At 34.9% G+C, this 124,747-nt stretch overlaps 1 protein-coding gene across 3 annotated transcripts; it reads left to right on the forward strand.

Moving 5' to 3' along the window:
- Positions 1–28,564: 28,564 nt before the first annotated feature.
- On the forward strand, positions 28,565–95,982 carry LOC101788766 (uncharacterized). Of its 3 annotated transcripts, none has more exons than XM_063253476.1 (18): positions 28,565–28,804; positions 32,482–32,765; positions 37,071–37,355; positions 40,016–40,300; positions 43,167–43,451; positions 57,851–58,135; positions 60,846–61,130; positions 63,823–64,107; positions 66,822–67,106; positions 69,838–70,122; positions 72,810–73,094; positions 75,817–76,101; positions 78,799–79,083; positions 81,745–82,029; positions 84,873–85,157; positions 87,916–88,200; positions 90,935–91,218; positions 94,056–95,982. In XM_063253476.1, the coding sequence occupies exons 2-18, from the start codon at positions 32,498–32,500 to the stop codon at positions 94,059–94,061; spliced, it is 4,548 nt and encodes a 1,515-aa protein (XP_063109546.1). In that variant the 5' UTR covers positions 28,565–28,804; positions 32,482–32,497; the 3' UTR covers positions 94,062–95,982. The 3 variants fall into 3 exon arrangements, with proteins under 3 accessions (XP_063109546.1, XP_063109547.1, XP_063109548.1); XM_063253477.1 differs by having other exon boundaries at positions 81,940–82,029; XM_063253478.1 differs by lacking the exon at positions 87,916–88,200.
- Positions 95,983–124,747: the final 28,765 nt, after the last annotated feature.

The following is a 124,747-nucleotide window of genomic DNA, read 5'->3' on the forward strand; positions in this document are numbered from 1 at the left end:
ATTTTAATAATTCCAATGAATATATATTGCGCTTATTTTTATATCTCTAAAGAAAAATTATGTCCAGTATATTTTTGTGCTACTTTACCATCCATTTGTCATGCTTTGCCCATTTAAAAAAAATTGTTGGTTTATCTGACACTATTGAATTTTGAGAATTCTTCATCAATTTTAGATTTCTGAGGTCCTTAGCAACCATGTAATTAACAAATATTCAGCCAAAATCTATAGATTGCCTTTCAGCTCACTAATGGTAGTTTTGTGAACAAAACTTTTGGTTTTTTTTGTAAAGTTCAGATTACTAAAGTATAGCTTGTGTAGAATGTGCTTTTGATGTCATATATAATAAATTTTTTCCTAAATCAGAATCCTAGATATTTTGTTACATTTTCTCTGAAAGCATTTTTTCTTTGAGGTTTTTACATTTAGTCAAAAATATTTTTGAATTAATTTTATAATGAGAATAAAATGTAAATAGTTATTTTTTAACACAAGTATCAAAATCTTCCTGCATTATTTGTTTAAAACAAACATTTTCCTTTCTGCATAGCTTTGATTTTGTAATCTTGTAGAGAAATCAACAGCTTGCATACAGACTATTTTGGGGCCAGGGATTTAGCTCAATGGCATAAGTGCCTGCCTGTTAAAATGAGGTAGTGATTTCATCTCCAGAACAAAAAAATAAGTAAAAAAGAAAGACTATTTTATCTTCTGTTGCTCTGTACACTTTTGCCTTTCTCTAAAACCCCAAATCTGTATTATCATCAGAAATATTTAGCAATTGACCATACATCTTTACTTACACAGAATCTACTTTGGAATATTGTGCTGTTTCACATATTAAATAAGGGCCTACAACAATATACTTCTGATTTTTTCTTTTCATATTTGGCCCTACTGCTGCCATGGCTTTTGCTTTTAAATACTCAGTAAGCATGCTATCTCTTGCTTAACATCTTAGGAGATACTAGCAGGCGATGGCTCATGTCCAAGTTTGTTAATTTTGAATAGCTTTGAAATAGACTTCAAGGTAAAAGTGACTTTTAAAATCACAAGGCCTTAATTCCGGCTGCGCTCGGAGAACTATGGAGTTTCCAGCAAGCAGGCAGGGGCACACTATGCCAGGAGCCTAGCCTATTTGGGACTCTTACACCCTCTGGGTGCAGAGTAAGGGCTGGGTGGGTCTGGGGCGCCTGCATCCACCTCCCCGTGTGTCTGGAGGACTGTGGATTTCTCAGCAAGCAGGCAAGTATTAACAGTTCCAGAGGCCCTGCAGCCTGCGGTAAGTGCCCAGTGCACTCTGCCCCAAGACCAGACTGTTCGGGACCCTCGAGCCTTCCAGGTGCAGTGAAGAGGCTAAGTGGGCCCCAGGTGCCTACATCCACTTCCCCATTCCGGCTGCTCTCTGAGAACTGTAGAGTTTCCAGCAAGCAGGCCGGCGCACAGTGTCCTTGGAACCCAGTTTATCTGGAACTACGGAGCTCTAAACAGACAGAAGAGGGCCACTGGTTCCAGAGGCCCAGAGGCCTGGGGGAACTGGGTGCCAGAGTCCCAGGAGCTGTGAATATAGAAGTGGATTTCCAACGACCCTGAGGAAGCTTTCAAATAACACTTGAAACATAGAAATATAGGAAAATGACAAAATGAAAGACCAAATTACAACCTCAAACCTCCAGCCAATCTCAAGAAACCCAAGGAGCAATGTATGTAGAAGAAAATGTATGCCATACACCTCAAATATCAGGTGTAATAGCTACTGAAAAAAACAAGCAACTCGAGGAAGCTTTACAGGAATTCAAACTCAAAATAATCTCCCAGGTAAAAGAAGAAATGATAAAAGAAATGAAAGAGATTCTGAATATATCTAAAGAAAACACAGTTAAAAAATTGGAGGAAATAAACAAAAAGATAGAATCCTAGACGAGCAATGTAAGAAACAAACAGAATACATAAAGCAGATGAAAAGAGACATACAGGAAATAAAAAACTCCACTGAAAGCTGTAAAAATCGCCTCAATGAAAGTGAAGACAGAATTTCAGACCTTGAAGACATGATTGCAGCTAGTGTACAGGAAAGGAAAGTTCTTTTTAAAATAACAAGGAATCAGGAAATAACAATTCAACAACTGCAAGATGATGCAAAGCAAAACAGCATAAGATTGATAGGGATTAATGAAAAAGAAGGGGAAAACATAAAGGATGTCAAGAGGATATTTAGAGAAGTAATGGCTGGAAATTTCCCAAGCATGAGATCAGAAACCGACATCAGGTTCAGTGAAGACTATAGAATTCCAAATAGTCATAACCAAAATAAAACTACACCCAGACATATAATAATCACCATCCCAGAAATTGAACACAAGAATAGATTATTACAAGTTGTCAGAGAGAAAAGAAAGATCACTTATAAAGGAAAACCTATCAGAATCACAGCAGACTTCTCAGCACAATAACTGGGACCACATCGTATTAAAAAGTTTCTGCATGTCAAAAGAAATCTCCAGCATAGTGAAAAGAAAACCCACAAACTGGGAAAAGATCTTAGTGAACTCCCCCTCAGAACAGGGACTATTGTGTAAAAGATATAAAGAATTAAAAAAACTCGGATCCCCAAAATTCAAAGATCCAATACAAAAATGGGCATCTGAGATGAATACGCAATTCTCAGATGAAGAAATACAAATGGCAAACAAATACATGAAAAAATGCTCATCATCATTGGTCATTAGAGAAATGCAAATTAAAACCACACTGAGATTCCATCTCACTCCTGAAAGAATGGCCAGGATCAAGAAAACAAACAACAACAAATGCTGGAAAGGCTGTGGGGAAAAAGGAACTCTCCTACACTGTTGGTGGGAGTGTAGACTGGTACAACCTTTGTGGAGGTTACTCTGTGGAAGTCCCATTTGTTCCAGCTATTCCACTTCTAGGCATATTCCCAGAAGAACTGAAAGCATCATACCACAGTGCTATATGTGCATCTATGTTCATAGCAGCACAATTTGTAATCGCCAGATCTTGGAAACAACCCAAGTGTCCATCAACTGAGGAATGGATAAAAAAGTTGTGGTATTTCTATACAATGGAGTATTACTCAGCTATTAAGAAGGATCACCTTGAGATATTTATCAATAAATGGGCGCAGCTTGAGACCATAATCATAAGTGAAATAAATCAATCTTGCATGTGTGAATACCGAATTGTTTCCCTAATCTAAGTAATGATTCAAATATATAAAAGTAGATGGTAATCATGATTTCCCATTATGTGTCCTTGAAGCCTTATAAAGTTTTCACTTATTAATTGGAAAGGCTTTATTCTGGGCTGCTTGATATTATTGCCTGTGATGAAATGAACAGCTACTTTGAAGAAAATAAGTCATCGTAATAGCTAGTGTTGATTTACTATCATCTTGTTTTGAATCCCCAGCAAACTGTGGCTCTTCTGTCTCCAATGATTTTATCATGATGTATCTTGCTGGATTTCATTATATGTGGTAGCATAAACAAATATTGTTATAGGCAAAGAGATAATATAGAAAACATTGTTTATTTCCTGTTAGTTGGTTCTAAATATCCTACAATGCTTTCATCCACTTGAATGGTTTTACACTGACTTGATATGTTTGAAGCTACAGTATATGAAGTTATATTCAAATATTTCAAGGAAAAAGACACTATGGTAACTACTATTAAACCGGGTAATTTGGTGGTGAAGCACTAGGTTGCTAAAACTGTCATACTTTTACCTGTACTGTTATGATGTTATATCCTCTTTTATCTCAATCTCTTCCTTATTCATTAAAAAAATCATTTAGTTATTTTTTATGATTTTTTAAATTAAGGGTAATATCAAAAAAGTAGCAGGATATATTATAGTAACTTATTCAATTTCCTATTAGAAGTCCTGTAATACTTGCACTATCCTGTTTTGACTGATTAGACTCTGTTCTGTTCTGTATGATAGTATCAATTTTGAAGGTATAGGCAACTATTTTGAAGGCAATAAGATTCACTATTATGCCCATTCTGGTTTGACTATTATCTTCTTTGGAAGTCCTGTAGTGTTTACAAGGTTTACGTTTTATTGCTCTTCTTCTCTACTGTTTTGTTCGACTTTATAATACCAAATGAGATAGACAATTCTTTTTAAGGAAGTAAGTGGCATTATGGTAACTATTGTCGATAACCTTGTACTCTGTTTTTACATCATGTAGTATGTCTATCCTTGGTTTTGACTTACAGCTTTGTTTTGCCATATTTGACTTTATTCTCTTCCAAAAAAAAAGTAATAAGAAATAAGGAGTAATAAAACCCAAAAAGTGTAAACTTTGTTGTAAAAAAGAAATTGCTTTAAAGTATACAACTGCAAGTGTGTTTAGGGGTGTTAAATAGATGCCCACGTTAATGTTTGTAGTTGGATCATTGAACACAGCTGTTTGCAGCCTCACTGTTTGAATGTCCACTATGTATGCTTTGATACTGTGACTTGAGCAACTGTCTCTGGGATGATAATTGTAATCTATTAACTGGTGATTTCTTACTGTTTTTTTTTTTTTGTAGTTCTGTATTAATTGTACCCTTACACTGCTTTGTTTTGTTTTGTTTTTTCTCTTTTTCCTTTTAAAGAAATTTTTAAAAAAAAGTCACAAGGCCCCAATGCCATCTTCTGGAGTTGCATCTCTGCTAGCTGCATGGGTCCTAGAGGATCTGAGCTCTGCCCAGACCAGTGTATCAGAACAAACCATTGGGAGAATGCTCACCTAGATTCACAGGTCTAGAGGTAAAGAACCTGGCCAGCCTAGAACCCCAGAGTCATTCATCAAGTGTGACCATCCTAAATTATGAGTCATGGAGATTTTGAACTCTGCACATCACAGAGCAAGGGCCTTGCACCATAGCTTGACTGTATACCCTGGCTAGTCACACATGTATCAGAGGACTAAACCTTTGCCCAGCCCAGAATCCCCACACAATCCATTAAGAGGGTGCTTGGACAGCCACAATGGTGCTAAAGGAAAATGGCAAAATGAAAGTGCAAGATGCAGTATCAATCCTCCAGGAGGACAAAAACATATGTTTCCATATGCAAATGCCATATTGTCTCCCTAGTATAAGAAACTGAAAGGGCAAATATGATCTAAAATCTACAATAAATACTTTGTAAGATGAAGAAACTGTTCAAAGAGGAGAAGTAACTGGGATATGGGAAAGGCAAGAAGGAAGGGAAAAGGAAAAAATTATAAATTTGTGTGTGTGTGTGTGTGTGTGTGTGTGTGTGTGTGTCTATATATATATATATATATATATATATATATATACATAAGATTACTAAGATGACTATATTGCTAGTTCTATTAGTTTGTGAAAAAGAACAGTTACCACTCATATAATTAAATCAATTTTGCATGACTAGTATCTGGAATCAAAGCAAGACTTTTGAAGATAACAATATGCAATATAACATCTACTGTTAAATTCTTATCATCTTGTTTTAAAAGAATATATTGTTATTGTTTTGGTTTGTTGTTTGTCTCTTTCACTTTTTGTTTTTCTTTTCTGAGTCTTTTTTCTCTCATAAATAAAAGATGTTTTTTACATTTTTTAAATATTTAGAAAACATAAAAGATACTGTTGTGTGACATATAAGCACTATATGAATTTATAATTTTAATCTATTTCAAAACATTTTATTGGAATTTAGATGTTGTCACTGTCTTGTATATTGTTCATGGAAATTGTAACCAATACAAATGTAAATAGCTATAGTAGAGACCACATGGCTTGTGTAGCTGAGTGTATAGATAGTAATAGACCAAGCTCTGCTTTATAAAAAATTTTATTTAAAGAGAAATAAAGCAAAATGGAAAAAAGGGTAGAAATAATATAGAATTTCAAAAAATAATAATAAATCACTATTTGATCACTTTTTCATCTTAGAAATAATTGTTCAAGTTACGTAATTAAAACACACAAAGTGGTCATTTGAACAGTGAGTCTGAGAACAGTTCTGTTCAATGATGCAACAAAAACTTAGTAATATGGTTATCAATCTACACACTTATACATGCAGTTATACCCTTGCTTTCTTTTTTATATGCTTTGGTTTTTCAATAACATATTTCTTCCTGGACATATAAAAATAAGAACAAATAAATAAATTTTTATATTTGTATGATTTTTCAGTGTTCTTCTTTTATAAAGGTACAAGTTACTTTCTAGTATTATTTCCATTTGTCTCAAACACTGCTATCTTTCTTTTGGTTCACTTCCACTGTAACTAAACGATCTACTTTTGTTGGTCTAAAAATTCCTTACTTCTCTTCCACGTTTGAATATTTTTCATGGGGATTACAATTCTAATTTTGCAGTTTTATTTTTTCATTCAGAATGTTTAAACATGTTAACCCAGAGTCTTCTCACTTTCATAGGTTCTAACAAGAAGTCTGCAGTACTTTTTACATTTGCATGTGTCCATATGTGTATTTTCAGATTTGGCTAGCTTCAAGAGCTTTCCTCCATTGATAGAATCATTTCAATTTAAAAAGCTTTTGACCAGCAATGAAAAAAAATAAGGAACAGGCAACCCACTGATTGAAGAAAAAATTTAACCATTTATTTATTAGACAATGGGCTAATATGTAGAATATATGAAGCACTAAAAAAACCTCCCAAAGTAACAGGCCAAATAGTATAATAGCCAACTGAAATGAATAGACATTTCTCAGAAGAAATATAAATTATTAATAAATTCACGAAAAAATATTCACCATCCATAAACACTAAAGAAATGTAAATTTAAATAACAGTACTCCAGAAATAATTGGTATCCTGACAAAATTATGTAATAAAAATTACAACTGAGTCTTCAGTGAAAAAGGAACCGTTCTACATTGTTGATGTGCGTATAAACTAGTGCAAGTTCTATGGAAACCACTATGGCAATTACTCAAAAAACTAAAGCTATAAATTTCATTTGACTCAACTATTCCCTTTATATACATCTTTGTAAATGAGTTCTAGACAACATATTATAATGATATTTGCATATCCATGTTTATAGCTGCACAACTCATAAAAGCTATATCTCAGAAGCAGCCTCCTTGACTCTCAACAGATGAATGGATAACGTATTTATACAGAGTCTAGTACTGTACTGCTTAAAGAAGGATAAAGTGGAACCATTTGTAGGAAAATGGATACAACTTGAAATTGTAATATTAACTGAAATAAATCAGATACACAAGCTTTAATCTTGTATGGTTTCTCTCATATGAGAAACCTAAAATAAATTAAGAGCAAAATAAAAGCAGAGAATAGGAAATACAAAGATCTTTTGCAAATGAGAAGTGACCCAACATAGAAAAAAGGGGGGTAATCAGAAAGAATGCGATGAAGAAAACAGTGATGTGCTTGTGCATGTACCAACTCCCTATGAATATTCTACAACAAACACATACTAATAAAAAGTAAACATTGAAAAAAAGGAATTTTGCTTTGTCTTTGGCTATCAGACATTTGAATATTGAATATAATAGAAATTAGTGTCTATGCATGTTTAATTAATATTGCTTTATCATCATCACTATACTTATTTTGCTTAGTGTTCCCCAAGATTCTTAGCTCTAAGATGATTTTAATGTCTGTTACTATTTTTGAAACAGGTCAGCCTTCATCTTTTTTTCCAGTATCCCTTAAGCTTTATTGTTCTCTGTTCTGTGACTTCAGATACAGATATTTAAGCCTTTTGCATGCTAACCCAGGCTTCTTGGACGTTGCAATTTGTTTTTATGCTTTTTGTCTTGGTGCTCTCCTTTGAGTGAGTTTTATCAATATTTGATCAACTGATTTTTCTCTGTTGTTTCAAATCTACCTATGATCTATGGAAGGTATTTCATCTCTCTATAAACTTGTGTTTTTATTTATAGCATTTCCATTGCATTATTCTTCATATTTTCCATTTCACTATTGGAATTGTCCATCTGCCTGCTTTCTATCAATTTTAAATATTCTGATGGTTCTGACACTTATGTTTGACTTTGTCCTTTTTCCAAAATAAGATTTCTCCCTTGATATACGTTTAATATCTATGTGTCTCACAACTTTTGTTAAAACTAGAGACTTACCTGGAAATACATGAGCATGGGTGGTCCTCTGCTGTGGGTTTATTGGAAATGCTGTGTCAGCCTGGTCAGGAGTGAATCTGTGTTTGTGATTTCTTGTTTAGTTACTCCTAGAGCTGTGTTTGTGTGTTAGTCTGTTTCAGCATCAGATTGAGTCTTCCCTTTACATAGAAACCAAAAAAAAATTTCTTTTCCATGCTCTTACCCATCATTTAGCAAGTAACTGTTGCTGCTTGTTCATTGAATGTTTGTTCAGCCTGGTGGTAAGCCACAGGCAGTGGTGAGTGACACACGGAGTATCTTACTGGCCTGGCCAGAATGTGACTTTGCAGGACTTGTCTCTGAGTCTCCAAGGTAAGATTTTCTCTCTAAGTCTGAGCCTCTTCTACCATCTGAAGATCCTTAATAGGTGTAGATGCAGATTCTAAATTTTGAAATTACAACCAGTTTCTTCCTTTTCTCTAAAAGCAGACCAACTCTTTCTTTCATGTTTTAAAGAAATTTCACTTGTGCCCTAGAGATAGACTTTGTTTTCTTCACCCAGAATAATTGTGTTTTATGGAGATCTTTCTATTTTTATTTTATAGAGGAGGATCCTATCTTGTTCTTTTTTTATTTAAAGAGAAAAAAAACAGTGAAAGTGTACAAGTAATACAGAATTTCAATAGAAAAAATATACAATAAGAAATCACTAGTTAATAGATTACACAGTGGCTGTTCTTTCTCTCCTCCAGATCTGTCCTTAATCTTTCCCATAACCATCCAGTAATATCCAGCAAGTGCCTACAAGTGGCTGCGTGCAAGTACTACACATCCCTAAGATCGCTAGTAATTCTATATTTGTGTGTTATTCCCAACTCAACCTTAGGTATGCGCTAAAACTTTTAGCTAAATTCTTCTCTTTTGTGAAGTAGATCATGTCAACTCTCTGTCTCAAGTTAGAAATTGCTCCCATCTCCCATTCCTTGGATTTGTTTTTCACTAATTTTTTTATTAGAAGCTTGCTCCATAGCTTCAGTTGCCTGATAGGTTCAAATAAGTTATCAGTTTTACAGTATCTACATCCTAAGCCAAGTTTAATTTGTTAACTATTTCATTGTACTTCACAAGTTATTAGTGAAATTGAAAATATTTTCATGTTATAAGCGTTTCACATTTGTTCTCCTGTAATTTTTCTTATTTAATTACTGAGTTCATATTGACTTATACAACTCCATATAGTGAAAATTTCCCATTAATGATTTTATACATTCTCCAAATATTTCCCAAACAACTGCAGTGTCTCTTGATATCTATGTAGAGACGAATTCCTCCTTATCTAAAACCAAACCAGGACTTTAATAAATGAGAATTTTAATTTTATTGTAGAGACAGGTTAATATTTTGTAATTGTTTATCCAGCAGTTATCCAGTCCTGCCAAATTTTGTAGAGAGGGGAAGTCCCTTGTGCTTTTGTCTTGTAACAAATGATCTGAATAATGAGGCTGTATCAAAGATTCCTTAATTAAGACCTGTTTAGTTGAATTACCTTCACTTCACTTTACTTATTTCTTTTGGCCATAATAAACTGGACTGAGACAACATAGATAGATAGATAGATAGATAGATAGATAGATAGATAGACACATGAGAGAGAGAGAAAGAGCACATGCAGCTGATCAGTTATCCCTCCCCTGCTTATATCAAACATATCTTTGTGAAGTGTGTTTCTCTTCTCAAATTATTTCTCTTTTTTCTCCCAATACATTAGGGACCACTCTTTGACGGATGATAGAATCTTCAAAATGGGTTTACATTAGTTAAATTACAGATATCCAATTTAAATGCATTTACAAATATTTCCTGTGATTGCTTGCACAGGGATTAAAACGGGATATGGAATAACCTAACACTATCTGAATGGATGCTTTTATTTTTAAAAGACCTAAAAAGAACTGTTGTCTAACATACTACAAGGAGAGCAGAATCCTGTCTTTTAAACTTTTAATTTTCCGAACTCTCTTCACTCTGGTGAAAATGCATCACTCAATGGATGGAGCACTAGGTTCCCTAGACCTAAAAACCTTATTATAGAAAATGATTTTATTACACTAACATACAAAAATATAAAGTACTAAGATTTTTTTTAGCATGGGGAGGTTTTGGTTTCTATTTTATTCTTCTAGAAATGTTATACTTTGCTGTTCTATGTTTGGGTTTATGCTCTGAGTTACTGTTTTACAAGAAGCTATATTTGATAATGAATTTTTCATAATAATATAAATTTTTTCAGCAAAGATGTTTAAAACATTCTTTTTCTTCCCACTTATTTGTGTGTGTACTTTCTGAATATAAAATTTCTGTTTTTAATGAGTGAGTCAGTTTCTAGATTCTTTGTTCAGTTCCAATATTCTGATTCTGTATTTTGTGCCAATATTATATGCACTCAACATTTGACTATCCAAATATAATGTTCAGAATCACGCACGAAATATCAGAAGTGATGTATTTATGTATCTACATAAATTAGTTAATATATGAAAATTTCATTTTTTGCATAAGTACAGTAACGATAAATTCACAATGTCAAACATAACATGAGATAGTTATGAATATCTAGAAAAAGATATATAAGACCATGATAAACACTATTACAGGGCCAGGGGTTTAGCTTAGGGGCCTAAGCACCTGTCTTGGCAAGCGTAAGGTTGTGAGTTCAAGCCCCAGTACCAAAAAATATAAATAAATAAAACCAAAATAAAGACTATTACAAAGTTATGAAAGATTTTCAAAAATTACAGATATGGGAATATATATATATATAATGTTTGATTTAAAGACTTAATAATGTGAATAGATATCTCCTTTCAATCTGTAAGTTCTGTGCCATGCTCCAAAGACAAATCATAGCAAGAATATGACTATCATAATGTGTGGGAAAATGCAGACTTAGCTATTTCTCCTTAATTTTGTTTTTATCCTATAAACTTAAATTTTACTTTTTTGCTGTGATGTCTGATTAACTTAAAACATTTTAAACACCCAGAGAAAATATATCCCAGATCCATTTGGTGACTTTACAACCTCAACAGCGTACATATTAATTTGAGAAGTATATTATTCTACCTTACATAAAAACCTATTACTGGCAAGCACTTTACCACTAATAAACTGCTTTCACATGGAGCCTAGAAGACAGAGAAGAGAGGAGCCATTAATGAGGATGATAATTCCTATCTTCCAGTTGGAGGGGTAGTGCATGATGTGTCTGACACACAACTATTACACTTTATTCTCCTGATTACTACATTTTAAATTCAGTGGAATGGCTTACTGAAAGCCACAAAGCCAGTAAAAAACAATAAGGAGGCCTGAATCAATCTGTCTTTCTTTTTGCTACAACTGATTTCTCATTTTTCAGAGTATGTTCTGAAAACAAAACAAAGCAAATTATTGACTCTGCTTTGAAAGCTATCAAGCTCCAAGGATTTGAGACCATTATAATGTTGTATTAGTTAGTGTTTTCTTTATCAAAGAATCGATCTCTCTTGACCCAGTCTATCTGCGTAGCTTGCTAGCTCCCTCTGTTTGGGTCTCTGCTCCACTATGTGTGAGCTGTAAGGAAGCATGGAACACCAACACTCTATTACCTTACATTGTTAGGATTTTTTCATAGCACATGTCTACTTGGCACTGTAGTGTCTATACTTTGCTACTGTCTTTTTAAAAATCTTTCTTTTTCATTGATTTAATTTAAAATACAAAATAAATACATTTTATGTGAGAAGTCACCAGTATCTGCTGCCATTGAGGTTGTTTGAGAATAAGGATTTTGTTCATGATTCTTTCTAATTTAGTATGTGGTACATGGGAAGTTAGAAACTCAATAAACATTTAAGTAAACATTTGTTGAATCAGCTATCTAAAAACTCAGCCCTTGATATTACTGTTTACTAAATTCCAATGGTTCCTTTGGTTTGATTAAGGAAGGACTGTTACATGAGTATCCATGAAGTAAACATTCTTATTGTACATTCTTATAAGGACTGTCTCAGCCAGAGATAGCATAGATGAAAAATTAGAACAAAGTACTTCAGTCAAATCAGTGCTCCAGATGTAGACTAATTTTTTTAAAAATTAAGGTTTAGACAGCTTTTAAAATTCAGAATGTGAATTCTGGATTTGGAATGTGAAGTCTGTTATCCCAATATTTGAGAGACTGAGGCAGAAGTATCCTGTGAGTTCAAAGTCAGTCTTTGTTAAAAAGTGAGTCCAAGTCTTGCTGGACTACCCAGATAGACTTTGTCTCAAAAAAACCAAAAAGTTTAAAAGGATTGGTAGTGAATCTTCAACACAAATGAAGGTAGAGATCATTTATACCAAATGAAAAGCAAACTAGATGCCGGGTAACTATGATTCAAAACACACAGTGCTGGCAATGGTTGTGTTTTCTTGATTCTACATATGTCAGGAATAAACATTATCATAGTGCACAAAGAAAATGAGAGCAAAATATAGAGAGATTTGCATAGAAAATTAAGCCTGGAATTGATAAAATATCATTACAACAGAGGAAAAAATATCTCTGTTCAAAGAACTCACAGAAAATTCTGGAGTAGACTAGTGAACAGAGCAGAGAAACATCAAGAACCTCCTAACAAAAAACCCCAAAACTATCAAGGTGTCCATTATATCTTATAGAAAGATAATGGGAAAATATAATATACATGGTATAACTCTGAGAGATATTTGTATATGGCATTTATTGTTTTCGTGTGTGAAGACTATGTTAAGTGTCATCATTGAAGTAAAAACCTTTTGTCGTTTTATTTTATTTTAATTATAGTGCATAGAATTTATTTCTGTTTTTATTTTTTATATTTTGCAAATGCACAGTTGATGTAGAAAATGATGCTTAGTATAAATATATTGCATATTAAAAGTTTAGCATTTTATTTTATCAATATTTTATTTTGCTGTTAAGTACACATTGTATACTACAAGGATTTCTTAACAAAACAACAAGACCACTGAGATGTCAGTGATGTTGACAAAAAAGGGCAGGAGAAGAAAACACATATGCTATCACTGTAAGTGATATTTATGTATGGAACATGTAATTCTCATGTGTAAAGATGGTTATGCCTTAATTAAACAAGGAATACATTTGTTGTAGAGTTTTAGTTGCACATCCATTGTAGTGTATATAGAAACATATTGCTGTTCTTATTTTTTTACATTTTGGAAATGAAAAGTTAATTGTGAAATGTTGAAGTCTATTACAAATAATCAATACATGTTAAAAAAGTAACATGCTATTGATATTTTATTTTCACATATAATACGTATTGTAAAATACAATAAAACTGGTGAAATTAAAATATTTCATTAATAGAAATATTTCTAAAATATGTACAAATACAGGTATTATATACTTCCATTCATTTTTTTAGAAAATTTAAACTGTCACACATCAGGTTTTTACACCATATGAAAAAGTTATTAGCCACCTGTAATTTACTATTGAGAATGACCAAATTACTATCATTTTCTTCACTCACTTTAAACTTTCTTATATATCCATAACATCTGATTTTGTTTCCTTTCTGACGCGCACAACCTGATATCTCAAACACTTGAAAATATGATGACATTTATGTGGGTAGGCATGAGTCTTTCCCCTTGGACCAAAGATTCTCAAGTCTTTAATTTGAAACATAAAAGAAAATACAGTTCAAATACTTCTTGTTCATCACCTTCAGTCGTTTTTTCTGCAGCTATAGAAATGATCATGTGATTCTTACTTTTGATTTTATTGACATAGTGGATTACATTTTTGATTTACATATGATGAACCATCCCTGCATGCCCATGATAAATCTCACTTGGTCATGGTGTATAATCTTCTTGATGATTTGCTGCATCCTATTTGCCAATATTTTATTGAGGAATTTTGCATCTGTGTTCATTAGGGAGGTTGGTCTGAATTTTCCTTTTTTAGTTGGGTCTTTCTCAGATTTTGATACTAGAGTAATATTTGCTTCCAGAAATGACTTAGGAAGGATTGCTTCCCTTTCAATTTCATTGAATAGTTTGAGGAGTGTAAGCATTGTCTTTTTGTATTTCTTGTAGTATTCTACAGTGAATCCATCTGGGCCTGGGCTCTTGTTTGTAGGTAAGGACTTAATTACATTTCAATTTCATTAATACAAATTGGGTTATTCGGCAGTTTTACACCTTCTTGACCTAGCTTTGATACTTCATGTAATTCTAGGAATGTGTCTATTTATTCTGTGTTATCAAACCTATGAAAGTAGAGGTTTTTGAAATAGGTGTTGATGATATTCTATATTTCTACAGAGGCTGTAGTGATTTCACCTTTTTCATTCCTTATTGCATGAATTTGAGCACTTTCTTACCTTTTTTAGTAATTTTGGCTGGGGGCTTATCAATTTTATTTATTGTTTCTAAGAACCAATTCATTGATATATTGATTCTTTGGATCATTTTCTTGGTCTCTTTTGCATTAATTTCTGCTCTGATTTTTATAGTTTCCTCTCTTTTTTTGGCTTTGGGCTTGGCTTGCTCTTCTTTTTCTAGATGTTTGGGATGTAACATGAGGTTGTTTATTTGTATTCGTACTGTTTTCCTGATATGGGAACTCAGTGCAATAAATTTTCCTCTGAAGACAGGTTTAATTGCATGCCACAAATTCCGGTAAGTTGTATTTGTATTTTCGTTTGCTTGCAGATTTTGTTTAATTTCTTCTTTAATTTCCCCTGTTACCCACTGATCACACAAGAATGCGTTATTCAGTATCCATCTGTTTGTGGGAATTTTGCAGTATCTTTCATTATTAATTTCTAACTTCATGGTGCTATAATCTGATAACATGCAAGAGGTAATTTCAACTCTTTTGCATTTATTTAAATATGTATTGTGCACAAATTATGCTCTATTTTAGAGAATGACCCATATACTGCTGAGAAGAATGTGTATTCTGATGTTGTTGGATGGAACACTCTGTATAAGTCAATCAAGTCCATTTGTTCACAGGTGTGATTCAGTTCTGTTATTTCTTTGCTGATTTTCTGTCTGGTTGATCTGTCCCATGGTACCAATCATGTGTTAAGGTCTCCTGTTATAATTGTGTTACTGATAATTAGTTTTTCATTTCTGTTAATACTTGTTTTATATACCTGGGTGCTCTCAAATTTGGTGCATATATATTTAAGATACATATCTCTTCTTCTTGAAGTTTCCCCCTAACCAGTATGTAATGATCTTCTTTATCTCTTCTCATTATTGTTGGTTTGAAGTTCATATTGTCTGCAAACAGAATAGCTAATTCCACTTTTTTGGGGAGGGGAAGGGATTCCTGTTGCATGAAATAATTTTTTGCATCCTTTGAATTTCATTCTGTGAGTATCCTTTTTGGTTAGATGTGTTTCTTGTACACAGCCTATGGTTGGATTTTGTTCCTTTTTTTAATTTTATTTAAAAGGAAAAAGAGAAAAACACAAAACAAAACAAAGTGGTGTAAGGGTACAAGTAATACAGAACTACAAAAAAAAAAAAAATAAACAGTAAGAAATCACCAGTTAATAGATTACATATTATCATCTAAGAAATAGTTGCTCAAATCACAGTATCAAAGAAAACAATGTGGACATTCAAACAGTGAGACTGCACACAGTTGTGTTCAACAATCCAACCAAAAACATTAATATGGTCAACTATTTAACACCCCTAAACACACTTGCTGTTGTATCCTTTAGAGCTCTTTTTTTCCCTCTCTTTTTTACAACAAAATTTACACATTTTGGGTTTTATTACTCCTTAGTTCTTATAACTTTTTGGTGGGGAGAGACTAAAATCAAATATGGCAAAACAAAGCTGTCAGTCAAAACCAAGGATACACATAGCACATGATGTAAAACAGAATACACGGTTATCAACAATGGTTATCAACAATGTCTCTTGTTTCCTTAAAAAGAATGTCTATCTCATTAGATATTATAAAGTTGAAAAAAACAGTAGAGAACAAGACCAATAAAACTTAAGCATTGTAAACATTACAGGATTTCCAAAGGAGACAATAGTCAAACCGGAATAGGCATCTTAGTGAATCTTATTGCCTTCAAAGTAGTTGCCTATACCCTCAAACTTGATACTATCATACAGAATGGAACAGAGTCTAATCAGTCAAAACAAGATCGTGGGAGCATTATAGGACTTCAAAACAAGTTAATAGGAAATCAAAAAAAGTTACTATTATATATCCTGCTAATTTTTTTTTACTTTTTCCCCTTAATTAAAACAAACATAAGAAATAACTAAGTAATTTTTTTAAAGAATAAGGGAGAGATTGAGATAAAACAGCACAAAACAATATAATACAGGTCAAAGCATGACTGTTTCAGCAACCTAGTGCTTCACCACCAAATAACCCGACTTAATAGTAGTTACCATAGTGTCTGTCTTTTCCCTTGAAATATTTGAATAAAACTTCATATACTTTAGCTTCAAATATTTCCATATCAAGAAGCCCAGAATAAAGCCTTTCCAATTAATAGGTGAAAACTTTATAAGGCTTCAAGGCCACATAATGGGGATTCATGATTACCACATATTTTTATATATTTGAATCATTACTTACATTAGGGAAACTATTCGGTATTTGTTTTGGCTGTGGCCAGACTGGGCATGTGAAACCAGCCTGATTTTAAAGACACATGCAAGGTTATAAACAGATGCTAATGAGTTGTACTCTAAGAAAAGAGCTTCATTATATGTGTATTATAGCAAACCTGTAAAGTGGCTTACTAAATGTGTTTGTTTTACCCTTTTTCCCTAACTGATATGTTAAGTGACCTAATTGATATGTTGAACAACACTCTCCTCTGTAAAGAATTACAAAAATCTCACCTAATTGATATGTTAACCATTGTTGCCCTCTACAAACTACAAAAGCTGTGCTAAAACAAGCTAACAAAGGCTGTTAATGACTGCTAGGTGCCTCTGTTCTCCGCTAAAGAGCCAAAAAAAAAAAAAAAAAAAAAAACTAAAATAACAAAAGTAACCTGGTTGTGTACAGAGAGATTTGCGTGTGAGTTTGGCCCTTTACCCTGACCATTCAAAGAGATAAATTATGTACTTTAAATGATTTTCAACGTTTACTAGGGGACATTAATTGGCTCCGTCCCACACTAGGTATTCCTACTCATGCATTACAGCATTTGTTTGCTACTTTACAGGGCTCTTCAGACCCATCTAGCCCTCGTACATTAACAGCAAAAGCAGAGCAAGAATTACAATTTGTAGATCAACGAATTAAGGATGCCTTTTTAATTAGGATTGATCCTCAAATACCTCTAACTTTATATATTATTAATACTTTTCAATATCCCTCTGCAGTTTTGGGTCAGAATGCTATGCCAGTTGAATGGGTTTTTGCTAGAACTAAACAACATAAAAATGTTACGCCTTATGTAGATATCATTGCCTCTTTAATCATGAATGATAGAGCTCGCTCCATAACTTTGATAGGACAAGATTTAGATAATATTATCATCCCTTTAACTAAGGAACAATGGGAATATTTGATTTCGATAACTGAGACTTTACAGATTGCATTGGCAGATTATATGGGCACTTTTTCATATCATTTTCCCAAAAGTAAATTGTGGGATTTCTTTAAACATCAACAATTTGTGGTCAATACTCTATTATCTATACAGCCAATCCCTCATGCTTTAACAATCTTTACAGATGGATCAAAAAAGAAAAGTGCTTATTGGACTCAGAAATCTTATTGGGTACATCAGACAAATTTTAATTCTGTGCAACAAAATGAACTTTTTGCTATATTGCAAGTGTTTTTGGATTTTCCTGATCAACCCATTAATATTATAGCTGATTCAGCTTATTCTGTTGGTGTAGTGGCAAATATTTATTCAGCAGTGTTGTATTCCAACAAGCCTAATTTGCTATTTCTATTTCAAAATTTACAAACACATATTCAAAAAAGAAACTATTCTTATTTCATTACTCATTTACGTTCTCATTCTCAGTTACCTGGGCCATTAGTATCAGGTAATAGAGCAGTAGATTCTTTAGTTATGTTTGCCACACCCACAGAAGAACATCAATTTAATCATGCTAATGCCGGACATTTACATTTTAAATATAAGATACCCTTTGCAAAAGCTAAACAAATTATAAAGACCTGCCCTATTTGTAGGCCCTTACATTTAAAAATCACCCCCTCAGGTGTTAATCCCAGAGGAACTCAACCCAATGAGTTACGGCAAATGGATGTTACACATGTGCCCTCTTTTGGCAGGTTTTCTTACGTACATGTAACTATTGATACTTATTCCTCATTTATATGGGCCACTGCTCGACAGGGTGAGTCCACTAAAAATGTTATTATCCATTTATTGGAAACTTTTACAATCATGGGGATTCCATCTAAAATTAAAACAGATAATGGGCCTGCCTATACTAGTAAAACTTTTAAACAATTTTGTGCCCTTCATGATATCATTCATGTTACAGGGATTGAATATAATCCACAAGGTCAAGCCATTGTTGAAAGAGCACATGGCACTCTTAAGCTACAAATTAAAAAATTAAAAAGGAGGAATCAAGAGGATATTCAGATACCAATATTGTTAAGTTTACAGAACAGTCCAAGAACATCATTACATCAGGTACTGTTTATTTTAAATTTTCTCAATTTACCACAAGGTGAAATATTAACAAGGGCTGAAAGACATTTCGAACAGCAGTGACAACCATATATGATTAATGAGCCTATTTGGATTAAAACAGCCCCAGAAGCAGAATGGGAGAAGGGTACATTGCTTTATAAGGGGGAAGGTTATAGTTATATCTCCACAGAACATGAAATTCAACAATGGGTCCCCGGACGATGGATCAAGATCCGTGCCTCGAGGTCCCATCCGCTTGGCAGTGAGACGCCCAGCAGAAGAACCGTATCCCCAGAGATGAGCACAGAATCAACAGGAAGATAAAGATGGTGTTCCTGTCGCCGCTATGGCCAGGCTGTATTTGGGGTCTCGGAGCCGCCACTCACAACGGCCAAATTTAAACCCTCTCCCTACATGGGGGCAAATAAAAATTGACCCAAGAAGGGCAACGGCTTGTCCTTCAAGCAGGGAAGCCTTTAAACCCTGAAAATTTGTTTTTAGCTTTATGTGCCTTTCTCACCATTGCATCGGGGACTGAGGTACCCCAATATTCTTATTGGGCTTATATTCCAAATTCCCCTTTACTGGAACCTGTAGTATGGGGAACTATTGATATATCACTATATACAACACCAAGGAAAATTTTGTCAGCACCGTGGGCTGATTTAACCCCCCATAATCAGGATGATGGAACATTGTTCAATTTTACTTATTATGGCAATCAACGGCCCATTTGTATTGGAGAACCGCCTTGCATCCCTCTGGGATGGCAATATTGGATTCAACAGGGAATAAAAGCAGGCGACAAAAGGACAAGGCTTCAAGCCTTGGCTGCTCAAACTTTTAATGTTACCTGGAAAAATTTAACAGCGCCTGACAAAAACACATATCCTGTATGCCCTGATTTCACTTATAACAATATTTCTTATAATCCCATAATTTGACAACAATGTATAGGGAAGTTTGCTAAAAATATTGATGGATATATTATTTAGAGACCATTTGGGAAATTTGTTAATGGATGTGCTGAATGGAATGAGACAAGATGTAATCTCTCTGTCATATATAGTCTTCCAGATCCGAAGAACATAACTAATGGAGCTCCCGACTTCCCTCAAAAGACACATCTCCTGTGGTGGGGAGACGGTGGAATCGCCAATCCTGCTGTTGCAGCCGAAGAGTACCCTCATAATCTCCAAAATCACATTTGGAAGATTCCAGCCGCTATGCAACCTGTAACCTCGTACAATGTTTCCCATTCAGGAACTAGTCAATCTGTATCTACTACTTATAATTTTACTAAGTTTATGATATATAATATTACTGTTTGTGCACCTCTGCCTTATGTCTTTTTAGTGGGAACTTTTAATTTTACACATTTTTCTTGTACTTGTTTAAATTGTCAATTGTTTACCTGTTTAAATAGCACATTAAATTTCACTAAGCCTTATACAGTTATGCTTTTACAACAAAAAACTCATATTTGGTTACCTATAAATCTGACTCGACCATGGTCTCAAGACCCAGTAATCTCTGTTACTACTAAATTTTTTCAACATCTGTTAAAACGTAAAAAAAGATTTATTGGAATAGTGGTCACTGTATTATTGAGCCTGATAACTGTGGCACTTTTAGCAGCAGTATCAGGAATAGCTTTACAAACCTCTTAAAAAAAAAAAAAAACAACAACAACAACAACAAAAAAAAAAAAACATATTGTGGAACAATGGCATGAGAATTCTCATGAACTTCGGTTAACCCAATGGCAAATAAATTCTAAACTGCAGCAGCAAATAGACCTTCTTAAACAAACAGTTAAATGGGTGGGAAGAAAAATATTGGCTCTTCAGCATCAAGTGTTTCTAAAATGTGATTGGAATTCAACTACCTTTTGTATAACACAGCGACTATATAATCAGACAAAACATGAAAGGGAAACAATTAAAATGTATCTATATGGGAATATTTCTGCCCAGGAGGAAATAGAGTCTTTACATAATCAAATTGACAAAGATTTTACAAAGCATAATGATGATGAATCCCTGGCTCAATTTGCTCAATTGCTTGCTCAGTCTTTAGAAAGACTGGATCCAAAAGGAATTTGGCAAAGCATAACTCATACTTTAAGTGGCATGAGACTTAGCCTAATCTTAACCCTTATCACTATAGTCCTTGTATATTGTTGTTGCATAAGACGAAATGCCACAAATAATTTGACCTTATGGAAATTGTTTTTAAATACAAAAAAAGGAAGAACTGTGGTGTCACCTAAGGAGTCTGGCCCCCTCACAGTCTGTGATAACATCAGCCCCGGCATGGGAACAGAGACTGGGTAGGAAAGCCTGACTCAAGAGGAGAAAATGTTCTCCCCTCTTTTCTCATGATGTGTGACTAGGCTGTGTTTACAGAGCTAGAAGGAAGTGGCCGACCTTCAGGTGGCTAGTAAGAACAAACATAATTAAAAACATTCTTGGGCTAATGGAGTTCCTCCTGGGTTATTGGGGCAAGAAGAACTGGTTTTTCTTGTTTGCTTAACTTAGATAGTTTAGATAAACATTGTAGTTTGTCACAAACTTGTCACAAAGAATGCTATTTCAAGATAATCCTCAGTGCACTGTGAGTTGATCCGGTTCACTATATAAGAGCCTAAAAATAAAGCACAGCATGTAGCTGCAATTGCTGTTTTCTCTGCTCTGCATCCCCTGTTTCCTGATTTCGTGTGTGTGCCTCTTCCCTGGGTCCCGAGTGCACTAGACACTCGCGACAGGTATTCACACATGCGAGATTGCTTTATTTCATTTATGAGTATGGTCTCAAGCTGCACCCATTTATTGATAAATATCTCAAGGTGATCCTTCTTTATAGCTGAATAATAACCCATTGTATAGAAATACCACAACCTTTTTATCCATTCCTCAGTTGATGGACACTTGGGTTGTTTCCAAGATCTGGCAATTACAAATTGTGCTGCTATAAACATAGGGGCACATATAGCACTGTGGTATGATGCTTTCAGTTCTTCTGGGAATAGGCCTAGAAGTGGAATAGCTGGAGTAAATGGGACTTCCAATCCCAGCTTTTTGAGAAATCTCCAGACTGACCTCCACAAAGGCTGCACCAGTCTACACTCCCATCAACAGTGCAGGAGAGTTCCTTTTTCCCCACAGCATCTCCAGCATTTATTGTTGTTGGTTTTCTTGATCCTGGCCATTCTTTCAGCAGTGAGATGCAATCTCAGTGTGGTTTTAATTTGCATTTCTCTAATGACCAATGATGATGAACATTTTTTCATGTATTTATTTGCCATTTGCATTTCTTCATCTGAGAAGTGTGTATTCATCTCAGATGCCCATTTTTGGATTGGATCTTTGAATTTTGGGGGTCTGAGTATCTTTAATTCTTTATATGTTTTAGACAAGAGTCCCTTGTCTGAGAGAGAGTTCACTAAAATCTTTTCCCAGTTTGTAGGTTTTCTTTTCACTATGCTGGAGATTTCTTTTGACATGCAGAAACTTTTTAATAAGAAGTGGTCCCAGTTATTGATTCTGGGAAGTATTTCCTGTGCAGTTTGAGTCCTGTTCATGAATTCTCTACCTACTCCTATGTCTCCAAGGTTTCTACCCAATTTGTCTTCCAACAGATTTAGTGTTTCTGTTTTAATATTCAGATCTTTGACCCATTTAGATTTTGATTTAGTACATGGTGATAGACATGGGTCTAGCTTTAGTTTTTGGCAAATGGAGAGCCAGTTTTTTTCCAGCACCACTTATTAAAGAGACTGTCATTCTTCCAGTGAACCTGCTTGGCTCCTTTATCAAAGAAAAGGTGGTTGAGTGTGTCTGTAGTTGTGGTGTATCTTCTAATCTATTCCATTGATCTTTGGCTCTGTTTTGATTCCAATACCATGTTGATTTTACTACTGTTGCTTTGTAGTATAAATTCAAGTCAGGGATTGTGATGCCTCCTGCTTTGTCTTTGCTGCTTAGAATTGCCTTTGCTACTCTAGGTCTCTTCTGGTTCCTGATGAACTTTGGGAGTGATTTCCCTAGATCTATAAGGTATGTTGATGGTATTTTTATTGGGATTGCATTGAATCTGTATAACAGTTTTGGGAGAATGGCCATTTTCACAATGTTTGTTCTTCCTATCCATGAGCAAGGGATGTCTTTCCATTTTCTGAGATCATCTTCAATTTCCTTTTTCAGTGTATCATAATTTTCACTGTATAAGTCTTTCACTTCTTTTGTAAGAGTAATTCCTAAATATTACATTTTTTTGCTTGCTAATGTGAAGAGTGTAGTTTCTCTTATTTCCCTCTCTGTGATTTTGTTGTTCGTGTATAAGAATGCTCTTGATTTCTGAGTATTGATTTTGTATCCAGCCACATTACTGAATTTATTTATTGTATCTAAGTGTCTTTCAATGGAGTTTAGGGGGACTTCTATGTAGAGTATCATGTCATCTGCAAACAATGATAATTTAACTTCTTCTTTTCCTATCTTTACCCCTTTTACTTCTCTCTCTTGCCTAATTGCTCTGGCTAGTACTTCCAGTACTATATTAAATAGGAGTGGTGATAAAGGACATCCTTGTCTTGTACCCGATTTTAAAGTAAAGGCTTTCAATTTTTGGCCATTTAGTATGATGCTGGCTGTTGGGTTGTCATAAATGGCCTTTATTATATTGAGGTAAAGACCATTTATTCCAATTTTCTGTAAAGTTCTTATCATGAATAAGTGTTGGACCTTATCAAAGGCTTTTTCTGCATCTATAGAAATGATCATGTGATTCTTACTTTTGGCATTATTGATATGTTGGATTACATTTATTAATTTATGTATGTTGAACCATCCCTTCACGCCTGGGATGAATCCCAATTGATCATGGTGTATAATCTTCTTGATGATTTGCTGCATCCTATTTGCCAATATTTTATTGAGGATTTTTGCATCTGTGTTCATTAGGGAGATCAGTCTATAGTTCTCTTTTTTAGTTGGGTCTTTCTCAGGTTTTGGTACTAGAGTAATATTTGCTTCCAGGAATGACTTAGGAAGGATTGCTTCCCTTTCAATTTCATTAAATAGTTTTAGGAGTGTCGGCATTCGGTCTTCTTTGTATTTCTTGTAGAATTCTGCAGTGAATCCATCTGGGCCTGGGCTCTTCTTTGTAGGTAAGGACTTAATTACATGTTCAATTTCATTAACAGAGATTGGGTTATTCAACAGTTTTACATCCCTTTGATCTAGCTTTGGTACTTAATATGTTTCTAAGAATCTGTCTATTTCTTCTGTGTTATCAAACTTTTGAGAGTAGAGGTTTTTGAAATAGGTGTTGATGATCTTCTGTATTTCTATTGGGTCTGTAGTGATTTCACCTTTTTCATTTCTTATTGCATGAATTTGGCCTTTTTCTTCCCTTTTTAAAAATAAGGTTGGCTAGGGGCTTATCGATTTTATTTATTCTTTCAAAGAGTCAACTCTTTGATTTGTTGATTCTTTGGATTGTTTTCTTAGTCTCTATTGCATTGATTTCTGCTCTGATTTTTATAATTTCCTCTCTTCTTTTGGCTTTGGGCTTGACTTGCTCTTCTTTTTCTAGCTGTTTGAGGTGTAGCATCCAGTTATTTATTTGTATTCGTTCTGTTTTCCTGATGTGGGAACTCAGTGCAATAAATTTTCCTCTCATGACGGATTTCATTGCATCCCACAAATTCCGGTAAGTTGTATCTGCATTTTCATTTTCTTTTAGGTATTGTTTAATTTCTTCTTTAATTTCTTCTGTGACCCACTGATTACTCAAGAGTGTGTTATTCAGTTTCCATGTGTGTTTGCGGGATTTTTGCAGTATCTTTTATCATTAATTTCTAATTTCAGAGCTCTATGATCTGATAACATGCAAGGGATGATTTCAACTCTTTTGCATTTGTTTAAATATGTTCTGTGAGCTAATATATCGTCTATTTTAGAGAATGATCCATGGACTGCTGAGAAGAATGTGTATTCTGATGTTGTTGGGTGAAACATTCTGTATATGTCTACCAAACCCATTTGTTCGCAGGTGTGATTCAGTTCTGTTATTTCTTTGCTCATTTTCTGTCTGGTTGATCTGTCCCCTGGTGTCAATGGTGTATTAAGGTCTCCTGTTACAATTGTGTTACTGATAATTTGAGTTTTCATTTCTGTTAATAGTTGTTTTATATAACTGGGTGCTCTGGAGTTTGGTGCGTATATATTTAAGATAGTTATCTCTTCCTCTTGGAGTTTTCCCCTTACGAGTTTGTAGTGACCTTCTTTGTCCTTTATGGTCATTGTTGGTATAAAGTTCACGTTGTCTGCAAACAGAATGGCTACTCCTGCCTTTTTTTTTTTTTTTTTTTGGATTGCTGCTGCATGAAGTATTGTTTTCCATCCTTTGACTTTCAGTCTGTGAGTATCCTTCTGGGTTAGATGGCTTTCCTGTAAACAGCATATGGTTGGATTTTGTTTCTTGATCAATTCTGCTAGTCTGTTTCTTTTGATTGGTGCATTGAGACCATTTAAATAAATGGTTATTACTGTTAAATGCTGGTTTATTGTTGGCATGTTATCTCTCTGCTGTTGCATCTTTATCTTTCTCTTCTGTTTAGTTATTTGCTTTGCTTAGTGGTTTTTTCCTTTGTGTATCTAAACTGTCTTTCAATATTTATTGCAGGGTTGGTTTGGTGTTCATGAAGTCCTTCAGCTGTTCTTTGTCATGGAAATATCATATTTCACCATCAATTTTGCATGATAGTTTTGCAGGGTATATCAGTCTAGGTTGGAAATCATTTTGCTTTAGGATCTGGAATACTTCACTCCATGCTCTTCTTGACTTTATTCTTTGTGCTGAAAAGTCTGCTGTGATTCTGATAGGTTTTCCTTTATAAGTGATCTGTCTTTTCTCTCTGACAGCTTTTAATAATCTATTCTTGTGTTGGATTTCTGGGATGGTGATTATTATATGTCTGGGTGTAGTTTTATTTTGGTTATGACTATTGGGAGTTCTATACGCTTCACTGATCCTGTTGTCAGTTTCTGATCTTATGTTTGGGAAATTTTCAGCTATTATTTCTCTAAATATCCTCTTGACATCCTTTATGTTGTCCCCTTCTTTTTCACTAATCCCTATCAATCTTATGTTCTTTTTCTTTGCATCATCTTGCAGTTGTTGAATTGTTATTTCCTGATTTCTTGTTATTTTTAAAAGATCTTTCCTTTCCTGTTCACTACCTGCAATCTTGTCTTCAGGGTCTGAAATTTTATCTTCACTTTCATTGTGGCTGTTTTTACAACTTTCAATGGACTTTTTGATTTCCTGTATATCTCTGTGCATCTGCTTTATGTATTCTGTTTGTTTCTTATATTGTTCATCCAGGGATTCTTCCTTTTTGTTTAGTTCCTCCAATTTTTAACTGTATCTTCTTTAGATATGTTCAGAATCTCTTTCATTTCTTTTACCATTTCTTCTTTTACTTGGGAGATTATTTCTAGTTTGAATTTCTTTAAAGCTTCCTGGAGTTGCTTCTTCATTTCAGTTCCTATTATGTGTGATATTTCAGGTGTACAGATATATTTTCTTCTATGCACACAGCTCCTAGGCTTTCTTGGGATGGGCTGGAGGTTTGAGATTGTAAGTTGGTCTTTTCTTTTGTCATTTGCCTATATTTCTGTGTTTCAAGTGTTATTCCAAGGCTTCCCCAAGGCGTGTTGGAAATCATCTTCTATGCCCTCAGCTCCTGGGACTCTGGCCACCCAGTTTCCTGGATTGAGAGATGGTCACTGGGTTGGGGCAGGCTAGCTCTAGATCCCCTGAGCTGGTCCAGTGCAACAGGAAGCCACAAAGTTCCCTGTCTGGGGCCAAGCAAGGATCCCAAAGTAGCTGGGCTTGGGAGATGGTGTGGGGACACTAACCCCAGGCCACCCATCTTCTGGAACAGACGGTGCCATTAGGCTCAGAACTCCAGAGTCCTGATACTTTTCTATAGAAACACAAAACAGACTAAGTAGGAAATTCTGCCTTGTCTACAACAGTGAAAGTCAGATAACCATCACTGGAATGAATTAGGAACTTCATTCATTCTTGTGTCATGCTTTACAGAAGAGATGAATGATGTCTTTTTCTCTTCTGTCTCATTGTGTGCAAAGGTAGACAGGCATGCATTCTAAGCATTGTGATCTTCCACCCCTCACTGCCACTAAAAACTAACTGTGCATAATTTCCCAGACTAAATATTTGCCTTTCTACCAACCTACCAGTGGTTTGCCTCTTGCTTTGTTCTGAACTTTCTGTGTGATGGGACACATTACTAATTATTTAGTTGTGCCTTGAAAGTCAGGAATGATGTACATTTTAATGCAGTCATTTGTTTCATCTACTAAAATCTACACAAGCTGCATTATAAAGCCTCATTAATTGTTTATAGTGGTAAAAGTGTGTGTGTGTGTGTGTGTGTGTGTGTGTGTGTGTGTGTGTGTTGCATATTTCAATTCCATTTTCAGGTATATAGCATTAACATAGTGAAACTATTCTTTAATCTCATTAAGTCATTGAGGGCAATGAAAATGACTTCAATCATTGTCAGTATAGCCATACAACCTTTACTCACTGAACTCTTGATTGGGATTCTATGATCTCCTGCTGATTACCCTAACATCTCTTTCTGTCCATTATTCTAAGAACTGCTCAGTATTTGCACATAAGCAGCAACATAAATTTGGCTTCTGCTTCCAAAGAAAAGCCCCATAAGCACCAATTGGTGTTTGAGACATCATTCCAGAATCTCTGTGATTTTTATTTAATGTACTTTTAGGTGGTTTCTAATCCAGAATTTAGCCTTTACCTTTATAGGACTATTCTAATTAAGTTTTCACCTTCTTCCAGGTTGATGGGTCAGTTTCTTTCTCTGCATTTCCTGTTCTTTGACATCTTGTTTCCATGCATAGCATTAGACTTCTTACAGATCAGCTAATGTGCTATCACCTCACAACCATCAATTTGTTCTATTGGTAACATATAAGAGTTGATATACTTCAGAAAACATATACTGTTAACAGGGAAAGAACTGCAGAACATAAGTTACACGAGGTCACAGACTCCACCAGTGTAGTACTCTTCCAGATTTTTCAAATGTACCCTGCCATGCTATGTTTTCCCATAAATAATAGAAGAGATTCAGTAATCATTGAAATAATTCAATCTAGTAATAGTCAACAGGACAGACAGATACATAGTTGCTTGTGTATAGTTGATAGAAATACACATTTGTAATGAACTTATGCTCTGGCAAGCCCCATGATTGTGCACTATTATGAACAGCATTAATGAGTCATGTAGTACTTAACAAATAGGAATTTCCAACAGAAAACACATTCTGATAATTAACGTTAACAATGGAAATTATGCTGCCACCGCCACTCTGAGGAAGACCAAAGGAAGAAGCACCTGGAAAGTGCCTCCTCATTTTAGTATTTGAATTTGATGGTCTCAAGTTTCACATATGCTCCCAATGACCAGTGTCTCAGGATGCTGGATGTAAAAATTGTAATATTGGAACTTGTTTCATCTGTTGAGATTTGTATGAAACATAATTAAGTATAACTGAGTTCTACTGTCATCTTCTGTCATAAAAAACAGAGATATTACAGAAGGAAACTTACAGTTTCTCTGCTAGGGGAAATTGAAAGTTAAGGACAAGGATGGGAGGAGCCTCACACTCTGTCCTTGGGCTTCTGCAGTGTGAGCCACACAGCACTCCTGAGATTGTTGGGATGACTCTGAACAGTATCATTTATCTTTACTACCTTTAGAAAATACTTTACTTTTGTAGCATTTAAGAAGATTACAACACCTTACTATGTAGTTTTCTAAATTTTTACTGATTTGCCTTCCTCTTCAAGCATAACAACCATTAGATCCTGCATTGATAAAAATCTCAAGATCCAGGTCTGCTGAAGAGACTTCTAAGAAGGTAAGCACAGTTAGATTTTTTGTAGCTAATACCCAAATTTCTCCTAGAAATCCACAAGTTAATAAAAGGAAATCATGGCTTGTTCTTCTGGGTTGTGGATAAGAGAAGTAGAATTAGGGTCAGCTACATTTAGATCAGCTGTGATAACTTGATTCTGAACCTTCACTTAGGGAAATAATAGGCATCTTTGATCCTTCACAAATGATTACTAAGCAATAAATTTTGAAAATTGCAGATGATGAAATAAATGATGTCTATGAATTGGCAAAGTTTACATTTAGAAGAAGTCTTTAGTTTGCTTGATGGAAAATTCATAATATTGTCATCTCATAAGAAATACATGAATGACATTGCCATGAAAAACACCTTGAAATAGTAATAGGTAAAATGCACATCTGCACATAAAGTTTTATTATATACTAGTAGTCACATGTTAGAGATCATGAGAACAAATGGACAAACCCAGTGGAAAATTTGTCAGATTCACAGTTATACAAGTCCTTGCTGTTTTAATATTTCCTTAAGGATATTTGTTTTGTTATTTAACTTGCCTCTACATCAAATAATAAAAGAATCACTACTGTCAAATTGAGTTAAGTCCCACAATTCTTAAAGTTTATTAACTTTTCCCAGTGAGAGGCAGGAAGTAACTGAGAGTTGGGAACATCAATTAGAAACATCTGTATTACCTACTATTAATATTTTTAAAAGTCCTTTTCTAGAGCCTGTTAAAAGACATCATGTATACTTGAATATAGGTAAGATTTTAAGTATTGATCTTAGAATTTGACATACATGACAAGTCCTGTTAAATTTATTGATTTTATTGTTCACATTTTCTAAGTCCTGACAGTGATTTTTACCTTATTCAATTAGCAACTGACAAAGATACTGCAATGCATACCATAAAATGGTAGCTTTTTTCTTGTAGTTATTTCAAACTCATACATGTGTATTCACTCATATGCACATATGCTACATACTATATATGTGGCATATTATATATGTATTACATATTATATATGTATTGCATGTGTGAAGATATTTAAACAAAAAATATAATCCATAATATTATTTATAGTGCTGTAAAAGAACATAAAATTCTACCAAATTGAGTATTCTTATTATTAGAATAATGTATAAAGACAAATATATCTTCTTAGAAATTTTTACCTTATCTTACTAATGTTATCCTTTAAATTCATATTAGTATAGATAACAAACACTTTTTTAGTTATCTTTGGAAGGGTAATTCATTTTTCATATTTCCTCATTTAAATAAAATTTCATAAAAAATGTATAGGTAAATATCTTTAATCAAATTTGATGATTTATTATATCCTTGGCTATATCTTCTAAATATATGCTATAATAACTTCCTTTGACTTGTTTTTCAGTCTTTCCCTGAAGTGATGACAATTCTATATTCTTTTTCTCTCTTTTTTAAAATTACACCTGTATTTTGTACTTTGAGACAAAAAATTAGGAAAGCACTCTATTATTTTTCTATCTGTCCTCTACCATATTGATATTTCCTAATTTTATTCCCTTTTATCAGAGTGTATTTTTAAAACATAAGCACCCCAGGGCTGGGAATATGGATCAGTGGTAGAATTCAGGCCTTGCGTACCTAAGGCCCTGGGTTTGATCCCCAGCACCACACAGACAAAATAATAATATAATAATAATAATAATAATAATAATAATAATAATAATAATAATGTCTGTAGCCTTATGTTAAAAAAAAACTTTAAAGCATAAGCACCTCAAGTCAAGTATGGTTTCATTTTACTTAATTTTGATCTGCAGGGTTTTCATCTTTGCTATTAATTCTTTTGTTCAATATTTATTAAAATAGTTATTGTTATGTATATCTTTTCCTAGTCGAATTAATGAGGCCTTTAGTTTGAGATGAGAAATTTTAGTGTTTCATGTAAAATATTACTTTTACACAATTATAAAGCATTGTTTGAGGATTGTTTTTAAAATAACAAAAGTTGAAAGCAAAACTTCCACAGGTATAGAATGACTACATTAAGAAATGTGGAAACCAGACATTACAGAAGGTGATTTAATTCACATGTTCTAAATACTGTACTACTTCAAAATCAAGTGGGATCTGGATCATTATGCATCAATCAAAATCCATAATGCTTCAACATCCAAAACCATTGTTCTGATTTTAGGGAAATAAACAGAGACTTGGTGTACCCTTCTGTATAAATCACATCTGATTATTGCATAGCTGCACTGTGTTCTCAAATTCACCAACCAAACTTTACTATTTTTAAAACATTTTGGTTTTGACATCCGTAGAGGATGTTGGACCAGTATTACATAAAATTAATCCTCTTGTAGCCATCTGTTTTCTGCTGAAAATCAGTTTCAGTATGATACCTAAATGTCTGGAGGTGATACACTCCTTATTTATGAGGGCTTATAGAACAGTTGTTTTAACTTGGATACTCTGCAATTTCACCACCCTGAAATGTGTTTTCCTATGAATTAACAAATGATATAGTGAAAATTTCAATCTAAGGATTTGCATGTTTGCATAAAAATGAGGCAATTAACAGCCCCCCAAATTTCAACATTTCAATTAGTCAAAAGATATATAAATAGGTTATTCTTAAACTAAATAGAATTGTGCAATTATCCAAAACTATGAATTCATACCTTGTACTGAGTGTCCTAAAGAAAAAGAACAGGTGTGAAATAGACTGGCACACAGGCCATTTGGGAACTCTGAAATCCTGCAGAAGGTATAACCAGAATTGAGTCCTACATGTTACATGGGGTCATAAGAGCAAGAAACGTCAGAATGATTTTTCAGGGAAAGAAAAGTGAATTGCCAATGACAGAAATTACAATAAACAAAAATGTGTTGTATGATTCTAAATAATATAGTGTGGAATGATAAAGTTCTTACTGGCAGACAAATGTTTACTAGCAAAAGATGCAAGTAATGTAAGTAGAAGTGCTACAATGTTTTATGTACAAAATAGGGATTTTTTATTGTTTTTGTTTTATGCAAAATGGGGATCTATTTGAAGGATTTCACTAAGGAAAAAGGATGGCTAATTAGCAAAAAATTTTCTGTATATAAAGAAAAAGTTCCAGTAACAGTTAAAGTAGTTCTAAGCAATAAATTCTTTGATCCTGCTCTGGACATCATGTAGACACTCAACAGTGACACTGACAGGGGTAAAGAGGATGGCATCGAATACCACAGAAGGTACAATGTTAATGGGACTTCAATAATGAACAGTCATATGGACAAGTGGGATGCTTTGGGGAAGAAATAGTTACAAAATACATACACCAGGGCAAAACTCCAGCCGCTATAGAATACAAAGTGCAGCCAGAGAATGGGAAACTGCATAGCCAATCCACTAAGAACTGTAATATGCCCCTATCTCCAGACATTCCTCCCAAAAATCCATCCCAGACAAAGTTCAGGGTAAATGTGAAGGATATATTTAGGATTTCTTCAAGGTGTTCCTCTGCATTCATTGTCTATACCGAAACATCTGATAATTATGTCCCTTTCAGTTGCACACGAACTTGTGTCTTACGGACCTCACTGTGTTATGAATAAAAAACAGAGACTAACCTCATCTGTCAAGTTTACTCTACACATGCATAATGCAAACACATTTGCTAATTTTCTCTTGTAGATTTAACTGTCTTTCCATGGAGGAAGATACATTCAAGAATATTATTTTACAGCATGGCTTGCATCCTCTTAGTGACTATCATTTTAGAATGATCAAGTCTTTACTGGCAGAAGACTTAAATTTGAAGGGAAGCAAGTATGAAGAATGTGACAAAATTAAATTTGCTGACCTGATGGCAGAAAACTTCAAACAGGATGAGATCCTGGAAAAATTGATAGCACTCTTCGAAATGATACCACCTCTAGAAAACACTGCCAAACTTCTCAGGAAAGAGAAGCCAAAAGGTAATAGGGTATCCTTTCTCCAGTCTTGTCAAGAACCCCACCTTTGTCACGGTCATCATTTCCCCAGCATGTCACGCAATATCTATAGCAGTAGTGGTAACTCTAGTGCCAACAACTTGAAAACCTAGAGAATACCTTGACTATAACATGTTCTAAGAAACTGGAAGAAGAGGATTTGCAGGGAGGCCACCAAAGTGATGAAAGAAAGCACAATGAATTCTTGACAAAATTCGATCATTCTGCTGAATTGGAAAACTTGAAAAATAGCAAAATAAAATTTGACATCAATAATTTTCTAATGAATGCAGTTTATATATTTAGATGTTTTAATATCTCCTGTCTTTTAGGATAATAGTATTTTCCCCTATCTTTAATCTTTCTATCTCTAAAGTTGCATTAAAAGAAGTAACTGGCTTTTCCTTAGTCAGATTTGGCATAGTAATTTCCTTTTCATTCATTTGTCATTTATACAAAATTAATTAAAAACATGTGGGTAGATGTTTGAAATCAATTTTAATCATTTGTTGTCTACTTGGCTACAATCTTTAGGCGTATGGTAAAATTGTATGCTTGGGCTTGAATTTGCTGTCTTCTTTTGCAGTTATGAATTCTGCATTCTCCTCCATGTGAGCATTGTATTTAATCTTGCTTTTTTGTGCTTTAGGACAAATATATTGGGAAAATTTCCTAGTCTGTGCCCTTCAACTCTCCACCATATAAATATTTCATGGGTTTTTTTCAGTCTGTCTTTCACCAGAACCTGTTTCTTGGACAAAGCACAGCTATCAAATGTGCTTTTGTTTCACTGAATTTTGGCCTACAGAATTTTCACTTTTGCCTTTCATTTTCTTGTTGAATATTACTTCCAAACCCTATTTGTGTGTGTGTGTGTGTGTGTGTGTGTGTGTGTGTGTGTGTGTGTATGATTCCCTTTCTAAATTGATGAAGCTTTTAGGATCAAAGAATAGATTTTGATGTTTTTCTGTTGAAATGTCATTTTATATAGTTCTAAATTTGTGATCCAAACTTTGGTTTCACAAAGGACAAGTTCAAAGCATCTCTTTTACACATGTGGGACTAGACATATTTTTATATTTAGAATCTGAATTTTGCACATGTGACTTCATTCACATGTTCTAAATCTTATACTATGAGAAATGCCATTGGGATCAAGATCGCTATGCCTCAAGCAAAATCCATAATACTTCAACATCCATAAATATCATTTTCATTTTAGTGAAAAAAACAAAGATTATACATAGCTTTCTGTGTATTTCACAGCTGGCTGTATTTTATGACAGGAATGTGGTGTCAAATCACCAATCAAAATTTTCTATTTTTAAAGCATTTTGGCTTTGTCATCCAGACAGGATGTTGGACTACTACTAAGTAAAAATTATTCCTCTTGAAGCCATTGTTTTTCTGCAGGACTATTCTGATTTTATTACAGTAGCTTTGGAGTATAACTTCAAGTCAGGGATTTGATGGGATGCTTCCAGCCTTGCCGTTGTTGCTTAGAATTATCTTTGCTATTCTAGGTCTGTTCTGGTTCCAGATGAATTTTAGGGGTGATTTCTCTAGATCTCTAAGTGTGCTAATGGTATTTTGATTGGGATTGCATTAAATCTGTGTAACAATTTTGGGAGAATGGCCGTTTTCACAATGTTTGTTCTTCCTATCCATGAACAAGGGATGTCCTTCCATTTTCCAAGGTCCTCTTCGATTTCTTTCTTCATGGTAGCATAGTTTTCTCTGAGTGGGTTTTTTGCTTCTTCCGTTACATTAATTCCTAAGTATTTTATTTTTTTTGGATGCTAGTGTGAAGGGTGTGGCTTCTCTTATTTCTCTCTCAGTGGTTTGTTGTTAGTGTATAGGAATGCTGTTGACTTTTGAGTATTGACTTTATATCCAGCTATATTACTGAATTTATTTATTATACCTAGGAGCCTTTCAATGGAGTTTTGGTGGTTTGATGTAGAGTATCACATCATTTGCAAATAATGATAATTTAACTTCTTCTTTCTCCTATCCTTACCCCTCTTATTACTCTCTCTTGTCCAATTTCTCTGGCTAGTATTTCCAGCACTATATTAAATAGGAATGTGACAATAGATATCCTTGTCTTTTTCCTAATTTTAGAGCAAAGGCTTTCAGTTTGGGGCCCTTTAATATAATGCTGGCTGTTGGATTGTCATAAACAGCTTTTATCATATTGAGGTAAAGACCATCTATTCCAATTTTCTGTAAGGTTTTTATCCTGAATAAGTGTTGGACCTTATCAAAAGCTTTTTATGCATCTATATAAATGATCATGTGTTCTTATTCTTGGCTCTGTTGATATGGTGTATTACACTTATTGATTTGTATATGTTGAACCATTCCTGCATTCCTGATCCACTGGGTCATGGTGTATAATCTTCAGATGTATGGAATACATTTTCTTCTATGTACTTGGATTCTAGACTTTCTTGTGATGGGCTGGAGATTTGAGATTGCATTTTTGTCTTTCATCTTGTCATTTTCCTATATTTTCATGTTTCAAGTGATGTTCCACAGCTTCCTCCGGGCATGTTGGAAATCCCCTCCTGTGCCCTCAGCTCCTAGGACTGAATGGAGGTTGCTGAGTATGGTCCAGTCAGGCCCACAGGACCTCCTGTGCCATCTGCAGTTTTCCAGGAAGCTGGGCAAGCTCTTAACCACTGTGGGTGATGGTCCAAAGCTTTCCCCGAGCAAGCACCAATGTGATGTAACTCACTTCCATTGCCCTCAGATCCCCTGATTGAAGAAGGGAGTGGTCTAGTCAGTCCTGCAAAACCTCCCAAGCTTAGTCTAGTGTGTCTGGAAGCTAGGCAGATCCTTAACTGCTGGGAGCAAGGATCTTAACCTCTCCCCTGCCCAGGATGGTGTGCTGGAACTCAGCTCGCACAGCCCCTGTTCGCTGGATTGAAAGAAGGTCACTGGGTGCCCACAAAACCTGCAGTACCAAGTCTAGTGTGGCTGGAAGCTGGGCAAACACTTAACCACTGGGAGTGATGATATTAAACTATCCCAGGGCCCATGCTGGTGTGCTGGAACTCACCTCTGGCAGCCCAGTTCCCCGCATTGAAAGAATGTCATTGGGCATGGCCCAGTCAGGCCATAATCCTGCAGAGCCCAGGCTAGTGTGGCTGGAAGCTGGGCGGGTTCTTAACCACTGGGAGTGATGAATCTTAAACTCTCCCCAGCTGGTGCTGTTGTGCTGGAACTCATGGTGTATAATCTTCTTGATGATTTGCTGCATTATGCTTGCCAGCATTTTATTGAGTATTTTGCTTCCATGTTCATGAGGGAGATTGGCCTGTAGTTCTCTTTTTGTTTGGGTCTTTCTCAGGTTTTGGTATTAGAGTAATGTTTGCTTCCAGGAATGACTTAGGGAGAATTGTTTCCCTTCAATTTCATTGAAGAGTTTGAGGAGTGTTGGCATTAAATCAAGAAATGAATTTTCAATAACAGAAATAGGGTAATCAAAAGTGCATTGTCTTTTTGAAGAATATAATTTTAGAACAGTACCATCCTTACTGGCAGAACAAAAACTAACGAGCAAAATATGCAAAACGTGAAAGCAGACATTCTTCAACTTTTTTGTAGATAAGAGAGTCTTTGTTGTTGTTGTTTATGAGAAATGGTAATATTGTGGAAGAATTTCAGCAAGGCTAAACCATAGGTAATTGAAAGAAAACTGGTTCTAGTTTTTTAAAAATGTAATTAAAGGAAAATATGCAGTAACACTTAAAGCAGTTCCAACCAATCCATGTTTGATTCCACTCTGGACCACATGAGGGCATTGATAGGTGACCCTTAGAGGAGTACAGAGGATGATATGGAATACAACAGTAGATACAATGCTAATGGGACTTAGTTAAAGAACAGTCAAATGGTTGAGGGGTATGCTTGGGGGAAGAGGTAGTTGCAAAAGACATATACCAAGTCTATTAACTCCAATCTATACAGAACCAAATCCAGAGCCAGGGACTTGGACACTGTATAGCCAGTCCTCAGAACATATAAGATCTGCCTATCTTTACACTTTCTTCTCATATATCCATCCCTATCACATTTCACCATCAATAGGGAGGTTCACGGAGATTTTCAGCATACATTTTCTATAGTGAAACATCTGGTAATGATTTCCATCCTTGTGACACATGCATATGTATTATAGTAGTGTGAATCTCACTCTATGAATCAATGAAAAGGCATAGCTCATTTTTCAAGTTATCTCTATGCATGTGTAATGAAAACACGTATGCCAATTTTCTTTTTTAGGTGTAACTGTCTTTCCAAAGAGGGAAAATACATGCAAGGAAATCGTCTTACTGCATGGCTTACACTCACTAAGTAATTATCATTTTCAAATGATAAAGTCCTTAATGGCTCAGCACTTATACCTGAAGGGAAGCGAGTATGAAGAATGCGACAAAATTAAATTTGCTGACCTGATGGCAGAAAAGTTCGAAAAGGATGCGGGCCTGGGAACACTGATAGCACTCTTCAAGATGATACCACCTCTGGAAAACACTGCAAAATTTCTCAGAAAAAAGATGCCAAAAGGTAATTGGATGCCCTCTCCCAAACCTTGTCTCCAAACCTACCTTGGTCATGGTCATCGCATCCCCAGTATGCTGCTCAAAATCTATAGCAGTGGTGGTAGATATGGGGCCAACAACATGAAAACCTAGAGAACATCTGTCCTATAACAAGTTCTAATAAATTGGGAGGAAGGAGCTTTTTGGATAATCCACCAAAATGGTGAAAGAAAGCGGCATGAATTCTCAACAAAATTCTAACATTCCGATGCATTGGAAAACCTGAAAATGGCAAAATAAAATTTGACATGAATTATTTTATAATGAATTCAGCTTACCTTTTTAGATCAACTAATATCTCCTGTTTTTAATGTAATTGTCATTTCTTCTATCTTCAAACTTTTCATCTTAAACCTGCATTTATAGAGATAACTGGCTTTCCCTTGGTCAGATTTGGCATAGTAATTTCTTTTTCATTTACTTAGCATTTTAAAAAGTTTAGTTAAAAACAAGTGGGTAGATCTTTGAAATCTAATTTAATCATTTGTCATCTACTTAGCTAGAACATTTAGGTGCGTGGTAAAATTGCATGCTTGGACATGATTTTGACATGTTCCCTTGCAGTTATGACTCTTCTGCATTCTCCTCCATGTCAGCATTGTTTCTAATTCTACTTCTATCTTATGCTTTAGGACAGATTCACGGGGAAAGCTTCCTAATCTGTGCCCTTCCGCCCTCCACCATACTAATATTCCCTGTTTTTCTTTAGTCTTTCTTTCACCAGAACCTTTTTTCAGACAAAGCACAGCAATAAAATGTTTTTATTTCCCTGATTTTTGCCCTGTGGGGTTCTTCACTTTGCTATTCATATTCTTGTAGACTATTACTTCCAAACAGCATGTCTGTGTGTTTGCCTTTCTCACTGAAAAATAATGAGACCTTTAGGATATGAGAATAGATTTTGGTACTTTTCTGTAGAAATGTCATTTTATATAGTTTGAAATGGTGGATCCATTTGGTTTCGCACCAGACCAGTGGAGACCACTTTTCTATATGGAGAGGTCTAGATGTATTCTGAAATTCAGAATATGAATTTTGTAGAAGTATACTTCACCTGTGTCTTCTAAAAATTGTACTAAGAGAAATGCCATTGCTGTCTTTATCGCTAGGCCTCAATAGAAATCCATAATACTTCAAAATTCAAGTGGAATTTTCTCATTTTAGTGAACTAAATAGACATTAAGTATGCATGGCCTTGTGTCATTTCACATCTGTGTTTCACAACTGCATTGTGTTGTCAAAGCCACCAATGAAAAATATGTAACTTTAAATTTTTTTAGTTAGCCATCTATATGAGATGTTGGACCAGTATTCTATAAAAATTGCTCCTCTTGGAGCCATCTGTTTCTTGCTAAGCATCAAGTTTAAAATGAGTCTTGAATATCTGGAGGTGATAGACTCCTTATTTGAGGGTGCTCATAGAGCGTTTATTTGCCTAAAATGCTCTTCAATCTCACTTACCTACAGTTTCTCTTCCTATGGATTTCTCCCTCCATGCAAGGGGACATTCCTGTCTCAGGATTTCCCTATTTCCTTAACAAGGAGGCAATTCACAGTCTCAGCGACTCAAACACTTCAAACATTCAAAAGTTATAGAGAAACATGATTCTGAAATTAAAATGATTTGTACATTTATCCAAAAAAAAAAGAAAATCTCTTTCAAGCATCTAAAGAAAATGCATAGGTGCTAAATACTTTCAGAGACAAGGCAGTCCATTTGGGGAGTGTGACATCGTAAAGAAGATAAAATCAGAACTGAGTCTTAAGAGTCGCAAGAAATGTAGGAATGTTTTACAGGAAAAGAAAAGTCAATTGTCAGTGAAATAAAATAAGACAAAGGGATATTGTATTTTTCTAAAAAACATCAGTTAAAAATGATAATATCCTTACTGGACCAAAAATTCACAAGCAAAAAGTAAAAATGGACACATGTCAGTGTTTTATGTATAAAAGAGTCTTTTTTGCGATTGAAGTTGTCTGTTTCAGTCTTTTCAGAAATCTCAGTATGGCTAAAGAAATTCCGTCAAGTGACAGAGAAGTGGTAGTATTTCTTAAAAATGACTAAAGACAATATTCAATACTAGTAAAAGTAGTGCCTACCAATCAATGTTTTAATTCCACTCTGTATCACATAGGTGACACTGAGATGGATGCAGGGGACATCGTTGAATACTACATTAGACACTAAGCTAACGGAACTTAATTAATGAACAGTCAAATTGTTCGGAGGGCTACTTGAGGAAAGAGGTAGTTGCAATAGACATATACCAAAGAAAAGTTCCATTCTCTACAGAATAGAATATGGAAGCAGCAACTTGTACACTGCACAACCAGACCTCTAAGCACCATAAAATATGCCTATCTCCACATTTTCTCCTCCCACATCCATCCCTCTCGCATGTCACTGTCAATAGGCAGGAATCCTTTGGAATTCTTCACAGGGCTCTTCTGAGTTCCTTTCTATAGTGAAGCATCCAGTAATTGTGTCCCCCTTGGTGCACACATGAATGTATCATTACAGTGTGGACCACACTTTGTCAGGAATTAAAGGAAGAGGCATACTTCATTTGTCAAGTTGTGTCTACACACATAAAATGAAAAACCATTTGCCAATTTCTTTTGTAGATTTAACTGTCTTTCCATGGAGTGAAAATACCTGCAAGGAAATTGTTTTTCTGCACGGCTTATATCCTCTCAGTGACTATCACTTTAGAATGATAAAGTCCTTACTGGCAGAAGAGTTAAAACTAAAGCAAAGCGAGTATGAAGAATGTGACAAAATTAAATTTGCCGACCTGATGGCAGAAAATTTCAAAATGGATGCGGGCCTCGGAACACTGATAGCACTCTTTGAAATGATACCAACTTTAGAAAACACTGCTGATCTTCTCAGAAAAGAAACGCCAAAAGGTAATAGGACGCACTCTCTGAAAAATTTTCTCAATCCCTATCTATGTCAGAGTCATCACTTCCCCAGCATAGTGTTCAGTATCTACAGCAGTACTAGTAGCTCAGGTGCCAACACGTTGAAAACCTAGAGAACTACTGTCCTATAACATGTTCTAATAAATTTGAGGAAGGAGGTTTTGGGGTTGCCACAAAGTAATGAAATAAAAGACTGAATTCTCTACAAATTTCTAATATTCAGATGCATTGAAAAAATTTTTTAAAAATCAAAATAATTTTTGACAACACGAAGTATTTTATAATGAATGCAGTTTAAGTATTTGGATCAATTAATATCACAGTTCTTTTAGGATAAATATCATTTCCCCTATCTTCAAATTTTTCATCTAAAAACTGCCTTTATAGAGGTAAGTAGCATTCCCTTAGCCAGATTTGGCACATTAATCTCTTTTTCATTTATTCTCGAATTAAATAATGTTTACTTCACAATATAATGAGTAGATGTTTGAAATTGAATTTAATCATGTGTCATCTACTTGGCTAGAATGTTTAGGTGTATGGTGTAATTGCATGCTTGGGTTTCATTTTGCTGCCTTCTCTTGCAGTTGTGACACTTCTGCATTCTCCTCCATGTGAGCGTTGCTTCTAATTCTGCCTCTATCTTTTGCTTTAAGACAAATACGTTGGGGAATCTTCCTAGTCTGTCTCCTTCCACCCTCCACCATACCAATATTTCCTGATTTTGATTTTTCTTTTTTTCCCTATTTCATCAGAGCCTGTTTTTCTGACAAAGCACCACAACGAAATGCATTTATTTCATTGCATTTTTCTCCACAGGATTCTCCACTTTGCTTTTCATATTCTTGTTGACTATTACTTCCAATTATTGTTTATGGTTGTGTATGTTTCTGTTTTCCAACTAAGGAGCCCTTTTCAATCCAAGAATAGATTTAGATGCTTTTTTATTGAAATAACATGTGCATATAGTTCTAAATTTTGGATCCAAAGTTTGGAATCACAGAGACAAGTTGAGGACACTTCCTCTGCACATGGTGCACTAGACATATTCTGAAATTCAGAATCTAAGTTTTACAAAAAGTTTTTTTCACTCCTGTGTTCTAAAAATTGTTTTATGAGAAATGCCATTGCTCTCTTTATCCCAAGGCCTTTATCAATATCCACAATACTTCAACATCCACATAGAATCATCTCATTATAGTTAACTAAACAGATATCATATATAGCATTATGTGATTTCACAGCTGACTATTTCACAACTGCATTGTGTGTTCAAAGCCACCAATGAAAAATTTGTATTTTTAAAACATTGTGGCTTTACCATTCATATGGGATGTCGAACTAGTGTTGTGTAAAAATTACTCCTCTTGTAGCAATCTGTTTCCTGCTAGAATCAGGTTCACTATGAGTCTTGAATATGTGGAGGTATTAGAATTTGGGGGTGTTTATACAGAATGTGTTTGCCTAAAATAAGCTTCAATCTCACTACTGTGCAGTTTTTCTTCCTATGAATTTATAATTCAGGCAGTAGGAGGTTTCAATCTCTCCTTGTTCCTGTAACAAGGAGGCAATTCACAGTCTCAGTGAGTCAAATTTTGAGCCACTCAAAAGATACACAGAAACATGAAACTTAAACTAACAGGATTTGTACATTTATTCAATAATAGGAAATTTCCTCCAAGTGCCCTGAAGAAACCACACAAGCGCTAAATTGCTTCAGAGGCAAGACACTCAGACCGTTTGGGGAGTCCGAAATCTTACCAAAGTCAAAACCAGAACTAACTCCTAACAGTTGCATGGTGCTCATAAGAGCAAGAAATGTAGGAATGGTTTTCCAGGAAAAGAAAAGTCAATTACCAATGACAGACAATACAACAAACAAAAGTATATTTTCATTTCTAATCAATATTATTTTAGAAAGATAATGTCCATACTGGTGGAACAAAAATTAACAAGTAAAAAATACAAATAATGAGAAGAGATGTGCTTCAATATTTTTTTAACCAGGGATTAAACTCAGAACTTCCTGCTTGCAAGGCAGGTGCTTATGCTGCTGAGCTAAATCCCCAGCCCCTAGAGGCTGTTTTTTTTTTGTTTGTTTGTTTGTTTGTTTTTTGTTGTGTGCTTCAATATTTTATGTAGAAAGGAGAGTCTTTTTTGTTCTTGTAGGTCTTGTTTTTCTTTTTTTTTTTTTTTTGAGAATGGTTTAAGAAATTCGGGAAGGTTAAACCTTGGCTAATAACAGAAAAATGTTTCTATTTAAATAAAAATGACTAAAGAAAAATATCAAGTAACAGTTAAAGCAGTTCCAACCAAAAAATGCTTTATTCCTTTTCTGGAAAACATGTGGACATGCAATGAAGACATTGAGAAGGATATAGAGGACATCATTGAGTGCTACATTAGATGCTAAGCTAATGGCACTTAATTAATGAACAGTCAAATGCTCCGGAGGGTTGCTTAAGGGAAGAGATAGTTATAATACATACACACCAAGAAAACGTTCCATTCTCTACAGAATAGAAACTGGAGACAGGGACATGGACCCTATATAGCCAGTGCTCCAAGCATCATAAGAACTGCCAATTTCCAGACTTTCTTCTCCCCCATCCATCCCTGATACTTGTTACTGTCAATAAGTAGGAACCTCTTACAAATTCTTCATTGAGCTCTTCCATGTCTCTTTTACAGTGAAACATCTGGTAATTATATTCTCCTTTTTGTACACACAATTATATCATAACAGTGTGGATCTCACTCTGTCAGGAACCAAATGAAAAGACACACATCATTTGTCAAATTGGCTATATATATGTCTAATGAAAACTTATTTGCCAATTTTCTTTTTTAGATTTAACTGTCTTTTCATTGAAGGAAAACACATGCAAGGAAATCGTTTTTCTGCACGGCTTATATCCTCTCAGTGACTATCATTTTAGAATGATAAAGTCCTTACTGGCAGAAGAGTTAATACTACAGCGAAGTGAGTATGAAGAATGTGACAAAATTAAATTTGCTGACCTGATGGCAGAAAAGTTCAAAATGGATGCAGGCCTGGGAACACTGATAGCAATCTTTGAACTGATACCACCTCTACAAAACACTGCCGAACTTCTCAGAAAAGAGAAGCCAAAAGGTAACAGGGTGACCTATCCCCAATCTTATCTCGAACCCCATCTTGGACACTGTCATCATTTCTCCAGCATTTTCCACAGTATTTACAGCAGTGGTAGTAGCTATGGGGCCATCAATTGGAGAACCTAGAGAACAGTTCTCCTATAAAATATTCTAGTAAATTTGAGCCAAAAGATATTGGAAAATCTGCCAAAATTATAAAATAATGCAGAATAAATTCTCAACAAGCTTTTAATATTCTGATGCATTGGAAATACTAAAAATTAGCAAAGTAATATTTGACAACATGAAGCATCTTATAATTACTGCAGTATAAGTATTTATATCAGTTAATGTCACATGTCTTTTAGGGTAAATCACATTTCCTCTATCTTCAAACTTTTCAAATCTTAAGAGCTGCCTTTATAGAGGTAACTTGCTTTCTCTTAGATTTGGCACATTAATCTCTTTTTAATTTATTCCACAATTAGGTAAAGGTTACATAACAACATGTGGATAGATTCTGAAATTGAATTTAATCATTTGTCATCTACTTGCCTAGAATGTTCAGACACCTGGTATAATTGCATGCTTGGACATCATTTTTCTGTCTTCCCTTGCAGTTATGCTTCTTCATTCTCCTCCATGAGAGCATTGTTTCTAATTCAGCCTTTATTTTATGCTTTAGGACAAATATATTGTAAAAGCTTCCTAGTCTGTGTCCTTCCATCCTCCACCATATTGATATTTCCTGATTTGGGTTTTTGGTTTTTTCTCTGTTTCATTAGAGTCTGTTTTTTTTTCTCTGTTTCATTAGACCCTGTTTTTTAGACAAAACACCACAACAGAGTATGTTTATTTCACTGCATTTTTTCCCTATGGGATTCTCAGCTTTGCTTTTTATTTTCTTGTTGACTATTCCTTCCAATTATTGTGTGTGTGTGTGTGTGTGTGTGTGTGTGTCTTTCCCAAGAAGAAGTTAGAAGCCCTTTAGGGTCTGACAATAGATTTTGATGCTTTTCTGTTGAAATAGCATTTGCTGAGTTCTCAAATTTTATCCAAAATTTGGTTTCACAGAAGAGAAATTGAGAGCACCTCTTCTACACATGGAGGACTAGGCATTTTTGAAAGTCAGATATGGATTTTGCAGAAGTTACTTCACTTGTGTTTTAACATTAGTGCTACAAGAAATACCATTGCTATCTTTATCCCTAGGCCTCTATCAAAATCCATAACTCTTCAACATCAACATAGAATTGTGTCTTTTTAGTGAACTAAACAGAGATTATACATAGCCTTGTGTAACTTCACATCTGACTGTAATTCACAATTGCATTGTGTTGTCAGAACCAAAATGAAAAATTTCTACTTTTAAAACATTTGGATTTTGCCATCCCTATAGAATATTGTACCAGGATTACATGAAAATTACTCCCTTTGTAACCATGTATTTCCTGCTGAGATGGAGTTTCTTATAATTAATGAATATCTGGAGGTGATAGACTTTATTTGATAGTGCGTAAGGAGCACTCATTTGCCTATAATACTCTCCAATCTCAGTATCCTGAAATTTGTCTTCCTATGTATTTAAACCTCATGCAATGAGAGTTTTCCATCTCAGAATTTCCTTGTTCCCTTAACAAGGAGGCAATTTACAGTCTCAGGGACTCCAACATTTCAACTACACAAAAGATACGTGAACACGTGATTCTTTCTTTGTACATATAGTAAATATTTCTTTTTATTTATTTAAAGAAAGAAAAACAAAATAGAAAAAGGTAGGGTAGTACAGAATTCAAAAAAAATTAACACTAAGAAATAACTAATTGATAGTTACATATTGTCATCTTAGAAATGGTTGTTCAAGTTACAAAATCAAAGCACAAAAAATGGATAAACATACAAACATTGATAGTATAAACCATTCTGTTCAATGATCCAGTAAAAATTTAGCCATATGATCATCTATCTTACACACTTATACATATAGTTACATACTTTAGAGCACTTTCCTTCCTTTTCATTTTTAAAATATCTATTATACATTTTGGATATTGTTATTCTTTTAGTTTTTATTTTTTTACTCTAGAGAGACAATGTAATATTTACTAATATGAGTCTTGTTTATTTCACTAATGAGGAGAGTCTCAAGTTGCCTCCATTTACCAATAAAGGTCTCAAGATCATCCAAGTTTATGCTGAGTAATATTCCATTGTATAAAAATGCCATATCTTTTTCATCCAGTCTGTGGTGATGGGCATTTTTGTTGTTTCCAAGATTTAGCTATTATAAATTGTGCTACCATGAACACGGGTACACATATATCACTTTGACACGACTTTTTCAATTTTTCTGGAAAAATATGCAGGAGGGGAATAGCTGGATTGAATGGAACTTCCAATTCTAGTTTATTGAGGAATCACCATACTGATTTCCACAGTGATTGCACCACTCTACACTCCTACCAACAGTGGAGCAGTGTTCCTTTCTCCCCACAGCCTCACCAACATTTGTTATCCATTGATTTCTTCATGGCAGCCATTCTTTCTGGTGTGAGATGAAATCTCAGTGTTGCTTTAATTTGTATTTCTCGAATGACCAGTGATGGTGAACATTTCCTCATGTATTTATTTGCCATTTGTGTATCTTCATCTGAGAAATGCATATTCATCTCAGATGCCCATTTTTGGAATGGGTCTTTGAATTTGGGAGGCTTGATGTTTTAATTCTTTATCTGTTCTAGATATAAGTCCTTTGTCTGAGGGATTTTGGGCTAAAATTCTTTCCCATTCTGTGAGTTTCCTTTTCACTTTGTTCGTGACTTCTCTTGATGTGCAAAAACTTTTTAGTAATATGAGATCCCAGATGTTGATTCTTTGAAGCATTTCCCATGTAGCTTATAATTGTTCATAAATTTTCTGCCTACTCCTATGTCTCCAAGATTTCTACCTATCTTATCTTTCAGTAGATTTAGTGTTTCTGTTTTAATATTTAGTTCCCTGATCCATTTTGACCTTAGTTTAGTGCATGGTGATAGATATCAGTCTAGTTTAAGTATTGGGCATGAGGAAAGCCAGTTTTTCCAACACCATTTATTAAAGCGACTATCCTTCTTCAAGTGAACATGTTTAGCAACTTTCTCAAATATAAGGTGGCTGAATGTCTTTGTAGTTATGTTTGCACCTTCTAATCTGTTCAGTTGATCCTCAGGTCTATTTCTTTGCCAGTATCATGCTGATTTTATCATTGTGGCTTTATAGTATAGTTTCAAGTCAGGAATTGAGATGCCTCCTTTCTTGCCTTTATTGCCCAGAATTACCTTTGCTATTTTAGATGTATTCCATTTCCAAATGAATTTTAGGAATATTTTCTCTAAATCTGTAAGGTATGTGGATGGTATTTTAATTGGGATTGCATTGAATGGTATTTTAATTGGGATTACATTGAACAGTTTTGGGAGTATGGCCATTTTCACAATATTAATTCTTCCTGCCCAAGAGCAAGGAATACCCTTCCATTTTCTAACATCCTCTTCAATCTCCTTTTTAACAGTAGTATAATTTTCAGCACATATGTCTTTTACTTTTTTGGTTAGTTTGATTCCTACGTATTTCATTTTTAGGTGCTATTGTGAAAGGTGGTGTTTCTATAATTTCTCTCAGGGATTTTTATTTGTGTACAGGAATACTATTGATTTCTGAGTGTTCACTATGTATCTGGCTATGCTGATGATTTTGTTTATTACCTCCAGTATTCTTTCCATCGAGTTTTTTGAGTCTTCTCTGTAAAGTATTATGTCATCTGCACATAATGATAATTTAACTTCTTCTTTTCCTATCTTTATTCCTTTTTTTTTCTCTTGTCTAATTGCTCTGGCTAATATTTCCACAACAATATTGAATAGCAGTGTGCTGATAGTGGACATCCTTGTCTTGTTCCTGATTTTAGAGTGAATGGTTTCAGTTTTTGTCAATTCAGTATAATGTTGGCTGTTGGTATGTAATAATACATATCCTTTATTAGACTGAGGTAGATGCCATCTATTCCAAGGTTCTGTAAGGTTTTTATCATGAGCAGATATTGGACTTTATCAAAAGATTTTTCTGCATCTATTGTGATGATCATTTGGTTTTCATTTTTGGCCCTATTTATGTGGTATATTACGTTTATTGATTTGTGTATATTAAACCATCCATGCTTTCCAAGAATAATTCCCACTTTGTCATGAAGTATAATCTTCTTGATAATTTGCTGCATTCTATTTGCTAACATTTTATTGAGAAACTTTGCATCGATGTTCATGAGTGAATTGGCCTCTAGTTCTCCTTTTTAATTGGGTCTTTCTCTGGTTTTGGTATCAGCATGATGCTTGCCTCCAGGAATGAGTTATGGAGGATTGGTGTCAAATCTTCTGTAAATTTCTTACAGAATACAGTTGTGAATCCATCAGGCCATGGGCTTTTCTTTTTCGCTAATTTTTAATCACATTTTCAATTTGGGTAGCTGATATTGAATTATATCTTCTTAATCGAGCTTTTATAGTTCATATGTTTCTAGAAATCTGTCCATTTCCTCTGTGTTATCCACCCTATATGAGTAGAGATTTTCAAAGTAGATGTTCATGATCTTTTGAATTTCCATTGGGTTCTGTAGTAATTTTCCTCTTTTCATTTCTTATTGCATGAATATGAGTTTTTTCTTTCTTTTTCTTGTTAAGGTTGACTAGAAGTTTATCAGTTTTTTTTATTCTCTCAAAAAGAAACCAGCTCTTTGATTCATTAATTCTTTGTAATATTTTTTAGTTTCAGTTGCATTAATTTCTTCTCTGATATTTACAATTTCCTCTCTTCTATGACCTTTGGGTTTGACTTGCTCTTCCTGTTCTAGAAACTTGAAATGTGGCATTAAGTTGTGTGTGTTCTTCCCATTTTCTCAATGTGACAGTTCATTGCTGCATACTTTCCATTTAGGACTGCTTTCACTGCATCCCACAGGTTATGGTATGTTGTGTCTGATTTTCATTGACTTGTAGGTATCTTTTTTTCTTTAATTTCACCTGTAACCCACTGGTTGTTCAGAAGATTGTTATGTAATTTCCTTGTATTAATGTAAGTTTTGCAAATTTTTTACCATTGATGTCCAATTTCAGTGTGCTGTGGTCAGATATTATGCATGGGTTATTTTCAATACCTTTGCATTTACTTAAGAATATTTTATGGGTTAGTATATGGTCTATTTTGGAGAATGTCTCATATGCAGCTGAGAACAATGTACATTCTGATGTGGTTTGGTGGAACAGTCCATAAACATCCACTAAGTCCATTGGCTCACAGGTATGATTCAGGTCTCTGTTGACTTTTTTCTAGTTGATCTATCTCTCTGTGACAGTGGCAAGTTAAAGTCCACTGTTTTTTTTAAATTTTATTTAAAAGGAAAAAGAGAAAAACACAAAACAAAACAAAGCGGTGTAAGGGTACAAGTAATACAGAACTACAAAAAAAAAAAAAAACAGTAAGAAATCACCTGTTAATAGATTACATATTATCATCTTAGAAATAGTTGCTCAAATCACAGTATCAAAGAATACAAAGTGGGCATTCAAACAGTGAGACTGCAAACAGCTGTGTTCAATGATCCAAAAACATTAATATAGTCAGCTATTTAACACCCCTAAACACACTTGCTGTTATATCCGTTAGAGCTCTTTTTTTTTTCCCCTCTCTTTTTTACAACAAAATTTACACATTTTGGATTTTATTACTCCTTAGTTCTTATTAATTTTTTGGGGGGGGAAGAATAAAGTCAAATATGGCAAAACAAAGCTGTCAGTCAAAACCAAGGATAGACATAGCACATGATGTAAAACAGAGTACAAGGTTATCAACAATGGTTATCAATGATGTCTCTTGTTTCCTTAAAAAGAATTGTTTATCTCATTAGATATTGTGTTCTTATGTATTTGGTTTTTCATGTCCATTAGTTTTTGTCTTACTTAGTTGGGTTCCCCTGTATTTATTGCATGTATATTTTTATTATTAGTTCTTCCTCTTGAAGTTTGCCACTAACAAGTATGTAGTGGCCTTCTTAATCACTTTTAATCATTTTAGGTATGAAGTTCAGTTTGTCTGCAAACAGAATAACTACCCCAGCTTTTTTCTGGATGCCTGTTGCATGGAATATTGTTTTCCACCCATTGACTTTTAACCCATGGGTTTCTCTTGGAGTCAAATGTGTTTTGTGTGTACAGTATATTCTGGGATCCAGTTTCTTGATCCATTCTGTCAACCTGTTTCATTTGATGCGTGACTGGAGGCCATTTACATTTACAGATATAACTGATATGTACTGTCTCAATTTGGTCATGTTAAGTTCCTGTTGTTTGTTTTCTGCTGTTCTCTTTTGTTTAATTTCTTGCCCTGCCTGATGGTTTCTTTCTATTGTTGTTTTGGAGATTTTGGTCATTTTTATCTCTATCTAGTATGCCTTTCAGTCCTCTTTCTAGGGTTGCTTTGGTGGGCATGAATATCTTCAGTTTTTCTTTGTCATGGTAGTATCTTGTTTCTCCACTAAATTTGAAAGACAATTTTTCTGGATACATCAGTCTGGGTTGAAAGTTGTTTCCTTTCAGGGCTTGAAATACCTCACTCCAAGCTCATCTTAACCTGAAATTTTATGCTAAAAGTCTGTCATGATTCTAATGGGTTTTCTTTGATAGGTGAATTGTGTCTTTTCTCTAATAGTTTTTCATATTCTGTAGGTCTGAGATCATATTATTGTATGTCTGGGTGTGGATTTATATTGGTTGTAACTGTTTGCCATTGTATATGACTCACTTATTGTAGATCATCTTTTCCCCATGTTAGGAAAATTTTCTGCTATTACTTCTGTGAACAGTTTACCAATCTCATTCACGCTGACTGCTGCATCTTCATGGATGCCTATTAGTGTTACATTGTTTCTCTTGGCATCATCTTGAAGCTACTGGATCGTCATTTCATGCTGTTGTATTTTTTTTTTATTTTAAAGACAGATTAAGATAAAAGAGGACATAACAAAACAGGTCAGAACAGAACAATTCAAGCAGCATAGTGTTTTACCACAAGACAACCCAACATAACAGTAGGTATCATAGAGTCTGTTTCCTTGAAATATTTGAATATACCTTCATACACTACAGTATCATACATAACAAAACAGTATAACATAATTCAAGAGAATGAAAGTATTAACAAGGTATTTAGAACCAACTAACACAAAATGAACAATGGTTACTATATTACCTCCTTGTCCATAATAAACTTTGTTTATACTATCACATATAATAAAATCCAATAAGACACAACATGATAAAACTAATGGAAACAGAAGAACAAAACTTGGTAGGACTTCAACACAAGATGACATTAAATCAGCACTAGTTATTATAATGTCTTATTTTCTTCAAAATAGCTGTTGATACCCTCACAGACAATAAAACCAAACAACCCAGAAAAAAAAAAAACATTTCAACTAATGAATGGAAACATTATAAGGCTTCAAAGCCATATAATGGGGAATCATGATTACCACATACTTTTATGTATTCTTACCATTTCTTGCACTAGGGAAACTCTTCAGTATTTATACTTGTGAGTTTGATGTATTTCACTTATGAGTATGGTCTCAAGCTGTGTCCATTTATTTATAAATATCTCAATGTGATCATTCTTTATAGCAGAGTAGTACTCCATTGTACAAAAATACCACAACGTTTTTATCCACTCCTCAGTTGATGGACACTTAGGTTTCAAGATCTGGCTATTACAAATTGTGCTTCTATAAACATGGGTGCACATATATCACTGTGGTATGATGCTTTCAGGTCTTCTGGGAATATGCCTAGAAGTGGAATAGCTGAGTCAAATGGGTCTTCCAATCCCAGCTTTCTGAGAAATCTCCAGACTGACCTCCACAATGGTTGCACCAGTCTACACTCCCACTAACAGTGTGAGAGAGTTCCTTTTTACCCACAGCCTCTCCAGCATTTGTTGCTGGTGGTTTTCTTGACCCTGGCCATTCTTTCAGGAGTGAGATAAAATCTCAGTGTGGTTTTAATTTGCATTTCTCTAATGACTAATGATGATGAACATTTCTTCATGTATTTATTTTTCTTTAGTATTTCTTCAGCTGAGAATTGTGTATTCATCTCAGATGCCCTTTTTGGATTGGGTCTTTGAATTTTGGGGGTCTGATTTTTTTTTAATTCTTTATATGTTTTAGACAGAAGTCCTTTTCTGAGGAGTAGTTCACTAAGATTTTTTCCCAGTTTGTGGGTTTTCTTTTCACTATGCTGGAGATTTCTTTTGACATACAGAAAATTTTTAATAAGGGGTGATTCCAATTATTGACTCTGGGAAGTATTTTGAGTCCTGTTCATGAATTCTAGATTAGAGGTTTTTAAAATAAGTGTTGATGATCATCTGTATTTCTACAGAATCTGTAGTGGTTTCACCTTTTTCATTCCTAATTGCATGAATTTGAGCTTTTTTTTTTTTACCTTTTTTAGTAAGGCTGGCTAGGGGCTTATCAATTTTATTTATTCTTTGAAAAATCCAACTCTTTTTGGATTGTTTTCTTAGTCTCTATTGCATTAATTTCTGCTCTGATTTTCATAATTTCCTTCCTTCTTTTGGTTTTGGGCTTGACTTAATCTTCTTTTTCTAGATGTTTGAGTTATAACATCAAGTTATTTATTTGTATTCATTCTGTTTTCCTGATGTGGGAACTCAGTGCGATAAATTTTCCTCTGAGGACCACTTCCATTGCATCACACAGATTCTGATAATTTGTATTTATATTTTTGCTTGCTTGTAGGTATTGTTTAATTTCTTCTTTAATTTCCGCTGTGACCCACTGATTACTCAAGAGTATTTTATTTTGATTTGCATGTTTTTGTGGGGTTTTCACAGTTTTTTGATCATTAGTTTCTAGTTTCATGGTGATACAATCTGATAACATGCATGGGATAATTTCAACTCTTTTGCATTTATTTAAATATATTACGTAGGCTAGTTTATGGTCTATTTTAGAGAATTTGCCATGTACTGCTGAGAAGAATGTGTATTCTGATGTTGTTGGTTGGAGTATTCTGTGTATGTCTATCAAGTTCATTTGTTCTCAGGTATGATTCAGTTCTGTTATTTCTCTACTGATTTTCTGCCTGGTTGATCTGTCCCTTTGTGTCAATGGTGTGTTAAGGTCTCCTGTTATAATTGTGCTATTGTTTTTTGATTTTGCATTTCTATTAATACTTGCTTTGTATAACTGGGTACTCTGGAATTTGGTGCATATATATTTAAGATTGTTGTCACTTTCTCTTGAAGTTTTCCCCTAACCAGTGTGCAATGACCTTCTTTATCTCTTTTAATCATTCTTGGTTTGAAGTTCACATTGTCTGCAAAGAGAATAGCTACCGCACTTTTGGGGGATTCCTGTTGCATGAAGTATTGTTTTCCATCCTTTGACTTTCAGTCTGTGAATATCCTTTTGGGTTAGATGGGTTTCTTGTAAACAACATAAGTTTGGATGTTGTTTCTTGATCCATTTTTCCAGTCTGTTTCTTTTAATTGGTGCAATGAGACCATTTACATTAATGACTATAACTGTTATATATTGTTTATTGTTGACCTGTTATCTTTCTGCTGTTGCATCTTTATCTTTTCATTCTTTTTAATTGTCTACTTTGCTTAGTGTTTTTTTTTTTTTCCTAAGTGTATCTAAACTGTCTTTCAGTATTCTTTGCAGGGCTGATATGGTGACAATGAAGTTCTTCAGCTGTTCTTTTTCATGGAAGTATCTCAATTCTCCATTTTGAAAGATGGTTTTTCAGGATACATAAGTCTAGGTTGGAAATTATTTTCCTCTACGATCTGAAATACTTCACTCCATGCTCTTCTTGACCTTATTGTTTGTGCTGAGAAGTCTGCTGTGATTCTGATAGGTTTTTCTTTATAGGTGATCTGTCTTTTTTTTTCTCTGACAACTTTTAATATTCTACTCTTAGGTTGGGTTTCTGGGGTAGTGATTATTATATATCTGGGTGTAGTTTTATTTTGGTCATGGCTATTTGGAGTTCTATATGCTTCACTGATCCTGATGTCAGTTTCCATTCTTATGTTTGGGAAATTTTCATCTATTTCTTCTCTAAATATCCTCTAGATATCATTTGTGTTGTCCCCTTCTTTTTCATTTATCCCTATCAATTTTATATTGTTTTTCTTTGCATTGCCTTGCAGCTGTTGAATTATTTCCTGATTCCTTGTTACTTTAAAAAAAAATCTTTCCTTTCCTATTCACTAGCTGCAATCTTGTCTTCACGATCTGAAATTCCATCTTCACTTTTGTTGTGGCAGTTTTGACAACTTTCAATGGACTTTTTGATTTCCTGTATATCTCTTTGAATCTGCTTCATGTATTCTGTTTGTTTCTTCCAGGGATTCTATCTTTTTGTATTGTTCATCCAGGTATTCTACCTTTTTGTTTTGTTTCTCTAATTTTTAAACTGTTGCTTCTTTAGATGTGTTTAGCATCTCTTTCATTTTTTTTATCATTTCTTCATTTACGTGGGAGAATATTTCTAGTCTGAATTCCTTTAAAGCTTCCTGGAGTTGCTTCTTTATTTCAGTTGTTATTATTTCAGGTATTTCAGGTGTATGGCATGTATGTTTTTCTATGTACCTAGCTTCTTAGATTTCTTGGGATGGGCTAGATGTTTGAGAGTGTATTTAGGTCTTTCATTTTGTCATTTTCCTGTATTTCCGCGTTTCAAGTATTGTTCCAAGGCTTCCCCTGGGCCTGTTGGAAATTGTCTTCTATGACCTCAGCTCCTGGGACTCTGGCCGCCCACTTCCCCAGATTTAGAGAGGGTCTAGGTTGGAAGATTTAGAGAGGGGTGCAGCAAGCAGGCCCAAGAACTGTGTAGCAGGTCGCGTGTTTCAGGAAGCTAGAAGTTCCTTGGCCAGTGGCAGCGATGATCTTAAACTCTCTGGTTCCGGATGGTGCAGGGACACTCACTTCTGGCGACCTAGTTTCCAGAATTAAGGGTGTAGGTCGTCCCAAGACCCCTGGAGCTGGCCATGCATGGTAGGAAGCTGAGAAGTTTCCTTGACCTGTGGATCTGGTCGAGTGTGGCAGGAAGCTGGAAAGTTCCTTGACAGGCGAGAGCGATGATCCCAAACTCCCGGGGTTTGGGATGGTTTGCAGACACTCACCTCCGGCCACCCAGTTCCTGTTTTATTGTTTTTAAAAGTTCTACTCCTTCCTGTTTGCTATCTGCAATCCTGTCCTCAAGGTCTGAAATTCTATCCTCAGTTTCATTTAAATGGTTTTTCCAGCTTTCAATAGAATTTTTTGTTTCTTGGATGTCTCTTTGAGTTTGTTTCATGGATTTTGCTTGTTTTCTATATTGTTCATTTAAAGATTCAATCAATTTCCCATGCTTCTGTGGTTTTTTTTTTTTTTATCTATTTGTTCTCTAGCTATGCTGAACAACTCATTTACTAAGGTTGTTATTTCTGTCTTTACATGAGAAATTATTTCTAATTCGATTTCCTCTATAGCCTCATGGATTTTTGTCTTTATTTCACTTGCTATCTTTTCAGAGATATCTTTTCAGAGATGACTTAAGTCCTCCACTTCACTGTCACCTGTTCTTATTCCTGATGAACTAGATGTTTGAGATTGTATTTTGCTTTTTCATTTTGTCATTTTCACGTTTTGGGCTAATATTTGGTTTTTCAATCCTGATAGTCACAACTGTTGGTAGTACGTATCTTAGGGTCCTACTATGGGGTTGATGTTTGTCTGATTATTGATTAGCACAAAGAAGTGGAGGGCCAGTCACCTGAATTTTTCCTGAAGGTCCTATATTGGGTAAGTCCTATATTTTTCTTGGGCTGACTAGCCTAGGAGTTTTAATATAAGTCAACCCTTAGTTCCTGCTGTTGCTATGTATTCAGGCTATTACAGGTCACTAGATCTTCCTGTCTATAGTGTTTGTCTCAGCTGAGACCCTACTGTGTCACTGTTGTGTCTCATAAGCCCTTTTAATTTTCTCCAACTTCGGAGAGCCCTTGTTGGCACACTCCTCAACCTGCCTGATGTTCTTTGTGTGGAGGGAGTCACCTACCCCCTTGCCAAGTGCTCCAAGTTCTTACTGCTGGAGGGAGCTTTGCTACAGCTATTTATCCTCTGAAGAACTTGTTTTAGGGAAAAACTCACCATAGTGATTGGAACCTGCTGAGGTATTCTGATGGGGGAGGGGTTACTGAGTCTCCCATCAAACCAGCATGGTTAATCCACTATAGTTCAAGGTTCTGGCAGGGATATTAGAAGCAGAGCATCAACAGCAGTACTTGGTCTAGAAGACGGGGAGGGTCACCGGGAGCAGTGGGTTGGCAGCACCACAAACATGTGATTCTGAAATTAAAATGATTTGTACATTTATCCAGAAACATGAAATTTCTTCCCAGTGTCCAGAAGAAAACACACAGGTGCTAAATTGCTTCAGAGGCAAGACACTCGGTCCTATTGGAGAGTCTCAAATTTGGCAGAACACAAAACCAAAATTGCCTCCTAACAGTTGCATGATGCTCATAAGTGCAAGAAATATAGGAATATTTAAAAGGAAAAGAAAAGTAACTTTCCAGTGTCAAAAAATACAACAAACAAAAGTTCATTGCATGTTTCTGATAAATATCATTTCAAAACAATAATATCCTTACTGGAGGACCAAAAACTGACAAGCAAAAACTGCAAATAATGGAATTGAACATGTTTCAGTAACTTATGTAGAAAAGAGAGTCTTTTTATTGTTGCAGTTGTTGCTATCACTTTTTTGAGAAATGTGAGTATAGTTGAAGAAATTCAGCAAGCTTAAACCATGGCTACACTACATAAAAAAGATTGCTTTTAAATAAACAAGACTAGTTAATAGGAAATCAAAAAAGTTCCTATTAATTTGTGTTGAAGTCCTGTAATACTCCCACTATCTTGTGTTGACTGATTAGACTCTGTTCCATTCTGTATGATAGTATCAAGTTTGAGGGTATAGGCAACTACTTTGAAGGCAATAAGATTCACTAAGATGCCCATTCTGGTTTGACTATTGTCTCCTTTGGAAGTCCTGTAATGTGTACAATGCTTAAGTTTTATTGGTCTTGTTCTCTACTGTTTTGTTCAACTTTATAATATATAGTGAGATAGACAATTCTTTTTAAGGAAACAAGAGACATCGTTGATAACCATTGTTGATGACCTGGTACTCTGTTTTAAATCATGTGCTATGTCTATCCTTGATTTGACTGACAGCTTTGTTTTGCCATATTTGACTTTATTCTTCCCCCCCAAAAAAAGTAATAAGAACTAAGGAGTATAAAACCCAAAATGTGTAAATTTTGTTGTAAAAAAGAGAGGGAAAAAAAAGAGTTCTAAATGATACAACAGCAAGAGTGTTTAGGGGTGTTAAATAGCTGACCATACTAATGTTTTTGGTTGGATCATTGAACACAATTGTTTGCAGTCTCACTGTTTGAGTGTCCACTTTGTATGCTTTGATACTGTGATTTGAGCAACTATCTCTAAGATGATAATATGTAATCTATTAACCGGTGATTTCTTACTGTTTGGTTCTTTTTTTTTTTTTTTTTTTTTTGTAGTTCTGTATTACTTGTACCCTTACACTGCTTTGTTTTGTTTTGTTTTTTCTCTTTCTCCTTTTAAATAAAATAAAATAAATAAATAAATAAATAAACAAGACTAAAGAAAAATATCCAGTAACAGTTAAAGTAGTTCCAAAAAATCAATGCTTCAATCCTGCTCTGGACCACAGGTGGACATGAAACAGTGACACAGAGAGGGATACAGGTGACGTAGTTAAATATCACATTAGATATTTGAATAAGACACATTAGACATTACATTAATGACACAATTGACAAATGGTCAAATAGTCAAGAGTGCTACTTGTGGGCACAGACAGGTGTAAGAGACATGTACTAAAGAAAACGTCTAGTTGCTACAGAATAGAAACTAGAGTGGGGACTTGGACACTACATAACAACTCATCTGAGCCTGTTAGACCTGCTGTCCCCAGACTTTCGTCTCGCACACACATGCATGTCCATGATGCATTTCACCTTCGAAAGGCTATGGCCTTATAGGAGGTATTGAGGAAACACTTCTGCATCCATTTCTATAGGAAAACATCTTATAACTATGTCCTCCATGTTACACACACACACACACACACACACACACACACACACGTATCAAAAGAGTGTGGGTCTCACTCTGGCAGGAATCAAAGGAAGAAGCATACATCATTTGTCAAGTTGTCTCTATAAATGTACAATGAAAACCCATTTGCAAATTTTCTTTTGTAGATTTAATTTTCTTTCCAAGAAAGAAAAAAACATGCAAGGAAATAGTTTTTCTGCACGGCTTATATCCTCTCAGTGACTACCATTTTAGAATGATAAAGTCCTTACTGGCAGAAGAGTTAAAACTGAAGCAAAAAGAGTATAAAGAATGTGACAAAATTAAACTTGCCGACCTGATGTCAGAAAAGTTCATAATGGATGCGGGCCTGGGAACCCTGGTAGCACTCTTTGAAATGTTACCCCCTCTACAAAACACTGCAGAACTTCTCAGGAAAGAAAACCCAAAAGGTAATGGTATGCACTCTCCTAAGTCTGGTCTCAATACCCACCTTGGTCACAGTGATCACTTCCATAGCATATTCCTCAGTACCTATAGCAGTTCTAGTAGGACAGGTGCCAACAAGTTTGAAACCTATAGAACTACACTCTTATAACATATAGTAAGAAATTTCTGGGTGACTTTTCACAAAATCATGAAAGTGATGATATGAAGCAGAATGAATTTTCAACAAATTTGTAATATTGGATGCATTGGAAAAATTAAAAATTAGCAAAATAACATTTGACATCATGATGCACTTTATAATGAATATAGTTTAAGTATTTAGATCAATTACTATCATGTATCTTTTAAGGTAAGTTTCATTTCCCCTGCCTTCATACTATTCATCTTAAAGCTGCCTTTATACATGTAAATGGCTTTCTGTTAGTCAAATTTGAAACAACAATCTCTTTTTCATTTATTCCCAAATTAGATAATATTTATTCCACAACTAGTGGGTAGATGTTTGAAAGTGAATTTAAATATTTCTCATATAGTTGGCTAGAATTTTTAGGTGCTTGATAGAATTGCATGCTTGGATTATATTTTGCTATCTTCTCTTGCAGTTGTGGCACTTCTGCATTCTCCCACATGTGAACATTTTTTCTAATTGTGCCTCTATTTTAAACTTTAGGACAAATACATTGGGAAAGATTCCTAGCCTGTGTCTTTCCACCTTCAAACATATTAATAATTGCTGGTTTGGGTTTTGGGTTTTTGTGAGTATGTGTGTGTCTGTCTCTTTCTACAGATCCTAGTTTTCAGATAAAGGACAATAATCAGTGTGTTTTTTAACTGAATATTTCCCCATGAGATTCTCCACTTTGATTTTCATATTTCAATTAACAATTAATTCAAAGCATTGTGTATATGTGGGGTGTGTTTCTGTTTTGGATCTCAGGAGCCTGATAGGAATTCATGAATAGATTTTAATGCTTTTTATTAGAATATTGTTTCTACATAATTTAAATTTCGGATCCAAAGTTTGGTTTCACACATTACAAGTTCAGAACATTTCTTCTACAGGTGGAGTACGAGGCATATTTTGAAATTCAGAATCTGAAGTTTACAGAAGGTTATTTCACTCATGTGTTCTAAAAAGTGTATTATAAGAAATGTCATTGCTATATTTATCCATTGACCACAATCAAAATCCATAACACTTCAACATCCAAATAAAATCATCTCATTTTACTGAACTAAAGAGACATTATACATAGCTTTGTGTCACTTTACATCTGAATGGATTTCAAAAATGGACTTAGATATCAAAGCCACCAATGAAAAAATGCTATTCCTAAAAAGCTTTTGCCCACCATATAGGATACTGGGCCAGTATTCCAAAAAATTATTTCTCTTGTATGCATCTGTTTCCTGCTAAGAATCACTTTTTATATGAGTCTTGAATAAGGGCAGGTGATAGACTCCTTATTTGGGGGTGCTTGTAGGGCATTTGTTTTGTCTAAAATACTCTTCATTCTCACTACCCTGCAATTTGACTTCCATGGATTTACACATCATTTGATAAAATTTTCCATCTCAGGATTTCCTTGTTCCCTTAATCAGGAGACAATTCACAGTCTCAAGGACTCGAGCATTTCAACCAGTCAAAAAATACACAGACATGAGATTCTCAAACTACAATATTATTTACATTTATCCAAAAATAGGATATTTATTCTGAATGTCCTAGGAAAATGCACTATTGCTAAATGATTGTCAGATAAGACACTCATTCCATTTTGGGAGTCTGAAATCCTGCAGAAGTTAAAACCAGAATTCATTCCAAAAACTCATATTGTGCTCATAAGAGCAAGAAGTGTAGGAATGGTTTTCCAGGAAAACAAAATTCAGTTGGCAGTGACAGAAAATACAACAAACAAAATGCCTTGCATGCTTTTACTGAATATCATGTTAGAATGAAAACATCCTTACTGACAGACCAAAAACTAACAAAAAATGCAAAGAATGAAAACAAAAATGTTTCAGTACGCTATGTAGAAACGACAGTCTTTTTTATTGTTGTAGTGTTCTTTTCATTATTTTGTGTGAGAAATGTGAGTATTTTCAAGGAATTCAACAAGGTCAAGTCATTGCTAAGTGACTGAAAAATGGTTGTATTTAAATAAAAATCACTAAAGAAAAACATCCAGTAACAGCTAATGTAGTGCCAATCAATGATTTAATACTTACATGGACTAAACGCTCAATGGTGACACTGGAAGGGATACAGGGGACATTGTTGAATGTCACATTAGATACTATGCTAACTGCACTTCATTAATGAGCAGTCAAATACTACAGAGGGTTGCGTGGCAGAAGAGATACTAGCAATACACACATGCCAAGGAAAAACTCCAGTCTCTACAGAACAAAACACAGAGTCAGGTACATGGACACTGCATAGCCAGTCCTCTAAGCCTGTAACTTCTGCCTATCTCCACTTCTTTCTCCCACACCCATCCCCACACCTGTCACCATCAATACACAGGAGCCTCTGGAATTTTTCATAATGCTATTCTTTGACCCTTTCTACAGTGAAACATCTGGTCTCCTTCTGCACACACACATGTATCATAACAGTGTGGGCTTCTCTCTGTTAGGAATGAAACAGACAGACATATGTTGTCCCCATACATGTGTAGTGAAAGTCTATTTGCCAATTTTCTTCTATAGGTTTAAATGCCTTTCGATGGTGGGAAACAACATGTAAGGAAATTGTTTTTCTGCATGGATTATATCCTCTCAGTGACTATCATTTTAGAATGATAAAGTTCTTACTGGCAGAAGAGTTAAAACTGAAGCGATGCGAGTATGAAGAATGTGACAAAATTAAATTTGCCGACCTCATGGCAGAAAACTTCATAATGGATGCGGGCCTTGGAAAGTTGATAGCACTCTTTGAAATGTTACCACCTCTACAAAACACTGCAGAACTTCTCAGGAAAGAAAAGCCAAAAGGTAATGGGATGCACTCTCCCCAATCGTGTCTCAGTCACCACTTTAGTCACATTCATTACTTCCCCAGCATATTCCTTAGTAGCCACAGTAGTAATAGCAGCCCAGGTGCCAACAAGTTGAAATCCTAGAGAACTACACTCCCATAACATGTTTTAATTAATTTGAAGCAGAGAAATTTTGAGGAAGCCACCAAAGCAGAATGAATTCTCAACAAATCTGTAATATTATGATGCTTTGGAAAAATTAAAATTTAGCAAAATAACATTTTACAACATAAACAGTTTTACAATGAATACAGTTTAAGTATTTAGATCAATTAATATCTTGTCTTTAAGGGTAAATCTCATTTTCCATATCTTCAAAATTTTAATTTTGAAAGCTTCATTTATAGAGGTGACTGGATTTCACTTAGATTTGGCACAGTAAATTCTTTTTTATTTATGCCCAAATTAGATAATGTTTAGTTTACGACATGTGGATAGATGTTTGAAATTCAATTTAATCATTGGTCATCTACTTGGGTAGAATGTTCAGGCGAATGATAAAATTGAATGCTTGGATTTTATTTTGCTGTCTTCTCTTGCAGTTATGACTATTCTACATTCTCCTGCATGTGAGCATTGTTTCTGATTCTGCCTTTATTTCATTATTTAAGACAAATGCATTGGAAATCTTCTTAGTCTGTGTCCTTTCACGCTGCAACATATTTTTATTTCATGTTTTGGTGTTTGTTTTTTTTTTCCCCCTTTTCACCAGAGCTCTTTTTCAGGGAATGCATTCCCATCAAATGTGTTTTGATTTTACCAACCTTTACCCCACGGGATTCTCTGCTTTGCTTTTCAAATCCTTTTTTCCTATTACTCCCAAACATTGTTTCTGTGGCTGTCTTTTTCCCCTTAGAAGCAGCAAACTCTTTAGAAACAGAGAATAGATTTTGAGGCTTTTCTGTTGAAATACCATCTGTATATGTTGCTAATTTCTTTTTCAAATTTGATTTCACAGAAGGTAAGTTGAGAGCACCTCTTCTAACCATGCAAGATTAGAAGTATTTCAAAATTTGGAATCCTGATTTTGCAAGTAACTTCACTCATATGTTCTAAAAATGGTGCTTAAAAAAATGTCACCACTCTCTTTGTCCCTAGACCTCAATCAAAATCCATAATGTTTCAACATCCAAGTAGAATTGTCTCATTTTAGTGAACTAAATGGACATTATACATAGCTTTATTGCACTTCATATCTGACTGTATTTCACAACTGCATTGTGTTGTCAAAGCTAGCATGCAACATTTGCATTTTTAAAACATTTGTTTTTGCCATCCATACAGGGTGTTGCACCAGTATTCCATAAAAATAACTCCTTTTGTAGCCATCTGTTTCCTGCTGCAAAACAATTTCAGTACCACTATTGAATATCTTGAAATGACAGACTCCTTATTTAGTGGTGCTTATAGAGCATTTGTTTTGCCTACAGTACTTTTCGATCTCACTACCCTGCAGTTTCTTTTGCTATGTATTTACACTTCTTGCAATGGGGGTTTTCTTCCTCTGGATTTCCTTGTTCCTTTGAACGAAGCATTTCACAAGGAGGCAAATTACACACCCAGGGCCTTCTACATCTGAACCACTCAAAAGATGCATAAACATATGATTCTTAAATTAAAATGATTTTTACATTCATCCAAAAGTTGCAATTTCTTCTGAATGTAACCAAGAAACACATAGGTGCTAAACTTGTTCAAAGGCAACATTCTCAGTGCATTTGCGGAGTCTGAAATGTTGCAGAACACAAAACCAGAACTGACTCCTAACAGTCTCATGCTGCTCATAAGAACAACAATCATAGGAACGTTTTTTCAAGAAGAGAATAGTCAATTGACAGTGACAGATAAGGCAACAAGCAAGTGTTTCTAATGAATATCACTTTAAAACAAGGTGCTTTGTAGCAGACCAAAAATTACCAGGTAAAATATGAAAATGGATGTGCTTCAGTATAACATGCAGAAAAGAGACCCTTTGTTGTTCTTGTTGTTGTTGTTATTTTCACTTATTTGACAAATATAAGCATGGTTGAAGAAATTAAGGAAACTTGAAATATGGCTTGAACCGTGGCACAAAAATAGTTACTTTTTTAAATGGCTAAAGAAAAATATCCAGTAACAGCTAAAGTACTTCCAGCAAATCAATGCTTTAATCATACTCTGAACCACACATGGACATTCAACAGCTAAACTGAGAGGGGCTAGAGTGGACATCATTAAATACCTCATTAGAAGCCATGCTAATCACACATACTTAATGAAAACTCAAATGATCAAGAGGGCTGTTTGGGGCAAGTGGTAGCTGCAATACACATACACCAAGGAAAAAGTCCAGTATATACAAAATAAAAACCAAAGCCGTGCACTTGGCCAGTCATCTCAACCTCTAAGATCTGTGGAATCCAAACTTTCATTTCTCACATCCATCCCTGATACATGTCACATTGGCAGGAGCCTCTTAGGAATTCTACAGCATTGCCTTTCTACAGTGAAACATCTGGTAATTCTGTCTTCCTTGTTGCACACATGAATGTAACAAATAACAGTGTGGACCTCACTCTGTCAGGAATCAAATGAAGAGGCATACCTCATTTGTCAAGTTGTATCTACACATGTGAAATTAAAACTCCTTTGCCAAATTTCTTTTGTAGATCTGAATCTTTCTGTCTGGAAAGAAAATACATGCAAGGAAATCGTTTTTCTGCACGGCTTATATCCTCTCAGTGACTACCATTTTAGAATGATAAAGTCCTTACTGGCAGAAGAGTTAAAACTGAAGCGAAGACAGTATAAAGAATGTGACAAAATTAAGTTGGCCGACCTGATGGCAGAAAAGTTCATAATGGATGCGGGCCTTGGAAAGTTGATAGCACTCTTTGAAATGTTACCACCTCTACAAAACAGTGCAGAACTTCTCAGGGAAGAAAAGCCAAAAGGTAATGGGATGCACTCTCCCTAATCTTATCTCAGTCACCACTTTGGTCGCAGTCATTACTTCCTCAGTATATTCCTTAGTAGCCACAGTAGTAATAGCAGCTCAGGTGCCAACAAGTTGAAATCCTAGAGAACTACACTCCCATAACATTTTAATTAATTTGAAGGAGAGCAATTTTGAGGAAGCCACCAAAGCAGAATAAATTCTCAACAAATTTGTAATATTCTGACGCATTGCAAAAATTAAAAGTTAGCAAAATAACATTTGACAACATAAAGAGTTTTACAATGAATACAGTTTAAGTATTTAGATCAATTAATATCATGTCTTTAAGGGTAAATCTCATTTTCGATATCTTCAAAATTTTCATTTTGAAAGATTCCTTTATAGAGGTAACTGGCTTTCATTTAGTCACATTTGGCACATTAATCTCTTTGTATTTATGCCCAAATTAGATAATGTTTAGTATACAAACATGTGGATAGATGTTTGAAATTGAATTTAATCATTGGTCATCTACTTGGCTACAGGGTTCAGGAGAATGGTAAAATTGAATGCTTAGATTTCATTTTGCTGTCTTCTCTTGCAGTTATGACTATTCTACATTCTCCTGCATGTGAGCATTGTTTCTGATTCTGCCTCTATTTCATGATTTAGGACAAATGCATTGGAAAATCTTCCTAGTCTGTGTCCTTTCACCCTGAAACATATTTTTATTTCATTTTTTGGTTTTTGTTTTTTTCCCTTTTTCACCAGACCACTTTTTCAGGGAATGCATTCCCACCAAGGGATTCTCTGCTTTGTTTTTCAAATCCTTTTTTCCTATTACTCCCAAACATTGTTTCTGTGTTTGGGAGTAATAGGAAAAAAGGATTTGAAAAGCAAATTCTGTTTCTGTTTCTGTTTCTGTTTCTTTTTCCCCTTTGAAACTAACAAGCTGGTTAGAAACAGAGAATAGATTTTGAGGCTTCTATGTTGAAATACCATTTGTATATGGTTCTAATTTCTTTTTCAAATCTGATTTCACAGAAGGTAAGTTGAGAGCACCTCTTCTAATCGTGGAAGATTAGAAGTATTTCAAAATTTAGAATCCTGATTTTGCAAGTTGCTTCAATCATATGTTCCAAAAAAGGTGCTACAAAAAATGTCACTGCTAGCTTTATCCCTAGGCCTCAATCAAAATCCATAGTGTTTCAACCTCCAAGTAGAATTGTCTCATTTTAGTGAACTAAATGGACATTATACATAGCTTTGTTGCACTTCATATCTGATTGTATTTCACAACTGCCTTGTGTTGTCAAAGCCACCAATATAATATTTGAATTTTTAAAACATTTGTTTTTGCAATCCGTACAGGGTGTTGTCCCAGTATTGCATAAAAATAACTCCTTTTGTAGCCATCTGTTTCCTGCAGCAAATCAATTTCAGTATCACTATTGAATATCTTGAAATAACAGACTCTTTATTTACGGGTGCTTATAGAGCATTTGTTTTGCCTATAATACTTTTCGATCTCACTACCCTGCAGTTTCTTTTCCTATGTATTTACACCTCTTACAGTTGTAGTTTTCCTTCTCTGGATTTCCCTGTTCCCTTGAGCAAAGCAATTCAAAAGGAGGCAGTTCCCACACTCAGGGACTCCAATATTTCAACCACTCAAAAGATACTCAAACACGTGATTCTTAATTAAAATGATTTTTACATTTATCCAAAAGTTGCAATTTCTTCTGAATGTCCCAAAGAAACACATAGGTGCTTAACTGGTTCAAAGGCAATATACTCAGTGCATTTGTGGAGTCTCAGATGTTGCAGAACACAAAACCAGAACTGAATCCTAACAGTTTCATGCTACTCATAAGAACAACAATCATAGGGAAAGTTTTTTCAAGAAAAGAATAGTCAATGGACAGTGACACATAAGGCAACAAGCTAGAGTTTTCTAAAGAATATCATTTTAAAACAAGGTCCTTACTAGCAAACAAAAAAAACACCACTTAAAATATGAAAATGGATGAGCTTCAGCATAATATCCAGAAAAGAGAGTCTTTGTTGTTCTTGCTGTTATTTTCACTTTTTTGAGAAATATGAGCATGGTTGAAGAAATTAAGGGAACTTGAAATATGGCTTGAACCGTGACAGAAAAATGGCTATTATTTTAAATGACTAAAGAAATATATCCAGTAACAGCTAAAGTACTTCCAACACATCAATGCTTTAATCATACTCTGGACCACATGTGGACATTCAACAGTGACACTGAGAGGGCTACAGGGCACATCATTAAATACCTCATTAGAAACCATGCTGATCATACATAGTTAATTAACACTCAAATGATCAAGAGGGCAGCTTGGGGGAAGAGGTAGTTCCAATACACATATATTAAGGAAAAAGTCCAGTCTATACCGAATAAAAACCAAACACAGGGATTTGGCCAGTCATCTCAACCTGTAAGATCTGTGGAATCCAAACTTTCATGTCTCACATCCATCCCTGATACATGTCACATTGGCAGGAGCCTCTTAGGAATTCTACAGCATCGCCTTTCTACAGTGAAACATCTGGTAATTCTGTCTTCCTTGTTACACACATGAATGTAACAAATAACAGTGTGGACCTCACTCTGTCAGGAATCAAATGAAGAGGCATACCTCATTTGTCAAGTTGTATCTACACATGTGAAATTAAAACTCCTTTGCCAAATTTCTTTTGTAGATCTGAATCTTTCTGTCTGGAAAGAAAATACATGCAAGGAAATCGTTTTTCTGCACGGCTTATATCCTCTCAGTGACTACCATTTTAGAATGATAAAGTCCTTACTGGCAGAAGAGTTAAAATTGAAGCGAAGACAGTATAAAGAATGTGACAAAATCAAGTTGGCCGACCTGATGGCAGAAAAGTTCAAAATCGATGCGGGCCTGGGAACCCTGGTAGCACTCTTTGAAATGTTACCACCTCTACAAAACACTGCAGAACTTCTCAGGAAAGAAAACCCAAAAGGTAATGGGATGCACTCTCCTAAATCTGGTCTCAATATCACCTTGGTCACAGTCATCACTTCCCCAGCATATTCCTCAGTATCTACAGCAGTTCTAGTAGCACAGGTGCCAACAAGTTTGAAAGGTAGAGAACTACACTCCTATAACATGTAGTAATAAATTTCTGGGGGTTTTTTCGCAAGATCATGAAAGTGATGATATGAAGCAGAATGAATTTTCAACAAATTTGTAATATTTGATGCATTGGAAAAATTAAAAATTAGCAAAATAACATTTGACATCGTGGTGCACTTTATAATGAATGTAGTTTAAGTATTTACATCAATTAATATCATGTATCTTTTAAGGTAAATTTCATTTCATTTCCCCTGCCTTGGTACTTTTCATCTTAAAGCTGCCTTTAGAGATGTAAACGGCCTTCTGTTAGTCTAATTTGAAACAACAATCTCTTTTTCATTTATTCCCAAATTAGATAATATGTATTCCACAAGAAATAGATAGATGTTTGAAATTGAATTTAATCGTTTTTCATAAACTTGACTAGAATGTTTATGTGCATGACAGAACTACATGCTTGGACTTTATTTTGCTATCTTGTCTTGCAGTTGTGGCACTTCTGCATTCTCCCACATGTGAGCATTTTTTCTAATTGTGCCTCTATTTTAAACTTTAGGACAAATACATTGGGAAAAATTCCTAATTTTTGCGGTTCACCTTCCACCATATTAATACTTCGTGGTTTGGGTTTGGGTTTTTTTTGTGTGTGTGTGTGGGGGGGTGTCTTTCTACAGATACTATTTTTCAGACAAATCACGACAATCAGTATGTGTTTTTTACTGAATTTTCCCCCATGGTGTTCTCTACTTTGCTTTTCATATTTTTATTAACAATTAATTCAAGGCATTGCGTACATGTGGTGTGTGTTTCTGTTTTGGATCTCAGGAGCCTGATAGGAATTCATGAATAGATTTTAATACGTTTTATTAGAATATTGTTTCCACATAGTTTTAAATTTTGGATCCAAAGTTTGGTTTCACACAATACAAGTTCAGAACACCTCTTCTAAACGTGGAGAACAAGGCATATTTTGAAATTCAGAATCTGAAGTTTGCAGAAGTTTATTTCATACATGTCTCCTAAAAATTTTATTACAGGAAAATCCATTGCTATATTTATCAGTTGACCTCAATCAAAACCCATTACACTTCAACATCCAAATAAAATCATCTCATTTTACTGAACTAAAGAGACATTATACATAGCTTTGGGTCCCATTACATCTGATTGTATTTCACAAATTCACTGTGGTGTCAAAACCACCAGTGAAAATTTGCTATTCCTAAAAAGCTTTTCCCACCATATAGCATACTGGGCCAGTATTCCAAAAATTATTTCTCTTGTACGCATCTGTTTCCTGCTAAGAATCACTTTTTATATGAGTCTTGAATAAGAGCAGGTGATAGACTCCTTATTTGGGGGTGCCTGTAGAGAATTTGTTTTGCCTAAAATACTCTTCATTCTCACTACCCTGAAATTTGACTTCCATGGATTTACACATCATTTGATGAAATTTTCCATCTCAGGATTTCCTTGTTCCCTTAACATGGAGACAATTCACAGTCTCAAGGACTCCAACATTTCAACTAGTCAAAAAATACACAAACATGAGATTCCCAAAGTACAATGTTTTGTACACTTATCCAAAAATAGGAAATTTATTCTGAATGTCCTGACGAAAATGCACTATAGCTAAACTGATTGTCAGATAAGACACTCATTCCATTTCGGGAGTCTGAAATCTTGCAGAATCAAAACCAGAATTCATTCTGAAAAGTCACAATGTGCTCATAAGAGCAAGAAGTGTAGGAATGGTTTTCCAGGAAACCAAAGTCAGTTGGCAGTGACAGAAAATACAATGAATAAAATGCCTTGCATGCTTTTACTGAATATCATGTTAGAATGAAAACATCCTTACTGACAGACCAAAAATTATCAAAAAATGCAAAGAATGAAAACAAACATGCTTCAGTATGCTATGTCGAAATGACAGTCTTTTTTATTGTTATACTGTTCTTTTCATTTTTTTCTGTGAGAAATGTGAATATATTCAAGAAATTCAGAAAGGTCAAGTCCTTGCTAAGTGACTGAAAAATGATTGTATTTAAATAAAAATTACTAAAGAAAAACATCCAGTAACAGCTAATGTAGTGCCCATCAATGATTTAAAACTGCCATGGACTAGATGCTAATCTTCAATGGTAACACTGGAAGGGATACAGGGGACATTGTTGAATGTCACATTAGACACTATACTAACTGCACTTCATTATTGAGCTGTCAAATACTCCAGAAGGTTGCTTGACATAAGAGATACTTGCAATACACACATGCCAAAGAAAAACTCCAGTCTCTACACAACTAAACACAGAGTCAGGGACTTGGACACTGCATAGCCAGTCCTCTAAGCCTGTAACATCTGCCTATCTCCACTTCTTTCTCCCCTACCCATCACCCACACCTGTCAACTTCAATATGCAGGAGCCTCTTGGATTATTCATAGTGCTCTTCTTCGACCCTTTCTACAATGAAACATCTGGTAATTATGTCCTCCTTCTGCACACATACATGCATCATAGCAGTGTGGATGTCTCTCTGTTAGGAATGAAATAGAAAGACATATTTTGTCTCTATACATGTGTAGTGAAAGTCTATTTACCAATTTTCTATTGTAGGTTCAACAGCCTTTCCATGGAGGAAATATACATGTAAGGAAATTGTTTTTCTGCACGGCTTATATCCTCTCAGTGACTATCATTTTAGAATGATAAAGTGCTTACTGGCAGAAGAGTTAAAACTGAAGCGAGGCGAGTATGAAGAATGTGACAAAATTAAATTTGCCGACCTGATGGCAGATAATTTCATAGTAGATGCGGGCCTGGGAAAATTGATAACACTCTTCCAAATGTTACCACCTCTACAAAACACTGCCAGACTTCTCAGGAAAGAAAATCCAAAAGGTAATGGGATCCACTCTCCCTAATCTTATCTCAGTCACCACTTTGGTCACACTCATCACATCCCCAGCATATTCCTCAGTAGCTACAGTAGTACTAGTAGCTCACGTGCCAACAAATTGAAATCCTAGAGAACTACACTCCTATAACATGTTTAATAAATTTGAAGAAGAAGAATTTTGAGGAAGCCACCAAAGCAGAATGAATTCTCAACAAATTTGTAATATTCTGATGCATTGAAAAAATTAAAAATTAACAAAAAAATATTTGACAACATGAAGATTTTTACAATGAATGCAGTTTAAATATTTAGCTCAATTAATATCACATGTCTTTTAGGGTAAATCTCATTTCCCATTGTCTTCAAAATTTTCATTTTGAAAGCTTCCTTTATAGAGGTGACTGGCTTTCACTTAGTCAGATTTGGCATATTAATCCCTTTTTTATTTATTCCCAAATTAGATAATGTTAAGTTTACAACATGTGGAAAGATGTTTGAAATTGAATTTAATCATTAGTCATCTACTTGGTTAGAACGTTCAGGCGAGGGCAAAATTGAATGCTTGGATTTCATTTTGCTGTCTTCTCTTGCAGTTGTGACTCTTCTACATACTCCTGCATGTTTGCATTGTTTCTAATTCTGCCTCTATTTCATGATTTATTACAAATACATTGGAAAATCTTCCTAGTCTGTGTCCTTCTACCCTGCAACATATTTATATTTCATTTTTTGGTTTTTGGTTTTTTTCCCTTATTCCTCAGAGCTTTTTTCAGGCAAAGCATTCCCATCAAATGTGTTTTGATTTTAATGACCTTTTCCCCAAGGGATTCTCTGCTTTGCTTTTCAAATGATTTTTCCTATTACTCCCAAGCATTGTTTCTGTGTCTCTCTTTTTATCCGTTGCAACCAACAAGCTCTTTAGAAACAGAGAATAGATTTTGAGGCTTGGCTATTGAAATTCCATTTGTATATGTTTATGATTTTTTTTAAATTTGATTTCACAGAAGGTAAGTTGAGAGCAGCTCTTCTAATGATGGAAGATTAGAAGTGTTTCAAAATTTAGAAACCTGATTTTGAACGTCATTTCACTCATACATTCTAAAAATGGTGCTACAAAAAAATGTCACTGCTTTCTTTATCCGTAAGCCTCAATCATAATCCATAAAGTTTCAACAACCAAATAGAATTTTCTCATTTTAGTGAAATAAAAGGACATTATACATAGGTTTGTTGCACTTCATATCTGACTGTATTATACAACTGCATTGTGTTGTCAAAGCCACCAATGCAACATTTGCATCTTTAAAACACTTGTTTTTGCCATCCATACAGGGTGTTGCAACAGTATTCCATAAAAATAACTTCTTTTGGAGCCATCCATTTCCTGCTGGGAATCAATTTCAGTATCACTATTGAATATCCTGAAATGATAGACACTTTATTTGGGAGTGCTTATAGAGCATTTGTTTTGCCTGCAATAATTTTCAATCTCACTACCCTGAAGTTTCTTTTGCTATGTATTTACACCTCTTGAATGGGAGTTTTCATTCTCTGGATTTCCTTGTTCCCTTGAACAAAGCAATTCACAACGATGCAATTCACACTCTCAGGAACTCCAACATTTCAACCACTCAAAAGATGCACAAGCATATGATTCTTAAATTAAAATGATTTTTAAATTTATTCAAAATTTCAATTTCTTCTTCAATGTCCTGAAGAAGCACATAGGTGCTAAACTGGTTCAAAGGCAATATACTCAGTGCATTTGGGGATTCTGAAATGTTGCAGAACACAAAACCAGAACTGACTCCTAACAGTCTCATGCTGCTCATAAGAACAACAATCGTAGGAACATTTTTTTTTTCAAGAAAAGAATCGTCAATTGACAGTGACAGATAATGCAACAAGCAAGTGTTTCTAATGATTATCATTTTAAAACTAGGTCCTTTCAGGCAGACCAAAAATTACCAGGTAAAATACGAAAATTGATGTGCTTCAGTATAATATGCAGAAAAGAGAGTCTTTGTTGTTCTTGTTGTTGTTTTCACTTATTTGAGAAATATGAGCATTGTTGAAGAAATTAAGGAAACTTGAAATATGGCTTGAACCGTGGCAGAAAAATGGTTATTTTTTTACATGGCTAATTAAAATTATCCAGTAACAGCTAAAGTACTTCCAACAAATCAATATTTAGTCGTACTCTGGACCACAGGCGGACATTCAACAGTGACACTGAGAGGGCTTCAGGGGACATCATTAAATACCTCATTAGATGCCATGCTAATCACACATAGTTAATGAACACTCAAATGATCAAGAGGGCTGCTGGGGGAAGAGGCAGCTGCAATACACATACACCAAGGAAAAAGTCCAGTCTACACAGAATAAAAACCAGAGCCAGGGACTTGGCCAGTCCCATCAACATGTAAGATCAGCAGACTCCAAACTTTCATGTCTCACATCCATCCCTGATGCATGTCACATTGGCAGGAGCCTCTTACAAATTCTTCAGCATCACCTTTCTACAGTGAAACATCTGGTAATTCTGTCCTCCTTGTGGCACACATGAACTTATCAAATACCAGTGAGGCCTCACTCTGTCAGGAATCAAATGAAGAGGCATACCTCATTTGTCAAGTTGTATCTACACATGTGAAATGAAAACTCATTTGCCAAATTTCTTTTGTAGATTTGACACTTTTTACATGGAAGGAAAATACATGCAAGGAAATCGTTTTTCTGCACGGCTTGTATCCTCTAAGTGACTATCATTTTAGAATGATAAAGTCCTTACTGGCAGAAGAGTTAAAACTGAAGCCAAGAGAGTATAAAGAATGTGACAGAATTAAATTTGCCGACCTGATGGCAGAAAAGTTCATAATGGATGCGGGCCTGGGAAAATTGATAGCACTGTTTGAAATGTTACCACCTCTACAAAATACTGCCGAACATCTCAGGAAACAAAAGCCAAAAGGTAATGGGATGCATTCTCCAAAGTCTTGTCTCAATCCCCACCTTGGTCACAGTCATCACTTCCCCAACATATTCCTCAGTATCTACAGCAGTTCTAGTATCTCAGGTGCCAAAAAGTTTGAAGCCTAGAGAACTACACTCATGTAACACGTTGTCATAAATTTCTGGGGGATTTTTGGCAAGATCATGGAAGTGATGATATGAACTAGAATGAATTTTTGACAAATTTGTAGTATTCTGATGCTTTGGAAAAATTAAAAATTAGAAAAATAACATTTGACATCATGATGCACTTTATAATGAACGTAGTTTAGATATTTAGATCAATTAATATCATGGATCTCTTAACGTACATTTCATTTCATTTCCCCTACCTTCCTACTTTTCATCTTGAAGCTGTCTTTATACATGTAAATGGCTTTCTGTTAGAAAAATTTGAAACAACAATCTCTTTTTCATTTATCCCCAAATTAGATAATATTTATTCCACAACTAATGGGTAGATGTTTTCAATTGAATTTAAATATTTCTCATATAGTTGGCTAGAATTTTTAGGTGCTTGATAGATTGCATGCATGGATTTTATTTTGCTGTCTTCTCTTGCACTTGTGGCACTTCTGCATTCTCCCACATGTGAGCATTTTTTCTAATTCTGCCTCTATTTTAAACTTTAGGAAATATGCATTGGGAAAGATTCCTAGTCTGTGTCTTTCCAACTTCCAACAGATTAATACTATCTGGTTTGGGTTTTGGGGTTTGTTTTTTTTTTTTTCTGTCTCTTTCTACAGATCCTGTTTTTCAGACAAAACACGACAATCAGTGTGTCTTTTTTTACTGAATTTTTCCCCATGGTATTCTCTACTTTACTTTTCAGATTTCTATTAGCAATTAATGCAGAGCACTGTTTATATGTGTTGTGTGTTTCTGTTTTGGATCTCAGAGCCTGATAGGAATTCATGAATAGGTTCTAATGCTTTTTGTTACAATATTGTTTCCACATAGTTTTAAATTTTGGATCCAAAGTTTGGTTTCACGCAATACAAGTTCACAACAACTCTTCTACACGTGGAGGACTAGAAATATTTTGAAATTCAGAATCTGAAGTTAGCAGAAGGTTATTTCATTCACGTGCTCTAAAAATTGTATTATAGCAGATGCCATTGCTGTATTTATCCATTGACCTCAATCAACATCCATTACACTTCAACATCCAAATAAAATCATCTAATTTTACTGAACTAAAGAGACATTAAACATAGCTTTGTGTCACTTTACATCTGAATGGATTTCACAAATTCACTTTGCTGTAAAACCCACCAATGAAAATTCGCTATTTCTAAAAAGCTTTTGCCCACCATGTAGGATACTGGGCCAGTATTCCAAAAAATGATTTCTCTTGTATCCCTCTGTTTCCTGCTAAGAATCACTTTTTATATGAGTCTTGAATAAGGGCAGGTGATAGACTCCTTATTTGGGGGTGCTTATAGAGCATTTGTTTTGCCTAAAATACTCTTTATTCTCATTACCCTGCAATTTGACTTCCATGGATTTACACATCATTTGATGAAATTTTCCATCTCACGATTTCCTTGTTCCCTTAATCAGGAGACAACTCATAGTCTCAAGGACTCGAACATTTCAAAAAATACACAAATATGAGATTCTCAAACTAAAATATTTGGTACATTTTTTCAGAAATAGGAAATTTATTCTGAATGTCTTGAACAAAATGCACTATGGTTAAATTTATTGTCAGATAAGACACTCATTGCATTTTGGGAGTCTGAAACTGCAGAAACCAAAACTAGACGTCACTCTGAAAAGTCACATTGTGCTCATAAAAGCAAGAAGTGTAGGAATGGTTTTCCAGAAAAACAAAAGTCAGCTGGCAGTGACAGAAAATACTACAAACAAAATGCCTTGTATGCTTTTACTGAATATCGTGTTAGAATTAAAACATCCTTACTGACAGACCAAAAGTTAACAAAAAGTGCATAAAATGAAAAACATGCTTCAGTACGCTATGTAGAAACGACAGTCTTTTTTATTGTTATACTGTTCTTTTCATTTTTTGTGTGAGAAATGGGAATATTTTCAAGAAATTCATCAAGGTCAAGTTATTGCTAAGTGACTGAAACATGGTTGCATTTAAATAAAAATTACTAAAGAAAAACATCCAGTAACAGCTAATGTAGTGCCCATCAATGATTTAATACTGCCATGGACTAGATGCAAACGCTCAGTGGTGACACTGGAAGGGATACAGGGGACATCGTTGAATGTCACAATAGACACTATGCTAACTGCACTTAATTAATGAACAGACAAATACTCCAGAGGGTTACTTGACGTAAGAGATACTTGCAGTACACACACGCCAAGGAAAAACTCCAGACTCTACAGAAAAAAACCCAGAGTCAGTGACTTGGGCACTGCATAGCCAGTCCTCTAAGCCTGTAACTTCTGCCTATCTCCAATTCTTTCTCCGGCACCCATCCCCACACACCTGTCACCATCAATATGCAGGAGTCTCTTGGACTTATTCATAGTGCTCTTCTTCGACTCTTTCTACAGTAAAACATCTGGTAATTATGTTCTTCTTCTGCGCACACACACCTGTATCATAACAGTGTGGACTTCTCTGGGTTAGGAATGAAATAGACAGACATATGTTGTTTCCATACCTGTGTAGTGAATGTCTATTTTCCAATTTTCTTTTGTAGGTTTAACTGCCTTTCCACTGAAGAAAAATACATGTAAGGAAATTGTTTTTCTGCATGGCTTATATCCTCTCAGTGACGATGATTTTAGAATGATAAAGTTCTTACTGGCAAAAGAGTTAAAACTGGAGCGATGCGAGTATGAAGAATGTGACAAAATTAAATTTGCGGACCTCATGGCAGAAAACTTCATAATGGATGCAGGCCTGGGAAATTTGATAGCACTCTTTGAAATGTTACCACCTCTACAAAACACTGCCAAACTTCTCAGGAAAGAAAAGCCAAAAGGTAAGGGGATGTACTCTCCCCAATCCAGTCTCAGTCACCACTATGGTCAGTGTCATCACGTCCAAAGCATATTCCTCAGTAGCTACAGCACTACCAGTAGCTCAGTTGCCACCAAGTTGAAAACCTAGAGAACTACACTCCCATAACGTGTTTTAATTACTTTGAAGGAGAGGAATTTTGAGGAAGCCACCAAAGCAGAATGAATTCTCAAGAATTTTGTAATATTCTGATGCATTGGAAAAATTAAAATTTAGCAAAATAACATTTGACAACATGAAGAGTTTTGCAATGAATGTAGTTTAATTATTTAGATCAATTGATATCACATGTCCTTTAGGGTAAATCTCATTTCCCATGTCTTCAAAATTTTCATTTTGAACCATTCCTTTATAGAGGTAACCGGAATTCATTTCATTTAGTCATATATGGCACATTAATCTCTTTTTATTCATTCCCAAATCAGATAATGTTTAGTTTATAAACATGTGGATAGATGTTTGAAATTGAATTTAATCATTGGGCATCTAATTGGCTAGACGGTTCAGGCGAATGGTAAAATTGAATGCCTGGATTTCATTTTGATGTCTTCTCTTGCAGTTATGACTCTTCTACATTTTCCTGCATGTGAGCATTGTTTCTGATTCTGCCTCTGTTTCATGATTTAGGACAAATATATTGGAAAGTCGTCCCAGTCCGTGTCCTTCCACCCTGCAACATATTTGTATTCCATTTTTTGGGTTTTGTTTTTTTCCCTTTGTCATCAGAGCTTTTTTTCTGGCAAAGCATTCCCATCAAATGTGTTTTGATTTCAATGACATTTTCCCCAAAGGATTCTCTGCTTTGCTTTTCAAATGCTTTTTTCCTATTACTCCCAAACATTGTTTCTGTGTCTGTCTTTTTCCCCCTTTGGAACCAACAAGGTTGTTAGAAACAGAGAATAGATTTTGAGGCTTTTCTGTTGAAATACCATTGGCAAATGGATCTAATATTTTTTTTCAAATTTGATTTCACAGAAGGTAAATTGAGAGCACCTATTCTAACCATGGAAGATTAGAAGTATTTCAAAATTTAGAATCCTGATTTTGCAAGTTACTTCACTCATATGTTCCAAAAATGGTGCTACAAAAAGGTCACTGCTTTCTTTATCCCTGGGCCTCAAACAAAATCCATAAAGTTTCAACATCCAAATAGAATTGTCTCCTTTTAGTGAACTAAAAGGACATTATACATAGCTTTGTTCCACCTCATATTTGACAGTATTTCACAACTGCATTGTGTTGTCAAAGCCACCAGTGCAACATTTGCATTTTTAAAACATTTGTTTTTGCCATCCATACAGGGTGTTGCACCACTATTCCATAAAAATAACTCCTTTTGTAGGCATCTGTTTGATGCTGTGAATCAATTTCAGTATCACTATTCAATATCTTCAAATGATAGACTCTTTATTTATGGGTGCTTATAGAGCATTTGTTTTGCCTATAATACTTTTCGATCTCCCTACACTGCAATTTCTTTTCCTATGTATTTACACCTCTTGCAATGGTAGTTTTTCTTCTCTGGATTTCCTTGTTCCCTTGAACAAAGCAATTCACAAGGAGGAGGCTCACACTCACAGAGGCTCCAAAATTTCAACCACTCAAAAAATGCACAAACACGTGATTCTTAAATTAAAATGATTTTTTCCATTTATCCAAAAGTTGCAATTTCTCCTGAATGTTCCAAAGAAACACATAGGTGCTAAACTGGTTCAAAGGCAATATACTCAGTGCATTTGGGGAGTCTGAAATGTTGCAGAACACAAAACCAGAACTGATCCTAACAGTCTCATACTGCTCATAAGAACAACAATCATAGGAACATTTTTTCAAGAAAAGAATCGTCAATTGACAGTGACAGATAATGCAACAAGCAAGTGTTTCTAATGAATATAATTTGAAAACAAGGTCTTTACGAGCAGACCAAAAATTACAAAGTAAAATACGATAATTGATGTGCTTCAGTATAATATGCAGAAAAGAGAGACTTTGTGTTTGTTGTTGTTATTTTCACTTTTTTGAGAAATATGAGCATGGTTGAAGAAATTAAGCAAAGCTGAAATATGGCTTGAACCGTGACACCAAAAATGGTAATTTTTTTTACACGTCTAAAGAAATATATACAGTAACAGATGAAGTACTCCCAACAAATCAATATTTAATCATACTCTGGACCACACGTGGACATTCAACAGTCAAACTGAGAGAGCTACAGTGGACATCATTAAATACCTCATTAGATGCCATGCTAATCACACATAGTTAATGAACAGTCAAATGATCAAGAGGGCTGCTTGGGGGAAGAGGTAGTTGCAATACACATACACCAAGGAAAAAGTCCAGTCTATAGAGAATAAAAACCAGAGCCGGGGACTTGGTCAGTCATCACAACCTGTAAGATCTGTGGACTCCAAACTTTCATCTTTCACATCCATCCCTGATACGTTTCACACTGGCAGGAGCCTCTTAGGAATTCTTCAGCGTCACCTTTCTACAGTCAACCATGTCGTAATTCTGTCCTCCTTGTTGCACACATGAATGTAACAAATAACAGTGTGGACCTCACTCTGTCACGAATCAAATGAAGAGGCATACCTCATTTGTCAAGTTGTATCTGCACATATGAAATTGAAACTCACTTGCCAAATTTCTTTTGTAGATTTGACTCTTTTTACATGGAAAAAAACTACATGCAAGGAAATCGTTTTTCTGCACGGCTTATATCCTCTCAGTGACTATCATTTTAGAATGATAAAGTGCTTACTGGCAGAAGAATTAAAACTAAAGGAAAGAGAGTATAAAGAATGTGACAAAATTAAATTTGCCGACCTGATGGCAGAAAAGTTCATAATGGATGCGGGCCTGGGAAAATTGATAGCACTGTTTGAAATGTTACCACCTCTACAAAACACTGCAGAACTTCTCAGGAAAGAAAAGCCAAAAGGTAATGGGATGCACTCTCCCAAGTCTTGCCTCAATCCCCAACTTGGTCACAGTCATCACTTCCCCAGCATATTCCTCAGTAGCTACTACAGTTGTACTAGCTCATGTTGCAACAAGTTGAAATCCTAGAGAACTACACTCCAATAACATGTTTTAATTAATTTGAAGGAGAGGAATTTTGAGGAAGTCACCAAAGCAGAATGAATTCTCAACAAATTTGTAATATTCTGATGCATTGGAAAAATTTAAAATTTACAAAATAACATTTAACAACATGAAGAGTTTTACAATGAATGTAGTTTAATTATTTAGATCAATTAATATCACATGTCCTTTAGGGTAAATCTCATTTCCCATGTCTTCAAAATTTTCATTTTGAAAGCTTCCTTTATACAGATGACTGTCTTTCACTTAGATTTGGCACATTAATGTCTTTTTTATTCATTCCCAAATTAGATAATGTTTAGTTTACGACCAGTGGACAAATGTTTGAAATTGAATTTACTCATTGGTTATCACTTGGACAGAATGCTCAGGCGAACAGTACAATTCAATGCTTGAAATTCACTTTGCTGTCTTCTCTTGCAGTTATGACTCTTTTACATTCTCCTGCAGGGTGAGCATTATTTCTGTTTCTGCCTCTATTTCATGATTTAGGACAAGTACATTGGAAAATCTTCCTAGTCTGTGTCCTTCCACCCAGCAGCATATTTGTATTTCATTTATTGGTTGCTATTTTTTCTCTTTTCATCAGAGCTTTTATTCAGACAAAGCATTCACATCAAATGGGTTTTGATTCCAATGACTTTTCCGCGAGGAATTCCCTGCTTCGCTTTTTAAATCCTTTTTTCCTATTACTCGCAAACATTGTTTCTGAGTCGGCCTTTTTCCCCTTTGGAACCAACAAGGTCATTAGAAACAGAGAATGGATTTTTAGTCTTTTCTGTTGAAATACCATTTGATATGGTTTTAATTTTTTTTTTCAAATTTGATTTCACAGAAGGTAAGTTGAGAACACCTCTTCTAACCATGGAAGACTAGAAGTATTTCAAAATTTAGAATCCTGATTTGCAAGTTACTTCACTCATATGTTCAAAAAATGGTACTACAAAAAAGGTCACTGCTAGCTTTATCCCTAGGCCTCAATCAAAATCCATAATATTTCAACATCCAAGCAGAATTGTCTCATTTTAGTGAACTAAATGGACATTATGCATAGCTTTATTGCACTTCATATCTGACTGTATTTCACAACTGCATTGTGTTGTCAAAGCTAGCATGCAACATTTGCATTTTTAAAACATTTGTTTTGCCATCCATACAGGGTGTTGCACCAGTATTCCATAAAAATAACTCCTTTTGTAGCCATCTGTTTCCTGCTGGGAATCAATTTCAGTACCACTGTTGAATATCTTGAAATGATACACTCCTTATTTAGGCTTACTCATAGAACATTTGTTTTGGCTACAATACTTTTTGATCTCTCTACCCTGAAGTTTCTTTTCGCATGTATTTACACCTCTTGAATGGGAGTTTTCCTGCTCTGGATTTCCTTGTTCCCTTGAACAAAGCAATTCACAAGGAGTGCACTCCAACATTTCAACCACTCAAAACATGCACACACACACTTGATTCTTAAATTAAAATGATTTTTACATTTATACAAAAGTTGCACTTTCTTCTGAATGTCCCGAACAAACATATAGGTGCTAAATTGGTTCAAAGGAAATATACTCAGTGTATTTGCAGAGTCTGAAATGTTGCAGAGCACAAAACCAGAACTGACTCCTAACAGTCTCATGCTGCTCATAAGAACAACAATATTAGGAACGTTTATTTCAAGAAAAGAATCGTCAATTGACAGTGACAGATAATGCAACAAGCAAGTATTTCTAATGAATATCATTTTAAAACAAGGTCCTTACTAACAGGCCGAAAATTACCAGGTAAAATATGAAAATTGATGTTTTTCAGTATAATATGCAGAAAAGAGAGTCTTTGTTGTTGTTGTTATTTTCACTTTTTTGACAAATATGAGCATGATTGACGATATTAAGGAAACTTGAAATATGGCTTGAACCGTGACAGAAAAATGCTTATATTTTTTTAAATGGCTAAAGCAATACATCCAGTAACAGCTAAAGTACTTCCAACAAATCAGTGCTTTAATCATACTCTGGACTGCATGTGGACATTCAACAGTAACACTGAGAGGGCTAAAGGGGACATCTTCATATACCTCATTAGATGCCATGCTATTCACACTTACTTAATGAACACTCAAATGATCAAGAGGTCCTTGGGGGGAAAGGTAGTTGCAATACACATACACCAAGGAAAAAATCCAGTCTATAGGGAATAAAAACCATAGCGGGGGACTTGGCCAGTGGTCCCAACCTGTAAGATCTGCGTACACTAAACTTTCATCTCTCACATCCATCCCTGATACATTTCACATTGGCAGGAGCCTCTTAGGAAATCTTGAGCATCAACTTTCTACAGTGAACCATCTAGTAATTCTGTCCTCCTTGTTGCACACACGAACATATCATAATAGTGTGGACCTCACTCTGCCAGGAATCAAATGAAGAGGCATACCTCATTTGTCAAGTTGTATCTACACACGTGAAATGAAAACTCATTTGCCAAATTTCTTTTGTAGATTTGACTCTTTTTACATGGAAGGAAAATACATGCAAGGAAATCGTTTTTCTGCACGGCTTATATCCTCTCAGTGACTATCATTTTAGAATGATAAAGTGCTTACTGGCAGAAGAGTTAAAACTGAAGCAAAGAGAGTATAAAGAATGTGACAAAATTAAATTTGCTGACCTGATGGCAGATAATTTTGCAATAGATGCGGGCCTGGGAAAACTGATAGCACTCTTTGAAATGATCCCACCTCTACAAAACACCGCCAAGCTTCTCAGGAAAGAAAAGCCAAAAGGTAATGGGATGCACTCTCCCCAATCTTGTCTCACTCACCACTTTGGTCAGTGACATCACTTCCCCAGCATATTCCCCAGCTTTGTATCTACAGCAGTACTAGTAGCTTAGGTGTCAACAAGTTGAAAACCTAGAAAGCTACACTACCATAACATGTTTTGACATATTGAAGGAGAGGCATTTTGAGGAAGCCACCAAAGCAGAATGAATTCTCCACAAATTTGTAATATTGATGCATTGAAAAGATTAAAAATTAGCAAAATTACATTTGACAACATGAAGAGTTTTACAATGAATGCAGTTTAAGTGTTTAGATCAATTAATATCACGTCTTTTAGGGTAAATCTCATTTCCCTTGTCTTTAAAATTTTCATTTTGAAAGCTTCCTTTATAGAGGTAACTGGCTTTCACTTAGATTTGGCACAATAATCTCTTTTTTTATTCATTCCCTAATTAGATGATGTTTAGTTTACAACATCTGGATCGATTTTTGAAATTGAATTTAATCATTGGTTATCTACTTGGCTAGAACTTGAAGGCAAATGGAACAATTCAATGCTTGGATTTCATTTTGCTGTCTTCTCTTGCAGTTATGACTCTTCTATGTTCTCCTGCAGTGTGAGCATTGTTTCTGATTCTGCCTCTATTTTATGATTTAGGACAAATACACTGGAAACTCTTCTTGTCTGTGTCCTTCCGCCCTCATCATATTTATATTTCATTTTTTGGATTTTGTTTTTTTTTTTTTTTCCCTTTTTCATCAGAGCTCTTTTTCAGGCAAAGCATTCCCATCAAATGTGTTTTGATTTCAATGCCGTTTTCCCCTAGGAATTCTCTGCTTCGGTTTTCAAATCCTTTTTTCCTATTACTCCCAAACATTGTTTCTGTGTCTGTCTTTTATCCCTTTTGGAACCACCAAGCTCTTTTTTTTTTTTTTTTTTAACTTTTTTTTTTTTGTCTTTTTCGTTTTTATCGGTACCGGGGATCGAACTCATGACCGCCTGCTTGCAAGGCAGGTGCTTATGCCGCTGAGCTAAATCCCCAGCCCCTACCAAGCTCTTTAGAAACAGAGAATATATTTTGAGCCTTTTCTGTTGAATACCATATGTATATGGTTCTAATATTTGTTTCAAATTTAATTTCACAGAAGGTAAGTTGAGAGCACCTCTTCTAACCATGAAAGATTAGAAGTATTTCAAAATTTAGAATTCTGATTTTGTAAGTTGCTTCACACATAGGTTCTAAAAATGGTACTACAAAAAATGTCACTGCTTTCTTTATCCCTAGGCATCAGTCAAAATCCATAATGTTTCAATATCCAAGGAGAAGTGACTCACTTCAGTGACAAAAATGGACCTTACACATAGCTTTGTTGCACTTCATATCTGACTGTGTTTCACAACTTCATTGTGTTGTCAAAGCCACCAATGCAACATTTGCATTTTTAAAACATTTGTTTTTCCCATCCATACAGCGTGTTGCACCAGTATTCCATAAAAATAACTCCTTTTGTAGCCATCTGTTTCCTGCTACGAATCAATTTCAGTATCACGATTGAATATCTTAAAATGATAGACTCCTTATTTAGGGGTGCTCGTTGAGCCTTTGTTTTGCCTAGAATACTTTTTCATCTCACTACCCTGCAGTTTCTTTTCATATGTATTTACACCTCTTGCAATGGGAGTTTACCTTCTCTGGATTTCCTTGTTCACTTGACAAAGAATTTCACAAGAGGCAGTTCACACACTCAGGGACTCCAACATTTCAACCATTCGAAAGGTGTACAAACATGTGATTCTTAAATTAAAATGATTTTTATATTTCTCCAAAAGTTGTACTTTCTCCTGAATGTCCCAAACAAACATATAGGTGCTAAATTGGTTCAAAGGCAATATACTCAGTGCATTTGGGGAGTCTGAAATGTTGCAGAACACAAAACCAGAACTGACTCCTAACAGTCTCATGCTGCTCATAAGAACAACAATCATAGGAAAGTTTTTTGAAGAAAAGAATTAGTCAATTCACAGTGACAGATAATGCAACAAGCAAGTGTTTCTAATATCATTTTAAAACAAGATCCTTATTAGCAGACAAAAAAAAAAAAAAAAAAACAGGTAAAATGTGAAAATGGATGTCCTTCAGTATAATATCCAGAAAAGAGTCTTTTTGTAGTTTTTTTGTTGTTGTTGTTTTTATTTTCACTTATTGAGAAATATGAACATGGTTGAAGAAATTAAGGAAACTTGAAATATGGCTTGAACCATCACAGAAAAATGGGTACTTTTTAAAAAATGGCTAAAGCAGCATATCCTCTAGCATCTAAAGTACTTCCAACAAATCAATGCTTTAATCATACTCTGTACCACTGCGGACATTCAACAGTGATACTGAGAGAGCTACAGGAGACATCATTAAATACCTCATTAGATGCCAAGCTAATCACACATAGTTAATGAACACTCAAATGATCAAGATGGCTGCTTTGGGGAAAAGGTATTTGCAATACACATACACCAAGGAAAACATCCAGTTTATAAAGAATAAAAACCAGAGCCGTGGACGTGGCCAGTCGTCTCAACCTGTAAAATCTGCATACAGTAAACTTTCATGTCTCACATCCATCCCTGATACATGTCACATTGGCAGGAGCCTCTTAGGAATTCTTCAGCATCACCTTTCTGCAGTGAAACATCTGTTAATTCTGTCCTCCTTGTTGCACACACGAACATATCATAATAGTGTGGACCTCACTCTGTCAGGAATCAAATGAAGAGGCATACCTCATTTGTCAAGTTGTATCTATACATGTGAAATTAAAACTCACTTGCCAAATTTCTTTTGTAGATTTGACTCTTTTTACATGGAAAGAAAATACATGCAAGGAAATTGTTCTTCTGCACAGCTTATATCCTCTCAGTGACTATCATTTTAGAATGATAAAGTGCTTACTGGCAGAAGAGTTAAAACTGAAGCAAAGAGAGTATAAAGAATGTGACAAAATTAAATTTGCCGACCTGATGTCAGAAAAGTTCATAATGGATGCGGGCCTGGGAACCCTGATAGAACTCTTTGAAATGTTACCACCTCTACAAAATACTGCAGAACTTCTCAGGAAAGAAAACCCAAAAGGTAATGGATGCACTCTCCCAAGTCTTGTCTCAATCCCCATCTGGTCACAGTCATCACTTCCCCAGCAAAGTCCTCATTATATACAGCAGTTCTTGTAGCTCAGGTGCCAACAAGTTTGAAATCTAAAGAACTACATTTCTATAACACATCATAATAAATTTCTGGGGGATTTTTGGCAAGATCATGAAAATGATAGTATGAAGCAGAATGAATTGTCAAAAATTTGTAATATTTGATGCATTGGAAAAATTAAAAATTAGCCAAGTAACTTTTGATATCATGATGCACTTTATAATGAAAGTAGTTTAAGTATTTAGATCGATTATCATGTACCTTATTAGGTAAATCTCATTTCATTTTCCCTGCCTTCATACTTTTCCTCTTAAAACAGACTTTTTAGATGTAAATGTCTTTCTGTTAGTCAAATTCGAAACAACAATCTCTTTTTCATTTATTACCAAATTAGATAATATGTATTCCAGAACAAGTGGGTAGATGTTTGAAATTGAATTTAATCATTTGTCATATACTTGGCTAAAATGTTTAGGTGCATGACAGAATAGCATGGTTGCATTTTATTTTGCTGTCTTCTCTTGCACTTGGGGAACTTCTGCATTCTCCCACATGTGAGCATTTTTTCTAATTCTGCCTCTATTTTAAACTTTAGGACAAATACATTGGGAAAGATTCCTAGTCTGTGTCTTTACACCTTCCACCAGATTAATACTTCCTGGTTTGGGTTTTGGGTTTTTTGTGTGTGTGTGTGTGTGTGTGTGTGTGTGTGTGTGTGTGTGTGTGTCTTTCTACAGACCCTATTTTTCAGACAAAGCACGACAATCAGTGTGTCTTTTTTTACTGAATTTTCCCCCATGGGATTCTCTACTTTGCTTTTCATATTTTTATTAACAATGAATTCAAAGCATTGTTAATATGTGGGGTGTTTTTCTGTCTTGGATCTCAGGAGCCTGATAGGAATCCAAGAATAGATTTTTATGCTTTTTATTAGAATATTGTTTCCATATAGTTTTAAATTTTGGATCCAAAGTTTGGTTTCACACAATACAAGTTCAAAACACCACTTCTACACATGGAGGACGAGGCATATTTTACAATTCAGAATCTGAAGTTTACAGAAGGTTATTTCACTCACGAGTTCTAAAAATTATATTATAGGAAATGCCATTGCGATATTTATCCATTGACCTCAATCAAAATCCATAACATATCAACATCCATATAAAATCATCTTGTTTTACTGAACTAAAGATACATCATACATGACTTTGTGTAATATTACATCTGACTGTATTTCACAATTTCACTGTGTTGTCAAAGCCACCAATGAAAATCTGCTATTTCTAGAAAGCTTTTGCCCACCATATAGGATATGGAACAGTGTTCCAAAAAATGATTTCTCTTGTATCCATCTTTTTCCTGCTAAGAATCACGTTGAATATGATTCTTGAATAAGAGCAGGTGATAGACTCCTTATTTGTGGGTGCTTGTAGAGCATTTGTTTTGCCTAAAATACTCTTTCATTCTCACTACCCTGCAATTTGACTTCCATGGATTTACACATCATTTGATGAAATTTTCCATCTCAGGATTTCCTTATTCCCTTAACATGGAGACAATTCACAGTCTCAAGGACTCGAGCATTTCAACCAGTCAAAAAATACACAAACATGAGATTCTCAAACTACAATGTTTTGTACATTTATCCAAAAATAGAAAATTTATTCAGAATGTCCTGAAGAAAATGCACTATTGCTAAATTGATTGTCAGATAAGACACTCATTCCATTTCGGGAGACTGAAATCTTGCAGAATCAAAACCAGAATTCATTCCAAAAAGTCACATTGTGCTCATAAGAGCAAGAAGTGTAGGAATGGTTTTCCAGGAAAACAAAAGTCAGCTGGCAGTGACAGAAAATACGACAAACAAAATGCCTTGCATGCTTTTACTGAATATCATTTTAGAATGAAAACATCCTTACTGATAGACCAAAAATTATCAAAAAATGCAAAGAATGAAAACAAACATGCTTCAGTATGCTATGTAGAAACGACAGTCTTTTTTATTGTTATACTGTTCTTTTCATTTTTTGTGTGTGTGAGAAATGTGAGTATTTTTCAAGAAATTCAGCAAGGTCAAGTCATTGCTAAGTGACTGAAAAATGGTTGTATTTAAATAAAAATTACTAAAGAAAAACATCCAGTAACAGCTAATGTAGTGCCCATCAATGATTTAAAACTGCCATGGACTAGATGCTAATCTTCAATGGTAACACTGGAAGGGATACAGGGGACATTGTTGAATGTCACATTAGACACTATACTAACTGCACTTCATTATTGAGCTGTCAAATACTCCAGAAGGTTGCTTGACATAAGAGATACTTGCAATACACACATGCCAAAGAAAAACTCCAGTCTCTACACAACTAAACACAGAGTCAGGGACTTGGACACTGCATAGCCAGTCCTCTAAGCCTGTAACATCTGCCTATCTCCACTTCTTTCTCCCCTACCCATCACCCACACCTGTCAACTTCAATATGCAGGAGCCTCTTGGATTATTCATAGTGCTCTTCTTCGACCCTTTCTACAATGAAACATCTGGTAATTATGTCCTCCTTCTGCACACATACATGCATCATAGCAGTGTGGATGTCTCTCTGTTAGGAATCAAATAGACAGACATATGTTGTCTCTATACATGTATAGTGAAAGTCTATTTGCCAATTTTGTTTTGTAGGTTTACCTGCCTTTCCACGGAGGAAAAATACATGTAAGGAAACTGTTTTTCTGCACGGCTTATATCCTCTCAGTGACTATCATTTTAGAATGATAAAGTCCTTACTGGCAGAAGAGTTAAAACTGAAGCAAATAGAGTATGAAGAATGTGACAAAATTAAGTTGGTCGACCTGATGTCAGAAAAGTTTCTAGTGGATGCGGGCCTTGGAAAATTGATAGCACTCTTTGAAATGTTACCACCTCTCCAAAACATTGCTGAACTTCTCAGGAAAAAACACCCATTAGGTAATGGGATGCACTCTCCCAAGTCTTGCCTCAATCCCCACCTTGGTCTCAGTCATCACTTCTCCAGCATGTTCCTCAGTATCTACAGCAGTTCTAGTAGCACAGATGAAAACAGGTTGGAAATCTAGAGATTTATACTCCTTAACATATTGTAATAAATTTCTGGGGGATTTTTGGCGAGATCATGAAAGTGATGATATGAAGCAGAATGAATTTTCAACAAATTTGTAGTATTCGGATGCATTGGAAAAATTAAAAATTAGCCCCATAACATTTGACATCATGATGCACTTTATAATGAATGTATTTTAAGTATTTAGATCGATTAATGTCATGTATCTTTTAAGGTAAATCTCATTTCATTTCCCCTGCCTTCAAACTTTTCATCTTAAATCTGCCTCTATAGATGTAAATGACTTTCTCTTTGTCAAATTCGAAACAATCTCTTTTTTCATTTATTACATAATTAGATAATATGTATTCCACAACAAGTGGGTAGATGTTTGAAATTGAATTTAATCATTTGTCATATACCTTGCTAGAATATTTAGGTGCATGACAGAATTGCACGCTTGGATTTTGTTTTGATATCTTCTCTTGCAGTTTTGGCATTTCTGCATTCGCTCACATAAGAGAATTTTTTCTAAATTTGCCTCTATTATAAGCTTTAGGACAAATACATTGGGAACGATTCCTAGTCCTTTTCTTTCCTGCTTCCACCATATTAATACTTGCTGGTTTGGGTTTTGGGTTTGTGTGTGTGTGTGTGTATCCATTTCTACAGGTCTTTTTTTTTTTCGGACAAAGCACGACAATCAGTGTGTCTTTTTTTACTGAATTTTCCCCCATGGGATTCTCTACTGTGCTTTGCAGATTTCTATTAACAATTAATTCAAAGCATTGTTTATATGTGGGGTGTTTTTCTGTCTTGGATCTCAGGAGCCTGATAGGAATTCAAGAATAGATTTTAATGATTTTTATTATAATACTGTTTCCATATAGTTTTAAATTTTGGATCCAAATTTGGTTTCACACAATACAAGTTCAGAACACCTCTTCTACACGTGAATGACTAGGCATATTTTGAAATTCAGAATCTGAAGTTTGCATAATGTTATTTCACTCATGTGTTCTAAAAATTGTATTATAAGAAATGCCATTGCTATATTTATCCATTGATGTCAATCAACATCCATTACACTTCAACATCCAAATAGAATCATCTAATTTTACTGAACTAAAGAGACATTATACATAGCTTTGTGTCACTTTACATCTGACTATATTTCACAAATTCACTTTGCGGTCAAAGCCACCAATGAAAATTCACTATTTCTAAAAAGCTTTTGTGCACCATCTAGAATACTGGGCTAGTATTCCAAAAAAATTATTTCTCTTGTATCCATCTGTTTCCTGCTAAGAATCACTTTTTATTCGAGTCTTGAATAAGGCCAGGTGATAGACTCCTTTTTTGGGGGTGCCGGTAGAGAATTTGTTTTGCCTAAAATACTCTTTATTCTCATTAACCTGCAATTTGACTTCCGTGGATTTGCACATCATTTGATGAAATTTTCCATCTCAGGATTTCCTTGTTCCCTTAACATGGAGACAATTCACAGGCTCAAGGACTCGAACATTTCAACCAGTCAAAAAATACACAAACATGAGATTCTCAAACTACAATGTTTTTTACATTTATCCAAAAATAGAATATTTATTCTGAATATCCTGAAGAAAAAGCACTATTGCTAAATTAATTGTCAGATGAGACACTCATTCCATTTTCGGAGTCTGAAATCCTGCAGCATTCAAAACCAGAATTCATTCCAAAAAGTCACATTGTGCTCATAAGAGCAAGAAGTGTAGGAATGGTTTTCCAGGAAAACAAAAGTCAGCTGGCAGTGACAGAAAATACGACAAACAAAATGCCTTGCATGCTTTTACTGAATATCATGTTAGAATGAAAACATCCTTACTGACAGACCAAAAATTAACAAAAAAATGCAAAGAATGAAAACAAACATTCTTCAGTATGCTATGTAGAAACGACAGTCTTTTTCATTGTTATAATGTTCTTTTCATTTTTTTGTGTAAGAAATGTGAGTATATTCAAGAAATTCAGCAAGGTCAAGTCATTGCTAAGTGACTGAAAAATGGTTATATTTAAATAAAAATTACAAAAAAAAACATCCAGTAACAGCTAATATAGTGCCAATCAATGATTTAATACTTCCATGGACTAGATGCGAACGCTCAGTGCTGACACTGGAAGGGATACAAGGGACATTGTTGAATGTCACATTAGACACTATGCTAACTGCACTTCATTAATGAGCAGTCAAATACTCCACAGGGTTGCTTGGCAGAAGAGATACTTGCAATACACACACGCCAAGGAAAAACTCCAGGCTCTACAGAACAAAACCCAGAGTCAGAGACTTGGACACTGCATAGCCAGTCCTCTAAGCCTGTAACATCTGCCTATCTCCACTTCTTTCTCCCCTACCCATCACCCACACCTGTCAACTTCAATATGCAGGAGCCTCTTGGAATTATTCATAGTGCTCTTCTTCGACCCTTTCTACAATGAAACATCTGGTAATTATGTCCTCTTTCTGCACACACACATGTATCACAGCAGTGTGGACTTCTCTCTATTAGGAATCAAATAGACAGATACATGTTGTCTCTATGCATGTATAGTGAAAGTCTATTTGCCAATTTTGTTTTTTAGGTTTAACTGCCTTTCCAAGGAGGAAAAATACATGTAAGGAAATCGTTTTTCTGCACGGCTTATATCCTCTCAGTGACTATCATTTTAGAATGATAAAGTGCTTACTGGCAGAAGAGTTAAAACTGAAGCAAATAGAGTATGAAGAATGTGACAAAATTAAGTTGGCCGACCTGATGTCAGAAAAGTTTCTAGTGGATGCGGGCCTTGGAAAATTGATAGCACTCTTTGAAATGATGCCACCTCTAGAAAACACTGCAGAACTTCTCAGGAATGAAAGCCAAAAGGTAATGGGATGCACTCTCCCCAATCTTGTCTCACTCACCACTTTGGTCAGTGTCATCACATCCCCAGCATATTCCTTTGTATCTATAGCAGTACTAGTAGCTTAGGTGCCAACAAGTTGAAATCCTAGAGAACTACACTCCTCTAACTTGTTTTAATAAATTTGAAGAAGAAGAATTTTGAAGAAGCCACCATAGCAGAATGAATTCTCAACAAATTTGTAGTATTCGGATGCATTGGAAAAATTAAAAATTAGCAAAATAACATTTGACAACATAAAGAGTTTTACAATGCATGCAATTTAAGTATTTAGATCAATTAATATCACATATCTTTTAGAGTAAATCTTATTTCCGATGTCTTCAAACTTCTCATTTTGAAAGCTTCCTTTATAGAGGTGACTGGCTTTCACTTAGATTTGGCACATTAATCTCTTTTTTATTTATTCCCAAATTAGATAATGTTTAGTTTACGACATGTGGATAGATGTTTTAAATTGAATTTACTCATTGGTCATCTACTGGGCTAGAACGTTCAGGCGAATGGTAAAATTGAATGCCTGGATTTTATTTTGCTGTCTTCTCTTGCAGTTATGACTCTTCTACGTTCTCCTGCATGTGAGCATTGTTTCTGATTCTGCCTCTATTTCATAATTTAGGACAAATGCATTGAAAATCTTGCTAGTCTGTGTCCTTCCACCCTGCAACATATTTATATTTCATTTTTTGGTTTTTGTTTTTTTCCCTTTTTCATCAGAGCTCTTTTTCAGGCAAAGCATTCCCGTCAAATGTGTTTTGATTTCAATGACATTTTCCCCAAGGGATTCTCTGCTTTGCTTTTCAAATCCTTTTTTCCTATTACTCCCAAACATTGTTTCTGCGTTTCTCTTTTTCCCTTTTGGAACCAACAAGGTCGTTAGAAACACAGAATAGATTTTGAGGCTTTTCTTTTGAAATACCATTTGTATGAAATACAAATTTGTATACAAATACAAATTATGAAATACCATGGTTCTAATGGATTTTTTCAAATTTTATTTCACAGAAGGTAAGTTGAGAGCACCACTTCTAACCATGGAAGATTAGAAGTATTTCAAAAGTTAGAATCCTGATTTTGCAAGTTACTTCACTCTTATGTTCTAAAAGTCATACTACAAAAAAAAAAAGTCACTGCTTTCTTTATTCCTAGGCCTCAGTCAAAATCCATAATGTTTCAGCATCCAAGTAGAATTGTCTCATTTTAGTGAACTAAATGGACATTATACATAGCTTTGTTGCACTTCATATCTGACTGTATTATACAACTGCATTGTGTTGTCAAAGCCACCAATGCAACATTTGCATTTTTAAAACAATTGTTTTTGCCATCCATACAGGGTGTTGCACCAGTATTTGATAAAAATAACTCCTTTTGTAGCCATCTGTTTCCTGCTGGGAATCAATTTCAGTATCACTGTTGAATATCTTGAAATGATAGACTCCTTATTTAGGGCTCATTGAGCATTTGTTTTGCCTATATACTTTCGATCTCACTATCCTGAAGTCTCTTTTGCTATGTATTTACAGCTATTACAATCAGAGTTTTCCTTTCTGGATTGCCTTGTTCCCTTGAACAAAGCAATTCACAAGGAGGCAGATTACACACCCAGGGACTCCAACATTTCAACCACTCAAAAGATGCACAAACACGTGACTCTTAAATTAAAATGATTTTTACATTTATCAAATTTGCAATTTCTTCTGAATGTGCTGAACAAACATATAGGTGCTAAATTGGTTGAAAGGCAATGTACTCAGTGCATTTAGGGAATTTAAAAAGTTGCAGTACACAAAACCAGAACTGACTCAACAGTCTCATGCTGCTCGTAAGAACAACAATCATAGGAACGTTTTTTCAAGAAAAGAATCGTCCATTGATAATGACAGATAATGCAACAAGCAAGTGTTTCTAATGAATAACATTTTAAAACAAGGTCCTTTCAGGCAGACCAAAAATTACCAGGTAAAATATGAAAATTGATGTGCTTCAGTATAATATGCAGAAAAGAGAGTCTTTGTTGTTGTTATTGTTGCTTTTTTGAGAAACATGAGCATGTTTGAAGATATTAAGGAAACTTGAAATATGGCTTGAACCATGACAAACCAATGGTTATATTTTTTTTAAAAAATGGCTAAATATGGGGCTGGGGATTTAGCTCAGGGTCATAAGCGCCTGCCTTGCAAGTAGGCAGTCGTGAGTTCAATCTTCAGTACTGATAAAAAGGAAAAAGGCAAAGAAAAAAAAAAAAACAATGACTAAAGAAAATATCAGTAATAGCTAAAGTACTTCCAACAAATCAATGCTTTAATCATACTCTGGATCACATGTGAACTTTCAACCGTGATACTCACAGGGCTACAGGGAACATCATTAAATACCTCATTGGATGCTATGCTAATCACACATAGTTAATGAACACTGAAATGATCAAGAGGGCTGCTTAGGGGAAGTGGTAGTTACAACACATACACCAAGGAAAAACTCCAGTCTATACAGAATAAAAAGCAGAGCTGGGACTTGGCCAGTCGTCTGAGCCTGTAAGATCTGTGGACTCCAAACTTTGTTCTCTCACATCCATCCCTGATACATTTCACACTGGCAGGAGCCTCTTAGGAATTGTTCAGCATCACCTTTCTACAGTGAACCATCTGGTAATTCTGTCTTCCTTTTTGCACACACGAACATATCATAATAGTGTGGACCTCACTCTGTCAGGAATCAAATCAAGAGGCATACCTCATTTGTCAAGTTGTATCTACACATGTGAAACGAAAACTCATTTACCAAATTTCTTTTGTAGATTTGACTCTTTTTACATGGAAGGAAAATTCATGCAAGGAAATCGTTTTTCTGCACGGCTTATATCCTCTCAGTGACTATCATTTTAGAATGATAAAGTCCTTACTGGCAGAAGAGTTAAAACTGCAGCGAAGTAAGTATGAAGAATGTGACAAAATTAAATTGGCTGACCTGATGGCAAAAAACTTCAAAATGGATGCGGGCCTGGAAACACTGATAGCACTCTTCGAAATGACGCCGTCTCTAGAAAACACTGCGAAACTTCTCAGAAAGAAAAAACCGAAAATGTAATAGGGTGCCTCCTCCCCAATCTTGTCTCAATCCCCATCTCGGTCACAGTCACTACTTCCCTAGTGTATTCCTCACTATCTACAGGAGTACTCGTAGCTCAGGTGACAACAGCTTGAATACTTGGAGAACTCTCTCCTATAACATGTTCTAATAAATTTGAGGAATGGGATTTTTGAGGAGGCCACTAAAGTGATGAAATAAAGCAGAATGAATTCTCAATAAATTTCTAACATTCTTATGCATTGGAAAAATTAAAAATTAGCAAACTAATATTTGACAATATGAAGCATTTTACACTAATTGCAGTTTAAGTATTTAGATAAATTAACATCATGTCTTTTAAGGTAAATCTCATTTCTCTTCTCTTCAAACTTCATCTTACAGCTTATAGAGGTAACTTGCTTTCCTTTAGTTACATTTGTCACATTAATCCTTTTTCATTTATTCCCCAATTAGATAATGTTTACTTCACAACACGTGGGTAGATTTTCATCAAATTTAATTATTTGTCACCTACTTGGCTAGAATATTCAGACGCATGTTACCCTTGCATGCTTGGTCTTCATTTTGTTGTCTTCTCTCAGTTATGACTCTTCTGCATTCTCCTCCATGTGAACATTGCTTCTAATTCTACCTCTATTTTATGATTTAGAACAAATACATTGGGCAATATTCCTAATCTGTGTCCTCCACTCTCCTTCATTTTGGTATTTCCTTTCTCTCTCTCTCCTTCTCTCTCTGTCTCTCTCTGTCTCTCTCTCTCTCTCTCTCTCTCTCTGTCTCTCTGTCTCTCTCTCTCTCTCTCTCTTTCACCACAGCCTGTTTTTCAGACAAAGCCCACCAATCAAATGTGTTTTTATTTCATTTAATTTTCATCTGAAATTATTCGCTTTCCTTTTTGTGTTCTTGTTCCATATTACTTCCAAACCTTGTTTCAGTTTTATACTGTTTTGTTTTGTATGATTCATTGTGTGTATGAAGATGTAGACAACTATTTAAAAGAAAACAAGGGACTTTATGGCAGCCACTGTTGATCTCCTGTTGTCTTGCTTTGAAATCTATGTCACTTACATTTTTTTTCTTCTGATCTGCTTTGTTCTGTTTTGTTCTGTTTAGTTTTACTCTCTTTAAAATTAAGTTAAAAAAATAATGCTTGCATTGTTAGATTGACTTTGTAGACCAAATGCTGGTCGTCTGGGAGTTTATTTGGATGATAACAATATGAATTATAGCAACTGTCGGAGATTTTCTTTTGTTTTGCTTTGAAATCCAATATTCTGTTCCATTTTACTCTTTTATTTGATTTGTATGTCTGGAAACCTGAGCAAGTATTTTTGAGGTTAACAACATGCCAAATAACCATTGTGAAATTCCTATAATCTTGTTTTGAAAACCCTATTAGATATTGTTGTTTTTATTGTTCTCCTTTTGTATTTATTGTTGTTATGTTTAAATTTGTTTATTTTTATTTTTATGGTTTTTCTTATTTCTCTTTAAAATTAGAAAAACAGAATGTTCTCATTTAAGTGAAATGAACAAAGATTACACAAAGCCTTCTGTCATGTCACATCTGGTTGTATTTCACAACTGCATTGTACTGTCAAAGTTGTCAATCAAATTTTTCTATTTTTAACATCTTTTGGATTTGCAATATTTACTGAACTATGATCAATCCCTATATAAAATTATGTCCCTATTATGTCCCTATATGAAAATTGTTCTTGCTTACAGTCTGCATTGCTGTTGAGAATCATTTTCAGAATTACATTTGAATCTTTATAGGTAGTCAACAATTTATGGTGGCTTTTATTTTGCATTTAATGCTCTTTAATTTCACCCACTAAAATGTGTCTTTGCATGTATTAAAACCTCATGCTATGAAAATTTTCAGTCTCAGGATTTTGTTGTTCCTTTAAAAATAAAGTAATTAACAGACTCAGAGATTTGAACATTTCTATTACACAAAAAATAAACAAACATATGATTCCTAAATTCAAAGGTTTTGTACATTTATTAAAAAATTGAAATCCATACCATGCACTGAGTGTCATCAAGAAAATGTACAGGTACTAAAGAGATTTAGAGATGCAACATACAGACTATTGGTAACTCTGGAAGCTTGAAGAACACAAAACCTTAGTTCCGTCTTAATGATTGATAGGAAATAATAAGAGCAAGAAGTGTTGAAATATTTTTCCAGGAAAGAGAAGCGAAATAGCAATAATATAAAATATGACAATCAAGGTATGTTACATATTTCTAAAGGACATGATGTAAGGAGTCCAGAAAATTAGAAAGTGAAGTCTCAAATGGTTTAAGAAGACCTACTAAAATATTTTACAGTGATAACATGAGTTGTTGTTGCTTTTCTTTGTAATAGAAATGGAAGAATTTTTGAAAGTTTTCAGCAAATTGAATTAGGAATTTTAGACAAAAAACCGGTTGTTTTAAGTGCTGGATTAAGGAAACAAAGCAAGTAACAGTTGATGTAATTCCAACTAACAAATACTGTGGTCCTGTTCTGTAACAAGTGTGCATATTCACCAGGTAACACTGCTAAGATTTCAGAGGACATAGTATAATACTAGTGGAGACAGAACTCTAATGAGAATTAATTAATAAAGATCCAAATGGAAAAGGAATATTGGGGAGTGAGCAGACAAATGCAAAGGATAGACTCCAGCCTATACAGAATAAAAAGAGCCAGGGAATTGCACATTGCATAGCCAATACTCCAAGCACTGTAAAATCTGCCTGCCTCCAAACTTTCTTCTCTCACATCCGTGCCTGACACAATTCACCATCAACAAGGAGGAAATTCTTAGCAATGTGTAACGGAGCTGTTCTATGTCCATTTTCTGTAGTGAAACATGTATTTAGTATGTCCCTTCCTGTTGCACACATACATGTATCTTGTGGACCTCACTATTCTATGAATCAAATAAAGAGACAAATTTATTTTTCAAGTTGTCTCTATACGTACATAATGAAACTGTGTGTGCCAGTTTTCTTTTGTAGTTTCACCCATCTTCAAGGGTGGAAAATACGTTCAAGGAATTTTTCTTCAGCAAGATTTGTATCCTATCAGTGATTGTACTTTTAGAATGATAAGGTACTTACTGGTTGAAGAGGTGAAACTAAAGTGAAGCAGGTATGAAGAATATGACAAAATTTAACTTGTTGACCAGTGGCAGAAAAGTACTAGGTGTTATAGAACTGAGAAAACTGATAACACTGTTCAAAAAGATGCCAGAATTTTTCTAAGAAAACACTGCTGAAATTGTCAGGAAAGAGAAGAAAAAAGGTGATAGGGTACACCCTCCCTAATATTATCTGCAATCCCAAATTTGTCATGATCATCACTTCCCTGGCATATTTTTCAGGATCTGTGGCAATCACTGTCACTCTTGTGCCAACAAGTTCAACACCTAGAGAATGCCTCTACTATAAAATGTTCTAATATATTTGAAGAAGAGAATTTGAAGAGACCACAGAAGAAATGAGAAAAAGCAGAATATACTCTTGACAATTCTAATGCTTTTGACACATTCAAAAATTAGAAAATAGCCAAATAAAAATTCAAAAGCTAATGCATTTAAAATGAATGTATTTTAGGCTGTTGCTTTGAGGAATTATCCTGCAACAGTCCCCTCACATGAATATTCAACAGTCTGCTGGTATAAAAATTAAATGCTGCCTTGTCATCTCCTCAGTGCAAAGAGTCTTCCTTTTGGTTTGGTTTGGTTTGATTTGGTTTGGCTTGGGAATTTTCCCACAACATTTCTGATGTTCAGGTTGGAAGACACCTTAATGGCCACTTAAATCACTGGGGCAGGCCCTGCTGGCTGCTGCTGGGGTCACTCCTAACTAATGACGAGAAGGCACACTCTGACTTTTTGTTTGGGTCTTCTTGGCAGTCAAGGAGAAGAAGCCCCAGCACAACAGCAAGGACCTCATCAGACACAAAGAGGAGTTATAATGTAATACAGACCAGGTCCTTGGGTAAGTGGGAGGGATGCTGCTCCCATGCAGGACAGAGCTAGGAAGAACAGAAGCACTGCATCAGCAGTAGATCCAAGGTATAGCTCTATGTTGGGTTTTGAGTCTGGCAGAACACCTTACCTCTTGAATTTTCTGGAAAAGAGAAGTTTTGCTTATTTGGCTCAGTGTCTGGTTCTTTGGCATTTTGCCACCATATTTTCTGTGATGTTAATCAATATGAGTCGTAGAATACCAGGAAAATCAGCTGCTTAAAACAGTTATATCGCTATTGGCTACAACAGCATCGAACACAGTCTAGAAAATGACAATCTGAGATAACCATTAATTTGCCACTTTTAATCATATGAACTAGATTCACGGTTATATAACAAAATCTAAAACAAACCAGAAAATTATATGTAGTACACAAGTCTTCAATATGTCAATTTTGCCCTGAGGAGTAAAAATTTAAAATGAATTGTTGAGAAAATAGAGAAGTGAAAAATAAAGAAAAGAACATAGAAAAGTTAAAGAAGAAGAAGAGACTAGAAGTAAAGTTGTAGGACAAAGCATGATCGTGTTGATTTTGGGAAACGTGCAGAAAACTGAAGGGAAAATGAAAAGGAAGATATAAAAAGACAGAACCACAAACACATAGAGGCTAGAAACCATGTTCACACTCATATAAAGGCAAGATCAAAGGAGGAAAGAAGAAAAAAAAAGAAAGAAAAGAAAAATAAATTTAAAAAATAAACATCACCACAGCACCAAAAACAAATGAGGAAGAGAGAGGGGGAAAAAATGAAAATTCATTTCCAGGGTTGTCTCTGCTTTCACTGGTAGAGAACCTGGGAGACACAGTCCCGATGCTAGGTGATCTTCCACAGTGAGCCAGCTTGTAAATTTTTGGTGGGGTAATGGATAATCTCAGTGGGCCTGCAGTTTCTGGCTGAGACCAGACTCATTAGGCTCACTGTGCACATTCTTCAGGTGGGAGCCCAGCTGGGAGCTGCTAAATGGATCCAGCAGCATTTTTTATTTCAAACAGCTCCACTCCAAGATCTCTGCAGGCCAATTGCTCTCTCTCAAGGGAGGACTGAGCCTCTGTATTCACTGCCATCCAGTGCTGCACTTTATGTCTGTTACACCCCTCCACTGCTGTGTTTGTTCCCAGAGGCCTCTGGCATCACCAGCCATCACAGTCACCATGTGTCTGCAGGTTTGAACTGCTCCCTTGCAGTGAATCCATCTCGGGGATAGTTACCTCCTTGCCCTTCCCTGAAGTTTCTCTCTGCATGCTTTCTGCAGATTGGGTTGGCACATCAAATCCTTCCAGGGTCCAGAGGACCTACTTACATCCTTCTTGTCTTCATCACATTGTTATAGTACAGTGTCTGGACAGTGACTCTCAGACAGGGTCTTTCTTTGCTGCTTACAGCTATGCCATCTTGGTCTTTCTCTGCCAACATTTGTTCTTGGAAAAGAACTTGCAATAATTTAATCCGGAGATCTATTTTGGGACTGATCCTGTAATACTTACACTTTGGCCTGTCTCACCCTTATGTATAATTTCTGGAAATATATTTGACATCTTGTTGTTAGGTTTAAACAGTATGAGAAGTGAATAAAAAACAGTATGAGAAATGATGAAGGGATTTAGAAAATGTGACATAACTGAGGCCTTGCTGCATTCACCGAGTTTAGCTACAATATTCATTCTTGCATCCTGGACAACTAATCTCTTGTGTACAACACTCGTATTGATAGTTTCTCACAATACTGTTTTGTCTCATGAATTGATCCAGGATAAGTACAGGTGTTCTCATGTAATAAACATTGGTATGAACTTTTTTAAAATGGTTGCATTTAAAATATTTAGAACAACTAGTACTGCTTCTCTTTTAAGATACTTATTCCATCTTTAATATCTTCTCTGACAACAGAGGTAGTACATAAATAAAAACCCATTTGTCACAGATGTAAAGAATTTTTCTAAAATCACTGGGTTGTTAAAAATATGTAAGATGTCAAAGGCTGCTCTCGTGACTTTGTCACAGCATAAATGAAAACAAAATTTCTTGTTTGGTTTCTTAAATTTGTTAAGGTCTTCTGTGGAAGATGAGCTAGTCTTAGCATCTGGAAAACTTTTGATTCTTAAAAGGAAAATGGAGGAAAAGATACTGAAGTACTTGAAATCCCACAAGGTGGGAAGACTTCCAATTGCAACTGAGAAAATAGAAAAAGCCCTGAGGCAGTGTTTGTGCCATGATTGCCACTGTTGCCTGACTTGTGACCAGTCAATGAGGTAGAAATAGAGGAAATTACTTAGATACACAAATAGAAACAGAGGAAATGATACTGACCCTACTAAAGCACCCTCTTGATATTACTATGGCCCTCCCCTCTATTGTATTTCCCTTCAGAGTATTAGATAAAATGAAATAAAAGTAAAAGGCAAATATACAGGGAAAAGAAACAAGAAGGAAGAATCCACTGCTGTTCAATACACACTCACCACAGATGAAGATTTCAAACCAGAATCAGTTATGAATATGCCTTTGTCAAAGGTAAGCTGGCCAAGTTCCAATGACCAAATCTGCTTCCATGTCTCTCCCATATCTTGTTTTTCGATGAACACTTCTGCAGTTGTTTGTTCATTTTATTTAAAGACCACAGTGTTCTTTAACTAGTATTGTGTAATTCCCTCTGATAGAAATATGAAACCATTATGTCCTGTTTAGTTACATAGTACTGTAGCTGCCAGTTTAGTGAAATGACTCATCACACCTTATTCAAGGAGATTAAATCAAGACTTGAACTTTCTAAGTATGTTGCCTCTTTTCCATCACTGCAGAGGGGTAAGTAAAAACATTATATGTATAAACTACTTTTACTCTGTTTACATCAGTTGTTCATCATTGCCTTCTGACCATGTCTGCAGACTATGGACTAAATTTTCTGTTGAATTCTAGGGGATATGTTAGTATAATTAGAATTTATCAAAAAAAAGTGGATTTGGGGCATTAAAATTTTTTCTAATGTTAAAAATCTTTATGAGACAGGCTTATAGTTTAGTGGTAGAACCTCTGTTTTGCAAGCGTGAGGCACTTTGGATTTGATCCTCAGCAATTAAAATGAAAAGAATTACCAACTACTGGGGCTGCTGGCCAGTGGAAAATATGTGTATATGTGCTTAGTATGAGTGAGGCTTTTGATGCAGTCCTTAGCACCAAAATGTGAAACAGTGAATTAAAATATCAAGAGAAGAAAGAAACAGTTCCATCTGAAAAAGAAAACCATGGAAAATTACATGCATGCTGTGCCAAGGAAAGAAAAACACAAAGGTTCAAAACAGAATTCACATCTATATCCATCAACTCTCATCAAAATCTGCCTTTTAAAATGTCCTTTTTGTTCTCCTCTGATGTGATTCCTACAGAAGCCTGGAACCTGGGAATCTGAAGGTTGCATCTAGAATAGAATAAATGAGCACGAGACACAAAATAGAAGAATAAAGTCAGAGCAAAAATTAAATCACTTCTCTTGAATGTAGTTTCTAAAACAAATAGCAAACTTTGCTTTGGTTTGACTGAGACTACATCCTCTTCACCTTCCACAATGAAAATACACTTGCTATAGAAAAAGACCCTCAGTTTTTCATTTTATTTTCCGGTTACTTTAATTATTGTTGTTATTCCCAGAAACCCATATTTCCTCTCATAATTTCCCACAAAGGTTAGAGAAATCAAGTGATATTTGATTGATTGATTGATTGATTGATTGGATGTTTGTGAATAGGCATTGTGAACCAAATTTCTTGGTGAGAAAGGTTTATTTAATAAAATAAGTTCATAAAGACTGCTGAATTTCTGTGATACTTGCTTCCCTTAGAACCTGAAAGTGTTAGTTGACTCTAACACTTGTGTTTGATTAATCATCTTAAATCTGTATGTAAACAGAGAAACAACACAGATTGCTTCCATCTGAAGCCAATAAAACTTTGAGATTTTAATACATGGCCAACGAACTTTGTAATCCTAGATGGTCTGGGTAGGGTAGATGGTAAGGGTGTATGATCATATCCTAGAATTTCAGAAAAGCATCAGACAGTAAAGATTCTACACATTAAGAAAGAAAAAATATTCTGTGTGTGATTTTGAAAATTTTTGTCTCTCAATAAGACAGAAAAAAGTCTGTTTTTCACCTTAAAAAGGAAAAATAAAATGAGAAAATAAATGATTTGGTAAGAAACATGATAGGGCCAAAAAAGAGCTCATTTACAAAAACTTCTGCTCCCACCACAGGTCTGCAGAGCCCTCATGAATCTCCACTCACCTCTTTCATCAGCTCCTCAACCAACGTACCAGCTTCTTGCTCTCTTTCTCTTTTCCTAGGTAAAAGATACGACCACCAAAAACTTCAGAGCTGCTCATCTAACCCATGGTTTAAAAAATTATTTATTTTGTTTAAAATTGATCAGGTATATACTGTAAAACATGAGTGAATTAAACCTCTTTTAACAAATTACAAAGTAGGTGTTTATAAAATTACTTTGATTTCGTGAGAGTTATTGCCTTATATTGAGTAGAACAAGAGGACAAAAGTGAGTGGAGGAGTGGAAATGAACGTAAGTATGCACATTTCTCCTCGTTCCAGTTTTGTTCTTGCCTCTTTCCTTTGGTCACTCACCACATTGCAGGTTCCTTTCCAACATTTCCATGTACCTTTTGTGTTTGAGAATCACTTCTCATGCTTCACTCCTCATTTACAAACCTTCACACAACAGGCACAAACGCAAATCTCTTCCTGTAGCATACCCCATTATATTAAGTCCAAAATGCATAACACATACTCATTGCTTGTTTACATGCTTTCTGTTGAGTTCTTTTTATCTAATTGTCAGGACTATAATATTGCAGTCTGTGTTTCTCTGGACTAGAAAATTGTCTTAAAGGTAGGTAAAACATACAGAGACCAGAAAGGAGAAAAGTGAGTGAAAAAAAAAAAAAAAACAGGTTTCAACTCTGATCCAAATCTGCTGTGTCTTCTACCTAGCTAGGACTCATGTTAATCTTGCACTAAAAGTAAAATTCTAATTTCTGATTTTAGTAGGCAGACAATTGAGGAACAGGCAAAAAGATTCACATCAGTATACACTGATATAGTTTTCCATCCAACCTGCATGCCTCTATGTTAACTCAAAGTACAGCTCTAATTACCAGTTCACACAGCAATGGAAGACAGACTTCCTATATATAGCTTTTCACAACTTATCATTTTTCACTGTCATCAGATCCAATACTTTATAATTCCTTGTGAAACACCTTCATCATACAGAATTATCAATCTATTTTTCTTCATTGCTTGGGCCAGCTGGCCATGGAGTCCTTAAGTAGTCATTGGAAACCCAGATCCACTATTTCTCTGCATTACAAAGGCATGTAGATATCCCAAGACAGCTCTCTACTTGCTTTGTATACAGAGTTGAAAGTGGCACTTTCTAAGATCCTGTCTGCTTAAATATGTAGTAATGTCATATCTGCTAGAAAGGAATCATCTGCTCTTCCCAAATATGCCAGATCCCAGATACAAGGATGACTCATTTCTTTTTTAGATTTCTCACACCTGAATAAACCTTTTCTCTTTAGAATCCAGCCTTTTCCTTAATAATCCTGCCAAAACGGTGTCCATGATCAATCTATGTCCCACTAGGTGAGGAACAAAGCCTTACACTTCTACATCATGAGATTTCCCAACTATGTCTTCTATACTATGCACTACTTTTTCCTGCAGTCTAACCCAGAACTAGACTAATATTATGTGGTCTTGTTGTTGTCATTGTTGTTTGTTTATGTTTCTTCTGTGAAGCACACAAAATATGCAGCCACTATTCATGAAAAGGCTGAGGTTGTGAGTGAATTCATTTTAGAGGGAATGAATCTAGAAATCAATGGCTATTTTTAAGTATTATCCAGTCAAATATTATAGAGTAGTTTAAACATTAGATCCTGCTATGATGGTAAGAATATTTGATTAAATTGATTCTGAAACAGGCAAGATGCTCTTGTCAGTGAGACTAAATTACTGCAAGTGGCAGGAGTAAATCAAGTAGCATCTTCCATGAAGTACTTCTTGTGGTACATTTATTCAGGGATGCATCAACAGGATACACATAAAACATGACATAACTGTGAAACAGAACACTAATGCAAACCTCTGCATAGTCCAAAATATCACAATGGCCATATTAACATTTGTATGTATTAGAGTCTTAAAACAATGTTCTTCATGTACATTATTACAATACTGCATGTAGCATCAAAATAGGATGCTTTTGTTTTCATATATGAGGAACTGAATTTCATAGACTAAACATTTTTTCCAGGGTAATAAACCTGGTGTTTATAAAAGTCAGAATTCCAGTCCAGCATTAGTGAATCCTAAACTTTAAGCATCTATTGGTATATCAGCTACCCAGTCAATGTCTATAACTATGTTATTCCCAATTTATAGGTAGATAGTGTTATTTTCTGTATTTTTTCTTCTTAGCTAGGTTTGCTAAGGCTTCCAATATGAATGAGGTCCCGAGGATGGTTAGAAAGTGTTTTAAATAGCAAAGTACCACACCTGAGGCAGGAATCTCGAATGGCTTCTTCATCCAGAACGTTTACAAACAAATGACATCTGATGAGCTAGATAAATGAATGTTATAAGAGATAAGATCATGGGAAATTGATACTGGATGTAGAATCTTCAAAATGGTCTTTCATTAGTTAAATTTTAGATAGTCAGTATGAATGCATTTACAGTTGTTCTCTGCCCTTGCTTACATAGGGGATAGAAATGTACTTGGAGTGATCTAATGCTACCTGAATGGATGTTTTAATTGTTGAAAACTGAATAATCTAGGGCTAATGCATGCTATAAGGAAAGCAAAATCCTGCAATTCAAACTGTGAATTTCAGCAACTTTCTCCAGCGTGGTGAAAAAGCAGCATTCAATGGATGGGGCACTGGCATTCCTACTACTAAAGAACATAACAGAAACTGATTTTACTGGATCAATATACAAGTAGTAAAAGGCTTAGTTAATAAATTTACAAAGATACAGCCATCATTTCTCTAAGAATTACCTATTATATTATATACTTTGTAGCATTTTCTACCAATAAAAAATTTTGTGTGATCTTTAAAGTCGAATTTGACATAGGCCCATTTACTACAGGGGTAGATCTAGAATCCATAACCGAACAATACAATGTCAATTATTTGCACTTTGAAATTTTGCAGAATATAGTTTATAGTTCTGAAAAATGCCATAGCTCTAGAAGTATTGGCACTGGGATCTATGAATATGTGGAAATGTTTAGAAATTGATAGAATATCTTGTGGAGTATACGGGGATGTACAAGACAGAAAGACGGACAGAGACAGAGATAAATAATATAATTCATCTGATCCTGCAAGTCATTAAGCAAGATAAAATAAAAAGAATTTTACTTAAGAAAGAAATAGTCATCAAAACTTAAAGACTTCAAAACAAAACTCACAGGATCAGATAGCTTCTAGACCCTTCAGCAGCATCACATGCTTACAGAAGGCTGTCCTCAGATTCTTCAGGGACCCTTTCCAATCCTATCAGGCAACCCCTTTATGAAAACAACAGCTTCCTATTCCCATTCATTTTGCATCCATATAGCAGAATTTCAGAGACCACCAGAAATCATAACAGAGTTTCTTTTCTAATTTTTGCTATCGTGCAATTAGTATCCATACTCAAATTGTTAATTCATTGTCAAAAGATCCTACAAGTACCTAAACCATATCTTGTTAAAAGGTATGTGTTCGTGAAATAACTCCCGCCCTCAAGTGAGTTAGTGTCCTTTGTTGACCGAGAAGTACCTTGTGAGAAAGTAAACAGAAAGGATCAACGGACTCATCTTCTGCCTTCATGTTTCTTTAAATTCTTTCTTTTTGCTCCCTTACCAGATATAATGGTTTAGTATTTGCGTCCATAGTCCTAACCACATAAGGTATTTTCTTTGTTTGATATCAAATTCCCCTATCTGGATACTATATTGGTTCCCACTGATGTCTTCCTCTCAAAATAGAACAGATCTGGGAACTTAGGGTACTAGGAAACCAAGCAACCAGCTCACCTCCCTGGTAAGCAATGTTGACTTGGGCAAGCTGCAGCCACTTCAGGGAGGGAACCAGCCAACATCTCCTCTGATCCACGCCATGTTGGATATTAGAGTGCTGGGAAATCAAACAACCGTTTTGCCTCTCTGGTAAGCAGCCTTGGCATGGGCAAGCTGCGGCAGCCCAGGTAGAGAACTACCAAGCATCTCCCGAGATCTGTGCCATGTTGGAATTTAGGGTGCTGGGAAAACAAGCAACGAGCTTGCCCCTTTGGTAAGCAGCCATGAGCCCAAACATCCCATCCCCCACCCTGTTAGCTAATGGGGCCAGAGATCTGAGTATCTCTTGGGAGGTTGACCATATGCCATATAACAAATAGGGGTAATTTCCTTCCACCATCTCTTTGAAGGCAAATATTGTTATCACTCTTTTGCTATGTTCTAACTAACTGTACTGCTCTATTCAATATGCTGTTTTTGGTAAGTTCTATAATGTTCTGTATTTCATATGATTTTGCTATACCTGATTAAAAGAACAACTATTGTGATGATAATGAGATATATTATGATACCTATCACTGTTATCCTGCTGTGACATTCTGTATCAGTTTCACTGCACTGTCTCAGTTGGCTTTGCTCTGTCTTGTTCTGCTGTATTTTACTACCTTCAAAATAATAAAAAGTAGAACAGATCTTCCCAATGTTTCCCTCAACAACAAATCCCTTTACTGATTCTTTCCAGAAGGAAAAAAAAAAAAAAAAAAAAAAAAAAAAAAAATATATATATATATATATATATATATATATATATATATAAAACCTTTGTTACCCTAATAAAGGTACCCTATCCCATTGGATAACAAGATAGTACTAAAAAAATGAACTCTCACTTGTGTATATCAAATCTTATTCTACTTTACTTTTGGTTCTACCCTCATATGATACATGTTATCTTGCAGCCAGGTACTATGAAGGCTATAGCTAAATAGGCAGAAACGTTTTCCCCTGAAAAAACTCAGGTATAGGAGATGTTATGGTTTGTGTCTTGGTGCCCACCCATAGTCTCATTCAGTCCCAGAAGTAGTTGATTCTAGCCTTTGTAATTGGTTCATTGTCTAGTTCTGCGATTGGTAATGTTGAGTGTTGCACCTGCCCAGAGCAGATAGCCAGCATACAACATAAGGGAGGGAAGGAGGCATGTTTCTTTCCTTTTTGTACCCTATTTACCCCTGTCATTTGTGGCACCATGAATGGTTTCCCCTTAGCCCTTTCACCTTGCCTTGGAGGCAACTGAGTAGGAACTGAAGCCTCCAAAATTTGTAAGGTAAATAAACCTTTCTGTCCCTGATTTTGCAGGTCAAGTATTTTGTCCCAGCAACAAGAAAAAAGTAACCAAGACAGATGAGGATAACATCACTATTCTCCAGTGTAGTTTTCCCCCAGATTCCAAGCTCTACCTCCAACAGTACTTCATAGAAAGTAACTGAGGTCAGGCTTCCAGAACTCAGATTTTCTCATTCTTCAAATTTTTAAAGACTTTCTGATATTAGCTCAAATAATTCATCTCCCCCTAGTTTCTCCCTGTTACTTGGCAGCTGACCTGTCTATGTTGATTGCCATTTTTGGATTAGCAGTTTTGGATAAAGCCCCTGTCATGTCACTGAACTCTCAGGACATTGTCTCTCTGCTATAACAGTGACACACTGTACATGTACATCTCAAAGTAGCTCCACTTTTCCCACACATATATAGAAGTACTACTTCTATTCCATACTTATGACTAACACTTTCAAAGATATTGCTTCCCTAAATAAGCAAAATGGTCATCTCTATTTCAAAGAAATTATTCTGCTGCTCTGAAATCTCCTTGGTTCACATAACACTAGGGCTGGATATATCAGCCTTCTCAATTTTATGCACCTAAATACACTATGCAGTCAAATATTCTTTAGCAAAATAAGACAAAAATATTCTTTTTCTCCCACTTCTTGTGGTTGAACTTTGCAAATAAAAGTTGTTTTTATAAAAGAAGATCAGTTTATAGATTATTCTTTAGCAATAATTTAATTCTCTATTTTTATGCACTATATGTATTCAATTCTAAATACAATTTTTAGAATCATATATGAAATAATCTAAATAATGTATTAATATTTCTAGATATGTCAGTATATGAAAATTGTAATTCTTAATTTCATAAAGACACTAATGAGAAAATCACAATGTCAAATACAACACAATATGTTTATGACTCTCTAGAAAAAAATACCTATGAAGGCAATTATAAAATTTTGATTAAAGATTCTCAAAAATGAACTGTATATGAATATGTTTGTTTTGAAGACCTAATAGCGTAAATACACAACCCCTATCAGAGTAATCTGTAAACTGTGCAAATGTCTTCAGTATTAGACTCAGATAACCTCAAATTCCCAGGGACACTCACTGATTCCCACCAGGACTAGGAAGCTGGACCTACAAACCTGCCCACACCTGTCAACCCTCAGTGAGGCCCATGGGGATAATCAGGCAGGAACAAGAGACCTTCAGTCTTAAAAGGACCCTCAGTGAGGCCTATAGAAACTAGGAAGTAATTCCTAGAGGACCAACCACACCCAGGAAATCTAGGTCATGCCTACAAGGACCAGGAAGCCACATCCAAAGAATCGCCAATATAGGCAACCCTCGTTGCAGCCCTCTGGGCCACCAAAGCAGAAAGCAAATAGGAATTGGAATCTGGCTGATCTGGAGGAAAACTGGAAATTGCTAAAATGAAGGAACAAAATGTAATCTCAAACCTCCAACCCACTCAGAAAAATTCAAGAGACATAATCAAAAAAAAATTTGAAAATCTCACAACTAAAATTTCCAAAATGATAGAAACAGATATAAAGAAGCAACTCCCATGAGGCTTTAAAGGAAATCAGATCACAAATATTTCTCAGGTTAAAAAAAAAAGAAATGAATAATGTGATGAAAGAATAGGTGAGCATATCCAAAGAAGACCATAGATTTTTTTTTTAAAAAAGAGCATTGAAAAATGGTGGAAACCTTAAATGAACAATATAGGAAAAAATTAGAATGCATGAAACAGACTCAAATAGATATCCAGAAAAAAATAATTCCATCAAAAGCTGGCAAACCTGCCTGAATGAAACAGAAGACAAACTCTCATGCTTTTAAGACGGGATTACCACTAGTGATTAAAAAAGAAAAGAGCTCTTAAAAAAACAATCAAGAAATAATTCAACAGCTTCAAGATGATGGAAATAAAAACAATATAAGTTGGTTAGGTGTCAATCAATATATAAAATTCATAAAACCCTAGGCAACCTTAATAGAAAGGAAAGAAATAAATCATGCAATAAGGAATGAAAAGTGTAAAATCGCAACAGATCCTGTGAAAATATTGGAAATCATCAATACCTATTTCTAAAATGTTTACCCTCATAGGATCAAAAACAGGGAAGAAATGGGCAGATGCTAAGAAACATAAGAATTACAAATCTGGATCATGAGGATAAAAAATTTCTGAAAAACCCAGCGTCTGTGAATGAAACTAAACATATACATAAAGTATTATCAACAATGATAAATCCAAGTCCTGCTGGATTGACAGCTGAATTCTACAAGAGATGTAGGGAAGCTTTACCATCAATATTCCACAAACTCTTAAATAAAATTGAAATGGAAGCAATTCTTCCTAGTCCAATTCAGAAGGCAAGTATTACCCTGATACCAAAACCAGAGAAAGACCCATACAAAAACAGAAATACAGCCTCTCTTTCTAATGAACAAAGATGCAAAAATCCTCAATTAAATACTAGCAAACAGAATTCAGGAAACCAAGAAGATTATAAGCCATGACCATGACCATGATTCACCTCAGGAATGAAGGGATGGCTCAACATATACAAATTAATAAATGCAACATACCATATCAGAAGAGTCAAAGACAACTCACACAATCATTTCAATAGATATAGAAAATGCTTTTGATAAAATACAGTACTCATTCATGATAAAAACCCTATGGAATATAAGAATCATGGTCTTAATCTCAATTTTATAAAAGCTATCTATGACAAACCAACAGCCAAAATCGTACTAAATGGACAAAAGCTGAAAGATTTTACTCTAAAATCAAGAACAAGACAAGGATGTCCACTATCTCCCATCCTATTCCATATAGTTTTGCTAAAACTAGCTAGAGCATTTAGACAACAGAGAGAATTAAAAGAAATAAGGACAGGAAAATTAAAAATTAAATTAAAGTTAAATTACCATTATTAACAAGTAACATGATATTCCACATAGAACATCCCAAAAGACTTAGATTCACTAAATTCAATAGCATAAAGAAATACAAAATCAGTGCTCAACTATAAATAGCATTCCTGTACACAAACAACAAACTCACAGAGAATTAGGGAAATCAAACCTTAACAGTAGCATCAAAAAATGAAATACTTAGGAATCAATTTAACAAAGGATGTAAAAGACTTATACATTAAACACTACAGTGCCCTGAAAAAAAAATCAAATATGAGTTCACAAAATGGAAATATATTCCGTGTTCATGGTTACAAAGGACAAACATTTGAAAATGGTGATAGTCCCAAAATTGTTATACAGGTTTGATACAGTCCCAATCAAAGTACCATTAGCAGACCTCAAAACTCTAGAAACAATGTTCCTAAAATTCACATGGAACAAGAAGAGACCTAAAATTAGCAAAGTCTATCCTGGGCAACAAAGGCAAAGCAGGAGACATCACATTATCAAATTTAAAATTATGCTACAAAGCTGGTATAATAAAATCAGTGTGGTATTGGCATAGAAAACAGTTGAAATCAATAGAACAGAAAAGAGTATGCAGAAACAACTACAAACAAACTCAACCCCTTATATTTGACAAAACATGTTCACTGGAAGAAAGATAGCCTCTTTAATAAATGCTGCTGGAAAACTGGCTTTCCACATGCCAAAGATAAAACTAAACCCATGTCTATCACCATACACTAAACTGAAGTCAAAATGGATCAAAGATCTAAATTTTAAAACAGAAATACTAAATTTAAATAGAAATATTGATGACATAGGTGTAGGCAAAGAGTTTATGAACAAAAATCAAACTGCATGGGAAATACTTCAAAGAATTCACAAGTGGCATCTCATCTTATTAAAATGGCTTTCATGTCAAAAGAAATCACCAACAGAGTGTAAATAAAACCCATGAATTGGGAAAAAATCTGAGCCAACTGTCTCTGAGATATACTATTTCTGCCTAGAACATATAAAGAATTAAAAAATCAAACCCCCAGATTTCAAAGATTCAGTGCAAAAATGAATATCTAAAATGAATTCATACTTCTCAAATGAATAAATGCAGAAAAATAACAAATATCAAAAATATACAGTGTCATTTGTCATTCAAGAAATGAAAATTAAAGCAACATTGAGATTCTACCTCACTCCAGAAAGAATAGCTCTCATCAGGAAACCAACCAGTAACAAATATGGAAGGGGCTGTGGAGAAAAGGAGCAAATATCCATTGTTGGTGAGAGTGTAGACTGGAGCAGCCACTGTGGAAATCAGTTTGAAGATTCCTCAAAATCTAGAATGAGAGATCCCATTCCACTCATCTATTCCCATTCTGAGTATTTTCCAGATGATTTTAAAGCATCATGCCACAAATACATGTGCACCTATATTTATAGTACCACAATTTTTAATAACTAAATCTTGAAAACCAAATTCCCATCAACTGAGGAATGACTACAAAAATGTGACACTTTTACACAATGAAGTACTACTAAGCTATAAAGAAAGATAAATTCTATGCTTTCAGAGGTAAATGGATGCAACTAGAAATCATAAATGAAATAAATCAGACTCATGTGTGAACACTGTTTTGTCTCCCTCCTATAAGAAACTGAAAGAGTAAATAAGAGCCAAAAGATTCAATAGATATTATGACAGGAAATGAAACTATTCAAAAGTGAAAAACCTGGCATGGATAAAAAGAGGACAGAGGGAAGGGGAAATATATATATATATATATATATATATATATATATATATATATAATCTAAGATAATTATACTGTAATTATAATATATTTAATTATACTGTAATTATAATATATATAATTATACTGTATAATTATCTAAGATAATTATACTGTTATATTAGTTCATGGAAAGAAACTATTTGTACCATTTGATCTGTTTTGCATGCCTGTATCTTGTAATCTGAGCCACAATTTCAAAGGCAATAATATGCAGTACAGTATCAACTATTAATTTCTTATCCTAGTTTGAAATAACATCTTATTTTTATTGTTTTGTTTTTATTGTCTTGTTTTCTTTTAATGCCATTAAAATAAAATCTTTAAATACCCCCAAGACTAATTATTAGCAAATGTATCACTCATAATACATGAGAAAATGAGCTTAGCTATTTTGCTTTAATTATGCTATTTTCATATAAATTTAACATTTACTTTTTACTCTGTGATGTTTTTTTACTTCAAATTATTTTTAAATATCCAAAGAAAAATATATCCCAGATCTATCTGGTGATGTCATGACCTCAAGAGCACATATGTTGGTTTGAGAAGTATGTTACTCTAATAGGCATAAAATCCAATTAGTAAATTTTACAATTTATAAAGTGCTGTCACACCAAGCCTGGAAGACTGAAAGAAGAGGCATCATGAATGGGGACAACAATTACTATCTTCTAGTTGGATAGGGAGTGCCAGAGGTGTTTGGCACAACTATTACAGTTTACTCTGTTCTCCTAATTACTACATTTTAAGTTAAGTAAAATGACTTACTGCAAGCCACATGACCAGTAAAATGCAACAAGTAGGACTGAACCAATCTTCTCAGTCCATCTTTCTTTCTTTTCTTTTTACAGCTACTGTCTTTTGTTCAGAATGTGAAATAATCTTCTAAAGACAAAACAAAACAATGCAAATGGTTGGCTGTATTGGGAAGCTATCAAGTCCTCAAAATTTAACCCTATTATGACTTTGCCTTAGTAACTATTTTCTTTGAAAAACAATTGATCTCTCTCTACCCAGAATATCTGCATAGTTTCTACCTCACTATATTGAGGTCACTGCTCATCTGTTACCTGCTAAACTCAAATTTTCTTAAGTGTAAGCTTCAAATAAACAGAATTTCATTACTCTGTTACCTTAAATGGTTAGCATTTTTTCATAGTGCATATCTACTTGGGATTTTCTATGGTTTTGATATTGATTTTTGTTCTTTAATAGCATGTTTCCTAAATCATAATCATTACATTTATCATGGAAAATTACTCATCTCTCCTGAATTAGAAGGTTCTCAAATTGCTCACAGCTCTTACTATAGTAAGTGGAACACAGCTGATACTTAAGAAATATTTATTTAGTAAATATGTGTTGAATCAGTTATCTAGCTTTCCCTTTCTAAAATGTCAGCCATGGCTATTATTATTTAATAAATTCCATTATTCCATTTAATTTGATTAAGGAGGGCCAATTACTTGAGCAGCCTTGAATATAATAGTGAGGGTCAAATAATCATGACTAAAACGAATTAGGAACTTCACTGGCTTTTGTGTCATTCTATGCAAATGAAAAGAATGATGCACCTTTCTCTTTTTCTCAGTGTCCAAGAGTACACAGGCATGCTCTGTAAGTGCTGTGATTTCATTCCCTTTGTTGGCACTCAAAACTTACTGTGCATAAGTTTGTCAGACCAAGCCATTGACTATCCACTGAGCTGGCGTGGTCTGCCTCTTGCTTCGATCTGAGCTTTCTCTTTGATGAAAAAGATCACTAATTGTTTAGTCATGCATTAAAATTAAGGAAAAATGTACAGTTTTAGGCAATTTTTTGCTTCATTTACAAAAAGCTGCATATAATCCATTATTGTTAACAGGGGTATTAATAATGTATGTGCCATATGTTGAAATTCAAAATGAAAGCATAAAACTTTAACATAGTACAACTATTATTTAATCACATGAGGTGATTTAGAACACTAAAAATGTCTTTGGGGGCCTGCCTACACCAACTATCCGGATTCCTGCCATGCTTGGCCAGCTCAGGGGATGTAGGGCTGCCTGCCTGTGCCCTCAACTCTGGAGACTGGGTGGCCTGGGGTGAGTGTCCCCGCATTATCCTGAGCCCTGGGAGGGAGTTTAAGATCACTGCTCCTGCCAGCAAGGGAACTTTGCGGCTTCCTGACTCGCTGAACCAGTGCAGCATGGCTTGTGCCTGTCTGCAACAACTTTCCAGCTTCCAGCCATGCTCAGATAGCTCCAGGGATTGGGGCCTTCCTGCTGGTGTCCTCAATTCTGGAGAATGGGCGGCTTGGGGTGAGTGTCCCCACACAATCCCAAGCCCTGGAAGGGAGATTAAGATTATTACTCCCACCAGCCAGGGAACTTTGCGGCTTCCTGCCACACTGGACCAGCCCCTCAGGGCTTGGGCCCTCTTGTCCCACCTCCAGTGATCCTCTCTCAATCCAGGGAATTGGGTGACCAGAGTCCCAGAAGCTGAGAGCATACAAAAGTATTTGAACAGGCCCAGAGGAAGCCTTGGAATAATACTTAAAACATGGAAATACAGGAAAATGACAAAACAAAAGACCAAAATACAATCTAAAGCCTTCAGCCCATCCCAAGAAACTTTAGGAGCTATGTACATAAAAGAGAAACCATAGGACATACACCTGAAATATCTGAAATAATAGCAACTGAAATAAAGAAGCAACTATGGGAAGCTTTAAAGGAATTCAAACTAGAAATAATCTCCCAGGTAAAAGAACAAATGATAAAAGAAAAGAAAGAGATGCTGAACATATCTAAAGGAGACACAATTGAATAAACTGGAGAAAGTAAACAAAAAGAATTTGTGGATGAACAATATAAAAAACAAACAGAATATATGAAGCAGACAAAAGAGATATACAGGAAATCAAAAATTCCATTGAAAGTTTTAAAAACCACCTCAATGAAAGTGAAGACAGAATTTGAGACTTCAAAGACAATATTGAAGCAACTGAACAAGAAAGGAAATATCTTTTAAAAATAACAAGGAATCGGGAAGTAACAGTTCAACAGCTGCAAGATGATGCAAAGAAAAGCAACATAGGATTGATAGGGGTAAATGAAAAAGAAGGAGACAACATAAAGCATTTTAAGAGGATATTTCAAGAAGTAATAGCTGAAAATTTCCCAAACATGAGAATGGAAACTGACATCAGGATCAGTGAAGCACATAGAACACCAAATACCCATAACCAAAATAAAAATACACACAGACATATAATAATCACCATCCAAGAAATTGAACAAAAAATAAAATATAAAAAGCTGTCAGAGAGAAAAAACAGATCACCTATAAAGGAAAACCTATCAGAATCACAGCAGACTTCTCAACACAAACAATAAAGGCAAGAAGAGCATGGAGTGAAGTATTCCATATCCCAAAGAAAAATAATTTCCAACCTAGACTGATGTATCCTGAAAAACTGTCTTTCAAAATTGATGGAGAAATAAGATACTTCCATGACAAAGAACAGCTGAAGAATTTCACAATTGCCAAACCAACCCTGCAAAGAAAACTGAAAGACAGTTTAGATACACATAGGAAAAAAAAAAAACTAAACAAGGCAAACAATTAAACAGAATGGAAAGGTAAAGATGAAACAGCAGAAAAGTAACATGTCAACAATAAACCAATATAAAACAGTTATAAACATTAATGCAAATGGTCTCAATACACCAATTAGAAGAAACAGACTGGCAGAATGGATCAAGAAACAACATCCAACCATATGCTATTTACAAGAAATATATCTAACCCAAAAGGATACTCACAGACTGAAAGTCAAAGGGTGGAAAACAATACTTCATGCAACAGGATCCCAACAAAATGCAGAGGTAGCTATTCTGTTTGCAGACAATGTGAATTTCAAAGCAAGAATGATCAGAAGACATAAAGAAGGTCATTACATCCTGGTTCGAGGAAAACTTCAAGAGGAAGAGATAACAATCTTAAATATATATGCACCATATTCCAGAGCACCCAGTTATATAAAGCAAGTATTAATAGAAGTGAAAAACCAAATTAGCAATAACACAATTATAACACAAGACCTTAACACACCATTGACACCAAGGGACAAATCAACCAGACAGAAAATCAGTAAAGAAATAATAAAACTGTATCACACCTGTGAACAAATGGACTTCATAGACATATACAGGGTGTTTTATACAACAATACCAGAATACACATTCTTCTCAGCAGTACATGAGACATTCTCTAAAATATAGCATATACTAGCCCACAGAACATTTTGAAGTAAATGCAAAAGAATTGAAGTTATCCCACACATGTTATTGGATCATAGCGCCATAAAACTAGAAATTAATGATAAAAGAAACTGCAAAAAATCCACAAACACATGGCAACTGAATAACAAACTCTTGAGCAATCAGTGGGTCACAGGGGAAATTAAAGAAGAAATAAAAAATATCTACCAGCAAAGAAAAATACAAATACAACTTACCAGAATCTGTAGGATGAAATTAAAGCTTATCTCACAGTATTTATTTATTGCACTGAGTTCCTACATAAGGAAAACAGAATGAATACAAATAAATAACCTGATGCTACACCTCAAACATCTAGAAAAAGAAGAGCAAGTCAAGCACAAAGCCAAAAGAAGGGAGGAAATTATTAAAAAAAATCAGAGCAGAAATCAATGCAATAGAGACTTAGAAAATAATCCAAAGAACCAATGAATCAAAGAGTTGGTTCTTTGAAAGAATAAATAACATTGATAAGCCACTAGCCAACCTTATTAAACAGGGGGAAGAAAAACTCAAATTCATGCAATAAGGAATGAAACAGGTGAAATCACTACAGACTCTGTAGAAATACAGAAGATCATCAACACCTATTTTGAAAAACTCTGCTCATAGGTTTGATAACACAGAAGAAATAGACAGATTCCTAGAAACATATGAAGTACCAAAGCTAGGTCAATAATATGTAAAACTGCTGAATAACTGAATTTCTATTAATGAAACTGACAATGTAATTAAGTCCTTACCTACAGAGAATAGCCCAGATCCAGATGGATTCACTGCAGAATTCTATAAGAAATATAAAGAAGACTTAATACCAACACTCCTCAAACTCTTCAATGAAAACAAAAGGGAAGCAATTCTTCCTAAGACATTCCTTGAAGCAAATATTACTCTCGTAACAAAATTTGAGAAACATCCAACTAAAAAAGAGAACTACAGGTCAATCTCCCTAATAAACACAGATGAAAAAATCCTCAATAAAATATTGGCAATTAGGATGCAGCAAATCATCAAGAAGATTATACACCATGACCAAGTGGGAATCATGCCGGGAAGGTTCACCATACATAAATCAATAAATGTAAACCAACATACCAATAAAGCCAAAAGTAAGAATCACATGATCATTTCTATGGATGCAGAAAAGGCTTTTGATAAGGTCCAACATTCATTTATGATAAGAACCTTACAGAAAATTGTAATAGATGGTCTTTACCTCAATATGATAAAGGACATTTATGACAAACCAACAGCCAGTATCATACTACATGGCCAAACACTGAAGGCCTTTACCTTAAAATCAGGCACAAAACAAGGAAGTCTCTTATCACTGCTCCTATTTAATATAGTACTGGGAATACTAGCCAGAGCAATTAGACAAATGAGAGAAATAAAAGGGGTAAAGACAGGAAAAGAAGAAGATAAATTATCATTGTTTGCAGATGATGTGATACTCTGCATGGAAGATCCCCAAAAACTCCATTGAAAGACTCCTAGATACAATAAATACATTCGGCAATGTAGCTGGACACAAAATCAATACTCAAAAATCAGTATCATATCTCACACTAACAACAAAATCACTGAGAGAAATAAAAGAAGCCACACCCTTCATACTAGCAGCCAAAAAATGAAATATTGAGGAATTATTTTCATGAAAGAAGTGAAAGACTTATATAGAGAAAATTATAATATACTGAAAAAGAAATTGAAGATGATCTCAGAAAATGGAAAGACATCCCTTGGTCATGGATAGGAAGAATAAATGTTGTGAAAATGGCCATTCTCCCAAAACTGTTATACAGAAATCCCAATGAAAATACCATCAACCTAACTTGTAGATCTAGAGAAATCAATCCTAAAATTCATCTGGAACCAGAAGTGACCTAGAATAGCAAAGGTAATTCTAAGCACAAAGGCAAGGCAGGAGGCATCACAATCCCTGACTTGAACTTATACTACAAAACAACTGTAATAAAATCAACATGGTACTGGAATCAAAAGAGGTGAAAATCAATGGAATAGATTAGAAGATACAACCACAACTACAAACACACTCAAACACCTTATCTTTGATAAAGGAGCCAAACAGGTTCACTGGAAGAATGAGAGTCTCTTTAATAAATGATGTTGGAAAAACTGGCTTTCCATATGCCGAAAACTAAGACTGGATCTATGCCTCTCACCAGGTACCAAATTAAAATCTGAATGGATCAAAAATCTCAATATTAAAGCAGAAACACTAAATCTATTGGAAGACAAGTTGGGTAAAAACCTTGAAGACATAGGGGTATGTAGAGAATTCATGAACAGGAATAAAACCGCATGATAATACTTCCCAGAATCAACAACTGGGATCATGTCTTATTAAAATGTTTCTGCATGTCAAAAAAAAAAAATCTCTAGCATAGTGAAAAGAAAACCTACAAACTTGGAAACAATGTTAGTAAACTGCCCCTCCGACAGAGACTTCTGTCTAAAACACATAAAAAACTTTTTAAAAATCAGACCCCCAAAATTCAAGGATCCATTACAAAAATGCGCATCTGAGATGAGTAAACAATTCTGTTGAATAAATACAATAATAAATACATGAAAAATGTTCATCATCATTACTCATTAGAGAAATGCAAATTAAAACCACACTGCGATTCCAAAACTCCAGAAAGAATAGCCAGGATCAAGAAATCTTCCACCAACAAATGCTGGAGAGACTGTGGAGAAAAAGGAACTCTACTGCACTGTTGGTAGGGGTGTTGCTTCTAGGCATATTCCCAGAAGAACTGAAAACATCATACCACAGGGATATATGTGCACCCATGTTTATAAAGGCAACATTTGTAATAGCCAGATCTTGAAATCTAAGTGCCATCAACTGAGGAATGGATAAAAAATATTGTGGTATTTTTGTACAATGAAGTACTACTAATCTACAAAGAATGATCACATTGAGATATTTATAAATAAATGGACACGGATTGAGACCATACTCATAAGCAAAATAAATCATGCATAAATACTGAATAGTTTCCCCAGTGAAAAAAATAGTAAGAATACATAAAAGTATGTGGTAATCATGATTCCCCATTATATTGTTTTGAATCCTTATAATCTTTTCATTCATTAATTGAATGGCTTTATTCTGGGTTGTTTGATTTTATTGTCTGTGATGGTATGAACAGCTATTTCAAAGAAAACAAGATATTATAATAACTAGTAATAATTTAGTATCATCTTGTTTTGAAGTCCCACCAGGGTTTTGTTCTTCTGTCTCCATTGGTTTTATCATGTTGTATCTTATTGGATTTTATTATATGCAATAATATAAACAAAAATTTTATAGACAAGGGGATAATATAGAAACCATTGTTCATTTTCTGTTAGTTGGTTCTGAATACCCTGTAATACTTTCATTCTCTTGAATAGTTTTAAACTGTCTTGTTATATTTGATACTATAGTATATGATGGTATACTCAAATATTTCAAGAAAGAGACACTATGGTAGCTGCTGTTATGTTGGATTGTCTTGTGGTGAAACACTATGTTGCTTAAATTGTTCTATTCTGACCTGTGTTGTTATGTCCTCCTTTATCTCAATCTTTTTTAAATAAAAATAATAAAATAAAGTTAAATTAAATTAAATTAAATTAAATTAAATTAAATTAAATTAAAATGTCTTTGATCATAGTCACCACTGCTGCACACCCCCTATTCTCTGAGCTCTGGTTGGGACTCTGGCTTCAGTATCACCATCCTAACATATCCATCAACCCATCACCTAAAGAACAGTTCACCATGTCCACATGAATTGAAAACTAAATTTAACCTCATCCCCAACAGCCAGAAAGCCATAAACACACATTGAGAAATCAACATTCCATGTTCTCTTAGGTTTTTATTTGATATACTTTTGCATAGTACCTATTCCAGAATTCAGTCTTCCATATATAGGTCTATCTTCAACAATGTTAATCAGCTTCCTCTGCTAGGTAGATGGCCTCAGTTCCTTTCTCTGCACTCTCTATTCTCAGGGAACCTACTTCAAAGCATACTTGCAGTTTAGTATATGGGCTACTACTCCACTACCTACCAGTTTGTTCTATTGGCTTAGATATGAGAGTAACCCTGCTCTAGAATGTATCTACTGTTCATAGAAAACAACACAGAACAGAAGTAACACAAGTTCACTTGCCCAGCCAAAAATTTTATGTTCTTCCAGATTTTTAAAGCTGTTGTATTTCTCCAGTATTATTACAGGAGACTGAATAACTCATCACTGAAATAATTAAGTCCACTAATAGTCAAGGAGAATAGCTAGAGCCACAGTTGTTTGTATTTAGTTGATAGAACTGCATATTTATGATAACATTATGCCCCAGCAAGACCCATAGTCATCCACTATTATGAACAGCATGAATAAGTCATGTAATAATTAACCAATACAGATTTGCAAGACCCTCTCTTATCCAGGAAATGCAACTTGGTAATGTTATCAATAGACATTCTCCTGTCACTTTCACTCTGGACACAAGAAGGAAGACAGAAGAAGCTGGAAAGTACCTCTTCCTTTTACTATTTGAGCTTCATTATCTCGAGTTTCTTACAGATTACCAAGGACCTGTATGTCAGGCTGTTGAATGTGAAAATTCTATTATTGGAACGTCTTGTATCTGGTGACATTGGCATGAAAAATTAATTATCACTGAATAATAACTTGTCACAGTCACTGAGATAGTACAGGAAGGAACCTGGGGTTTCTCTGGTAGAGGAAATGGAAATTTAAGAGCAAGGATGGGAGGAGCCTCACACTCTGTCCCTGGGCTTCTGCAGTGTGAGCCTCACAGCACTCCTGAGATTGTTGGATGACACAGACCACTATCATTTCTCCTTGTAACAATTAGAAATATTTTATTTTCTTAGTATGTGAGAAGAATACAACATCTTGCTGTTCAGTTTCCCAGACTTTTACTGATTTACCTTCCTTTTCAAGCATAGCAACAACTACTCCTTGCATTGCTAAAAATCTCAAGATCCAAGTCGCTTGCTGAGGAGATTCAAAAAGGTAAGTCTGATGGTGACTGTGCAGGTAATATCCAAATTTCTGCTAGAAATCCACAAGATAACCAAAGGAAATCCACGATTAAGCCTGATGTAGCTTCTTGAGAACTCAAATTTTTGTCATTATGTGGTATCTGATAATGCTAAAAAGCAAGATTTTAAAATCTTGTCTTAATATATTTTATATTAAAAAGTACATTACTATAGAAAACTGGCTTTCCCTTAGTTACTTGTTGCTTAATAATTTGTTTTTCATTTATCCCCATTTAGATAGACTTTTAATGACATGGGTAAATGTCTGAAATCAAATTTTATCATTTATTATATTCTTGGCTAGGCCCTTTACTTATATGCAGTAATTATGTGAATTGACTTGATTTTCTGTCTTCCCTCAAAGTCACAATTCTGTATCTTCTTATTTATCTTTCTTTTTAAAATTTATACCTCTATCTTGTGCCTTAAGACAAATATATCAGTGAAGTCACTTGTACTACTTCTTTCCACCCTCCATCCTATTGATAGTTCCTGTTCTTACTCTCTTTCATTATAGCCTGTTTTGAAGACATAAGCACCCTTAGTCAATGTGTTTTCTTTTGACTTAATTTTGACCTGCAGGATTGGCAGTTTTGCTTACTATTGTCTTGTTGCATATTACTTCCAATGACTACTCCTGCATATATCTTTCCCTTTCAAAACAACTGAGGCTTTTAGTATCAGAGAGTACATTTTTATGTACTTCTGCTTAAATATCATTATTATGTAGTTCTAAATTTTCATTCCACATTTTGTTCAACAAGACAGGTTGAGAGCACTTTTTTCTACATGTAGGGCTAGATATATTTTGAGGTTTGGACTCTAGATATTGTTTCATTATTGAGATCATGATCACTATGCCAAAATCAAAATCAGAAATACTTCAACAGCAAAATACATGGATGTTCTCATTAAAGTGAAATGAACAAAGATTATACACAGTCTTCTGACACTGCACATCTGATTATATCTCACAATCTCATTGTGTTATCACAAACAATAATCAAATCTTTTTTTAAAACATACTGGTTTTGCAATAGATATCTGCTACTGGGCCAGTCTTACCTACAAATGATTCTTCTTATTGCAATCGCTTTGCTTAAGAATCAGTTTCAGTATTATTCTTGTCTCTGTATAGGTGAGCCACTCTTTATTTCTGATGACCTATAGTGTTTTTGTTTTGCACTTAATACTCTTCAATTTCACTCAATACAATGGTTTTTGTGTGGAATTCCCCTTCATTCGATAGGCCTTTTCATGACTTAAACACAGAAAACTGGCTCTATTAAAAAATGGATGAAGGAAACAAATCAAGAAACAGTTAAAGTAATTTCATCCAATAAATGCTTTGATCCTGCACTGGAACACGTGTGCATATCCAACATGTAACAATAATAGGGGTACACATAACACAGTCCAATACCTCAGAAGATACAATGCTAATGGGAGCTAATGAATGCATAGTCAAATGGGGAAGAGCATGCTTTGGCAAATGAATAATAGAAATAGACATAGAAGAAGGAGAGGCTTCTGCCAATGCAGAATAGAAAGAGAAGCCAGGAACTTGGACATTGCACAACCTATAATATAAACACTGTAATGTTTGCCTATCCCAAGACTTTCTTCCACCACATCCAACACTGTAATTCATCTTCAATAAGGAGTAAATTCTTACAAATGTGTAATGGAGCTGTTCTGTATCCATTTTCTATAGTGAAACATCTGGTAATTATGCCCCTCTTTGTTGCACACACACTTGTGACTTGTGGACCACGCACTGATAATAAATCACATGCATAGCACCTCTCATCTTTAAAATTGTGTAGGTACACATATTATAAAACATCATATCCCTGTTTTTTTTGTAGGTTCACCTATCTTTTGAAAGATGGAAAATACATTTAAGGAAATTGTTTTTCTGCAAGGCTTACATCTTATCAGTGACTATCACTTTAGAATGATAAAGTCCTTACTGGCTGATGAATTAAAACTGAATGGAAGCAGGTATGAAGAATGTGACAAAATTAAATTTGCTGACCTGATGGCATAAAAGTTCAAAAGTGATGCAGGTTTAGAAAAACCTGATCACATTGCTCAAGAAAATACCAGGTCTAGAAACAAATGCTGGAACTCTCAAAAAGGAGAAGGCAAATGGTAAGAGTGTGCACCTTCCCCAACACTGACTAGAACCCCCAACTTGATCATGGGTGTCACTTCCCTAGCATATTCCTCAGTATCTATAGCAATGATGGTAGCTCAGGTGTCAATAAGTTGAAAACCTCTCTGATAAAAGTTCTAATATATTTCAGTAAAAGTAATTTGGGGAGATGACAAAGAAATATGAAAATTCAGAATGAATTCTCAAAAATTTTAATGCTTTGAGTGCATTGCAAAAATTAGAAAATAACAAAATAAAATTTGGGAAAATTATGTACTGTAATTGGAATGCATTTCAAATGCATAGATGAATTAATATTGCTTCTTTTCAGATATTTACTCCATTGTTAATATCTTCTCTGAAAACAGATATCAGATAGTATTTAAATAATAATCTGTGCTTAGAGATATAAAGAACTTCCCACTTCTAAAATTTCTGGGTTTAAAAAAATGTAAAAAGTCTAAGTACAGTAGCTTCATTTTATCACAGCACAAATGAAAACAACATGTGTTCTTTCATTTTCTTGCACAAAGTCTTCTATAAAAGATGACCTATACTTAGCATCATGAAAACTCGGACTCTTAAAAGGAGAGTATAGAACAAGGTACTTAGATTCACTGAATCCGGGGTGGAAAAGATGTTTCTATCCC

Source organism: Cavia porcellus, unplaced genomic scaffold, assembly GCF_034190915.1.
Source record: "Cavia porcellus strain 051 isolate PalLab524CR breed Dunkin Hartley unplaced genomic scaffold, mCavPor4.1 scaffold_7, whole genome shotgun sequence".
Lineage (NCBI taxonomy): Eukaryota > Metazoa > Chordata > Mammalia > Rodentia > Caviidae > Cavia > Cavia porcellus.

Coding starts and splice junctions, on each gene's coding strand:
- LOC101788766 (XM_063253476.1), top strand. CDS start 32,498: ATGGAGGAAGATACATTCAAGAATATTATTTTACAGCATGGCTTGCAT. Junction 43,452..57,850: donor CAGAAAAGAGAAGCCAAAAG/GTAACAGGGTGA, acceptor TTTCTTTTGTAG/ATTTAATTTTCTTTCCAAGA. Junction 79,084..81,744: donor CAGGAAAGAAAAGCCAAAAG/GTAATGGGATGC, acceptor TTTCTTTTGTAG/ATTTGACTCTTTTTACATGG.